The sequence below is a fragment of the Anopheles ziemanni genome, chromosome X, assembly GCF_943734765.1.
Source record: "Anopheles ziemanni chromosome X, idAnoZiCoDA_A2_x.2, whole genome shotgun sequence".
Lineage (NCBI taxonomy): Eukaryota > Metazoa > Arthropoda > Insecta > Diptera > Culicidae > Anopheles > Anopheles ziemanni.
The window spans coordinates 1,027,178-1,163,362 of record NC_080707.1 but is presented as its reverse complement, the minus strand read 5'-3'; the positions used below and the strand labels follow the sequence as shown (position 1 = coordinate 1,163,362).

The window sequence follows — 136,185 nt, the reverse complement described above, 5'->3', positions numbered from 1 at the left end:
GCAGCGCCTATCACAATAAAGATAAAGCCCCAAAACATCCTTATGAAACAGGAATAGAATGCATCATTCTAGTAGGAGAAGTCAAAATATGAGGCGGATTGCGTAGGTTAGGGATTAGGGAACAAACGCATACCTGGTAAGCATAAGCAACAGCACCATCCGCTTACAGGGGAGCTTAAAGATGAGCAGCTCAGTCGACCTCAGGTGCAGTTCGAATCTCTGACACAGAGAGAGAGATTCTAAATTGAACCATCCTTGGTGGACGAACCATGGATGCAGGCTTAGAGGACCAGATCAAGCCTATCTCCACCGCTGCTCAACAGTTGGGAGTATATTCACGCGTGCGAAAAACAACGAAGGCCAAAGCAGGCGACGCCCAGACGGAAAGAAGATACAGATTATAGAGAATGCATCATTCTAGTAGAAAAAGTCAAAATATGAAGCAGGTTGCGAAAGCAGCTTGTCGAAGAATATTCAGCCTGCTGCGCAATTGAAGAGGAGCTTACGGCTCAGTCGACCTCAGGTGCGGTCGAATCTCTCGGCGCAGGTTTATCCGCAACTACATTCAGGGTTTTCCGTACAATCCAACGGAGGTTAGAAAATGCCTAGCAGTGATGGGAACTCCGAAATGGATTCACGTATCCAATCCGGCTCCGCCTTTCCGAGACAATACTGGATACGACTCGTTCGTCCGCAAGTTGGCGTCTCCGGACAGGCCGACATCAAGAAGGCCGCCTGCAACAACAACGATAGCGATGATCTTTTCCTTGGCGACCGCTATCCACTCCTATTTTTTAAACATTTCTTCCTTTGGCAACTTCGGCACCGAATGCGCTTTTGTTAGTAGCGCAGGCGGGAAAAGTTCGAAACGGAAAAGTCTCACCCGGCGGTGTAATCCTCCGATCCGATGACTCTACAATGGACGCTGCTCCCAACCCTTCCCCCTTCAGCTAATTTCCAACCGTTTCCAACGCCATACATCGCTGGCGGGTTCAATATTAAGCACCAGAGAGTTGGTTTTGCCATCGGCCCCGAGGAGTTCGCCGGAACATTGTTGGCCACGGTTCACGAACCACGAATCGAAACCCCCCGCCCCCTCCCACATCGGGGAAAGTCGAGACATAAGTGCCTCGAAGTGGAGATTTAAACAATTGCAAAAGTTAATCTTGAGACTTAATGTTTACCAAACTTGAATCCTTGGATAGAGAGGCTGGGGAGGGAGGAAAACCCTCAGGCCATACTGCTTGATTTCGCAGGGGGAAAAAAACGTGGGCACTGGGCAACTTTCTTGTGGGAGTAAAACCCGTACATGCGGGCATGTGACGTGTTGATTAAGGGCCGAAAAAGAAACACACAAGCGTGTAAAAAGGAAGCAACATTGGGGTGGGACAAGAGGTGAGCTTACAGTTTTTCGTTTGCGGCCAGTTTAAAGGACGGCAAACGATGCTAGAACTTGCTTCTTACAGCTTCTTCTCCTCCTCCAGCAGCAGCTGAGTGGCAGCACTAAACTTGCTAGCAACAATTCGGGGATGCAATTCGGAACCCCCCAATGCAACACAGTCTTTGCACGACTGTCTGAACTAAACCAGATACGTCGGATGGGCTCCAGAGAGAGAAATAGAGAGGGAGAGAGGGAGAGAGAGTGAGTGCGTTCGTGCTGCTAATGAAAAACGAGCAGAATATTGGTCGAATTGTGAAGCACACCTTTTCCTTTCGGGGGGGCCGGGAGGGGTTTTATGGTAAAAATTCGTCGGAAAACTTCGAAGTCACCCAAAAACGTCGTTTCGCATCTCGCATTTACTCGTTTGTTGAGAGGCGGCGCTTGCAATCTGTGCCCACCTGCTTCTCATCCCCCCCTCCCTGTCCGAGTCCCGGCCGTGCCCGGTCGGACACGCTCGCCACCGAATCCGACTGGCGAAAGTTAGTCTTCTTTATTTCGGGGCACAAGCACAAGCACACACACGCCCGGAAGCGGAGTATAAGAAGGGGAGGGGGGGGGGGGGGGGGGGGGTGTTGGGTCGAGAGGAGCCGGCAATTATGAGCCATAAGTTGTTAAAAGCATTTACTCGGCAATTTCTTCGGCCAACGCCGGGGCCTGGCGTCTCCCGTCTGCGTTTGTGCATTGGGGTGTTCGGAAAATTTTGGGGGTGCAAAAAACCCTGACTTTCCGGGTTGCTAGTAACAAATGAAAAATTATTTATTACGACGATCAACGGGGCCATCCATACGAAACGCAGCGTTTGGCTCATCCGATGTTTCTTTAATTGTTGAAGTTTATGTCATGGCCGCCGACAGAACTAAGCTAGTATTGAGAACATCTAGAAGAGGCGACAAAGTGAAAAACAACTATTTATCTATCTGCCTTTTTCTGTTGTATTGGGTAAGATTTAGAATAAAAAGTATTGCTTTAAGCAACTCAACGAAGCATACCATCTCTCGTGTGGCTCTATATAGAAGGCGAGAAGTAGTTCCGTCACTCTGAAGTCACTAAAATGCTTAGAGCCTCGTCAGTACTTCATATGCCAAACATCGCAAATATCGGAGGAAGCCTTGGAAGAAACCTTCTCAAGAGCGACGGCGACTGAAGACACCAAGGATTGGAATTGGAGTGGAAAACACATAAACTCACTTCTCCAAGCTGCACAGCTCAGCAGATACGTCAAGCATCCCGAGCACCAGGCGACATCGAGAAGTATGTCTTTATCGACGCAATTAAATACCCTAATAAGTTGCAAGTGCATTCCCCCGGAGTTGGAGTTCCAGCGGGTAGGGGGAGATTTGCATGACGCTTGGTTCGGGGAAAGTTGAAACCACCGGTTTCCATGGGGGAAAGAGAAAGAGAGAGAACAAACCGCTGCCGAAACGACGATGCCTCCAGTTTTAGAACGACGCCGTCGGAGTTCAAGGGGACGTTACGTTTCGGGGGTCAAACTGGTGTCCAAAGTCAACTGATAAAACGAAAGCCGACGGAATTCGGGTCCCATGCGTTGCCAACACACACAGGCATACACACTCAACCCAGCAGCCTTGTTTCTCTTTACAAATGAATCCCAAGCCGACGACAGTCCTTTTCCGGGGTGGGCTTTGAATATTCGGGTAGTTCGAGGCTTCCTATCTATACCTGTGCCCGGCGCCGAGCTTGCTACCTTTTGGGCACAACACAACTTCGAGCGCTTGCTACGTTTTCCCGAACCAACCCAGTCTCCTCCTCCTCCTCCTCCACTGAAGCATTTCGGTTGTGCAAAAACGGTGCACACACGCCAAACCGGACACAAGCTGCCTCTGTGTATCCCGCTCGAATTCGGCTTTCACTCGAGCCCACGCCGTAGTTTTCCATTCACCATTTTGGCAACTTGGGAAAGAGGGGGAGGAGAGAGAGAGAGGAGGAGAGGGAGGGATTGCCGGGACCGGACCATAAAGGAAGGTTATGTTTGCGCCGGGCAAATACTGCACTTTTCATTTCAAACCGATTGCAAGATACCACCCCGCCGTAGATTTGACGATCCGGATCCGGATTTTGAACGTTGCGTTTTGCGGGATGAAACAGGCTTCGCTTCCACAATCCTCCCCTCCCCTCCAATTCATCTCTCCACAGCATCTTTATCGCAGATCCTAGTCATCGAACTATCGGCTAGGGGTGGGGGACGTTCTGATACTTTCTTTTCTGTCTACACAGCTTTGAGCTGACAGTTGTTGATAAATTCTGGGGACACCACTGCTAAATTATTGCTAAGAGAACCAAACTGTGCCAAAAGCACCGAAACACGGTGTTCAAGAATTTGGAAAGGCAAATCGAAACTCGTTAAAAAAAGACAGGAAGTGTCTATAGTCATGCTTGATGTTGAGTTTTATACTTGGATTTTGGGAACATTGGACTGTACCACGACAAACTCCCCAGTTAACCTGATAATTGATAGTCTGGAGACTCCTTCGAGGGAGTGTTCTTGGGGATGTGTCAAACAGCTCCGCGGGCGAAGGATTATTCTAAATGAAGCTCCTAAAGAACCCCAGAACCCAGAAGAGATAGACGCCAGTCACGATAATATTGAGGAGGAGTTAATATAAATTAATTTTTTGAGTGATCAGTTGATCACGTCCAAACTATTTATCGACCTCTTCTTCTTTTGATGACTCTGCGTTGTAGTTACAACATATTGAGTGAAAGTATGTGCGCAAAAGTAACATTTGCCAAAGCAAAAGTCAAAATGATTGAATTGTCCCTGATTGGAGCGGAAGTGAATGTATGTGGAGCGATTACATACGATGTTGGAAGATGATACGAAGCGGGTAGAGAAGGTGAGCGGACCCCGGAGAGGCGAAGAAAAAACGAAAACCGGAAAAGGAGCTTCGACCAGGTGATGGATACTGCACTAAGCTAGACAACGTGAGGCCCCCCTCCCCCCCTCTCACACCCCCCACCACAGTGCGGTCGTCCACCATGCGGCAAGCCCGTGTGCAGGTATGGGTGAGCGCATAGCACAACCCCTATGCAGAGGGGGTTGCTGCCTGCGAGCGACAGAAGTATTTGGATACCGCCCGGACATCGTTGGAACGTGAATGTGTATGCATCTTACTGGACAACTTACTTTGCTTTGCCCAAACTGCGAAACCTATTGGCCTTCGAACTATTCGGTATCAAGATCATATAGAACTGGATCGCAGTACAAGTTCTTTAGACAAAAAAAAACAACGGGCTTATAGCCCTACTTCTATCCCTGCGATGATCGACGCCTTTCCTTCCCTCGCGAAGCGACGAACCCTGATTTCGCAAGCGTAAAACGAGCTCACATTAAGACGGCGTCCGAATAGAGCGCAGTGTGCTGATGCCAAACGCTACCCCCTCGACAGCACCCCCAACCACGCAAGACTTCGAACTAGCCATCCCCGGGTACAGTGCCCCGACGCGTCCGCCGGGGGGGTTCGTCGTCTTATGTTCGTGAATGTTTCAGGTCTCTTACCATTTTTGCTTTATTTTTCCATCTCTGTACAAGAGATGTGTGTGTGTTTGTGTATATGTGGTGTGGAGCGCGTGTGCCGAGACAGGCTATGGCGGCGCGGCTTAGTGTGCGTGACAGCCGTATGAAGCGTGTATGGGGCCGCGTCTGGGCCCCGCCGCGCCTTGGGCAGGTTGGTTGGCAGGTATCCGGCACCGACTGACCCCAGTCCGGTACCAGTGTGGTTCCGAGCGTAACCGAGAGCGGCAGCATCGGCACACCAAGCGCAGTTAGTCGGTTTTTCGAGCTAGACGCAGGTCGGCGATCGAATTCCCTGCCCAGCCCCGTCTGCAATCAACCCTCCCGCGCACCAGAAACAAAAAAGTGCAACGATCAAAATAAAAATTGTTTATATAACCGAAGGAAATTTTCACAACAAACAGTCACCGAACGGACCTGACGTACGTCCATCGGCTGCAGCTGCAGAGGTTGGAGGCTCCCACGGGACCGGTTGGTGGTACTCTTTCTCCCTATCTCCCTCTCTCTCTCTCTCTGGTCGCTCGTCGAATGGTGTGAAAGTTTTCTTCGGTGTTTTGACCTCCCGCGTGCGCAAAGAAAGTGCAGCCCGCTCGGTTCGCCAGTGTGTTGTTGCGTAAGATTTAAGGATCCACCGCGCAGTGAAAGTGTGTACGAAGCTAAGGCCCGGTTTTCAACCACTCAACCAATCGCACGCCGCAGTGGAAGTGGGTCGTGCGGAAGAGGTGTGCAGCAGCAGCAGCAGCAGCAGCAGCGTGGACCCGCGCACCAACCGGAGGAACCTCGAACGTCGCGCGCCAACGGAACCCGTAATCGGCGCTATCACGCCAACATGAGACTGTTCGCCGTAGCTCTGTTCGGAGCTGCAGTGTGTTTAGTAAAAGGTAAATCGCACACCACACTGACATCTTACCTTCTAGCGTCAATATCCTCCACTCCCGCGGAGGGTGGCTCCGTGACAGACAGAGTGGTTACGCCGGCTAGTTGCCAATCGGCTACACCGAGCGGATCTCCACCAAGAGCGTACTTAATATGCACGAGCGCAAAGTACTCTCTAAAACCCTACCTGAACGTTGCAATGAAGAAGAAAGTCAAACCGAGAATTCAAACCGACTATTATGTCAGTAATACAACCATTAAAATTCCAAAAACTATCAAAAAAAAACCACGAATGACGCTAGATCCACTCCACAGGATGGTGCCTTCCGTGTAATAACTATATTTTTGGGATGTCGATGTCCGATGACTGAAAGCCCCCATGGGATTTTCTGATACGGAAGAGAACCTTAGTTGCCGTTGCGGCTTTCAATGTTATTTGGAACATCTGATAAAAGCAATGCGAGGGGTCGTTAGTTTACGTCATAGAAAGTTATCCCTCCCGTGGACTATTTGGAGTCTAACCGCGCTATGGTCGGTAATTTATACACTCCATAAGATCGATCATATCGATGATAATGGTTTATAGCGTATAGACCTAGTGTCCCGGATGCCCTGGAACATCATTTTTTTTCTAATTCACAAACCGTTTGAAACACGTTTGATTTTTGACTGCGCGAAATCCAATGTGGAGTTTCCATAGCGAACTCCACACACGGCTCTGTTTGAATGTGCATTAGAAATCAATACGATTCGGGTGCCTCCCCATCAAGTTTAATGAGCAAACAAACCTTCAAAGCAAAAAGCAAGCACCTAGCGCACTTCTTTATGCGACATGCAAATATCCTGTTCGGGATAAACAAATAGACCGTACTAGTGTTGTGCCTAGTGAATCTTTCGACGAGATTCATTCATATGAATCTTTCACCTAACATTCATTCAGCTGGATTCTTTGCGGATTCGAATCTTCAAAGCTTAATGAATCTTTCGAAACCTTAATGAATCTTCACGAATCTCCACGATTCTGTCATTGGCGTGGACGGGCACTTTTCATCAGTTGATGTGTCTTTGGGGTTCATGAATCTCTAGAGGAAAGATTCATGAATCCCTAACACGCAAAGAATACTTCAGAATCATGAATCTGAATCTGATTTACACAACTCTAGACCGTACATAACCACCACCACACATGCGGCAAAGTGGATACCGCATGAGCTCACATTCGATCAGAAGCACCGTGTCACAAATCATTGAAAACGCTGGCGAAACTCCACGAATTGAGCTTCGAAGGGCTACCCCATCCACTGTATTCGCCAGATCTGGTCACCAGCGACTATTTTCTCTCTGCAGACCTGAAGAGAATGCTTGCGGGGAAGAAATTTTGCTCCAAACAGAGGCCTACTTAATAGCTAAAGATAAAAAATATTTAAAAAATGGCATACCAGCGCTATATGCGCTGCATCGCCCTCAAAGGCAATTATGTTGAATAAACAGATTGATTGAACCAAAAAAAAACATGGTTAGGACAACAACCTATCTACGCACCTGCCAACAAGGTTAAAAGACACGTTTTCCGAAACGTTTTCCACCTGTAAAGAAAAGAAAAGGAGTTGTGTAAATAATGTTGTAATGTAAAGCTAATGAAGTGGGCAATCTAGGTGATGCACGCAAAGAAAAAGTGTGCAATGCAATTGTAAATTGGTTGTATTTTACAGATAAGTAAACCGCCAACAAGGTCAGACCGAAGACGAACGGGAAGCAACAAATTCATGGCAGCACGCTTGCAAATCACGCCCTAATGCTGCCCATCCGCTGTAATCTAGGGAACATATTGTGCACACCGGGTTCAAAACTACTCCACCGGCACCAATCACCTTCCGCTTCGTCCAGCCTACCGGGCGTCGGTGTCGGTGGGCGACTTAATATTTCATTAGTTTCATCACGTTTTCCGCCTCACCGGATGCTCAACGCCCGAAGGCTCTCGATCTCGGGGCGGGCGGTACAAACCCACCCAAAACCCGGGTCCGGAGGTCACGTTCCGGAGATCAAGAAAACAATCCGGAGGGGGGCCACCACGGCGCAGCTGGCAGGTGGGGCGCGGGCCAGGGCGAGGTTAACGGGGGTAGGCTCAACGTGGCTTACCTGGTTTTTCCTCCGCCTCGGATTGCGGAATCTCCGAGCCAGTGTCCGACGATGCAGCGCGCAACATCCGTCGTACCACACGTTTGACACGGACCAACCGCCAAGGCGTCCCTCCCGGTGTCGATGCTGATCGAAAACAGCAATCGTTCGGTTCGGTTGTTTTGTGGCATTTTGTGCCTTCACCCCCTTCACCAAAGCGTATTCCGCGTTGTAAACCCAACGTCCAACGGCGGTCAACATTTGCCTAAACGCGAAAATACTTGGAGTTCCGTTGAGGCACGAACCATTTTGAAGGTTTGGAGACAAATTTGGTATGATTTAGGAAGCAAAATATTTACAGGAGCTGTTTTTTCGAGCTCCTCCTCGCCCAGCAACAAAGAGATTTTGTGCCGACCGAAACCGCTTTGAGTTCCAAATGATTGACTACTACAAACATCTTAAAGGTAGGCAGCGTCCAAGCAAGAATGGCTTACTGAAAGCCAAAGACGATGTTAGAAACAGTCTGGAGAGGGACAACTAGTAACTAAGTTCGGGAAGTAAGATCTAATGATCACAATCTACCAAATGGGCGCCAACGCCAAGGATGCTAAGCAAAGACCGTCGCAGGTTGCATCCGAAAGAGCCGTCAAGGAAATCGTCGACGTTCGCATGTGCTGTGCTGTTAGCTGTTCCGCTTTTGCGTCAACCGGCTGTCGGCATTGTGTTCCAAATTACCACACGCTGGCGGTGTTACAACGCTAACACGGAAGCGAATGCCATCGACACACCGCACTGGCCACAATTCGAAAGGTATGCGAGGCGTTGTCGATCGGCGTTTCGATTGTTTCCCTCTCCAGGAACGCATTGAGGCCTTTTTAGAGCGAGCACCTTCGCCCAAACCGCGACTTTACCACGATGTTTTCGCAAAGACCCCCTGTGGCCTGTATACTGCTGGCAGTGGATCGCGCTTCCACAGGTATTTCTGCTTCTTCAGAGCCCTCGTCCAAGGGGTACCTTCAGCAAGATCAAGTTCTCTATAGAGGTGCATTCCTATCTCCCTCCGGTACGCGTTTGGCCAGCAAATCGGAGACCTATAAACAAAACATACTTGTTACTGTTGATCTTGATTAAAGCTGGCTGACAACACTGACTGAGTTACTTGCATGTCGCTGTACTTCAAAAGCAGTCGAGAGAGATTAGGCCATATTGAGCTCCTTTCACACCCAATGTTTGCGGCGCTAATGTCGTTCCATTCACATCATGCTTGGTGGGATTTGGTTTTTACGATATATTTGTTGCAACTACAGCCGCTTCCACTTTCACGTCCACGTACACAGAGGTACCAGAGTGCATGCTGACCATTCCCGTGCATCCATGTGGTGCCTGTGCTTACGATGTTGCGCTGTTGATGGAGGATGGAGGAGGAGGAGTAGGTAGAGCTTTCTCGCCGATAAATTGGCCAGACGACGCCAGGCGGCCCCGCCAGTCTTTCCCCATCAGAATGCGAACTGGCCGAGCGGGCGATGGTTGCAAAGTAAATGCTTCCTCTGGTTTTTTCTCTTGCCAAAATACCCCCACAGGAGCTTGCATCACCCTCCCGAGAGATATCAACCACAACCACCACCCTGGCCTGCTTCAGAACTCATGGCTACACACACACACACACCCTGATGGGCGAGAGGGGTGGGCCGACGAGCGCTGGTAGTTTGACTGATTTCCACCGCGGCGACGAGGCCAGTCAAGCCGGTTTCATTACTTCATCCTTGGAAGACAAACTGCCCGCGCCGAGCTGCACCAAACCGAACGCAAATGGCACCCCACCCCCCTTCCCTCCAAGGTGTGTCAGGTCTCTAGCCTCTCAACAGCGCGCTGGTATTGTTTGTTTTCCATATTAGCGAGAAAGGAAGATGGAGGGGGGGGGGGGGGGGGGTTTGGGACTGTTATCGGGGCGCGGAAGTGTCGCTTTCGATTTCAATTTGCTGCTGCTGTTTTCTACTTTCCGGTTTGTTTTTTCTTTTCTTTTGTTTTTTTTTTGTAACAGCTCGAATGTCTCTTCTCCCCCCTTCCTTCATCGCATTTCCCTGTCGATTTCCCTTTCGATTCGATAACTACGGCCCCGCGCGCGCGTTCCCCGCCCCCCCCGTTCGGTTCGAATGCCTTTCGTCCAATTTCAACTCCAATTCCGGGGCTTTCGTTATATCATACAACAATCCCCCGGACGCTTCTTCGTCTCGGCCGGCGCGAAATATTAAAATATCTTCAATCCCTCTCGGATCGGTTGTAGTAAAAAAAAAACCGTGCGTGCATGTGAAAGGCGGCATTACCAAACAGCCGCGCGGGACGTCATACCAATATCTTTTTAATGGGCGAGAGAGTTCGGGCTCGGGAAATTCGAGCAAAGCCAAATTGCTCCGCAAACGGGAAATCGTCTCGCCGGAAGCGACAAAACACGGAAGAGCCGGATGAGCTGTTTTCTTTGACGTAGTTTTCACTTCTTATTTCACGTAACTATCATTATAATGCTGATAATTACGCTGATCTCGCTCGATGTACTCGAGAAGGTGGATTAAATGAAGTTGATGGAAGAATCATAGGTAACTAGTGGCCGATTCGCGTGCGTGATGAATTATTTGGTTTGGAGTCTGCCTTACACAGGCGACATTCACTTCTAGGCCCGCCGATGGCCTTCAGCTCTTGTTAGCATCTAACGAGTCCTGCGCGAGAAGAGATTGTTGTTCGCGGTGGAGTTCCTGACAGCCGGGTGGGGTTGAGGGGTTGGGAAAAGCAAGGAAAAGAAGCCGTGCCTAAGTGAGGCAACGGAGAGGCAACACCTTGCGTGCAACACTGCCCCAAACCCGGACCGTTCAGCTCGAATGCACACAACCGGCGGAGTGGAAACTCGCCGCAAAACAGCAGCTACATTGTTCATCTACTGTGAGCTGCCTTGGACGAGGGTAAAGCAAAACATTGGTGAATTTGTGCTTTGTGTCCGCAAAGTCTCGCATGCCAGCGTTGAGTCAATTTGTTTTCGCGTGGATCTTTCTTCCTCCATATCCATTACTCCAACTTCCCACCAGCTCAAGCTAATCCAAATAATCAAGTTTGCGTGCGTGCCACAACGTACAGTCGTAAGCAGCATATTCTCAAGGCATCAAAATGCATAAGTATAGTTAGAAACAGCCGCCCTCCCCCGCCCCCTCGGTTCGCCAGATTAACGATATGCAAAATTCGTAATCGTTCAAGGACGTGCCAAATTTTCACCTCGGTTCAAGTTTTTGCTCCACTCTTTTTAATCTCTGCCTCTGATGGTAGCGGCAAAAGCCGGGGTTCGCGCCCGCCGGAGCGGATCCCGCGAGACCTTATCCAATCGAGGAAATGGTGTTGAAACTGTCACCGGCGTACCACGCACGCCTAGCAACACCCAGCTTCTGGTTCGGGGCTTTCGCGTGCACATACGTAGGATGTCTCCGTTCCCCGTGCGGTTATACGTAACTATAAGGTCGGCTGCTCCTGTGTAGTCCACGGACGGGCACATATAGGAGACACCCGACGAGGCGCAGACCTTTGATGCCCGGCCGGAGCCATGCGGGATCCGAAAAATCGATTCAATCAGTCGGTTTTGCCTATATTTGCATAAATAGTAAACAACACCAATCAGACGAAAACCCACCTCGTAGTATTAGCATAATTTATTCCGGGCAACTTTTTCGGGCATTGCAAGGGGGGAGGGAGAAAAAAAGGAAATAAAGAAGAAAAACCCTGATGGCAGTGTGTTGAAAGTGGCATCTCCTTTTAAACGCCCGGTGTGATAATAGCACTCCACACACCGATGTGTGGCGCCCCCGAGCACTCACCAGACGGTCCTAGTGGTGTCGCGGACACGGGGGATCAGGCTGGAAGGTGGACCCGAGTGTTGGGAAAACATATCCCACTCCACCGACACCACACTTCGCGGCGTCGCTGGCTGTTGCTTGGAGCGACAGAATCTTCTGCCGCAGAACAGGAGGGGGGTTCCGCTACCGGGAACTAGCGCCTCCGTCCGCACATGCAACCTTTAAGGTTGCATTCTCGAAATCATACGCCTCCTCGACCTCGGAAGGAGGAGAAGGAGGATATTTTCGATAACATCAGGCCGGATGAGACCTTTTCCCATTATTTTCTTTTCTAATCAGCACCAACTGAAGGTACTGAGTGGTGCACTCATCAGAAGTTGGCGTAAATGAGGCTGACGCGCGAGGAAACGCTGCTCTTAAGCAACCTTAAACCTATCGGGGGGACTTTAGACGATGTCCACCGACAGTTGACCTACATAAGATTTTATTTAAGTGACGTAACGAATAGACGACAAATACCAACAGTCTTTTTAATTCTCACATTCGATGAGTTTTCGCAGAGACTCCACCACTTTTAAGGTGAAGTTACAGGAAGGAGGAGGACTGTTAGCCTTTTAATTAGCTCCTCAGACTGTTCTCTACCCGCCTCTTCGATTGGTTCAGTGTTGTTGTTGGTCCATTGTCTTCACGACCCAAGGCAAATGGCATAATCTAAAACCAGTGGCAGATAGCTATCTCAATTTGGAACACAGGCGAAGCAAAGGGCCCATTGCAAGGGCTATGCTGCGGAAAACTTTATTTTCACCCTCCCCAAAACCATAAGGAAGTCACTCGAGAGCAGAGTCCTCCAAGAGGTCCAACTCTGGCCAGATAATATGTGTTCTCGAAACTAAAATATATATACGAGGGCCGGGAACACAGTTTAGGTTATCTCCCAATGCAGTAACGCATGGGTTTTAGACTACTTCCTATTGGAGAATGTTACTTGTGTGTCTATCTATGACGAATCTATGTCTGTGCGTTTTTGTGTATGTGCCAACCGTTTATCTCATTTACCATCTTTCTGTTGCTGAAGAAAACTACAAAACAGAAACGAAAGACCCCGTCTCCTCTAACCTGATCATGTACTGTGTGCGCTGACCCCCGTTCACCTCGATATCTTTTTCCGTGCCTCGTTTCAGCTCAGCAGAATAAGGAAGAGAAGGAATTCAAATGTCCCATCGAGCAGGGCAACGGAAACTTCGCTGACCCGGTGACGTGCCGCCGATTTTATCAGGTATGTAGCCGCTACCGACGCACATTCTCTATGTTAGGGCTGCCGAATGGCGTCGCTCCCGCCGAAGTTATCTGCGATCACATCCATCTGACACTGATGTATTTTTCGGGACTGGAGGAGGTGAGCGCCAACCTCTAGCGCATCTTCAATTATTAGCCAAAAGTATGCAAGAAGCACTTTAGCTTGCGGCTACCTCAGATGCCTTCATCCCACATGAAGCTTAAATCAGTAGAGCATTGTGGTCCCGAGGGGAATGGTGGTACGGGGTACTAGTTAATCTATTCACCCAAAAGCCTGCCCCAAATGGGGGGACAGACACAGACAGTTTTGGGTCTTCCAGAGTGTCCAGATGGAATGGCAATTTCATGAGCAACGAACCAACCTGCCCGACCAAAATGCAACAGCGACCGGCGGCAAAAGATCGGTTACGGTCCGGTTACCACCATGGTCGGTGTATGGCCTATTTTCCGCCCCGCCCCGGAGCACACATTTCCTCTGTCGTCGTCAGCAAATGTGCAAGGTCGAAGACAAAAGCAAGACATCCTACCAAACCCTGGAAGGACGATCTCTCTCTCTCTCTCTTTCCCCCTCTCTCACTTGAACCATCAAAACGATCCACACACAGACATGGAAGAGCTCGAAGGTCAGAGGCGTCCCCGAACCGGTCGAAACGGCAAGGAAACGAGTTCGGGCGTGCTAGTGAACTTTACTTTATATCATCTCCTGCTCGCTTGGTCATCCCTCAGACGGCACCAAAATAAAAAAAAAACAGGAAAAACGACGTGTTGGCTCATGCCAAGTGGCATTAATTGCACCGTTCGAAGCCGGGGCTCTACGCGACGAAATGATCACTCGAATGGTACACCACACCCGCGGTTTGCTTGTCTTTTTTGTAGCAACATATCGCTCTGTAAATCTGACGATGGAAAGAGACCTGAAAGTGACGCTCCGGGCGAAGAAAGTAAGAAGACATGGACCGACGGGGCCCAATGACAGACTGGTCCTCGGCCGGATGACATTTCTGGGCTGCAAAACATATATCGAACCCATGGCCAACAGGTTCAAACCCCCTGTGTGCGGCGATCGTCTTCATAACCAACCAGTTGTCGGTGGCTTCGGCGATGCTCTGCTGCAGCCCAAAAGGTTATGCGCTTATTTACTCTTCCCTTTCCTCCCGGTGGCCTGCCTGGGCATGAATATTCACAAGCACCGGCTATTAATAGGTAGGTTTTTAGTTTAGCAGCACACCCAAGACACCTGCGTTGAGTCGTAAACAAAAAACGATAGAAGGGGAACCATACGTCGCAGGCTTTGACAGCAAAAGGATGTTGGGTCGCGTTTTGTTCCTAAACCAAACTTCACGCGACCGCGCTTGACAACGGTTGAGATGGGTGGAACAAAAAAAAAACAAAATGCGCCCCTAAAAGCGCCCTACATGATAGGTCACGCCAGGACCGGGGCCGGGAAAACCGGCGCGTGCAAAAATATGTCAGTGATAGGAGCCATTACAACACCGCGCGCTGCAACAAGAAGGACAAAAAAGATAAACAGCTCCATAATTTGATCTTGTACCGTAAGCTGTAGGATGGCGGAAGGGTAGTGGAAGGACGGAGGAGAGGGAAGAAGAAGCTGGACCCGTTGGGCGATCCGACCCCGGCAAGCCCGAAGGGCGTTACATCCAAACGTAATCAACATAAATTCCCTTCGCCCAACCTTTGGCCGACGGAGGAAGCTTCTGGCTTCGCGGTGTGGACAACACTCCCCATTGCCCCTCCCGTCTCGCCGGTGCAAAAATCAGCGCCGGGAAAATGTGTAATGACAGGGCGACACACACACACACACACAGGAGCGAGAAAAAAAGAAACGCTCGAAACCGCCCTTAGCAGCAGCTACCGCAATTATTCGTGGCGTTTATTTGTTTTGTGAGTGTTTTACTTTCGTTGCCTTTTTTTCTCTTTCTCGTGGTTTCTTTATCATTTTCCGCTCCCAAAACCGTGTAGCGAACACCTTCTCAGGATGGGGATGAAGAAGAAAAAAACAAACCAACATCACCCAAGATGGACAGCGAAAAGTGTGTCCGAAGGAAAAAATAACCACTAAAACAAAGGAAATGGCATCTTCTTTAATCGTACATTATCGTCGCCTGGGCCTACCTGAGCCGACCATCAACGACACGGGGTGGGGATGGTGGTGGAGGCAGGGCTGCGCCCACTCACCTTCCCTCACCCGCATTCCAGCACAGTGATCTTTCCAAGAGCAGTGCACTTCGTCACGCCAGAAGCATGAATGATAATAATTACATTCGCGAAACTTTTATTACTATCTCCGACCCAGGCATTGCTCGCAGCCGTTTCGCGACCGGGATTCGGGGGATTGGGAGGTAGAGGGGGGGGGGGGGCCTTTTCGCATTCACAATCGGGTTTTCCTTCTTCCTTTCCCTCCTCCCTCCAGACACGCTTTTCTTTTTGTTTGCTTCTCCAGCTTCCTTCCTTCCACTCGCAACGCAACGTCACCGGGGGACACTTTTTCCGGCCCTTTGTTTTTTTTTTAAGGTTCTTCTGTTCTACTTCTGCGTGTCAATCTGCTGGGCACTTTGCGAACACGGTGGCGGTGCAGCAATTGCTGTGCCCAAGAAGCGATAGAAGAAAAACAAACGGTCCAAATACTTTGGACACAGAACGGCGAAGGGCGAAAGATGCAAGTGAAATGGAAAAACACACAAAAAAAACTAGATTCGTGTGGCGTTGCTAACGCCCGTCGGTTGCAGAAAGTTGCGTTCACAAGCAACGCTCCACGGACCGCTCCTATGCCGTCCGCCTGCAGGTTCTGAACCTCGAGCCACTGGAACTGGGATGGCGTGTTGCCCAAGCCATCCCTATCTTTGGACGTTAGTTTCCATCCTTGAACTTATAACCCATCACGCCCACTAAACACCTCGTCCTCTTCTCGCCCCGGCGAGACGTTGTATCAGGTTCGGTACTTACCTTGTACCTTGCCCCTTATCTTGTACATCGCAAAGCTCTGGCCTCTGATCAATAAACTTTAATCTGCAAAAAAAGAGAAACATTATCAGTGAAAGCGATCAAATGACAAGAGTAAAAATCAACCCACATGCTCAAATAGCTATTTAAGAAACTTCATATTTACCTAATGTTTAGCTTCTTCTTCTTCGTGTTTGTCCGTAAAGACAAATTATTCTTCATTCTAAAAAGTTTACACGAATGATTTTGAGCCTCACTTTTTACAATCACAATCACAATCACCTGTGAAAAAGAACAGAGAAAAGAAAACAAAAAACATGTTAGTAAACAAATTGCACAAATTGTTGCAAAGGAAGGATCTAGGGCCTAGATTCTAGGCCTGGCCCGGGAGCATAAAACGTAGTTTAATCATCCCTTCCTTTCTCGATCTGCTTCTTGAGGAGTCAACAGCCAGTGACATCCGTCTTCCCCGACCTTCACACCGCTGGTACATCCAGCGAGAAATTGCAAATGTTTAATGCCACAAGATTTAAAAGTTGCCACAAGCTTGGCATGATTATTTCTCGCTCCAGTCGCGCGCTCTCCAGCGCCATTCGGCTTATTTTATTTTATAGCGTTTAGTTCGGGTCAGCGAAACGTCTTGCCGGTGCTAAAACCGACGGCTCGCGGGGACGCCTCAGCTTTGGGGCACTTTGCCGCCCGGCTGCGATTACTTCCCTAATCTACTGCCGCAACCCCGGCGGAGCAGGTGGTCCAGCCAGAAGCGGCAACGTGCTTAAGTCCAGGCCAATTGGTAGACAACTACCCACGATATACATATGTACGAAAATATATACGTATATATATATACTTAAAATCAAAAAGAAGTAGACAAAAGAAAAGCTCTCTAGCCGGATTCCGGTAATGGATGGAAATTTTCATTCCGGGTCGCCTCCGATTCACCCGTTGTTGGCGTAAGCCAGTCGACCTCCCCAATTCGAGCGGCAGATGTTTGGCTTCCCTTGGGAGGGGGTTGGGGAAGGGTATGGGGGGATTGGGAGAAAAAAGGCGAACAAAAAATACGGCCGATGGTATGGGTAGGATTGCTTTTAAAATTCGGAGAAGCTGCAAGGATGCTGAAAGCACAAGCACACCGGACGAATCTGGCACGAGGGCACGTCAGCAATTTCCGACGGTTCACACAAACGCTGGCGGGCTGCGCAGGGGAACGCTGGCGGGGCGGTACAGGTAAGGCATGCCGGGCAAATTTAAAGTAAGTTCAGCTGGACATTAAAACTTCCAACCCTCCCCTCGTCCGTTCTCGGAAAAGACGAAATATAATCAGTTGAACTTTTAGGGTAATGTGCCTAGCATGTGGGATGCTGTGCTTGTGTGTATGTGGGTGCGTGTTAGAAACGCTTCACTTTTCTAACGTTAGCTGTCAATTCGGCCAAAGCACATTCGGGCGAGCTGATCATTCGCGAGAGGAATGATAAGCAAAAACAGATACCGCCGAAATACGAACGTTGACGATCAGCTGATCGCAGGGTTCATTCGCCGAGAAGCCGGAACCGTCGACCAGGGTCAACACTTAACCAGTACGCATTCGAGCGTAGCGGTGCTTTGTGAACGATAACAGGCAATAAAGTCACTAACATGCTCGCTTGTTTCTTGCACAGTGTGTGTTTAAGCTATTACAGCCGTATTATATGGCAGGTGTTATAACACAGCAAGTGTGTTTCCTTCATAGACGGACAGACGAGCAGGATTTAGATGTATCCAAAGTAAATATTGTAAGCAAATCTGATGTGCACATGGATTCTATCCGGTAATAGGTTGCATGATTTGTTTCAGCTCTTCCAGTTAGCCAAAGATGCCAGAAAAACAAAAACTCCCGTTCCAAGCCCATACGAACACAGCAATGAGACTTAGAAGGTGGCGTATAAGGCTGCAGGAACATCATAATAATTATCCTATACGACAGCCCCGGCCGCAAGCAGTATAGTTTCGCGGATGGCCATCCAGCAGAGATGCTTCACGAGCACGAATCTGTGCTCAGTGTTGGTGTGAGTGTGTGTGCGCATTTTAAAGGACGAAAGGCGAGCAAAGCATCCCGACCCCTTCCCGCAGGCATGGGGATGCTGTAAAAGTAAATTTTTAATATCCGTTCTGGCCCTCCTCTTACCCGAGGGCAGTTGCTGCGCATCGGTACGAACGGAGGATGTGTCCTCGATGGCCAGAGCGCGAAGGCATGGGGTGCGGCGGTTAGGCAATAGAGAGAACGAAAATACTGGGACTCGCTGCCTGGAGTGCGCCAAGTTATGACTTCAGATTATGGAAGCGCACGCATTCATTTAATGAGATCGGACGTACGGCTTTACCAGTTTGAGCTCCACTCACTACTCATGTGTGATTGTGTGTGTTCTTGTGTGTGTGTAGTGATAGGCAGCATATCCGGGAAAGCCATCTTACTTTCCTCATACAGTTGTCAACTGCGGGCCAAGGCAACTGCAGCCAAACACTCGCCGGGATGGAGAACCGCACGACATTGGCCTTACAAGTGGCCTCTACCGTTCGGAAAGCGTGTAGTGACACAATAACTAGCGTTTCTGCTACTGATGTGTTTATTTATTTTGCTTTCCACCATTCCCCATTCCCCGTCTAATCTTCTCTTTCTTTTTCTTTTCTTTACTTTCGTTGCAAATTGTACGTCTTCGGTGCCGCCATCCCAAAAACCCAAACCCTGGCGAACGGAAACCTCCTGGACCTGGACGAACCCGATACTGAACAACACACACACATACGGACGGACGGACGGACGGACGCGCAGTGTGTTGATGGATTTCCGTACCTAAATCGCTGCCCATCCGGCCTGTACTTCGATGACATCCAGAAGTACTGCACATTCAAGGCAGAGGCCAAATGCGGCCCGCTTGCGGCAAGTAAGTAGTAGTTCGTACACTGCGCTAGAAGTATGCTTTCTCCCGCTCCCTCTCTCTATACGGGAGGGCACAGACAACCCTGCCATAGCAACCAAAGGAACAGTACAGAGGGAGCTGAGCAGGCAGGGAGGCATGCCCTACCCTGACGGTGACCCCGAAATAGTGTCCCATTGGTTGTGCTTGATGTTAAATACAATTTCCTGTCCTTCTGATTCTCTTGGCAACACACCGTCTGACGACTGGGTTTTCCTCTCCTCCCCACGTTTTTTTTCTTCTCCTCCGTTTCTTCCTTACAAATCGGTATCGACCGAACGTTTATAAAACATGAAAATACGACCCACGGCATATGTGCACGGACACGCGGACGGCACCAATTGCAGCACCGACGGCAACAACCGAATCTCCGATCGATCTGGCGAGAAAGTGTGATCACAGCGAGTGTCAGCTGCCGTACTGCTACTGCAACAAGGACGGCACGCTGATCCCGAAGGGTCTGGACCCGGAAGAGGTAGGTATCTTCGGCGGGATGGGAGTGTTTAACTAGTAGTTGTACAAATTTCCACTTACTATATCTCAGCAAGTAAACAAAACACATGAAAAATAGCAATGCTGCTTTCGATTGTAAGATTCATGGCATATTTCAAATACTAATATTTATAGAAAATATATGTGATAAAAATACTTTGTAGGATTGAATTCCAATGCGCACATCACGCTCACCAACTTCACGTGTATATATATTTCGACATTCTGTGGGTAATAATATTGGGGAGATTTTTATTTGGTGTTTTTGCGCCAAAAAGAAAAAGCAATAAAAACAGACACACAGTTGGTGAGTTTTCTTTGCCCTATCGGAGGCGCCCAAATCGCACCGTTCCGGTTGCATTTTCGCGATGCAGCAGCGTTTTTTGGGGTTACAGTTGCCTAAATTGGACTGGCAGCAAGAGCCGAATGGTTCAATCTTGATATTACCTCAATCCTCATATCGGAGTCCAAGGCCTCTCGTGTGCTGGTGCAAAAAAAATGGCTTCTGGCGTTGTTGGTGCGATAAAAGAGTACGGGGGAAGGGGAGGGGGGTTAAAAAAAAGTAGCATCAACCAACCGAGTCGTCGCGGCTGGTTTTCCAAATCGGATGCAAAAGAAAAGAAACCCCTCCCTGTACGTAGAGCCTAGCCTGCAGCGCGCAAAAGGATGCAAAAGGAAAGCGGCCAAATAAACCATGCGTTCTCGGGTGCAGCAACACATGCAGTGCGCTGCAAACGGCGTCACAAGACAACTAGGGCCAGACATTCGACCAGCGGCAGCAACAGTAGTGGCACCATACATTGCTACTTCAAGCGGAGCGAACCCTCGGAACAAGGTCGCACCACACCACGTACCGGTAAAAGCAGGCGGAAAACAAGACAAAAAAAATCCTCAAAATCCCACCGTTCCCCTTCGGAAGGCGAGAGACATCCAGGGAACACCAGATATAGCTTCATTACATTCGATCTGCCCCACCTGGCCAAGTACGGCGCTCTATAGCATTCCGACAGACTCAGCCCGAGAAACAGCACACAAAAAAGATCAACCGGCATCCCTAACCCGGCATCGGAAGCTGGAAAATAAGTAATCTGCCTAACCTAAACCCGTCCCCTCGAACCGAAGGCCTTCGGTAGCTTACTTGATGTTCCGCGCTCTGCTCTGCTCTGGTGTACCATCGCCCACATTTTATATGTTTCACTGTGCACGCTTGCCGCAATTTTCTGGCAAGCATCCCGACGACAGGCTCGAAATCTAAAAACGGAAAAAGAAAGCAAAGAAACAACAAATAAGAAACAATAGCTTTTTCCTGGTCACCGGAGGTAGTATAGCATGCTGCAGGCGTGTCGATTGAAAATCACTATCGGTAAGAAAGATCGGTCTGTGGCACAACACACTGTACCGTACTCTGGCAGTAGATGTTCTACATTATTTTTACAAAATAAAAAAAAGTCTTACATAGAATACCCGCAAATGACCTAACCAACATCTAAACTGTTGTATAAATTTCACAAATATAGCACATCCCAAGAGACCTGCTGTTTGACACTAGCTAACTCAGCACACATGTATCACAATCAATTCATCGAAAATTGATCACATCTCTGAGAGGTTCAGCTAGACGCCTAAATTGAAAAAAAACATTTGAAGAAAATCGTACAAATAAAAACAAATTGCACGGATATTGGCAACAAACAAGCTTAACAAACACAACCTCATTGAGGTGATACATTTGCCGACACATAGATTCACTGATCCTATACTGGATGCTATCGAAACCTATCGAAGAAAATGGCCAGCTAGCTTCCTGAACTAGCCCACTGTGTGTTTGATGTTCGATAGTTACCAGAAGCAGCCCTTTTTTGTGTTGATAGGCATGTGATTATCAGCTCGTTTGCATCGCACACTCAAACCCACACCCACCGATGATCGGCGTTCCAGATTTCAGGTGGGCGCGCCCAAAACCGAACCTTAGATGCTTCTGGTGCTTTTCAGCGTGGCCGTGGTTAAGATTACGGGCAGTGCAATAGTCAGGCCGGCTCCGTATCTAGATAACCATACTCGCCAGTCTCACCCACCCATGGCTTACGATGGGAAAGTTGTTTGCCGTTGTTTGTCCTTGCCGGTGGAGCATCATATGCAGCGGCAGATACGGCCGAGATTCTTAGGCAGCCATCCGCAGGCAGCATTACAATCGAAGCGAAGAATCTGAATTGCTACCTGCTTATCCTTGCACGAAAGATGCAGCCTCTGGAAGCCCGACACTGTCACTTGGGACTTCCGTAATCTGCAATAAGCTGTTACACCATTACACTGGCCAACAAGACTGAGCGAGTTTGTTCCAATTTGCTCGGTGACCGGTTCAACCGGTAATTTAAGTAAACAAAACATACAAGTGACAAGCAAAGCTCTCAAGTAAAAACGGATGTTTTATGAATTATTAATTACGAACAATTAATTACCTTGCTAGGGGTGAAAGTTCGCCTTAATCAAGCAAACAATGTAAATAGCTAATAACAATAATAAGAATAATAGTAATAAAAGATATAGGGATAGTCATTTGTATAAATGGAATGCAAATCGCGACACGGCCATCGACTTTAAAATGCGCTTGCGAATTGAAATCCTAATTCAGTGCGTTACTTTAGTGTTGTAAAAACCAGCAGACGCTATGCTCATTCTTACTATGCGATTTAGAACATTAGCAGTTAGCAGCATTGCATATTTTCTGTTATTTTGATTTCGTGTTGTACTTCATCGTTTACACAGACCTATAATCGCTTTCCCTTCATCCGCACAGACTCCGCAAATTATTCTACTGACGTTCGACGGTGCCGTCAACCTAAACAACTATGAGCACTACCGGAAGGTGTTCAACGGCAAGCGCAAGAACCCGAACGGTTGCGATATCAAGGGAACCTTCTTCATCTCGCACGAGTACAGGTAAGACGGCCACGCAAAACTTATCCCCCGTGTCCTTTAGCAGTGCAACGAAACACACTTTCATCGATTGCATCGTGGAGAAAGTGGCAGCAAAGTGGTGAGGGCGGCAGAAGGGATAATCCCATCTGATTAACCAAAACACGGAAAGAAAAAAAAAGGTAGACGCCGAGAAAACGGTCTCGCGGAATCGTTTAATCAACGCGGAAGCGTTGCGAAGTGCAAAAAAAGGGCTTTACTTCAGCCCGCGCACATATTCTCATTGCCAGCTCGGAAGGATGGATGGCTTGGAAAGGCGCAGATGTGGCAAAGAATGATCATTTTAACACCTTCGCTCGATGCACTTACATTTGACAAACATCCGACGCCCCCGGTGGTAACGCGACAAACGGCTACAATATGTCCCAGCGTTCTCCAGGAGAAACACGAGCGCGGGCGACATTGCACATTTGGCATGCCACCTCCGCGCCCCAGTCCGCGCAATAGCTGTGCGCCTAGAACGAGGAACTCATTACAGTGAAAGCTTTGTATCATTTAGCAGAAACGTTACTCACCGCCTTCGGTGCAGGATACGGTGCGCTTTAGGAATGTCCGATTTAAACGGCTCATTATGCTGCTTAACACTTCTCCGCCCGCATCACTCACACTCCACATGGCGGCCCGGATCCAAGATGGCCATATTTTAAGCCGGGAAACATAGACATTGTACCACGAGCTGCAGCTACTCCTTGCCGACACATCTAAAAATAAGAGTAGAAAAGAAGGGAACCATTAAACGCAACGTTCGGTAGCCGTTACACGTCTCTGCCATAGTTTCACCACAACCGGAAATACAAGCAGCAGCTTCCCAACAGATGGGGGTTTGGTTTGGTATGGGGGACATTACTGAGCGTGACTGCCCGTTTGAATATAGCCATTTGACGCTGCCGTATTCACCGCCGGTCAATTCTCGCCCTCAGCCTCGATCGGGTTTTGTACAAAACGGCAATAAAGAAAGGGCCAGAGACGCTTTTCATCGCCCGCGGGGAAGGACATCGCTACGCTGGCTTCAGCCCGTCGACACGATGGTACCTCGAAGAAAGGCTCGTTTTTAAAAGACACTTCTAACGGTCAATGGCAAGAGCGAAGCGAAGAAGAAAATCCCGAATGCGATAGATTAAGAACGATGGGTGGTTTTTCTTGTGTGCACACAGACTGTGAGCAACCAACTTGAGCAAACGCGCTCGAAGAAAACATTACTTAACGGTAAGTGCAGATTTTGGCAGATTTTTCACCATCCGCTCATAACCCTCGCCAAGGCGTCGGGTCCGTCTTGGGTAACCGGAAACGCCCCGGGGAGCGAAAATAGTCACCGTGCAAAGACACCTTTGCGCAATATGATGTGGGCAAACGTCGCCATTGAAGGGAGTGTCAGCAAGCAAGCGAGCAAAAGAAAGGCGAGAGAAAAATGGGAAAAACAATCATGGTGCCGCCGCCTATGGTGCGCTGCACATCAACGAATTGCCTTCTGCCCCCGCAGCACCATCCTGGGTGGGGAAGGCGAGAGGTTTGCACCTGTGCGGGTGAAAGCGGGACGCCGCCGGTTGGCAGCTAGCATCGGTGGCCGAGTCAGGGAAAGGATACGCCGAAATGCAAAGCGCTGCCCCACGCCCAGGGTGGGGTGGTGGTGAGCGGGGCGCGGCCAGAGATCGAGCGCGGCAAGCGAGCATTACTTCACCATTAAAAATGAAAAATTGTGCAATAAATTCTTCTAGCTTTTTCCCCCCCATAGCCCCCGGGAGCTATGTTTGATAGTTCCTTTTTTTTCCTCTCTGCCCGGCTTCTCTTCATCATTTTCAACAAAGACCGGGCCCGGGGTTTATGTGGGGCCACCACCAAGGGAGAAGAAGGAAAAAAAACGCACGCCTAAACTAGCAGTGGAAATTGTCTTTGTAAGTTTGCCCACCGGTTTTTTTTTTGCTCTCTTTCTCTCCCTTTTGTTGCCCCCTTTTGTGTCCTTTCTCGACGATTTTATCCTTGCCATTACTTTCGAGCGCACGCGAAACGCAGCCGGGTCCTTTGTGGCAGGTTCCATTTCCCTCTTGATTCGATTTTTTTCTGTTTTTCGTTTTTTCCCCCTTTTTCGGCCCGCTCCGGTTGCAGGCGCCCACCCATTTTACTTTTACATTTCATCCATCCTGAATTCATCCCGAACGGTGCTCACCTTTATCCGTTCGCCAAATCATTTGCGTCCCCGGCAGCAAGCAAAAGACGGAGAGAAGAATAAAAAAAAAAACAAGAAGCCCGCTGAGTTTGCTCGCTTTCAACTGTTAAATACGGCAAATCGTCGTCCGAGCCCCAGCCAGACTCCGGTTCCCCATCTTCAGTTCAATAAGGTTCTGGATGAGGAAGGTTGGGAGAAAAAAAAATAGAAAAGCAATCACATGAAGGAATGCATCAGCTTCTTTTCAACAAGCGGAAAGAAAGTGCCCGAGAAGTGTGCCGCCAACGCACACATTGTCGTTGCACGTTGGCCGGGGTTAGGGAGGGGGGGGGGGGGGGGGGTTGGTCGCCGGGAAAAAGGGTTTTTCATAATCCATTCCCGTTCTTTTACTACCCTTTTATACGACCGTCACGCGAATAGGTGCGAAATTTCATTGCATCATCGCGGAGGCGAACGATAACCAACCCCCGCCGGATATCCTTCCGACGAACGCGAAGGGCAGCGCAATCGTTTAGTGATGAAATGAGCCCCACTAACTGGCGGGAAATCGATTCAATTTCAACTCAATTTCCTACTGCCCTTCCGCGCGTGGGTGCCACACCAGACCGATGCTCAATGTATCTTGTCACATTCCGTTCCAGCAACTACCAGCAAATTCAAACCCTGGCGAACGACGGACACGAGATCGCGGTCGAAACCATCTCGCTGCAGATGGGCCTGCAGGACAAGGGCTACGAGGAGTGGGTCGGCGAGATGATCGGCATGCGCTCGATACTGAAGCACTTCTCCAACGTCTCGGCGAACGAGGTGAACGGCATGCGGGCGCCGTTCCTGAAGCCGGGCCGCAACACGCAGTACAAGGTGATCGAGGACTTCGGCTTCATCTACGACAGCTCGATCAGCGTGCCGCCGAGCCCGATCCCGGTGTGGCCGTACACGCTCGACTACAAGATACCGCACGAGTGTAAGAGCGGCACCTGCCCGACCAAATCGTTCCCCGGCATCTGGGAGGTGCCGCTCAACGCGCACTTCGTCGAGAGTTACGAGGGTGGCCACTGTCCGTACATGGACCAGTGCGTGCTGCACAATCACGACGCGGAGGAGGTGTTCGCCTGGCTGCAGGAGGACTTCGAGCGCTACTACTACCAGAACAAGGCCCCGTACATGATGCCGTTCCACACGAACTGGTTCCAGATCAAGGAACTCGAGAAGGGTCTGCACAAGTTCCTCGACTGGACACAGACGATGTAAGTAGGCACCGGTTTGCTTTACAGCATACACACTAACAATCTTCCTCTCTCTGTGCCAGGCCGGACATATGGTTCGTCACGGTTACGCAAGCCCTGACCTGGATAACCGACCCGAAGACGAACAAGCAGCTCGGTGGGTACGAACCGTGGAACTGCAAGAGCAAAACGACGCAAACCCCCAAGCCGTGCAACATCTCCAACAAGTGCGCGCTGGCGTTCAAGGAGCCCACCTCGAACATCAGCGACACGCGCTACATGGAGACCTGCTTCGACTGCCCGGCGGTCTACCCGTGGCTGGGCGATTCGCACGGTTCCGGCATTCCCGGCCGTGACAACTACATTGACCAGTCGGAGGGCGGGCCGGGAAGTGCCGCCAGCGGTCGCGAACAAGGCGAAGACGAGGAGTAGTAGCAGCGTGACGGTTAAACGAGCTGCAGCTTACTCCGACAGATGAGCGAACGTGGGACGCGTGGGACAAAACAGCACGTTCCCGTCTGCGCGCGAAATAAAAATCAAAATTGCTAAAACAGCTCGGCGCTGCCCCTTGATCCTATTTTAGGAATAACCTTTTTTTATAACATTCAAACACGTAACGGGTTTGCTCTTCTTAACGTTTTACTATCACGCTGTCGTGGTTACCGGCGATTCGATCACCGGTGTACCCGCTAAACCGAAACGTTGTCCAATAGCGTGTAACAAACATAGAAAAAAAAAGTAAAATAAACAATCGAAAGGACAAACTACAATCCTTTCTCAACATTTCTTCAAGCGTTTAAATATTGATTGTAAAACGCTGTGTTGTAAGAATTGGGATTGAAGATCCGAAACGTCTTCTTTGAAACGAACTTTGGAGAAACTGCTTCAACCCAGGGCTATGTGTGTAGCTTTTAACGAAGCCTACGATGTATTTGACTTCAACTTGACACAGGCCAGCTTTCGTGAACGTCTCAGGCAAATAGCCTAAATCTAACACCAACATTCATGTAAACCCAGAGTTCGATGAATTATCAATAAATATGAATATGAATATGAATGTGAATATGAATATGAATATGAATGTGAACATAAATATAAAGGAGTAAAGAAAATATTGATACACCCGCTTTTTAAATCACTGTTTTGCTTGCGTGTGCATCAGAAATTGGCGAGTCTACGAAAATAGTGCAGTGGTTTGTGTTGTGAAGTGCTGTTTGTTGTGTTTTTTTGTGTATCTTAACATCATAATCTGTCCTGGCACAGATTAGATCTAAAGTCGTTCGACTGTGAATAAATGAAAATGAAACAAACCCACTGTCTCGAAATCATCAACGGTTTCTAATTAATTTAAAATGTAATGGTTGCTGATAATTACCGAGAGCCTTCACACACGGGCAAGACCAAGGCAAGATTTTTTTTACACTTCCAAGTAGCTTTTCAAGTCTTGGTCTTGTCTTGGCAGGCTTTGACGATAGTCTGTAGGCACTTTTACACAACATTTCGGACATTAAGATTGAACGAACAGTATTCGTTTACGAATCAAATATTAATATAATAAAGCTCACTATTAACCTTCTTCGAGATGAATTCGCCTTTCTGAGCATAGGTTTAGAATTCGTCCGTCATACGTAGAACTGTGGTTAGTCTACAGGTTGCACAGTGCGCAGCAAAACAGATCGCGGTGTCAATCGTTGATGAGGTTAAACGCTTTTTCTACACACCGTGTATGGTGCCGTGTATGGTACCGAGCAGGACGAGTGACGGATGCTCGACACCATACATGGTGTGCAGGAAAAGCCCTTTAGTCAACAATTAACACTTTACCTTGCTCATCCGCCTCCGGGGATGGTGCAGTCTGATAGGGTCATCGGACGTCCAATTGGGCGTCTCCGAGGACCTCCACCGGGTGGTCCGCCACCATCGCTTCCGTTACCTCTACGCGTATCGCGACTGTCAGATCCGGCGCTTTGATTGAAGTCCAGCATCGTACGGAAGCTGTGGGAAATTCGATACAAGAACGCATTATTAGTATGTTAAGAAAGAGAGTACAAAAAACAAGATAACAGCTCGTAAAACTTACAACATGAGAATAAAGTTGAAAAAACCTGTCATAATGTCCTTGAGCCGCTCCAAACTCCATGGCCGCGCTTCTTGAACAGCGCCGTCTGAAAAGGATCGAAACAAAACGTAGCACATCGATGTTACATATTTGTTGTGATAACAATGCATACGCCGTATTATACTAACTTCGTGAAATGTACACCATTTTCACGAGCCTTCACCAAACAATTCACAGTATCGAATCACAGAAATGGCAGAAACGCCATCATGCACCTAAACTATTTATTCACTCAGCCGGAAACGCAATAATGATTTGTCATGACATGACATGACAGAAAACAAGACTAGAGTTGGAAAATGGAATCTGACTCAGTAAAAGGATCGAATCCATTGCAATCTGATTCCATGGTTTGGTGGTACAAGATGAAACCATTTTGATTTGACGGTTCAATCTCCACAAGATACACTAATAAACGTAAATATTAGAAGCTGATAAGAATAAACATGCATGAAAATAACTTCAAAATTAATTTAGTAATATGCAAAACTTTCTCGGATGTTTCGAATGTGTTATTTCTAATGTTTAATTACCTTGTGACAGCGTTGACATCCCAGTTAATTTCCCGTTGCCCGTTGTTGCAGCGCCGGAAGTTCCGGTAATGGGAACAATATCAACCTTCGCCTTTTGGGTCGAATGTTCGGGCAGGGTGCTTTCCGGGTCGTGGCGGGCCGACTGTAAGAACTGACATTGAAATTGAATTGAAAGATTTATCGGATGTATTATCGACGACTGAAATTGCTAAAAAGATACAAAAACAAGCCCGGAAAACACTACACCAATGGCCAATGAATTCACTTCACGATCACTTGAATTCGGTCTCCATTTCCGCGTCACCTAATATAAAACGCTTCAAATGTGACACTGAAAAATGCGTGTGATTTTTGACTGCATTGTTTCGTTGCTTCTATTTATCAAATGTAATGCGCAATGGATTATGCGGAAAGCCTTATAAAATCGCGCGTTGGGTACGGTTTTACAATGATTGTCCTCGCATGATATTTCATCAGCCTTATGGCATCACTGTCGCAAAGGATTCCCTGAGCATTACAGCGAGCTTTAGCGTTACCGCGTAATAATTTCTATAGATTTGTAAGATTAAGTAAAAACTTTGCACAGCTTACCTAAGCAAAATCCAATCACACGAATGAACATTCTTTCCCGACGTAAATTGCACCAAAATCTGGCGCTCAACGCACGACTAACCGGAACTAACACACAGGGATAACTGTCGTTCGTAATCACGGCTAGATGGGGAACGCAGGTTGAACCATGAAACTGGTCAAACAGAAAGCGAATGAAGGCTGCAGATATGATTGTTATGCTCTATTGTTTTCTTATCGCTAACAAAGTAATTTTAGAATTAAATTTATACATTCGCTAACAAAAAAAGCCACTAAAAGACAAGGTTTGCTTGAAATGAAGCTCGAATTTGCATATATGGACTAGTCTGGAGCTGTGGAGATTTTCGAAACTTTACAGACTAGGGTTGATTCGCAACGTTTCCGGTCAAACTGATTTGACGGTTTATTGTTCAACCCTCGCAAGATACACTCGATAGAAATTTGTGTGGAAATGGTTAAACTGTTGAGATTAAATACATATAAAAGCAAGTTAGCAATGCATTTAGTGTAATGGGAAACTCTCTCGCATGTTTCAACAGATCATGATAAATGTTTACTCGTACTTGTAATGCAACGATTTTCAAAATTTTACATTTCGGATACATTTTAAATATGTTACATACGAGTACATAATAGAAATATTATCATTAAAGATCAATAACAATGCTGTGTAGTCTTTTGTCGGCAAGGAATACCAGGAAGTAAAGGGAAGTCACCTCATAAACAATTAAAATCGCGTTGTTTGCTATTATATTTGCTTCCGCACGACTTTGCATTGATTTTGTAACCTTACTAGTACTTTCTATAATTGTTTCTATGCATCGGGAATCCATTCCACACCACGCTCTGTGAGATTACATCTCTGTCGCTACAGAATAAGACAATCAGTCAACTTTGACCTACAACCCAAGCTGCGATTTCCACGTGCTTGATATTGATTACCCTTTGATTTATGCGCCGTAGGTGGCGTTCGTACTCCGCTAGTGGGAGGCGTAATCTGAAACGTTATGTTACTCCAGGCTCCATCATTCGACCAGTTTTGCTCACGTGTCGATGATCTACGGCCAGTCTAGCGTTTTTTTGTTTTGTTTTTATTCCAACCCTAATGATACCGACGTGCCCGATGGTGGATTATGTGTGAATCCCTTCATAATCAATTCTAAGCGAGGGGATGTTAAGAGTTTAAATGCATAGATCGATGATTGGTTTACGTTTGTGATTGTATCCATCCCCATCGTAAGAGAGACCAGAAGCATGCTTGCATGCTGAGAGGAAATGCTTGTCATCACCCACAGCAGGATTCGTCCGTTTTACAACTTAAGCTCAATTGTTCCGCTCAACCAGACCTGTTGGAGAATTGGATTCAAGCAGAACCAGCCTACTGGGGGCCGGGTCAGCATATAAAAAGATCCAACACGAGGCACAAGAACATTAGTTGCTTATCGACCGGTGGCTGCTGCCGATTTCGTGTGAAAAGAGACTCTGTTAATGAAACAAGAGTGCTTATTCATCAGACATCATCAGAGCAACTTGTGAAGCGTTAGTCAATCGAAATAATATATACTCTACAACCAACCGTCAACCGAAAAGAGAGGGGTCTGAAGCAAAATCCTATTAAATTGAAACGCAGGTAAGCGATTTGGTGAAGTGTAAATTTGTTTTACGGTCGAACACAGGTTTCTGAAAACATTATAAGTTAATCGAGTTCTTGTTGTACACCTCGCACATACAGGATGAGGAATCTGGTAGCAAGTGTGATTGTTTTTGCGCATTGGTTCAACATACAAGCGGTAAAGTGTACATTGAACGACTTCAACGAAGGGCGAACGACAAACGAAGGCGTCAACTTCCAGACTACCAGCGCGCAAGCCTTGTTTGAAGAAAATACGCAAACAGAAGCGACTACTACTGAGCTCATGTTCGATGGGGGCGCAGCATTTGTTACAAGTACCGAGTTACCATGGAGCACCGATAGTCAATCGAATGGAATAAGTTACACTGACGATACTGAATGGACGACTGCAAATCTTTATGATCCTTACTGCAGACCCGATCTTTGCCTACGCTACAATAGATTCGGTGAGCTGGTGCCCAAGAAGCATGTAGCCTGCGGGTTCAACGGTTCTTTCTCCGATACCTGCCCACCAGGTCGAATGATATTGAAGATCGACTCGGAGCTGCGTCAGGTGATTCTAGACCTGCACAACGAAGTCCGCGACCGGCTAGCGAGTGGAGCCGAAAAGGGAGCGGAATTCGCGCCTGCATCTAGGATGCCGACAGTGGTAGGTGGCAGGCGCAGGAAAAACGTGCCCATCCACACGGCTCAGACACTTATCAGCCAGCTAACGTGTTTGTTTGTCCTTCAAGGTTTGGGACGATGAGTTGGCGAATCTGGCGGAGATAAATGTACGCGGCTGTAAGTTCGAGCACGATGAGTGCCGTAGTACGGAAAAGTTCCTGCATGCTGGGCAAAATCTTGCCACCGGCTCGTACTACCTTGAGACGGACATTTTGGCGATCGTTCGCAACTTGACCATGCTGTGGTACCACGAGTTCGAAGACACGACGCAGCATGTTTTGGATGCCTACACGACTGAGTTTAAGTAAGTACCCTGTATAGAGTAAGCACTTTATTCGCACCCACTGGTGAACGTAATGCACAACGTTTACTTTACTTTCAGTGCAACTATCGGGCACTACACGCAGATGATTTCCGATCGCACTACTGCCATCGGTTGTGGTATTGTGATCTATCCCAATAAGATGGAAGACTTTGTGTTCAAAACGGTCCTGTATGCCTGCAATTACGCGATAACGAGCATCGTTGGGCAGCCGGTTTACCTGAAGGGCGAACCAACCAGTCGATGTCAATCCGGTAGCAATCCAGCCTTTTTCAGTCTATGCAATGCTGAGGAAAATGAACTGATTAAAGCTATCCCCTTCTACGATTGAAATGCACATCCTGTAGTAGTTATTTTTTTCGCAATCTTACGCAGGGCAGTGTTGGCAGAGTCCGTGAAACTTTTTATCCTTTTCACAAACGTCCGGGTAACGATTAATCGCGCAAATGGGACGGTTGACGATGTTGATGTAAGAGTAGTTGCAGCATAGGATATACGTATCACACACATCATGTTTCCGGTAGTCGCGATATGATATGAGCGAACAGCCTAGCTTGCATACGTTACAGTTGATGAGCTGAAGAAAATGCCCAATCTTGAGCTTTCGGTCGCTGAAACAAACAGAATTATGAACTAAATGGCGGGTATTGAAACCAATAGACTTACGATGAATGTCGAGAGTAGTATGTGACGTCAGATGCTTTGGTTACTTCGTGCTCTGCAAACCAATGATCGACCAAATGTAAAACCACATTGTGTAACACGTTTATCTTGAGTTCTTGAGTCTTTAGATTGGGCACGCATTTGGTCAACTTGCCAAGTGTTTGGCCACTGTACGGATAATGCGGTGTCCCGCGACACTTGTCATGGGCAAATTCACAGGAGTGTAGGTTAAAGCGACACAAATCTGCCATTTCCGGATCCCAAGTGACTGTGTGCATCGGTCCGTACTTCTCGTGAAATCCATTCACATGTCCAAGGGCAAACTTTTCCCGCAAGTGATTCACATGGTCGGTTATCTGGTGTTGATAGTGGTTGAGGATTGTTAGATTCACGTCACTGAACGTTAAACATTTGCCGTGCAGTTTGTCTACCGCCTCACATGCAACATGGTTTTTGCAGATATGACAATATTTGTCATCTCGGTACGGGAATACAAAACCAACAAAAAGCAGCCAGCAGGCCACATGCAAGTAAAATAAAGCCATTTTCGGTTAAAATGATTCCGATAGAATTGGTGGAGCTTGTATTTATTGAGCTGACGTTCTGAACTCATCGTGACCAGCGTTGAAAGCATCAAATGTGGTAATTAATCTTTCCCATTATAACTGTGTCGTGCTCACGAACTCACCGTTATTGCACCTTTCTCAATTCTTTTACTGCAAAGTCAATATACAGGTGCTGTTCAAGACATCGATTGCATTTCATTACATTTACATTGAACTACAGCCGTCTATTGTGGCTTGCTCGTACAAACACTAGATGCAATAACTATTGAATATTTTTCTAAAAACAACCATGACCTATTCAACAAACTGATCCTGTTTTTTATTCAATCAAACGGCTCAGTTGCGAGATCAATTGATAAGAGCAGCAAGCTTCTCATGCTCTGCCAACACTGCCCTGCGTAGGATTGGGAAAAAAATAACTCTACTACAGGATGTGCATTTCAATCGTAGAAGGGGATAGCTTTAATCAGTTCATTTTCCTCAGCATTGCATAGACTGAAAAAGGCTGGATTGCTACCGGATTGACATCGACTGGTTGGTTCGCCCTTCAGGTAAACCGGCTGCCCAACGATGCTCGTTATCGCGTAATTGCAGGCATACAGGACCGTTTTGAACACAAAGTCTTCCATCTTATTGGGATAGATCACAATACCACAACCGATAGCAGTAGTGCGATCGGAAATCATCTGCGTGTAGTGCCCGATAGTTGCGCTGAAAGTAAAGTAAACGTTGTGCATTACGTTCACCAGTGGGTGCGAATAAAGTGCTTACTCTATACAGGGTACTTACTTAAACTCAGTCGTGTAGGCATCCAAAACATGCTGCGTCGTGTCTTCGAACTCGTGGTACCACAGCATGGTCAAGTTGCGAACGATCGCCAAAATGTCCGTCTCAAGGTAGTACGAGCCGGTGGCAAGATTTTGCCCAGCATGCAGGAACTTTTCCGTACTACGGCACTCATCGTGCTCGAACTTACAGCCGCGTACATTTATCTCCGCCAGATTCGCCAACTCATCGTCCCAAACCTTGAAGGACAAACAAACACGTTAGCTGGCTGATAAGTGTCTGAGCCGTGTGGATGGGCACGTTTTTCCTGCGCCTGCCACCTACCACTGTCGGCATCCTAGATGCAGGCGCGAATTCCGCTCCCTTTTCGGCTCCACTCGCTAGCCGGTCGCGGACTTCGTTGTGCAGGTCTAGAATCACCTGACGCAGCTCCGAGTCGATCTTCAATATCATTCGACCTGGTGGGCAGGTATCGGAGAAAGAACCGTTGAACCCGCAGGCTACATGCTTCTTGGGCACCAGCTCACCGAATCTATTGTAGCGTAGGCAAAGATCGGGTCTGCAGTAAGGATCATAAAGATTTGCAGTCGTCCATTCAGTATCGTCAGTGTAACTTATTCCATTCGATTGACTATCGGTGCTCCATGGTAACTCGGTACTTGTAACAAATGCTGCGCCCCCATCGAACATGAGCTCAGTAGTAGTCGCTTCTGTTTGCGTATTTTCTTCAAACAAGGCTTGCGCGCTGGTAGTCTGGAAGTTGACGCCTTCGTTTGTCGTTCGCCCTTCGTTGAAGTCGTTCAATGTACACTTTACCGCTTGTATGTTGAACCAATGCGCAAAAACAATCACACTTGCTACCAGATTCCTCATCCTGTATGTGCGAGGTGTACAACAAGAACTTGATTAACCTATGACGTTTTCAGAAACCTGTATTCGACCCTAAAACAAATTTACACTTCACCAAATCGCTTACCTGCGTTTCAATTTAATAGGATTTTGCTTCAGACCCCTCTCTTTTCGGTTGACGGTTGATTGTAGAGTATATATTATTTCGATTGACTAACGCTTCACAAGTTGCTCTGATGATGTCTGATGAATAAGCACTCTTGTTTCATTAACAGAGTCTCTTTTCACACGAAATCGGCAGCAGCCACCGGTCGATAAGCAACTAATGTTCTTGTGCCTCGTGTTGGATCTTTTTATATGCTGACCCGGCCCCCAGTAGGCTGGTTCTGCTTGAATCCAATTCTCCAACAGGTCTGGTTGAGCGGAACAATTGAGCTTAAGTTGTAAAACGGACGAATCCTGCTGTGGGTGATGACAAGCATTTCCTCTCAGCATGCAAGCATGCTTCTGGTCTCTCTTACGATGGGGATGGATACAATCACAAACGTAAACCAATCATCGATCTATGCATTTAAACTCTTAACATCCCCTCGATTAGAATTGATTATGAAGGGATTCACACATAATCCACCATCGGGCACGTCGGTATCATTAGGCTTGGAATAAAAACAAAACAAAAAAACGCTAGACTGGCCGTAGATCATCTACACGTGAGCAAAACTGGTCGAATGATGGAGCCTGGAGTAACATAACGTTTCAGATTACGCCTCCCACTAGCGGAGTACGAACGCCACCTACGGCGCATAAATCAAAGGGTAATCAATATCAAGCACGTGGAAATCGCAGCTTGGGTTGTAGGTCAAAGTTGACTGATTGTCTTATTCTGTAGCGACAGAGATGTAATCTCACAGAGCGTGGTGTGGAATGGATTCCCGATGCATAGAAACAATTATAGAAAGTACTAGTAAGGTTACAAAATCAATGCAAAGTCGTGCGGAAGCAAAAGGAATAGCGAACAACGCGATTTTAATTGTTTATGAGGTGACTTCCCTTTACTTCCTGGTATTCCTTGCCGACAAAAGACTACACAGCATTGTTATTGATCTTTAATGATAATATTTTTATTATTTACTCGTATGTAACATATTTAAAATGTATCCGAAATGTAAAATTTTGAAAATCGTTGCATTACAAGTACGAGTAAACATTTAACATGATCTGTTGAAACAGGCGAGAGAGTTTCCCATTACACTAAATGCATTGTTAACTTGCTTTTATATGTATTTAATCTCAACAATTTAACCATTTCCACACAAATTTCTATCGAGTGTATCTTGCAGGGGTTGAACAATAAACCGTCAAATCAGTTTCACCGGAAACGTTGCGAATCAACCCTAGTCTGTAAAGTTTCGAAAATCTCCACAGCTCCAGACTAGTCCATATATGCAAATTCGAGCTTCATTTCTGGTTTGCTTGCCTTTTAGTGGCTTAAGCGAATGTATAAAATTAATTCTAAAATTACGGTTGAACAATAAACCGTCAAATCAGTTTGACCGGAAACGGTGCGAATCAACCCTAGTCTGTAAAGTTTCGAAAATCTCCACAGCTCCAGATTAGTCCATATATGCAAATTCGAGCTTCATTTCAAGCAAACCTTGTCTTTTAGTGGCTTTTTTTGTTAGCGAATGTATAAATTTAATTCTAAAATTACTTTGTTAGCGATAAGAAAACAATAGAGCATAACAATTATGTCTGCATGGTTCAACCTGCGTTTCCTATCTAGACGTTGAACCCAAGTGTCAAACAAACCTGCTGTTGCTCGTCTACGTCTCATACTAGTTCCGATTGGTCGTGCATTGTAAGAGCGTCGGTTTCTATACCAGTTACCCCGTTGTTCCGTTTCCGTGTTTTTCTTGTCGCTTTGGAGCGTTTCGCATCTAAATGGTCCATTCCATGTAAGCGTTTTGTCTTTCGTGGTTTGTGCTGCTTCGGGGTGAGTAAATATCAGTTTTATGCATGCGCGTTCGTTGGTGCAGTGAAATAGGAATCAAATGCCCGAATCCCGACGACGGAATACGCATCACTCTCCGTCATTTGCCTATAGGCATTTTGCCCGTGTACGAAACAGTGTGCGTGTGCACCCTCAAAACCGATACACTACAGTCTGGGGTTATGCAAAGAATGGTTCCGTCTTATGCTACGTTTAAGCGATGTAAATTTTGTAACGTGCGTGAATAAATTCTCTTAAGTTCATTCCCCAGCAGTTGTGCGCCGCTAAGCGGAAGTTAACGGTCGAAGTCGAAAGTGCCCGAAAAACAGCAGAAGCAGCTGCTGGCTGCACTGTCAATTGCTTTGTTCGCCCGAACGTTGCCATCTGCATATGTATTGTGAAATTTTGCATGTCGTCAGACTGGGCCATCCACAACAAGCTAACAAGTTCGGTCTTGATCTGATTTTGGGAAAAGTATTCATTTGTGCGATTGGGTTTTGCATAGGTAAGCTGTGCAAAGTTCTAACTTAACTTTACAAATCTAGAGAAATTATTACGCGGTAACGCTAAAGCTCGTTGTAATGCTCAGGGAATCCATTGCGACAGTGATGCCATAAGGCTGATGAAATATCATGCGAGGACAATCATTGTAAAACCGTACCCAACGCGCGATTTTATAAGGCTTTCCGCATAATCCATTGCGCATTACATTTGATAAATAGAAGCAACGAAACTATGCAGTCAAAAATCACACGCATTTTTCAGTAACACATTATGAAGCGTTTTAAATTAGACGACGCGGAGATGGAGACCGAATTCAAGTGATCGCACAATTCATTAGCCATTGGTGTAGTGTTTTCCGGGCTTGTTTTTGTATCTTTTTAGCAATTTCAGTCGTCGATAATACATCCGATAAATCTTTCAATTCAATTCAATCTATCCGAAACACGCTCATCCTACACTTAATCAAGTTGCCGACGTCAGTCAGTTTCCGTTCCGAAAAGAGAGTTTTCTTCTATCAAAAAATTAGCTCGCTAGCAAACGGGCCACGCACTTGAATGCAGACGAAACGAAAATCCAGATCAATTTTTAGTTTTTGTAATGTTTCTTTCCTGTTTTCACTTCTATCCTATAGCCGTACAAAAGAGCATCATTTTCCGATACACTTCCCCGACCGGAAGTCGCCGATTGGCTGTGGGTGCACCACCACAAAGACCTACGTCGTTGTTGTTCTAGACGGCATCCATCCAGATTGTCGGGACCCAGAGTGCAGTTGTCCGCAATGGACGCAGAGAGCCGCAACGGACCCGAGCAAGATTTGGCCCCGTTAAATAGCGCACCCGCCAGGGTGTTGTGCAAATTTCACCTGCGTGGCCGCTGCAGACACGGTACGGCTTGCCAGTTCTTACATTCGGCCCGGCATGACCCGGAAAGCATCCTGCCCGAACATTCGACCCAAAAGGCGAAGGTTGATATTGGTCCCAGTACCGGTAATGCCGGCGCCGCAACAACGGGCAACGGGAAGAAAAATGGCGAAGTGAACGGCGTGAAAGTACCAGCTACCAGACTCGATCCGTCCAAGTGGATCGATGCACCCGTATTTGTGCCCAAATCGCGTCTATCGGCTGAAATCTGCCAGTCGGACGGCAAAGACCAGAAGGAAAGAAGCAATGACGAAGATGACGAGGAAGACTACACGGACGAGAAGGACGACAGTGGCGGCGCGTGCAGTCTGTCATACGCCAGCATCGTTAAAGCTCACAATAACCACAACGGCATAGCAGTTCCCCTCTGTCGACCTCCGTCGCCTCCGCTTTGCGTCGACTATCTAGCCACCGGCAGGTGCTCGGTCGGGAACTGCAACCTCTTGCACGGCCTACGGTGCGAGCTTTGTGACAAATTCTGCCTGCATCCGGACGACGCCGAGCAACGCCAACAGCACACAGCCGACTGCATCAAGCAACACGAGCAGGACATGGAACACTCGTTCGCCGTGCAGCGCTCGCGCGACAAAGCATGCGGCATCTGTCTGGAGACGGTCCTGGAGAAGAGACCGCGCGAACAGCGCTTCGGTATTCTGCCCAACTGCAAGCATATCTTTTGCTTGAGCTGCATTCGCACGTGGCGCAAGGCAGATAATTTTGCAAACAAAATCAAAAGGTAATTGGTAGGCTTTTTCGGACAATCTTTTCTTCTTCTTTTCAAAACCTTTTAGGTACTCGGATAACCAATAACAGCTTTCTGAAAACAAATTGACATCAACATATACAATACAGTATAATCTGTCCCAATCAAACTAAATAATCATAATTGATTAACTTTTCTGGTGGAAGATGTATCTGGTTTTTTTTTCTCCCCTTTCTAAACGTCTGAAACACCTCTAAGAAAACTAAGCTTTACTTTGATAATTCTTTTGTGACTCTTTCTACAACCAGCTTTCATTCAATAATTCGTTTTCATTTTCGTTCTCTTTTTCAGAAGAAATCAAAATTTGAAACGATTATTTTTAATGCTCATTCCCACCATAAATCCTTTTACCATCGAAATTAGCTTAAAAGGCGAGATTTATATGCTTGATGATGTTATGCCTTCTCTTGGCATGACATTAACGCAAAATATTTACGTTATAGTTGGATTCGGTTGTAAGTTCATTTTCTTTTTATAATATATCCATTCAAAGCTTCGCTCCGTTCCAGGTATTGTCAGCAGCAATAGCGTTAATGGGTGGAAAACAGTGTGTTTTAATACATTTTGTTATATTTTGCCCCTACCCTACAGAGGATGCCCAACGTGTCGGATTGCGTCGGACTTTGTGTGCCCAAGCTACGTTTGGATTGAAACCGACGACGAGAAAAAAAAGCTCATCGACGATTACAAACGGGCCTGTAGTGGGACCGATTGTATGCATTTCAAAAAAGGCGCAGCCAAATGTCCGTTCGGGAACAAATGCTTCTACCGGCATGCGCTGGCGAACGGTGAGCTGATCGATGTCGGTGCTCCGCCGAGGCGTCGTGTGCAAAATCGCCCCCGAAACGCGGGTGGATGGATAATGGAGGTAGGTCAGTGTGGCGTGAAGTGGCGCCGACGAAGTTAGTTATATATGAATGTAACTTATTTTTTCATGCTGCCAAATAGGAGCTGTTCGAGTTCTTGGGTCCGGGACATACCATCGTGGACGAGTTCGCGATCACCTATCTTACGGACGATGATGACTCCGATTTTGAAGATCTCGACATGTACGACATGGACTACGATTTCGGAGTTTTCCGGGGTTCGCGAGCGTACGACTCGGATGAGGACTTATTATTCAGCCACTTTGAATTCTAAGTTGTTTCACACACGCACACACGCACGCACACGGGCGCACATGGACGACATGAAAGCGTTCAATAAGTATGAGTAAGTGCGGGTGGCAGTCAGCTCAACGTTAAAGCGAAACAAGATAGGGCCCTAATAGCCAAACTGTTGCCATTCAGGTCAACCTCCCCAAAAACATCACACGCCCCCATTACTCTTCCTTTATTGCTGTGCTATAGTTCTCACAGCATAATCAGTCAGTACTGTAGGATTCTTGAACCGATCAACCTCAATACTTTTTCAAGAAGGTGACGATTCTTACTAAAAGGATCAATACCTAAGATAGACAAACAGCGTTTACCCCTGCGTAAACCCTGTAGCGGATACACGTCATTCAATCGAGAGAACCGCATGCACATTCGCTGTTGCATACTACATTCGCAGGTCTTTCTAGAAAGAAGTCACTCTTTATCGTCTGTTTCCTTCGTTAGTCACGTTTCATTTATTGTAGTTTATGTCTATCGCTATTTATTAGTTTGTTTGCTTACCACAAAATCTATCAATTCGTAAATTTGTAATGTTCCGGCCACATTGCTGAACACATTAATATTATTTAACTTATTACTTTTAGATCGTACAGAAGGTTTCCCTAAATTTGTTTACTTTTCATACACTCGTGCTCGGCTGTCTATATCAGACGTTCGGTACATGAAGTAGACAAACGTCATCTGCGTTTACTTACTGCCTTGCCAGCCAGTACGGCTCCTTTCCGGGAAAATCTATATTATCCGATGCAACGTACAATAACCTGCAATGATGCGGGCTGTCCCTGCAAAAACACAAATCGCTCATGCACCTCCGGAGTGCACCGATCTGTTAGGCAGCAGGTGTAAGACATGCAGGACAGCAAGTCGGATGAAATCGAGCTTCGCTTAACCAGCTAGAAGGAATTGTTCGCGTCCGATAACAGTTACGTTTTCGTTCGATGGCTAAGGAAAGTGGCTCGAAAGTGGCAATGTTTCAGGCAGGATAGTCGGTTGTATTGCGATTGAAGAGGAATAGGAAAGGATGCACGTTACGAGCACACGGCCTAAATGCCGGATATCTAATTCAAAAGAGCTGCGAAGAAACTATATCAACAAACAAACGAAAATAAATATCTTAAACGGAAATTACAAGCAAGCTTTTCCCCACGACCTTTCCCGGGAAAAATGCGAATGCTCTTGCGGTCCATCGTGACCGCGGAGCCAACAGTCAAAGAGCCATAGCGTTTTCCGGATGCTCTCGGATGCGCTTGTTTCGTTTTATAGAAGAAGATGAACCCCTGGCCATGCTCTGCACACTGAAATTGTCCATGCCTGCGATGTGCATGTCCGATGAGTATGTATGTATGTGTGTGTATGTGGGTAAATTTGTAGAGCACGTACGGTGAAACGATGAAACAAAAACACACACAGGAAACAAAGACGAGATAGAGGGAGGAGGAGCAAGATAAGGGAGGATGAATGCCTTAAAAGTGTTTGCGTTAGAGTGTTAAATGAGCAATTAAAAAAGCAAAACAAAACGAAATCGAGTATCGAGACAAAACAAAGTCTCTTTACCGCACCGGCCGGTCCAAAAACTTAACTATAGACGAGAGAAATTAGACCAAAAAATAACCGAACGCTCACTGAAAGGCAAACCGGTGCAGCGCGGGCCTTAGCCGGGGTCGGGATGTTGAGGAAAACCAATCGCAGCACCAGCAGTATACGGGTCTAGCTCCTATCTTGGCCGGTGTTCTGGATAAAATTCTTCGACACTTCGGCACTACAACTCTATTTGCAAAACCTTTCCCAGCAGCGTTTCGAGCGCTGCACTTGGTTTTCAGCAACCATCGCCACCACGCAAGGACCTTAAGCTAAACCGAAGCTTAAACCGCTACGTAATGCGAGGCGGAGCGATTGGGCGTGTTTAAACAACAAACTCACCTGCTATTGCGAAGGAGGAAAAATCAAATTCTTACGTTAGGTGCATACGACTTCGATGGTCGTGTTTTACGATTGTCCTCCCAACGGTTTGCCTGCCAAGCATATTCATTAAAAAACCTTAATCACTTCTGTTAAACGCATAACAATACTAAACTAATACGTATCTGAGTATATAGTTGTCTATTTACACACACCCAGAGTACGGTTAGATGTAAAAACAAATCATTAATAATTCGAAATTAAAAGACAGCAACAAGAGCACACACAACACGCGAGAAGAGTGGTAGGGAACAGGGTAAGGCGGCGTGTAGGAAGGAACAAGTCCGAGCTGGCAACTGTTAGTAAGCAGAGCTAAGAAGAGTCAGAAAACAGCAGGTACCGATAAAGCTCGTCAATCGGATGCTTCCGTCGTGTGGAAGCTCGTAACGATAGAAGATTTACCAAGCGAGAGTGGCAATGTCTTTGCGGTAACTTTGGGAACTCAGTACAAACCGTGGCGCCCTCTTTCTTTCCCTTGGTTACAACCTCACCGAATTGCTTTACGCAATAGCAAGAAGGCTATGGCCTTTTCGTGTTTCTCTTGTTACTTTCAACGCCAGGTCAGCGAAGACGTACAACTGAACCGTTCTTGGGACAAAGAATTAAAAAAAATCCAAACTTTCCAGTCCCAAACGGCCAGTGGCGCGTTACGGTCGGCTACGTTTTTAGAACTAATATAAAAGTGGCAAAAAGTTTTGCCGTACCACGACCAGGAGCACCGATCGAACATGTACGGTTGCTGGGATGCAAAGATTGACATTTCGGGCGTGTTGGATAACGCTGGCCCCGTAACGGCATCCGGCGTGTTATTTATCACTTTGCCGGCTTCTTTTGCCGTACAGCGGAGGAAGGATTGTCGGTTCTGCCCTTTCACTTGACGCAGATTGCAGATACAATACGCTACATAAGTGAACATTTTAAACTTTATACTTTCCTCCCCGTTTCCTTCGTTTTAGATTGTTACTGCAGAAAGTTCGTTTCGTGCGCAGCGCAGACACGTAACTCGCGGGCGAACAAGTCCACAACCTCTATCGATCGGGGGATGACGATCGGGAGAATCAAGACGGGAACGCAAAGCTTTGCGATTCGTCCTCCGGCAATCGTCGGACTTCCGAATCATTGTTCGGTTCGGTTTGTTTGCGCTGGTACAATCTGGCAGGCAATAGCATATTTTCGCTCCAGATTTCGGTAAGTCGGTTGTGCAGCCAAGCCGGTGCACTAACCGGCATATGGTACGTTGCTTACGATAAGAAAACCTTGCGTGCGCGCGAAGTGTGCTGCAACACACACCCGAACCACGTTCGCTAATCAAGTCAAAAATCAGTTTTAAAACAATGCCCCACAACCAGCCAAAACGGTTGACGAAAACGAAAACGGCTTTCACTATTGCCCCTCCATACCAAAAAAAAACAAACAACAAAAGCAAATCAAAAACGGAAAAAATTAAACTAAAACAGAACAAAAACACGTGTTTTGGAACGAAAATCCTAAAACTTTTTTTTGTGTTTAGTTATGGTAGCGAAGTGCGGGACATTTCTCGAAACCCTCAAGAAGAAGAAATAACGTTATACGCTTAAACTCATACAAGCGAGGGAAATAAGAAGAAAACCGAATCGGAATACTAGACACGGAATGAACAAACAAATAACAAAAAGTAAAGAGAAAAAAACAAAAAAAAAACAGATGCTAAAGTCAGCGAAAAACGATGAATATAGAGGATAATACAAATAAAACCTATATATGAAACAGTGTTAAAATCAATGCGTTCCCCAGCCGTGCCCGACCGTATTCGAAACCTCGGGCAACGCGGCAAATTTCTAGAGTATTGTTCTCACTTCCCATATCAAAAGTACCAAATTTACTGCTCGGTTTCTTTTTCCCCATGGCTGTGGTACCCTTGTGTTTCTCTAGTTGGATGTGTTTTAGTGTTTGAAATTTTACAACAGTTTTGCTAGCCACAACGATGTCGTGAAGGTGGTGGTGGTGCAAACCCGTTCCAAATAAATAGCGACTAGGCACACTCTCCAGATTTTCAACCAGATTTCGGATCACGCGTGCGCGTCCATTCCAGCGCTGACCACTTCCAGTGCTAGTGTAAGCGAAAGTAAAAGCACTCCAGGAGGAGCCTGCATCCAGAGATGCTGTTTAGCAAATGTGGAAGTGTTGTTTTATTCCCTATAGAGTGTATCGTGTTTTCGTGTGTTTTGTGTTATTTACTACCAAACCAGCCACCGGCGGCTGGCTGCTGCGTACACACTAGGGATTAGTCCTACAGAGCTAGTCGAGAAATAAATAATCGATTCCTACAGCCTACGGAAAAAGGAGAAATGAAACACGGTAACGAGAGCCGGTTCGCACAACCGGCGCAGAATTGCACAAAAAAAACGCCGTTCACGGTCAATCGAGCCTTAGATCTTGAAGCTGATGCTGTACGGCCGATCGTTGTAGTTGGGGATGCGGGGCAGCGGGTACGGTGCCTTCACGCCCAGCCGGACGTGCGAGGGGATGCGGCGCACCGGGCGGAACTTCTGCGCGTTGGAGACGATGGGCGGGCGGTGCGGGCCGGCGTTGAGGTCGAGCGGGCGCTTGGCCGCCTGCGCCTTCAGGTACTCGATCTGCTGCCGGAGCGCCTCCTTCTCCAGCTTCTCGTCCTCCTGCGACTTCAGGAACTGGTGGTAGTGCGGGCGGGCGGCGGGGCTCGAGTCGCCGAGCAGCTGCGCCACCAGCGACTCGTCCTTCAGCGCGTGCTCCGAGTTGAGGAAGCTCTCGATCTGGCCCTTGGCGGCGATGCCGGCACCTAGAAGATACGGGTCGGCGGGATACAAATTGGGGACATCTTGTAGTTTAAAGTTCGGTCGAAAGTCTAGTGGGTTAGGATTGTCTATGGTACCGGTTGTGCCGAGTGTGCCGTGTGCCGTGTGGTGTGCTGGCTGTTGGTGAGCATGTTGTTGTTGTAGTTGTTGTTGTTGGTGGTGATGGTTGTTGTGGTTGTGGTTGTGGCTGTGGAGCTGCTGGACCGGCGCCGGCTGGCTGTGGTGAAGCGTCGGTCCGTGTTTGCCGTGATGGGGTGGCGTATTCTTGCCCGGCAGCTTGTGTCCGAGCCCGGCCCCGACTCCGACCCCGAACGCCCCGCCGCCGTCGGTGAGCTTGATGTTCTTCACGTCGAAGTCGGTCGCGAACTTGCCACCGAGCCCCCCGCCCAGGCCGAGCGGCTTCGAGAACTTGCCCTTCGGCAGCGGCTCGGCGGAGTTTTCGTAGCTTTCCTCCACGGCCGGGCCGTTGCTACTGCTGCCACTGCCCGCCGCATTGCCCCCAAAGTGGCTCTTGCTAAAGTACGAGCCAAACTTGACCCCCTGCGCCGGATAAGAGCCGGACTCCTCGCTCTCCAGCTCGTACGGTGCTCTGCCCGCCCCGTTGCCATTACCTATCAGTCCCTCGCCGAAGTGCTTGAGCGTGTTGAGCGTCGATTTGACCAGCGGCGGTGGCTCGGCAAAGTTGAACTTGCTGCCCTTGTGCGCGCCAGCCGCGGACCCTAATCCGGAGTTGCTGCCAAGTTGTTGCTGCTGCTGCTGCTGCCGGTTGCCACCGAACGAGGCACTCTCGTAGCTGCCCAACCCCGGAAACGGGCTGCTAGCGGAAGCGAAGTGCGAGCTGTCGTCGTCGAGCGAGAGCTTGGTCTTCGTTTTGGTCTTGCCGGCGAGCGCCCCCAGCCCTCCGTCCTCGTACTTGAACGGGACCTTCTTCACCTTGCCCTCGAAGCCGCCGGTCGACGAGTACGAGGTGGCCGTCAGTGGCTGGCGATGCTTGCCGAGCTTGCTCTTGCCCACCGCCGTCACCGATCCCGACTGCCCGAGGCTGGAGTACACATCGTACTCGGTCGAGTCGTCCAGGTGGGCCAGCTTGCCGGCTGCCTTGCTGCCGGATCCCAGCGTCGACGGGGCCGGATGCGAGATCGAAAATTTGCTGCTAATGCTCGACGGTAGCTTCGACTTGCTGGACGAACCGAGCCCGCCGAGGCCCGTGGTGTCGCTCTGCACCTTCGGCTTCGCGTAGTCACTGTTCAGGAAGTCGAACGGACTGTTGGCGGTCGGCTTGCGCTCCTTGGTGTTCGCGTTGGTCGTCGGGAGCAGCGAGGATCCTTTCTTGTGATTCTTGAAGCCACCGAACGTGGACTCCTCGTCTGAGGCGACGCCACCGCCGCCGTCTGCTAGCCCGCCGCCGTCCGGACCGCCGGAGAGTTTCGTGCTGCCGAAGCTGTACTCGGAGAATGACTGCAAACATCACCAAACCCCAAACACCGGTAAGTAAGACCTGAGTAATCGAACACATCGACCCTAACCTACCGTTAGTTTATCGCCATCCGGCTTGAAGCCTCCAGCACCGGACACCGGGTACGAATCGCTCACCGTGTACAGGTCCTTGCCGTTCGGTTTGTACTTGCTCTCCGAGCCTTCGCTGTCGTCCGCTGCCGGAGTGGCGGTGGTGGTCGACGTGCGGCGATACAGTGGTCGTCGACGCTCCACGCCGTCTGCCGTAGCCAGGACTAACAGTGTCACCACTGCAAATGTGGCCGACATCGTCGTTGATATTGCCTTTTGAAGCAATAGGAGATAAGAATAGAGGATAGAGGTCACACGGTAATCCCATTGGCACACAACATCGATCTGTTAGTTTATAAACACAACGCGAAGTCAAAATTCCTAGAAATGATTACGATTCTGCTGGCGACCTAGAGAGATAACCGTTTCGGTGGGTGCATGTGCTAGTGGGACAACCTTCTTAAAAGCAGTAGGCTCCCTCAGTACACGCTGTTACCCTTCAGTCATCAGCAGATCAGTTGCGTCCAAGCCGTCGTACTAGAAGTGCGGAGTGTAAATCCTGAAAGTCTAATTGTGAAAAACCACAATGAATCGAGTCGTCTGTCGTATCGCGGTACTTGCGCTCATGCTGATGGCGATCAGCAACCTGAGCCCCGCCGTTGAGGCCTACGTCTACATCATTCCCAATGCGAAAAGTGCAGGTATGTTAGTGGGAAGTGTTGTCGCGAGGAGATGAACCGTTTGATAGCTTTTTGGCTTATTCGTTTCATCCATCGCCCCGATAGACAAACCAGGGCATTGCTTCGATGATCAGCTCAAGATCACGGTTCCGGTGAACAAAATCCGGCAGCGCACGGGACGCTGTGAGTCGATGAGCTGCGGCAGTGACTACTCGCTGCAGGTCGCCGGGTAAGTAGACTCGCACGACATCACGATTTTCCTCCTTTAAACACTATCCCGTTTCACTCCAATCCGAAGATGTGGTGTCGTTGCTGCCGGGCCGGGTTTCGTCATCACCCCCACCGACTACTCGAAACCGTATCCCGAGTGCTGCCCGCAGATGGTGATGAGCGCCGAAAATCTTGTCTAACCAGTTGCGGTTTTTTATGATAAGAATTCTATGCTGTGTCTGACGGATGTCGATTACCGGGTATGCTACAGCATGGGCGAATTCGGTGGTACGAGAGCTAGCACTGATGAAATACAACCTTACTCTAATCGGAGAACCTTCTAACCTCTGTGCTTTGTTTTGTAATACCGTTCCGAATCGTGCATCACAAACTACAAATTGCCCGTAGATTCGTTTCAGAATAGGGCTATGGTGTTTTAGATGAGTGAAAATCCTACCTTCAAAGTCTGACATCACTCAACCCGAAAATGTCGGATATGCAGCTCAAAGAGAACCTATTCCAATATCTACCTCACGATGGTATGCTTGCCTTCATACTTAAGCCCTGAAGATGATCTCGTTGGTACGGTTTCGAGAGCTACCCCTTGCAAGTGGTGAAAACGCTTCGGGTCTGTTCCAATCACCCCGCCCTGCTCCCGCCTTCCTTCCCCTGCATCCGCTGATGAGTGTCATTGTTTGCCGACCCGGGGCTCTAGCGATTTCCATAAAACCGCGCAAGTGCGCTAGAAATAGCACTTTCGGTAGCCGCAGATACCCGCAGATAAGCGCGGACCGTCCCGGTTCGGTTCCGAAATGGAAAGTTGTGTGCCGCACATGGCGCCTCGTACCTCGTCCAACCGCCGCCCCCACCCTCCCCCCCCCCCCCCCCCCCACAATGCGCCCACCGGAACGGGAAGGCAAATGCACCGAATTGTGGCCAGCTGGCTGTGTGTGAATGCCGAAACCGGTGGTGGAAAAACAAAATTAACGGAAAGCGAACCGAAGAGTAATAACAAAGGTGATAATAATAATGGAAGAAATAAATAAATAGAAACTCAGCGCGGGCCTAACGAGGCTGGTTCCGATTTCCAGCAATTGATCCGCGGGTTCCCCGGGCCCTCCCCCCCGGAAGGTACGCAAATGATAAGTATCGCGCGGCGGTTTTTCCACCAGCGCGCATCTGGGGCCTCCCTCTTTATCTCCTTTTCTCGCGCACGACGTGGGTTTTCAATCGACCGTAGGCAAATGGCGATCGTATCGGGGAACCATTGACGGCTTTCCCTACCCCGCCAAGCGGGTCGGATGGTGGGGCGGGGCGTGGCGAGTGGAACAAAATGGAAAGCTTCCGCGCGAGCGCCGGATGGTTGGGGAATCTAGATTTTTTGGGCAACATCTTCCTATCGGCACCATGACGCCGAATTTCTCCAGCAGTTTTTGTTTCCTTTTTTTTTGCCGAAGATATCGAATCGAACTCTCGCTGGACACCCTAGCCCTTGGTGTGGAACTTCCGCTTAGTCCACCACCCGCCTGAAACCCGTATCATTGAACGTGGGACTACCTCTTGGTCAGGTAGCGCGGAGATCGCATACACCGCAATCTAAACAACGCGCCAAAAGGGAAACCACTCTCGCTCTCACACCTGCCGGAAGGTGTGTTGGGCTCGTTGGTCCGCTTCCTTGCGAAAAGCAGTCGGAAACGGAACGCGCGGTGTCCCCAAGGCGCTAACGGGTTTATAACCAAGCCGCCCGAATGAATCCGGTTAGGTAAGCGCGCACCCATAGCTCAATAAACCGAGCGTTTAATTGGAATCCGTTACTCATCTTCCCGCGACGGACGGCAATTTGGAGTTAGCGGGCGCTGAGTGTGCGCTCATCAGCGGGTATTGCCATTCCCAAAATAGAAGTGACGGCATAATCGATGGTTTACCACCGCTTCAGCATGTTTGGAGTTTTTGGAGGAACAGTTTGTCGAGCCGCCCAGGACTATTTCCAGACATTTGCGACATTTTACGAGTATCCTCGCACTGGTGGATTGGACTTAGGAGGAGGGTTGATTGAAGGCGCTTTGAGAACTGCTGGTCTGAGGCTACCCTCTCTTTGTGGGTGTCTTTTAAAGCACACGCACGTCCTTATAGGACCCTTGCGTCCGAAGGGATTGGGACTCTTAGGTTAGGTTATGGTAACGCATCCCCCCGGTTGGTATTCGCACAGCATGTACAACTCTTCACACGTACCAAGCGCATGTTTGGGTTCGCACTCCAAAGGCCACACTGGACAGGTCACTGGTTGTCTTCCTGGACGTTACGATTTGCTGCACCAAAGTCTTCAAAGTTCATCCAGATCGGATCGATCCAGCACTGTACGGGACACTTGGAGGTCACAGAACTTCGCAGAGTTGTGATCGCTGACACGCGCACGCCGCCCTTGAAACCGCACCGTCACACGTCTATAACCGGGCGTAGGAAGTTCGTATGCCAGAAACACTTGCGCTCGAAGATGACACCACACGCTCGCGGAACTCTGCATGGGCACCGCATGGGACGCTAATCGGACCGAAACTAAGCAACCGTCCGCGCCGGCAAACGGTTTTATAGCCTTGGCTGGGGCGTACGGTTTCCGGGCGACCTACCCTGGGCAGCTGCGGGTCCCCGTGCCAAACCCTCTCCGCCTCCCGGGGGGATGGAGGGGGGGAGAGAGATTTGTCGAATCGCCCGATTGTGCCCGCGAGCCTACCTCAAGCCTATACCGTGTGCGTACCAGAAGCATCTTTCTCTTTTTCGCGGCATTCGCTCCCCGTCTCCATCGTTCACGGCGCGCCAGAGCTCAATTCGGCCACAGCGAGATGTAGCCAAATGGCTCCGTCGACGATATGAGAAGCGCCACTCTCCGTCGGTACGATTTCAGGCCAGGTGTGAGGTGTGGAGGCTGGTCCAGCACGCGGCGCACTCGATACAAACACTCCGCACCCGGTTCGTGTCATCTCCAGCCCACCCTCCCTACTTCCCGGGACGGCAAAGGGACTACGTTCGAGGGTGGAAAAAAGTGTTCCAAAATCCTTACACCGAGTGGGAAATGCTTCCGACCTCATGGTGGGCACCAGCAAGATATTGGCGCTCGCGAAAAAAACAAGGGGGGAGGGAGCACTCCACCTCATCCGCTGCCGCATGCTGACGATCTCTGACCGATCGAACGTGATAGCGCTCTTGAGGGCTGAAAAAGGTGTGCAACCTACTGAAGAGTAGTACGCACCGGCCGTTTTTCCAGTTTTGCGGATCGAATGTAGGTAACGGCGACACACGCAGGCTCACTTTTCCGTTTCCTCATTCCACTGCAGCTGGAGCGCGGGGGGGGGAGCTTCTGGTTTTTCCCTCCACCCTCTTCACCCGGGTGAGCCCTTCCGATCCGCTCGATAAACGATCGTTCGATCCGAATGACCAAAACCATCCATCGAAAGCATGCTTGTCGCTTTCGCTGGACGGTGGAGAAATGAAACAAAACTCAAGCGCGGAGTGTTTACTTTCGGGTCCCTCACCTCCCCCTCACCCCGCCCCTACTAGGTAACACTTTTCACCGTCCAACCGGCCGTGGTCCTTCTCGGCGACTTTCAATTTCCGCGCGCGGACAAGATTTCTCAAAGCGCTCGTTGTTGAGCCGCATGAACTAGTTTTTCTTCTTCGCCGCACTCCGGCACCACTTCTTCCGGGCCGCTTGCTTCGGAGGCTTTGGCACAGAACTGCGTTACGTCAGCCTGGCGCCGCCGGTGTGCGCGACCGCAATGGCCGATTTCTGGTAAAAATAGCCCGGGACCTGGACTTCCGCACCCGGGCAAGGAGGACTTCCAGGGCCCGGCAGCCAGGAAATGGCCCTCGGAACAATCCGGGCGACAAAGTCAGCCAACGGAGCAGAAACACGAAACAAAACGACCCCTTGCGTAATGTGCATCGGTCTCGTATGGGCAAAACTGTCAGTTCTTCGACCGGCCGCAGGAAGTTAATCCAGTTGCGGAGAGCGTGTTTCATTTTTGCACCCCCCAGATTGACAGATCTGATGGGGATTATGGGGTGTCAGGAAGTGAGCAAAAGTGTGCCTTTCGAATGGAAACTTGCAAAAGTCAAATCCAGTTCCGCTGCGTTCAGCTTCCAACGCGCAGGATGCGTTCAGTTGCAAGACCCCGCAGGCGGTTTACCAGCAACATATAATCGTTTCAGTGTTATAATCCAAACAAGTGACTCACCCCAGGAACCCGGGAATAAGAGACTCTTTGTGGCAATAATTTTCCGAAAATAGGTAAACAAGACTTTTAAGTAAAATACAAACCAAATTGATATTACGGCCGCTCGCTACGAGGCACCCATTTTAGGCATAAGCCACCCATTGTTGGCTCTGACGCACGTACTTTGGTCATATGTAACGTACCAATTTATAGCTCCAACTTATCGATGTTCATGTCCAATACCGAAAATTCCATTCGCTCGCAAGCTGAAGAAAGAGAACTTATCAGGCGGGTCGTACTTTCTCCAAATTTCTAAACCAAACAATACGTGCATTCTTGCCCGGCGTCATTGTCCTGGTGAAGGGAAGCGTAAAAAAAAAGACCAAAATGGACGCTATCTAACGATCGTATAGAAAGAAGAAAAAAAAACTGATCCACGGAATGGTGAGCAATTTGAAAAATTGTAATTACATCGTTCCCATTCGGTGTAATTTTTCACCTCCCGTTCGGTTTGGCGTGTGTTGTTTTCTTTCGCCGGCATCTGACCACGCACACGTTAACCCTACGGCTCGGTCGGGGTCTTAAGGTCATCCCCATGGGCCGGGGGGGTACCCGACGCCATCGACGCATCCCTCCTGGAGAAAGTAGTCGCCATTGTGTGGTTGGATTGGCGGAAAAAGAACGATAGTGTGGATCCAAGCAAGATAGGGGAAAAAAGAAACACACATACACGTTGTTCAATTGTTTTTGGAGCTTCTTTTGGCTCCAACCAATCTGCCCAGCTTCACTGTTGCTCAATTGCAACCGAACCACGGCAACAACTACCGTTAGTCCGCGGCTCAGATATGCTCCATCTCGCTGACAGCATTGTGTTCCGGTCATCCGAAGGCCCCGGCTCTCTCTTCGGCCGGGTAATTGGGCTTTCCCGGGGCTCCCATTGCGTGTGGGTCTAGGAAATGCAGATAAATCAATGCTCCCGTACGCTTGGGGTTCGCTTTTTTTCCTTCCTTTTGCTTCCATTTCCCAGTCGTAGGTGCGGATTTGCATACGTCCCAGGTACATCCGTGCAAACTAAGGGCACGCGCTTGCCTCGCGGAGAGCTCACGTACGGCGCACTCCACCTACAGTGCGAGGCGAATCTGGAAGGAGATACAACCCGCGCTGCACGCTAACGCCGGACAAAACGCTATCTTTCAGCTTCCGGGCGCCCATTTCCCGACCGCTGCGCAATGCCGTTTGTCGGTGAAATGTAGCGCAAGCCGACGGTCAGCTGCCACTGCAAGTCTTTTGCAGCGCTAATTGCCTGTCGGTAGGGTCGTGGCTTGCTGCCATCTGCGAACTCCAGTTGCTCTGCCAATGTCGGCACCCCCCCCCCCCCCCCCCCCCCCCCCCCCCAAGCCAAGATCTCGCTATTTGGATCGCACAAAATGCAGACCAGGACCGCCTTGCAACCACCACGGAGTTAATAAGTTCCGCATATCGCGATGAGTAATCACTGGGCCCCCCAATGCAAATCGCCAAAGCCACCGCGGATCGGCCGCTCGGCTAGATTATCCGCCAGGTCCGCCAGGCACCGAGGCACGGAAGCATGTTGCATTGATTAAATACCGCTGCAGTTCCGGTCGTCGGAATCTCTCACCAGGCCGGCCAGAGCGTATCTCAAAGGCATCGCAGTGCACTGATTAATGGCCCTCGGCAACTTCTATCGTTCGCCATCGCACTCACCACTCGCCGAAGATAGCAAGATAAGCACTGCAGTTAGGGGAAACGGTTCCACTATGCATCCGTAGCCCTAGAGCTCGGGTTGTCCATCGGCGAGAACTACCAAATAAACACCAAATTCTGAGTTCTAGCTGTGACTTAGGCTTAGACGAATTTCTGCGGCTCTGCGTTGGACTGTAACAGAAAAGTTTTGTATGAAATCATACAAAATATCACCATCATGTTTTAAAGTACAACAGATGTTGACATAAGACATTGCTAATCGAGCTGACATTAAACTAAATTCACTAAATTCGGCTCAAAAATGGCGTGGTGCATATTGCAAACCTCTCTCGTAAATGCCGCTTGAAGTCAAAGCCCCAAAGGGCATAGACCCTAAAACGTTGAAGGGTCTCGTTGGCTTCGAACACCAAGCACTCCGAGCTGTCCGAGCCTCGGTGTGCGGAAAAGGAGGCGCTTCGATCTATTCTGCCAAAGTGGAGATGTTTTCACTTTTTTCCCACATTCGTTACAGCGGGAGCAGCGGGTCGGCCAGCGTTTTGGCGCATCTTCGGCCTCGGCTTCGGGGGCCTCCCATCCTATGCTGGCCAACGATAATCATAATCGTCTCAAATATTGCCTCTTCCCTTCCCAACCCCCCTCTTAAACCGCTCGATCGACGAGCGGGTCGTAACTGACATCTTACTGCTACTCCGCCTCCCGTTAATCAGGTTTGCGTTGTGTTGCTTTTTTTCTTTCGTTATCTACTTTTCTTCCCTCATCTTCGATTTTCTCCTTTTGAGGCCAACGGTGGCAGGCGCAATTAGCGAAATAATAATAGCATTCCGCCGCATCCGCTAAACGGCGCAGTACTGTGTGCGTGTGTGTGTGCATATGAAATTTAAAGGCGTCAGAAACGGGGAAACCCGTGGCACCCCGAAAATAGACATCTTCCCCGGCACAGTTTCCCGCCGTTCCACGGCTTTGGCCCTCGCCCTTTACCCACTGTGCGCTTTTTTGTTTATTTTCTCCTCAAACATTTGTTTCTTTATTTTGCATTCTTCACAGCCTGCGGAAGGAAGCGCGCAGTGTACGGAGGCCTGCCGATCTGCTGGTTGACCTTTCTCAAACTACTTCTCACCATCTCGTTGCTTTTAGGGGCGGCGATGGTAAGGAGATAAATTTGTACGTGAAAGGAAAACCTGGCAGGGATGTAACATGCACATTATCGATAAGCTGCCTTCCTTCGTGAGGTGTGCGTGTGTGTGTTTGGGGGACCAACTTTCGGCCACCCCCGGGGCAAGGAAGGGTCACCCGGTACCTTGGACTTCGAAAAGGGGGCCATCATTTTCAGGCAAGTAACCGTAGTTAACATGGGGGGGGACCTTAACAACGTGGTAAAAACGTGGAGGAAATACATAAATTTATCAGAGGCCTGTTGATAGAAAAGGTTAGCAAACAAACTCACAGGAAATGAATACATCGCTTTTCGATACAGTGACGTATGCGATTGGGGCACCTCTCCGCACCTTCCGGAACAAAACAAAAAAAAACCACCAACAACCGTAATCCGACGACTCCCGGGGTGCGCTGTGGAGGCTGCAGGGAGAAAGTGTAAATGAAGCACCAGCGAAGGCTGAAGACGATGTGCAAGATGCAGAAGCGTACCACTAAAGCAGCAAACGACCCGTACGACGTGTGACTTATCGCCCCTTAGCAATCGGGCCGGTTCCGGTTGGCGCGGTTCGTGTTCGGTGGAGCCAGTTGTAACCAAAAGGCGTCCACTTTCAATCGACTGACCGTTTGCATGGCGCTAGACACTGGAGCAATTGAAAGACGTTCTCGTTCATCTAGTGTAAATCTTGCTCCATCCGCAAATCCTTCGTTAAATTCTGTTGCAAATTGAAACCAAAAGTATAAGTGAGCTATTCTTTTAGAAGTCCAGAGTACAACATAAATGTTTACATCGTTTATCTGCTAAGCATTTTTTGAAGCAATTTAAAAACAAACTTCTGAAAGAAGATGAAAGTAAGTGGATAAGAAGAGTAGATAGAGCAAGTGCTGTATGTTATTTAATTCCAATAAAAAACAACGTGTACGTTTAGTTTTCTTGGCGTTCATTTCTACATTTCCGTTTCGCCCTTTCATTGCTACCACATGCATATTTACATCCCCGAATCTTTATTGAAGAGTTTAACATTCGAACGAAACGACGCGTGTCGTAAAAAAGAAAACGGCTTTCCTTTGCTATCGACGGGCAGCTCTCGTTTGACGGTTGTTTAACGGTTGTTTTTATGCAACTGTTGCTGCAGCAGCGCAGTGCTGTGTGGATGCTGTTGATTTCCGAGCCACCGCCCGCGCCCCGTCCCTTTCCCTCCCCCCTCAAGGGAAGGTCGCCAAGCGCTGGTGAGAAAAGCTTTTTTGGAAAATAATAGCAACACAACACACAACAACTTCCGTATGTTCCACAACAACATCCGATTTTCCATCCTGAGGTGGTGGAGGCAACCGAATGCGTGTGGGAGAAAGTGTGTGGCATAAATATTGTTGCAGTTTTGCAGCGGTGGAAACGAGTGAGAGGAGGGGGGGGGGGGGGGGGGGGAGGGCGACAGGGAAGCCAAGAAACTATCGCCGCCCAGCACAAACCAAATCGGGCAACTCGAGTGTCTGGGATGAAAAGTGCGGAACATCAAACGAGAGTACGTTTGCCTCTCCTGATGATCCCCCCAAACCCAAAAGTTAAACCCCCACACAGTCGCAAGCAATTTGCTGTGATTGGTTTTTTTAAAGAGGTTTTTTGTGCATATCGCTCACCGGTGAAAACAGCCTCAATATGCAACGTCCCCGCAATTGGAAACATTATTAAAAGTACAAACTAAGCGTTACAAAGTAGTAAAATTAAAGTGCGATACTGAGCGAGTCCTATTGGCTTCATATTACTATAGAAAGGGAAGTCCTTGCCAGTAATGTTGGGAGAAGGCAGCGAATCGGAAATGCTCTCAAGCTCAAACGAGGTCTCTTCGTCGATTCTTGCTCGCTCGCAGGAAGGCCAGCGCATCGGCTCTTAGTATCCTTCGCCCAACCATAGGACTCTCTTTCTCTCTCTTTATCACTTTTTGTAGGCAAGGCAAGGTCCGGAAGAAGGACTAGTACCGGTATGCACGCGTGTGTGTGTGTATGTGTGTTTGTTGGAAAATTAACTCTTCGTTTTCCCCAGCTTGCGATGTAGCACTGCGGCACTCAGGCCATTGCTGCACCGGCCATAGCTTTTGCCAGGTGGAGACAGCGAATCCTGCCGGGTGGCCGGAGTGTTGGGTGGGCACCGAGTTCTACCAACTACTGGCGAAATGGCGTGAGAGGGCAGTTCCGACAGGACGTAGAGCCCGTCCCGTCCAGTCTGTGCCGAATCATTCGGTGTGCGTTCGCCGCTGCAGCCGGTTGGGCCGAGTACTGGGACTGCGAGTGCAAGTTTAAGGAGTGATAGATTGGTTACTGGTGAGAGGGGTAAGCGTTTCCGGAACTGGCCCGGTTAGCCCAACAGTCAACCGCCCGCTGTGGTGCAGTGCCGCAAGAAGTGTGCCCGGCACCACGAATCTATCCGGCGTTCCGGAGCTCGCCGTCTGCCGGCCAAGCAACTGTCAACTCTGGAATCCGTGAACCTTACCCACCAAGTGTTTCGTTCCCCAAACCAACATTCGGTGGATGTGTGTATTCAGTAAACAGTTCGACAGTGATGGAAGACACCACGGGAATCCGTGTGCGCCACTGCTTGGGGACTCGCGACAACATTGTCCACATCATCAAGTGGAGTCCCACAACGTCCTGTTCACGATAGCATTAGCGTGTGTGTTTAAGTGTGTGCATTTAGCAGGGCCACCACAACACCGTGCGTGAAGGTGCGTTCGTAAAACTATAGTCCTCCTATCGTCACCGATCGATATCTCAAACCATTCATCCATCAACTGCGGTGATTTGTGGCTACTCGTGGACGAACTATCAAAGTACACCAGGCGGCCGCGGTGGTTTGGCAAAAGCCGCACACGAGAGCACCGGGTATACTACTATACTAAGGTAGAGTAAAGGCTGAGCTCTAGGTGCACGCACACCAGCTCCAACCGGTACTTCGTAGTACTAAAGCGGCGAATCCTGCCCTGCTATGGATTCTGCCAACCTCACGTATTGTTTTGCTTTTCGAGCGCCTCTTTCCAACTTTCCTTTTGTCCCCTCTTGAAAACTTTTCCATACTTTCGCTCCTTTTGCTCTACACTCGTGCTCGCATCCTGTTGGACATTTTGCGTCCTGTTGGCCAAAGTAACGGCGGTCCTGTTTACAAATGTTGTTGTCCTTACCAGGGAAACAGTAAGGAAAAAGGAGCAAGTCCTGCCAACAACTTTGCAGAAGCTAGAGCCGAGTTGCAGAAGAGCAACAAAGCGGCACGTTGACTCCTCTGTGGCGACCTGTGGCAATTGTGTGAGTGGTTTTTATTTTTCTGTTTTTAGTTTTGCAAGTAGTGCTTTACTAGTGCACAAAGGACACGCATCGAGACAACAAAATCGACAGTCAACTGCCCGTGCCACGGGACGGTGTTCCATCCGTTAGCCGGCAAACTCACGTTCGCTCGCTCGCTCGCTACTTGGAGTGGAAAGAAAACTTTACCGCACAAAAACACAATAGAAAAACGTGGCACCGGCAGCAGACAAATCAAGCCAGGAAAGCTAGCCCGAGCTTCGCCGGCACCGGTGGGGGTGATGAAGGACTCGGTCGCCTCAGTCGTCCCAGCAGCGCCAGCCGAAGCGGAAGATGTCCGAGCGGATGCTAATATCGAACAGTGATAGTGAACAGCAACGACCAGTAGCAGCAACGAACGCCAGCGAGGAGCTGAACTTTACCGCCTTCATCGACCTGTGCCGGTTCTGTGCCATCAAGAGCGGATCACGGTTCTGCAGCCTGTTTGACAACCGGGAGGCCGAGCAGCGCCAGCTACTCTTCAAGATACGCACCGTCCTACCGATCGTGGTAAGCAGTATGGGTAACGGTCGTCTCCTGCTCTGTTTATCTTCAAAACTCCCTCCCCGCGCCCCGCGTCGGTGGCATTCGGTCCAAGCGTTCCTTGGACATCATGCAAACACGCACACAAAGCCTCAAGCATCCTATCGATTTTCCACCGACATATCCCATTCCACCTGGCAACTGCACAGACCAATTCCCACTCTGTGTATGTTTCTTAACACCCTCCTACATCGAAATGCATCGAGTTGCATAGGATGGAAGTTGCTTACCCCGAGCAGGACGATGGTCCGAGCCACCCCAGGACCAGACGTTGGGCTCGTTCAAGTCGGTCTGCATTGATTAATATCCCTCCACCTGGTTTGCGGTGTTGCGCCAAAACCGTCAGTCAATATATGCGGGATAGGGGGAACAACAGTGGATTGAGCAGTGCAAGCACTGTGCGTACTGTGTGAAACACTTGGTGCCCCCGATGCCAAGACACTGCAAGTCTTGTCTGTCGTGCCTGTATTTGCTCAAACTGAAATTTATTTCATTCCATCACCATCTCTCCCATCACATCGCTCGCACGTGTGCGCCTCGGAACCCTGGGGGAGAACGCTGTCGTCTCTCCCAACCCATCCGGACCAGATCACCAAGGAGGACTTTCTGCCGAAGAAGATTTGCGAGCGGTGCATCCACCAGGTCGAACAGTTCTTCGCCTGGCGTACCAACTGCGTGCAGACGGAAATCATCCTGCGTAATTACGCCGAGTCCATGCGAGTCGTGTCGGCTACCATTAACTTTCAGGTGAGTTGGGTTTGGGGCTTGGGTTGAGATCAAATGTCCATTACCGCCCCCAACTCCCCCGTTCCACGGTCCATGCCGGGTACGTTTGTTTCAAATGCTGAAATAGGACTAGGGTGGGTAAACCTGCCTGCATTTGACTGTTCGTGGCTGGAAACCCAATTGCTGAACCTATGATAAAACGACTTCAGCCGCCCCTGTCAAATCTGAGGCTCCCTCAGGCTGCAATAATCTTTGAGTTTTGCGCAAATATGCTATTTAATTGCTTTCATTTGGAATTTGAAAATACTTCTGACAGTTTTCTCATGATGAAGTAACAACAACAGTTGCTTAACTGGCCGTTTAAACGGGACATGATGCAGTTGATTGCAGTTTGTTTGGAGAACTTCGTGCAACTGGTAGTTGCAACCCTTTCGACCGTTAGCCGGATTTGAATCGCCGGTGCAATGCAACCCCCGGAAGTATGCAACCGAGAGTGTCGAGGTGCATAGCGATCAACAAATAATGGCAAAATATAAAGATTGCGAGCAGAAAAAGTGCAGTAAGTGCAAGTGCAGGTAGGCTCCACCGAACCGAAGGGAAATCATGCCCTTGCGGTGGCCCACGGTCATCGGGTACCCTGTAATCAGCGAAAATCGATCACAAAGGCGAAGTACGTGCATTGTAGAAGCGGAACAGCGAAGAAAAGGGAAAAAGCTGATTGCAAGAAGAAGAGGAGGTGGGGTCGGCGTAAGGAATTAGCGTACCCAGCAACTGGCGGTCAGCAGTAATGACGCTGCCCTTACGCACGTAGCACATACGAGCCCTGCAAATGCATACCCACACACATGCTAGCACACGCGCGCCACCATGCACACATACACACACCGATCGTGACAGCTCCGATTCGCGGCCGTCTGTTTTCAGTCAACACCGGCTAGCTGACGGACCCGACCTGCCATCCGGTTGTATCGCGAAAAGCAGGCAAAACGAGTAGCGATTCTGGCGAGTGATTGCCAATCCCCGTGCGTTCCGTGTTGCTGCGGGCTCTTGAGGGCTCCGTGTGCATTTGCCGACGTGCAAGTTTCGCGTGCAACGTAAGCATCGGCGAGGTTACATCACGAACCGTGCAGGCGAACCGTTTAACCCGCAGTTAAACACATTCTTTGCGGGCGCATCCGAGCCCTTTCCCGTGACCATCGCACCAGCCGATGCGCTGGTGTTGGTTTCTACGGCGCGCTCCCACCCGCTGGCGCTAGCGCGTCATCCACCCGCCTGCAACGCTGCACAAGTGCAATGGACTCATCTGCATTGTTTACCATATTTTCGTTTCGCAGGATGGAACAGTGAATGTTGACGAAATGACTCCAGCACAGAAGAACGCCTACCTGGAAGCGCACATGGCCGTGCAGCAGCAGATGGCCCAGGCTGCCCTGCAATTGCAACAGCAGCACCACCAGCAGCAGCTGCAACAGCACCAGCAGCACCTGCAGCACCAACAGCAGCAACTACAACAGCAGCAACAGCAACAGCAACAGCAGCAGCAGCAGCAGCAGCAGCAGCAACAACAGCAACAGCAGCAGCACCAACAACAACACCATCAGCACCAGGAAATCCAGAACTATTCGCGCGCGGTGAAGAAAGCGAAAACCAGCCACGACAGTCACGCCTACCAACATCAGCAACACCAGGCGCCTCCAACCCAGCAGCAGCACCAGCAACACGCGCACCAGCTGCCTCCCGGAAGTACGCCCTCGGCCCTGCCGAACCCGACCGTCAGCCACTACGCAAGCACAATCAAAGTGCCGCAGATCAACGCCGGTTCGCTCGCCAGTGCGACCGGCGAGTCTGCAGCGGTTTCGGCTGCTGCTGCCGCTGCGACTACAACTGCCGCCGCCACCACCGCCACCGCCGCCGCCGCCGGGAGCAGCAGCAGTAGTAGTAGCAGCGGCAGCAGCACCTTCACCGTGCCGGATGACGTCGGTATGGGCTTTGAAGGTGGAGTACGCGTTCTTCAAAGTTTGGGGAATTGGTACATCGTCCTGTCCGATACTGCTAGATTATATCTAACCACACGCAATCTGTTTTCCTTTTCCGCACGAACGGGTCTTCTTACCTTCTGTCGCTGCCGCCGCCGCCGCCGCCGCCGCCGTGGATGATAATGTTGATGATGATGATGATGATGATGATTTTTGTCTGTATCGCAACGCTTGCCGCGCCACACATCCGGGCCGCCCAGGTCACCGGAGATTCCGCCCAACATACCCCGCCCTAATCTGATACCTTTTACAGAGCCGTACGCAGAGGGCGGCTCCATGCATCCCGCCACCCGGCTGAAGGCGCTCCAGCAGGTCCAGCAGTCGTCCGCGTCGGCCTCCTCGGGCACGTCCTCCACGGGACGCAAGGGCCAGTCGAGCAAGGCGAAAGCAGCCAACGCAACGACCAACACGGATACCGGGGCCACCGCCGCACCTGCCGGCCCACCCAAGCCGGTCTTCGAGTGTACCGTGTGCGGCAAGGGGCTGGCCCGCAAGGACAAGCTCACGATCCACATGCGCATCCACACCGGCGAGAAGCCGTACGTCTGCGAGGTGTGCGATCGGGCGTTCGCGCGCCGCGACAAGCTGGTGATACACATGAACAAGTTCAAGCACGTCACCCCGACGAACATAGCGCCCTTGGGCAAGCGTCAGAACCGGACGCTCACGATAGGTTTGAATCTCGACTAGAGTGAGCTCACTCTACCCCCCAAACAAACCCCGCTCCCCGCCCCCCTCCCCCCAACAACACCCTTGTCCTCCCAGCCCCTTGTGGTTGCGGAGGTTTTGAGGCTTCGGCTCTTCGGGTTCGACTTTGGGGCGCGCGTCTGGCGGGCCTGTGTTATGCTAATTCATACTATTTCTTCTTCTTCCTCCTCTGTCCCTCAATCTGTGCCGTACCCGTGTGATTCGTCCCCGCCGCTTACACCTATCCGCCCTTCCTTCCTGCTCCCTTTCCCTACCCGATTCGATTTTAGCAAAAAAAGAAGAGTTCAAAACCGAAGACAATAAGCCCAGCATGCTGGTCGACCACCAGGCGCTAGCTACTCAAACGCTGACCAACGTGGTCAATAACATTGCGGCCCAACAACAGCAGCAGCAGCAGCAACAACAAGCCCAGCATCAGCCACATCAGCACAATTCACAAATAACTCAACAGCAGCAGGCGGTCGTTCCTTCCAGCCAGCAGCAGCAGCAGGCTGCATCCGACGCAGCGCAGCACAGCGGCCACAATGTCATCCAACAGCAGCAGCACCATCCGCTATCGTGGAACTGTGAACTGTGCGGCCGAATGTTCAGCAACAGGGAAGAGTGGACGCTGCATGCCAAAAGTCACTTAGAGGTAAGGATGCAGAAGGAGTTGCACCGGGGAGCTATTCCGTATTCGAAGCGTTTTCTAACTACAAAAGCGCCTGACGGTTGTGTATACGCTGAGACAAAAATTATGACATGCTTCATTGTTATTTCTGTTTTCGTTTGTTTTTGCAACTCTCTGGATCCTGCACCATTCGGCCCGCTGAACCCGCCATAAAACTACAATCAACCGGGGGGAGCGCAGTATTGACAGAAAGAAAATAAACTCAAACAACTCGTGGAGCAAAAGATCGCATACCAACGGCGGACGGCTCCTCCAGCGTGCGGCTCGATAGGACCCGGTAGGCCGCCATCAACATCCACCACTGATCCAACCGATAGAACCGGCCCGACACTGAGCGATTACCTAGCAAGTATTGTACCGAAAGCGAGTGAAGCGGTCCGGTAGCGTAGCGAAGGGGGTTGGGGAGAAAGAGAGAGAGGAAGAGAAGCTCTTACCTGCATCCTACCATTCCACTTCCAGCGCACGGTTGGACCGACGCCTGGCTGCCTGTCGGTGATCTTACCACATCTGCCGCTCAGTCTGCAAAACGCACCGGCGTCCGTCACTCCAACGGTCCGTCCGGCGCGAACCGTAGCGTGGGCCACGTCCGAGTGTATCATCTGCCGGCAGGATATGCTGGGTCGTGGCGAGTTGCTGCGGCACCTCCGGCGGCATCTCCTGTCCGAATGGTGGACCGTTCGGGTGCTGGGGAGGTTCGATCCCGAAACCACCAGCACAACATCCGCCGACACCCTTTATCTCTAACTTGTCCTTCCGAGCGTCGTTTAGGGGCCGCTCGGAACTCCCAACACTCAACAACCGAGCCTCGGCATCGAGGTTATGCACCCACGAGGAAAAACGTTTTACCTAGAGAAAGCTTTTTAGATGGTATGATCATTTTAGCACGTAGTGGTATAACCGGCCCCGTTTTGTGTTTCTGTTTTTGTTTTGGTTCAACGGCAGAACCTCGAAACGCTGGTCCCGCCACCAAGTGCCCGCCAGATCTTCACGGAACACGGGGAAACAAAATAAAAACACATATCGACCCCCGGGGAAACCCCTGAGCGGAACCGAATGCCATGCCATGAAGCGAGTGCAATGAGGAGGAAAGCCAACCACCAGGTTCACCGGTTCCCGGGTTGGTTCGGTTCCGCTCGAAACAATGTACACACCGTATGCCCGAAGCGCCGGTACTAACCAACACCTACTCGTAAGAAAGTCGTAATATTGTGTAAAACTTCTAAACCATTCGCACCAAGCGCAATGTAAAGGATTTTGGGGGTGCGTTCACGTTGTGTTTAATGTGGATTGTAAGATGAAGATTATGTTATTTTATGCTAGCGATACGAATAAAAAAAAAAACACACACACTATAGTCAAACATAGCTACGACAGCTTCTAAGAGAGAAAAATTGTAGTCTCCGTCGTCTATGTTTGTTAAACTTACATCCAAGTAGTACTAAACACGAGAACAGAGAAACGAATATAACAATTGCAGGTACAATAATGCTCTACCTTAAACCGTTCTAACGACTCTGATTAATTTAATTTTTATGAATTTAGAAAATCTATCTTGCGTTATGCATATGTAAGCTTCAATAAAGGAAGGAAGTACTGATACGAAACATTTTCCTCATTTGACGGATTTTTTTAAGACTAAAATTGATCATTCGCGAGTAGCATGAGTACATGCTAGCGCTTTCAACGTAAAAACATATTTTTTGAGCAGAGGACTACGGAAGATTATCGACGTCAACTAGCTTTAGCACAACAAGAAACTGGATGGTGACATTGAGATGTGAAAAGTTTAATTACATTGCTATTATCATGTGTGTGACACATGTGTGAGTTTGTAGGCCCATACGAGGAGGTATTTAATAATCAAATGCTGGTTCATTAAGAGGAAAGCCATAACGATGTTATTTGCTACAATGGCATCAATAATATGTTGACATAGATTCGGGTTTTTCGATTTACTAAACAGACGATATTATTGTTTTAAAATGTTTCCTCCTTAGGGACATACATTGTTTAAGGTTTAATATGAATTTCATCATTTTCGTAGAGCTATAAATCATTTTAGTTTTTCGGTAGGACAGACAAACAGAAGACTCTTTTTTGGAATTTTATTATATGTTTCCTATAGTTTTATACGAAACGAAGAATATCAATCAATTTCTATTGGTTTTCAAAACGCAACTGTGATGAATCAACGTACGAAAGGGTGAAGGAGTAAGTAAATGATAGAAAGGGCTAGACTGTATTCAAGAAATTTGATTCTGCCGCTATTCCTGCTAGGGAGCTATGGAGGTGCACATTTTTGTTTCCCAATCCATTAATGCCTGCACCTTCTGCCTCCTCATCAGCACTCTTTGCACCATTAATTTGTATACTGCCTGGAGAGTGTGGGGGGGTTATTTGTGTGTATTCTTGTTATTCACTTATGTTACTAAATTATGTTAACAGCCTGATTCATTCCCAACGATTAGAATGTAAGTTAGTATGTTTTTCGTTTCCTTTTGTTAAAAAAATATTCACTTTCATCATCAAATAAAGTATAACCATCTTTCATCTACCCTCCGCGCGCGAAAGTTTGTTGTGCGCCCGTGCGTAGTGCCCCTTCTCTCAGAGTTTCCATTGAGAAAAAAAGGACACATACAGGATACAAGCAAACTCAAGCGCGCCGAAAGATTTCGAACCGTTCAGCATGATTCCCCCGACAGGGTGGGACAAAGTAGCATCTTTTCAACCATGGCCAAGGCGTTGCCGATTTGGTGAGAACTGACGATATTGGAACAGTTGTGCCCTTCACCCCTTAATCCCTGTCGCCGTGTAGTGAATTTGACTTATTTTCTATAAAAATAGCACTTCTTGGTATCGTTTCCGTTCGTTTTGTTTTTCTTTGCCTTCACCGGTCTCAGCTATAAGCATCTACTCGCTCACCCTCCCACTCTTTCTCTCTCTCCTCTTCGGCACAACACTCTTTCACGTTCCCTACACCGTTTTGCTCAACTATTGTTTTCTCTACTTCACTAAAATCAGTTCCCTCGACTGCAACGGTCATCGGTTTGGCGTGCCTAGCCCGATTACTGCTGCCAGAGGCCGAGTTTACGCTCCATGCAGTAGTCCTTGGACTGGTAAAAAAGACAGAAGCAATTAGTATGGGTAAAGCGGTATTATTAGCAAAACTTACCTTGCACTCTTCGGCGGCTTCTTCGCTGTTGCACCAATAGATCGGTCCCCAGCTGCAGCGGTTCGAGCCGAGCAGGAAGGCCGTCTTGCGGCCGGCCGAGTCCGTGACGCTTTCGTCCGACTCCAGCGAGACGAACTCGCGGCTGCTCGCCATCACCGGGTTCTCGGTCAGCATCATCTCGCTGCACATGTCGATGTTGAGGCACACCTGCTCACGAGCGATCGACTTCTGCAGCTGGTGCAACATGCTGATACCGTACACCGACAGCAGCTTGTCGCACTGGTCATAGTACTGGGGCGGGAGCTCGTTGCAGATGCGATCGGCGTTCTTTGCGATATGTTCCTGCTGCAGCTGCTCGCTGCCCATGAGAGCATCCAGAGCAGCAACCGCTCCCTGGCACACGCCACACTCCTCGATTTCCACTGCAAGGAAAGAGAATAATGCAGAACGATGACGACGCGCTGCCCCATTCGACAACATGCCCCAAAGCAAAAACACTTACATTCCGATTTCTCCAGCATTTCGAGCTCCTTCTCGCAGAGGTCCAGCTTGGTGCAGATCTGCTCCGGCGGCAGCGTCTGCAGGAACTTGATGATGAACTGGCCGTACTGGTCGATCAGCTTGCTGCACTGCTTGGCGACGGTGTTCGGCAGTCGGCTGCAAACGCTACGGACCGTGTTTTCGATCTCCTCCTGAGTCTTCTTGTCGGCCAGATCCGCTTCCAGCTTCACCATAACGAACTCGCAGATCGCGCATTGGGGCGGTTGGTTTTTCTCCACACCGTTGGCGGCGGTGGCGGCGGATGTTGGGGCAACAAGCGGTGAACCAGAACCCAGCTCTTTCGGCGGTTCCACGATGGCCGGCGGCTCGACGACGTAATCGAGCAATGCCTCATCGACTTCCACTAGCAAAGCAAAAAGTGCAAATAAACGAGTGAAAAACAGCAATCAATATAACGAGAACATTCACTCTCTCCCTCACCCCCCCCGTTGCACTATCAAACGATCCCTTTTTTCCCGTTTAGCGATAAGCACAACGTTCGTTCGTTTGTTTTTCGTTCCAATTTAATTGTTATACTTTCAAGAGTGTGCTTTCAAAAATAATAAAAGAGGTACAACTTTTTTCAAAATGATGTGTGTAAAATGACTTTGAAAATGTTATCTGTGTCCCACACTGTTACTTACACTCATCAACGACATCCTTTGCGAGGCAAAAGCCGAGCGCGTGGCAAATCTCCTTGGGTGAGAGTTCCTTCAGCATCAGGTCGATGATTTGGTCGCTGTGCTGATCGATGTACTTCTCGCACTTCGTGCGATACTTGCGCAGCCGGTCACAGGCGTGCTCGAGCGCGTCCTTGATCTGATCCTTGCTTTTCTTGTTCTTGATGCGCTTCTCGACCTCCTTCACCATCTCCTCGCACACGAGACACTCGGGCGTGCTGACCATCGGCGTGTGGTCGATCGTGATCTGCCCGTTGACGGTGATGTCCGGGATTTCGTTCGTTTCGATGTCGCCGGAGGCGGCCTCTGGAAGCTTCTGCTCCTTCTTCGCTTGCTGCTTCTGGTGCTTGTCGTAGTAGTCGAGTTCCATACCGAGCAGGCTGAGATCGGGCCGCTGGTCGACGCACAGCTTGAGGAAGACGCAGATCTCTTGGGGCGTGAAGTCGGACGCCAGCATCTCGACCAGCTCGGCGGTGTACGTGTCCACGAAGTCGGTACACTCGAGGCGCAGCTTGGGCGACAGGTGCGTACATAGCTTGTCGAGCGCACTCTTGATGTTGTCCTTCGAGCGGTCGGTCTTGACCGACTCCTCCAGCTGGCTGACGGCGAACAGGCAAAGCGGGCAGGTCGGCTTGTCGTTGCCGGTGGCGGTAGCGTGTGCCTCGATCGTCACCGCTTTTTGCACCACCTGGGTGGGCGCGAACACTTCGATGTCGTCGTTGGCGGCCGGGCAGAGGCGCATGACGGGACACACCTGGCGCGGGTCCATCGATTGAATCAGCAGCGCGATCACCGCATCGCCGTACACATCCACGAAGCTACGACATTCGGCGCGAATCGAAGCAGGCAGCCGGTTGCACGTGCCGCTCACCACCTGCTTTATTTCGTCCTCGTTGGACGGGTCGCTCAGTGCTTCCTGTACGAAGTGCATGAAATACTCGCAAATGGTGCAGAACTTACCGTTCTCCACCAGCTGCATCGAACTCGGGGCGCCCATGAGGCGATCGATTGGGAGCTGAGCTTGCTGAATTTCCACCGCCGAAAGGACGGGTTCGTTTTCGCCGAGCAACGGACGACGCTCCTGCTGTTTCGTCTGTTCCAGCTCATGCTGCTCAGCGACGGCGGTCGGTAGCAGGGGCATGATGGGGCCGTTAAGTGCCGCCGCGTTTCCCTTCGGGCAGACGCCAATCATGAAGCACGCACCGTTGCTGTCCAGGTTGTGCACCAGCGTCTCGTAGATCTGGCTGTAGTACTGCTCCACCAGGCTGTTGCATTCGTCGGCGAAGCCGTGCGTCTGCTTGCAAAGTCCCTCCAACACCTGCTTGAACTCCAGCTCGGTCGTATTGGCGACGAGCACGTCGCGCAGATGGTCCACCAGCTGCTCGCACAGCTTGCACGGGATGTCGTCGCCCGCGGCACCGGCCACCGGTAGCACGCCGACGCCACCCATCGGGCGCACCTCGATCTCCTTCTCCTCGTCGTGCTGGTGGAAGCGGGCCGAGCATACGCCGCTCAGATGGCAGACGGAGTCGGCGGTCAGATGGCGGCTCAGGTGCCCGTACAGGTCACCGAAGTACGTCAGCACGATGCTCGAGCAGCCATCCGAGTAGGACGACATCTGGCCGCACATGCGCAAGAAGCCCTCCAGCACGCGATCCCGATCTGACGCCCGGAAGCGATCGACGATGTGGCCAGCAATCGAACCACACTCCTCACAGGTGAAAACATCGTCCTGCAGCGCCTTCGCGGCCTCCTCCTCGTCCTCGGCGGTCTCCGACGTCGGCTTCTTGGTGGCGGGCTGCTGCTCAGCCAGCAGCTTGTCGATCGCGGCGTTGTTGCACAGTCCGGCCACGCTGCACACGACGTTCGGGTTCATCTGCGAGGCGAGAGCCTCCACAAGCTCCGGGATGAAGTCGTCCGCTAGCTTGCGGCATTCCTTCTTCACCACCTTCACCGGGATCAGATTGCACGAGCCTTCGAAGACGGCCTTCAGGTCGGCCTGCGTCTCGTTGCTCTCGAGCTGATCGCGCGCCTGTTTCACCATGTCCAGGCAGATGTTGCAGATTTCATCGTTGTCCACCGGGTACTGCTGCTTCTCCCACACGGTCTGGATGCAGTGCGAGACGGCTCCGCATGATTTGGCGTTTCTGCAGAGAGGCAAATAACAATCCACAAAAGACACGAACTTCGTAAGCAATTCGACCGAGATGCAGGGGATGACAAAATGTAGTTGTTTATTTAAAACATCGACGAGGAGATTAGCACATGCAGCTGGAACGTTTTTTTCCACCAGCCAAAACTTGTGACATTCTTGAGTAATGAGGAGCTCCGCCAGATTCGAAACGATGATAACAAAAACAGAAACGTTTTACAAGTACACATTAGAAAAAGCATACCTTCTTTTAAATATTTATGGTGCCTTTTGATCGCGTACTTATTTACAAGCAAACACTATTTTCAAGGTTTTCCACCACACTGTTGTGGTTTGATTCTTCGCATTGCTTTAAACACCCCTATCAAATCAATCAAAAAATGCACCGCGCAGATAAAATTGTACATGCTTTAAGAACATTTTACTGTTACGGCTAGAACAACGAAGGGCACGTTTCGCAAAACCATTTGCACGTCAGCGGGACATGATGCTGGTGGTCGTGGCCGTGCTGGTTGTTTTCCCACGATATTTCTCTTTTTTTGTTGTTGCTTGCAATTGAACTCTAAATTGCCTAGCACGTGGATGATTGTAAAAAAAACACCGGCCGGAGAGAATTTACAAGGTAAATGTGTGGCAAAGTGTTTGATTAGTTTTCAATCAATGTGGGAAGATACATGATGAGCTTGTGACGGCGTCGGAGCAGAAAATAACGCCGGTGTAGAACAAATGCACACAGTTCCAGCCTAATCCCTAATCAAGTCATGCGGGTTCTTTCGAAGAGTTTTGTTGTATGGGGAAAAGTAAGCCTGACATAAGGAAGCGCATTTCGAGCTTTGAGGATTACGAAAAGCGACTTGGTCCCGCATTTGATTTGGGGCAGCTGCTGGGTCGTTGATTGAAAAACAATAATCGAAATGATTAGAGCTACTACTCATTTCCTAACTGGCATTAATTATACTGATTGCGATATACATTTATAAAATACCAACCAGTATCAATCTAGATACTGGGTAATAGATGACTCATATACGTTCTAGAAATAGAAGTGTTTGTTTTTAAAATTATACTTTACTTGATACCGACTGCTGAATCAGTCGTTGACGAATCATTATATGACGATTGAATAAGCAACCTAAACGCCATCCAAGGCGCTAGGAAGTATTACATACGTCGCATTGGAACAGGACATAGGCTGACGGTTATGTCGTCGATGGGTACGCGTAATTTAACTAATACCCGATTTACGTACCACGGTCCTCTCGAGGCCGTGGGTCACACTTATTGAATTAAGAGCGGTAGAAGAGTTACACAGCTCGTTGTTTCCGTACATCATCTTACATAAAACGTCCACACCACGTTCCTTTGCCCATTTCCCCCACCTTCATTATATTCTTGACGATCGCGACCTTCGGAGGGATCTTATTTAGTTCGATTTGACGCTGAACCGCTACTGCTCCGAAGTTGAAAAATGGAAAACAACAAGCTCAGGGGCATCGTCGTGTCGTCAGATGAAAATATGCGACGAACGACGCTAAGGTTGAGCGAACAGTAAACATAGATTCAAATTCAGACGCATTCCTCCGTGGGAGGAAGATTCGCAACCCGATAGCGTGCATTTCATGCGACATACGACTTCAGGCCAGCCAACGTTATGTCTATGCAACGAGCTGCTCTGCTTCTCTCGGCGATGTTTACAGTAGCCAAGAGCCAATCAGCCGTCCGGCAGCAGGCCGAACAAAGGGTCATCCCCGGGTTCTCTTCCAGCTTCACTGATAAGAACCCGTCAGCCATCAACAAATAGCATTGATGGAAGGGGTTCGCGATATCGCAGCTTTTTTTTCCTGTAAACATAGGTTTTATTTATAAAATCCGACACCGTTCCGGACACGGCGACCAAACCCATGGCTGCGACTATCGGTAAGTTGCATTCCGGTAAATTGATATTAATGTTTACGAAATTTGTTTAACTGTTTTGCCTTCCTTTGTTCTACTCCGCGCACGCATGCACACATTGCTGAGTCAATCCGATAAGCCGATAACCTCCTCAACGCGGAGGCATTTCAACGTATGTATTTTTTGCTTCCATCCTTTTTTCCAAATGTCGATGGGTAGAACATGTTCGGTCAGCTCAGCGGATCGCGTATGCGTCACCGACGACATAAATGAAAAGAATGAGGTCGCTAATGGCTCCGGTTTTCGCGAAACCGAAGCACAAAGAACGACCGGGCCGCTGCGTTCTTCTTGATACGGTGGAAAATATCGCGGCACCGTTTTGGGGACCGTTGCTTATCGCCTTTCTCATGCGGATCACCCTATGTTTTGGCTTAATTAGCCGAATATTTGACATCTTCTGCATCTGCTTTGCCCCTGCATTGGCGCCACCAGAGCACTATACTTAATTTACAAATGAATGTTAATTCGTACCAAGTAACATAGCTGCATCTATAAACTAAAAAGACTGAGAATGCAATCAACATTATTACATTCAAGCTTTGAGACCTGTGGCTCTTTTATTGCAGCAAGTTGGTGCCAACATAAGCAGATCATCAAGATGACTGTCGTAGTGACTGTGGCTCTTTTATCGAAGGACTTGTTTTGAGGCTGGACATGGTTGCATGATTCACCTACCTGATGTCGGAACACCAGTACGACGGTCCCCAGGTGCATTCCTTGGCGCCGAGCAGATGTTTGTTGGTTGACGATGTTGGTTGTTTGACTGGTGAGCTGACGACGGCGGCAGTTGCTGGGGAAGAACATAGAAAATTTAACATGAGCATGAGCTGACTGTAGGACCTTTCATCTTGAATGCAATGAATGAAACAGCAATCAGCGAGACGAATAGAACAATGAACAGAAAATCCTTATTATAGAATGATATTTGGCCAATATGGATGGATTTTTTTCCAGACCTTAGAAGATGCTGTTCACTTTGTTATGGACAAATTTTGATTTCTAAGACGTTTACGCTCCATCTTTTAGACAAGACTTTTCGTCGCGGAAATAATTTGCGCTAGTTTTGCATTGGAATGGAATATTTACGACTACGCATCAGCCAAGACTGTTTGTGCCGTTCAGCAAAAGTAAGTAAGGGGCAAGATGTTATATATTGCTAAGAAAAAACACAAAAAAGCTACCTGCATGCAGTGCATACCCCACCACTACGTGCTTAGTGAAAACTAATCGAATGCTATTGGCTCATTGGGTGACGTGACCGGCGGTGGAAGTTACTGGAAGCTTTACAAATGTTATCCTGAACCTTGAATCCATGTTACTACTTTCAGCAGGTTAGAAGCATTTGCAGCTTAACCATTTCGTCTGAAGCTCAACACTATACAACAGACCACAGCTGTCGAGGCGGCTGTTGTACTCGCCGGAGATAAAATGAATGCTCTTTAGCTAATGTTATGAATGTTTCGCCCTTTTGCTACCTTTTCCCAACTCAGCAATCCTTTCTATTTTCTTTGTTTTGAGTTGCTAGCTGAACTGAGATAAGACGATGTCAAATGCGTTGTGTTTCGCAAACGCGTCATTCGCGACTTATTCGTGCAGGTGAATCCGCTGTATTGGTTTCGCAACCATCTGATCGTATTTACAAGCAGCCGTATCAAGTGTTTTCCAAGAAAAATGGTTACTCACCCAGCAATAGAATGCTGGCCACCGCTAGTACGCGGTTTTCCATCCTAGCACAATTCGTAGAACAATGTGCAGCGGTGTGCGTAAAATCGTCCGCTGTAAGCAGCGGATAGGCGTTAACGCTGCAACCTTCCTTAGTTCTTTGATGATTCGAACAAACTTCCCTAAACAACACGCACGGTTTAATGTTTTACGACACACAACAATGAGATACTAGACTATATCTAGCCCGAGTTCCACGGTAAACAGTATACGGCGCAGTACCGTACAGCGAACTTAGCACTGTTTCACTACTATAACTTGTTCGTCCGAGGTTCGATCGACGAATGGCGACGTGAATGCCTGCCCTCTAAAGTAATACCTCATGCCTTAATTAAAGACCAGGTCGAACTAAGCACATCTTTGACGTTTGACGTACGCTTGTTGTGACCAAGATGTATACGTATAAAAGATATGCAAACTGCGATCAAACTAACGCAACTAAATGCGAAAACCACCTCCAAATAGTTGTGCGCGTGGTTATTTATTGTTTTTAATATTTTAATGAAAAATGTATTACAGGCTTTACTACAATACGGAGGGGTAAAATAGATGACAGTCTTGTTTACTGTCATAAGAACCTTGGTATACATGGGTACAATGTATAGTGTTTATTTATACCGATATTTTTGGAAAAAACGGCCGAAATAAATTGGGAATCGCCGGAATTCCTTGAGAAAGCGTAATCTCAACCACCACAAAATGATTGCTACGATACTAACCAGCTAAGGGCTGCTGTTGCGGGTACCAAGAAAACTAGAAACATCATACGATCAAAATCAACCTAACAAATGCTTCCGATCGTTCTAGTTTACTTAAACACGGTTAAACGCATTCAATCGCCGGTTTTTTGAACAACATACAGAATGTACAGCCTTGATAATGATACACCGATAGAGCTCAAAGAAAATCCGTTCGCAAAGGAGAAAATGCAGTCTATATTGTGTAAGTATAACATATGTTGATTGTGTTGATTGATATCAATCCGTGCTATAAAAATGACCAACCATCTCCCTATCCCAATTCCAGAGCCTGTACATTGGTCGTCTGTATGGAAAGCATATTACGGGATTATGCAGATCATCAAGGCACAAAACGTTGGTTTTATGCCAACCTACCACACAGCCGTAGATTTTCTGAACGACTCAAAATTATTCGATCCGGAAAAGGTTGTCCGACCTCATAAGTTCTAAGCACGTATCGCCAAATTCATGCAGTTCAGTTTGATTGCCAGTAAGTTGTTAAACAAATGGTTCTGGATCTGCTCCAACCAGGGTAATAATTTATTTGGTTCTATTCTATTTTGTCAGATATCTTGATGAAGTACTATTGTCGGAATTTATATTTCTACCACTGTATCGATTGGTTGTAATTATTGCCGTAAACCCACTGCTCAATGAAATTTTCGTTCGCATTTTATTGAAAGGGTAGTCATAATACTCCAATTTAAAAATCTCCCACCAAAAGGTCAAACTTGTAAAGATTAGTTGCTCTTTTCGTGCACTTCCTCAATCGTCGCAGTGGATTCTTTAGGGGGATTTAATTTATAAATGCTGTAATTCAACACGCTGGCAAATGCACACCAGGCAAAGTAGGGAACAAAGAGGTATCCTGCCAGTTTGTTAACCTGATAGAAAGCCACGCCGGTAGCAGCCACAGATCCAGTTAGTGCAAGTATCTCAACAACGCTCTATGGACGATTCAATGAAAAATAATGGAAAAAGATAATGGTTAATTGTTTGATTAACTAGGGGTAAGACAGATATCAGTTTATGCGAATGTTGGCGTACCCATTTGAGTTGATGCATGCCGAAAAATATCGGCGTCCAGGCCCAGTTTAATGCCAGCTGCGTGCCGTACAGGATCAGTGGTCCTCTCGCCGCTCCATCGAAGCCGCCACCAGTTTTCCAGACCAAGTACGAGGCATAGCCCATGCCAGCGTACAAGGATGTCCAAACAGGTCCAAATACCCAGTTCGGTGGTCGGAACGAGGGAAAATTGAGATTTCTGTACCAACCATCGATTTGCGTTTTGGTTAGATAGCCATTAACAAAACCACCAAGCTGAGGTAGTACAACTGCACCAGCTACTTTCACTATCTCCGACTTCTGCATTTTAGTTCGTTCGCTAAACAACTGACTGTCTGCTTGTGGCGACTTGACTGAGAGGTAACTTTTCCCGGCGCGATAAAATCAAATGGTACGAAGAAAATAAATAAAGCGGATGTGTGTACTCCTCTTAAGATTAGTCTCGTTATCTTGCCGAAAGTTACTTTGCAGTTTGACGATTATGACTCGACTATTTCACAACCGCGTACCGGGATGACGAATGTTGCGTTATTTTATGCAGCTGTGTGTGTGGTACAGGCACAGCTCTTGAAACGGGCGGACAACAAAATTGGTAATGTCAATAATTAACCAGTGGTTGGGAATTGAATTAGAAATGGTCATCTATAACGAGCATATTCAGAAGGTACGAAAATAAAACAAAATAAATAATCTTAGCGAATAGTGTTTCATGAGCGTGAATCTACCTAAGCAATTTGTTCCATGGCTAGTATGTAGGAGCAGCTTATGATTTGAGTAGTTGATAATTTCGTAAAGGTAATTAAATGAAATAGAAAAATAGCGTTTACAAAGCAATCTATCAATTATGACTGTATCCACACAGTTAGGCACCAACTAAACCTATGAAATGGAAATTACGTAACAAAAGCAGGGAGAAGTAGATAGATGTCTTACACTATCTGAACAAACAAAATAAGTGTTCGAGACTCCGCTTTTAATCACCTGTATTTCGTATTGTGCAAATACATCTCAACAAAATCTATTTATTTTGTTTTTCAAAATATTCGCGCGACTCTTTCGGATTTGGTTTGATTGTGGCGGCATTTGCGTTCGGTTCCCAGTTGGCCGGACACACTTCTCCGTGCTTTTCAACAAACTGGAATGCTTTGATCAATCTTATGGTTTCGTCAACTGACCGTCCGACCGGCAAATCGTTAATCGTTATCTGACGCACAACGCCGTTTGGGTCGATGATGAATAAACCGCGTAGGGATATACCCTCCTCCAGCAGCACGCCGTAATCGGCCGATATTTTCTTCGTGAGGTCTGCCAGCAACGGATATTCCAGCTTACCAAGCCCGCCTGCCTTCCGTGGCGTGTTAACCCATGCAAGATGCGAGAAGTGTGAATCTACCGAAACACCCACAACTTCCGTGTTCAGTGCTTTAAAATCTTGGATACGATCACTAAATGCAATAATCTCGGTAGGACAGACAAACGTGCTGTTGATGACAAAAATAGGAAAACAGGTAAATTATAAAACATCCACACCTTTTACCGATATGTTTACGATGCGTACAAATCTAACGGGTAAAAGAAAAGGACCAAATATTTTCCACGGTAGTCCTCCAGCTTAATTTCACGAAAATCGTTGTTGATAACAGCAGTCCCTTTGAACGATGGTGCTGGCTTTTGAACCTGAGCTGCAGCCAAGACCCGGCTCGTATGCATCAGACTAGATTGCCGGAAGCCGACTCCGGAAGAAACCCGCAGGCACTGCGATGAAAACAAATCGTGTCAAGCGTTGTATATTATGCGCATAACATTGCTAATATTGATACTTACAGCTTGGATGAGGTTACGGGATATGAACGACATTTTGTGTTGTTTTTAGGACGAGATCAGAGTATTTCAATTCACTTTTCTCTGCTGCGGACGATTCGTACGGACAGAGAATATTTAGATCATGACCAAGGCTACCGGGGCGAAGAACTATTTCAAAAGGTTGGATCGTCACATTTCTTGAGTTTGACAAGTACAAACTTCATTTCCTGTAGTTACGTAGATTCGTGTAAAAACATACTGTCGATAACACTTTTAGAGCATTTATTTATATTCAACATACATTATACTTTGATGAGCTTATTTGTTCAGTTTGTTTAATGAAGATTTTCAAGTTGAATCATACGATTGATCAATTTCAATGTGCTGATCTGTCAATTGGCTCGATTTGAAAGTTGAGATGGAATGCATTTGCAAAAATCATTATTTTTACTGGTGGTTGGAGAAGGTTTATTTTATATTCCTGTTTTTCAATAATCCAATAAATTCATTAAAACTGGATAAAGAAGATCAACGCCAAGATGTATATAATTCTCCTTATTGCAAACGTCAAACTTACCGGAAACGTGTTGTATGAAGCGCGTATCATAGACTCATCCGTGTTGAAGGCTGTCAAAGTTTGCTAGTTGATGCCGTGCCGTCGTTCTTTCTCTTCCGGCAATTGTAGCGAGCTGTCGTGACATTCTCTATCCAAGGTAATAGAAAATTGTTTAAAATGTACGGGAAAAGGCGACAAAACGTGCACTATTCATACCAATGGTTTCCTGGTAACAGTGATTCGTGAATGAACGGTGATTTTAGCGCCTGTGACGAGTGAATCTGTTGAAAAATCCGATTGAAAATGTAGTCTGCTATGCGTTGCCTTACGAACGCGGCATGTAATGTTTGCACCAACCCTTACCTACATTTTCGATTGTTCGTATAATTAGGCGCGACTTTACCGATGCCAAAGTGATTAATTGTGATATTTTGTTCTTTACCTGTTTTTCACGTGCACCGATACGGATACAACCTACATCAAGAAAGATGTTCATGCCCAAAGCACACCGAGTCGCCATCTACGAGTACCTCTTCAAGGAAGGAGTGCTGGTAGCACAGAAGGATTTCTATGCCCCAAAGCATCCCGAACTGGAGACCATTCCCAACCTCCATGTCATCAAGACGATGCAATCGCTGAAGTCCAAGAACTTCGTGAAGGAGCAGTTCGCCTGGCGCCACTACTATTGGTACCTTACCAACGAGGGTATTGAATATCTTCGTGCGTACCTGCACCTTCCTTCGGAGATTGTGCCCTCCACCTTGAAGCGCGCTGCCCGCTCGGAGCCACAGCGTGCCCGCACACAGGCTGGACCGCGTCCGGATGGACCCAAGAGCGGAGAGGACCGACAGGCTTACCGTCGTATGCAGCAGGCTGGTCCAGGCGACAAGAAGGGAGATGTCGGCGCTGGAGCAGGCGATCTTGAATTCGTAAGTGATCAGTTCCTCAGTTTGATCTGTTTGAGTAATCTATTTGTAGTATTTTACTGTAGAAAACTAAACTTTTTGATTTTTATCTTTTCAGCGTGGCGGTTTCGGTCGCGGTAGTCGCCTGTAAATTTGTTTAAATTCTACGTTTTTGGTGACGATATATTTTCGACGTCGGACGTGACGGCTTTTTTTTGGTGCATTGAAATACATGCATCGTGAAGTGGTGAGCAGGCGGTTCTGCTTAATGGAGCTAAATAAAGTGTAAATTGAGCGATAGACTTATCGCTATCAATTAACCTACTGAGTGATTTGTAGTATGCTTGCGTGGTCTCGACATGAAACACCGTTTTGGCAAGATTGGTTCGGAAAGCGAATGCGGCAGCTGCTCGAGTAGTTCGGACATATCAATTACAGGCGATCGATCTCCCTTCAACCTTATTTCTTCAATCAAACTATTGTCCATCAGAACTGTACGGCTTCTATTTAAAAGTATCAAGCTCAACAAATGAATGGTTCGTATTTGTATGGATTGTATGGATAAGTATGAACATAGATTATTCAGAGCTAAACCAAAACCTTGTTATCAAGGGTGATTTCACGATGTTTTTACGAAACAAACTGATTTGTTATAGAATATCATAACAGTTAAAAGTATAATTTTCCAAAAGTTCACTCAATTTTCCTTTGTAGATGTCTCCAATATTGCTCCATTGAGTTAAAAGCGATATTTTGTCTCTAATACCTTTTATTCGATGTATTGTTATGGCGAGATTCATTCGCGGATTAGGATGAAATTACTAAACAATTTATCCAATTTACAGAGCCTGAGAGCAACAGGGGTTACACCCTTCAGCAAAGGATAAAGGTTTCTACGCAAACACTTTTTTCAACTAGTTAACGTTTCATGAAAATCTGCGAAGAACGTATAATCGTACATGCTCTAATATATCTAATATATAATAGTAGCAAGCTAGAATCGGACATCGTTGAATTTTCAAACCAACGGTTCGTAGAGTTTGGTCGTACATGAAAAAATGAATTTGAACTGAGCCTTATTGCCAGAAACGATGTTGATGTATATATTTTCGGACTGTGCATTTGTCAATTGATTAATTCAATAAGTTTTTTATAAACATGACTTTAATTCATTGTCTTGTTGTAATGATGATTCGTCTTTTGATTGGGAAGAAATTAACGATTCAAAGAGGTCGATGAGAACTTGAGTGTGCCATAAGAATGATAAAAAGAAGAGCCCTACTTTAAACGGTTATTTAACTATTTCATCATATCAATTTGTTCAAATTAAATATAGTAATGTTGAATGCTAGAATTGGAAATAAGGAAATTTATTAACACTCTGACGGCCGGGTACATCTATAGATGTAATGGCTCCGTTTCAGTTTACATCCGATCACATCATTTTGGTGTGCTGTCAACGCTGTCTCCCGACACGCACCACAGACCACTGGATATAAGCAAATATCAAATGGAAAGTAAACAAATTTCACAGGGCGCGTTGCTGTTCGTATGTAAATACTAATAAAGATTGAAAAGAATCGAACAGGTCGGCCAGATACGGAGGAACTAGTGCAAACGCTCCAGTCGCAAAGCGTTGCGACACCGTAAATTGTCCGGCCGTTAAAGTGTTAACTAAAATGCTCGATAGAGTTGAGAATAATATGCTGACAAGAGCTACGCTATGCTGCACGTTAAATTAGTTGGCACGTCGCTTGATGGAAACTTTTCCTCGGCGTAGGTGAGAAAGAAAGATGCGCACCTTTTGGCCGTCTGATGTTTTCTTCACGCAAATGCCATCGACGCCAATCGCTGATATATTCCCCGAGAATCGAGAAATGTCTTTTCCTTCGACATATACTGGTTGACCACGGTGAAACCAACGGCGTTCATACCACAGCTTACCATCCTCGATGCGTGTCTCACTCAAAGGTTGCTGCTGCTGCTGCAAGGATGAAGGCGACTGTGTTCGAGAGCTGGATGGCTGTGTATGGGAACTTTGGTTCTGGAAGATAAGGAAAGAAAAGCATTCAATTACATGAACAATGTACCGTAACACATTAAACGCATTTCAGTGCAGCGCAATATTGCTTACTGTTTGAGATCCGCTTGCGTACACATCTGATGTTGAAGCTCCGTTCTGATCGGAACACGGTTGACCACTAGCATAACCCGAACCGCCAGAGTTTCCACTCGAGCTGTGCGCCGACGTGGAAGGATTAATTCCACTTGGACCTGCTCCGCTACTGGTCGAAGCACCTCCGTTTATACCGTGCTGCTGCGAACGCCCGGAATGGGAAGGTTTGCCACGAAGTACGAGCTTTAGATCATGTTCGATCTCTTTTTCGTCCAGCAAAAAAACGAGCTGGCTGGTGGACGGTTTGCGCCGCTTCTCTGGCACCGGAAGCGGCTCGTTCGGACGACGACGCAATTTTCGTGTGACGGTTGGCTTAACATCGATCGAGTCGCCACTCAATTCCATCGTGGCATGCTCTTGCTCGACCATCTTCTTCCGATCCTCCCAGTCGGCAATCAACGTCTCCTTAAGCTCCGCTGCCTTTTCCTCAAACTCCTTTTCGGCTGCCGTAATTTCATTCGCACAATCTCGTTCGGCGCACTGGAGCATGTAGTCTCGGTGCAATTCGTTGAGCATCAAACGGTCTTCTAGTTCCACCGTTAGTGCCTCGACGCGGCGCAGGTAATCGGGGTGCTTTCCCATCTTCAACAGGTCCATCTGATGCATCAAGTTGGCTAGTTTGTCCTGGTACATCTGCTCTTTTATCTCCATTCGTTCGTCCATCGTGCGCTGGTTCATCGACGATCCTAACTCCGTCTCGCTAGCCTCTTCCGTATCTAAAGAATGTAAAATCCATGGTCAGTTTAAAGTATGAAGCAACCACTTTAAAACGTACCTTCCCCACTGTCGTATTCATTGTCCTCAGACAGATGTGCCTCATATTCGTGCTCGGTTTTTTCTTCTGGACCTTCTTCCAGCGTCGATCGCTGATTGGAAGACATGTTTTAGCTGCGATCACAACGCTTAATCTTTTGTACAGTAAATCAGGTAAAATATTCTTTGTCAAACGGCACGCTGGTGCGATATGCCTGCGTTGGGTAAACTATCGCACGTCCATCTGCTGTTCAACCGAGTACGTGATTTGCTGGAGCGAAACGTTCAAACCGCATCCGGTTTAGTACGTAAAAGGATAATACTTCTTCTTCTTGGCGTAACGACCTCTTTGGTCATGCCTGCCCGTTAAGGGCTTACGAGACTTGTTTTCCTGTTGTACGTGGATAGTCAGTCCTCTCGTACAGGGGAGGGTCCGGTCTCGGTTGGGATTCGAACCCACGCCGTCGAGGTGGTGAGCCCACCTATCCAAAAGGATAATACTATGCAGCTTTTAAAGGGCAGCTTGCTAAACTCTACGATGTATGCCAACCGAAATTCATATAAGACAAGCTAAACGATGCCTTCGGCACGGTCCAAGTACGACGAAAACAGAAGAAATTTCTTCGAAACGTAAGCGCTAATCGGAGAGAATTCCAGGAACTTACCGGATATCCTCCGGCTGGATGCTTTCCGTAAAACGCAGATTGTTTTGTTCCAGATTTGTTAGTTTGCGGCTGCGTTTGTTATATGCGTCCATCACTTCACCGTACAGTCGAAAAGTTTGACAAATGGTTGGCAAACGGATGCTTGAAGCGTTTACATCACACGAACACGCGTGACGTGCAATAAAAAGTGAATATGGCGACGCGAACACTGCTCGCAACTCAGGTTATGCGCACTTTCTTTCGCTAAAATAAACACTTTATCAAAAACGACTCGTGAATATTTTTTTAAATACATATTGCAACAGAAAAGGCGTAAAATGTGTACCAATAAACGCATTCCTGAGATGAGCTTTTCTATAATTCACAGTACAATCTTGAACATTCTATGTCAAACAAACCTGTCAAGCGACATGAACTGACATGAACATTTGTACAAGTTGCGGATTGTAGGTCGTGCAGCAGCAAAGCAGACTATCATTTGTCCCAGTTGTTTCGAACACAGTCTTCATTCGCAAGTGAGCAAGTTGGCAACATGTTACTCGTTGGTGCTTGCTAACATTTTGTTTACATAGTTTCTACGACACTCTATATTTCACATTCTTCGAGTAAATCTCTTCATTAGTTTAATTCTTCGTCAGCGGGCGCAGTGGTTCGTTATTTCAGCTTGCGCTTGACGGCAGTCGAAGTTGTCTGACCGTACCTTTAGCTGGTGTGACCGATAGGTCCGTAACTCTAGGGCCGGCAGCAGCAGCAGCAGCGGACCATATGTCCTCATCTTGGACGATTCGGTTCCGGATTCGTTAAAGCAAGAAGTACAGGCTTGAAATGGATTTTGGAAAACTACTGAGCGTTGCCAAGCGCAACACATGCGATGGTGGTCAGAATGGCGAGGTAAGTGAGTCAACGGGCGTGCAAGATGTAACAATTGCACACCATAAGGAAGCTGCATGGTCAGATAGTGTGTTTGAACTTTCTCTAGTACCAGTTTGTTGCTGTCTTCGTTCTAAATGTACAAATACTAGCTGTGTTAAACCCGATTTTATATACCACTTTCTCCGTTTTCGCAGGGACGGTACTATTCTACCAAGTTCGCCCCGCCAAAGAAGGAGAACAAAGAAAAGAAGCTGTCGGAGAATATAAAAAAATTTCTAGCTAAAAAGGAAGCGGAGGAACGCGCAAAAGCACTCGAAACTCGACGTAAGGCGGATGAAATGATGGCCAAGCGGGACGTGAAGGCGCAGCGCAAGATCGAAAAGATGCTGAAGGTGATCAAATCGGCCAACAAGTCTGTCCTGGACGATGCAACGGACGCGCAATCCACTGCGATAACGCAGGCCGGGCCAGAGCAACCGGACGAGGACGACTATGGGTACACCTCGAACGTGGCCTCGCAGTTCTACCAGCAGCTGATGGATAAGTATAAGAGCAATCCGGAGGAGCAGAAGTTCAAGGAGGCCGAGCGACGCACCATGTCGAAAGAGGACCTGGCACGTACGAAGGCACGCGTGAAGGATGCGATAGTGCGGCAGACGGAGGAAGAGCACGGGCCGCGTAGCCGAAAGTCGCGAATTGGTGGGACGGCCGGCGACGAGCGTGACGCCGGTGGAAGGTGCGCACGCGGTCCCGATCCATACGATCCTGTCGAGGAACAGAAACGCCGCGAGGCGGAAGCTGCCCGTGTCAAGGCGGAAGAAAAGAAAAAGGCTCCGATACGCAAGAGCAGTGGAGTACCGCCACCGCCCGATTTTGCCACACTCCTGAAACTGGCTGAACAGAAGCAGAAGGAACCGATCCGGATGGAGTCGGATCCGGTGCCAGAGAAGCGTCGTTCGGAACCCGAACGACTGATGACGAAGCGCGAGAAAAAGGAACACGACGAACGGATGGCGTTTTTCGAAATGAAGCGGCTGCGCGACCGTATCCGGGATGATCCGAAGCTGTCGGAGAAGGAGAAGCAGCAGCGGCTTGCTAAGCTCGAAGCGATGCGGGCGGCTGGCAAGCTACCGGGCATTCCTCCTGCCAGCGGTGTTGAATCTGCTTCCGCTCGTGTCACTGCATCCCCCGCCGCTAAATCAGCGACTTCGACGTCAAATGGTGTAGTGCCCACTCCGAAGCCATCGCCATCGTCAGTCAGTTCCGCCGTTCCACGATCTGGGGCTATCCTTGGAAAACAGACTGACCAACAGCAGACTTTGGGAAAGATTAAAAAACGAACCGAACCGGGCACGGATCCAAGCTTGGCCAAAAAAAGTACCAGCAGTGTAGCCCGTCCACCGGCATCCGCAGGAGGAACCAGCAACACACCGTTATCATCATCACAAAGTTCAAAGCCAAGGCAGCAGTCGGGTGCTCCTGCTAAAGTGTTAGCTGGGAACGCCGGCATGAATGAACGACACCCGGTTGCGTCATCGTCAACGACAGTGGCCACGAGTAAGAGTACGCCAAAACCTAGTGCTTCCTCGTCCAATGGACATATTCAGCGCAGCAAACTACATCAAACATCATCTACAAGTGCCTCATCCAAAGTGACCTCCTCCTCCGTCTCGAGCACAATAACGGCCAGTGGCGCAAAGGCAAGCACTCTTCCCAAACAGTCAGCCAATGCCCGATCCTCCTCCTCGTCGACTGGGGCTATAGGAAGTGCAGTGAAACGCGAGGATCCGGTGAAAACCACAGCAAACCGATCGGCTGTTTCCAGCGGAAGCACCAGGCGACCACCAACGGAACCGGTCACCCAGACGCGGCAATTCCCACCACCAGATGTGCAACGGTCGCTGAAGCGGCCGGCGATGCGACCAAACGGCGCCGGTACCGGGCAATCGCGCCCATCGGGCCACTCATCGTCCTCCTCCGTCGGCAAGAAGCGGCGCGTCATCGATAGTGACAGCGAGTACGATAGCGAAATGGACGACTTCATTGATGATGGCGACTGCGAGGAGGATTACTCGTCCGCGATCAAGGAGATCTTCGGCTACGACAAGTCGCGGTATCGGGATGAATACTACGACGACGACGACTACAACATGGAGTCCTCGTACGCACAGCAGATGCGCGAGGAGTACATTAGCAAGAGAATAGGTATTATGGAAGACCTGGAGGACATGCGCATGGAGGAGGAAGAGAAACGCCGAAAGCTGGGCAAGAAGGGCCCAGCAACGGGGGCCAAAAAGAAATAAGACCTAGCTACTGCTGGGGGTGTTGCGTGGTAGGATTTGTGCTGCTTAACTCGAAAACCCACCCGCGTCCTCCTTGGCCAATCTCTTCATAATTTATTGTTGTATTTTTGTAAGCTTTCGAAACGCAATTTTTTACAAAGACTAGTTGAACAGTGAACTCCGATAAAGTACAGTGAATTCCATGCCTTAGTAGAACAAAAATATCGATTTCCTCGTTATGTTTCTATTTGTATTCCTTTATTTTTTTCAATAATTAATTTTGTTAACAAAACAAATGTTGCCGTTGTATTTCCATTTTTTTATGCCGTTGTGGCTTTTCATTAATTTTTTTCTACTACGCCAACTTATGTTTGCATTATTCTTCCAAGTTGTGCTACGATAATAATATGAAATAACGGAATAGATTCGACTTCTATTGAAGCATGGAATTTGGTGTACAGGGTAGACATTCTAATGCACAATCATGACGACGATCAAATCGGGTAGTTTATACAGTCGAGCCAGGATAACTTTAAATTATAAAGGACACGGTCCAGCAACCAGAATTATGACCATAATTTTCAATGTGACGCGATTTGCGCTGGGTGGATTACTTTGCATTATTTTACTTTAATCGATTGCCAGAACATACGCCCGAACTTTCCTCTGTACTACAAAATCGACATTTTTATACATGTTGACCTTATTCCTGTTCGACTGTATAGTGTTTTGTACTAGCAGCATCATAATAAAGCAGACACAGAAAATGAATACACCATTGGAGCGTTTACCAAGCACCTCCAATCTTCAGTGCAATCATGATAAGGTGTAATACGATTAAAAGCGAGCCTTTTGTGTCCGCAAACTTAAGCGTTTCACAACTCCATCAAACGAATTCAGATATAACGTAAAAGACAGTTTTGTGTAACTTTACCTTACTACTCAAAAGCAACTAAAAGGCTTTTCGGTCTGTGAAGAGAAATGAAGAGAAATAGCTGGACATTGAAGTGTAATAAAAGCATGCGAAAATTGCTTCCAACAGTAATCATACGCGGCTAGTCGGGATGGTTGAATTTACTTTTTACTGTTACAGTGAACAAGATTCTGGATTAATCTATTCAACCCCACTTAAATTCGATTTCAATGTTTTTTTTTCCTTTTCATTGGTAGTGTATAGTCGACTTTATTACTTTTATTTTCTCCACTGAAGCAAATAGTGCGCTAAAAAAATACTGAGATTTTTAACTCGAGCGAAAAAATGTTTTGTTAAACCCGGTTGGCGGAAGCTGATTTCAAGGGGCTATCTCAATGCGCTTTTAAAGAAAAAAAGTAAAACAGTTTATAACAGAAAAGATATCCAACATCTTTACCAGTTTGGGTGCATGCATTAAAACATTTATAAACGAAGAATAAAATAGTTGTAATAAAATCACATCTAATCAACTGCTAATCATTATTCGCTTTCTTGCATAACAGTACGAACATGGGCAGCACTCTGGGTATAATGTTTTATGTTTGACTGGCAATATACCTGATGTTTTACGTTAATTTTGGCAATATAACTTTGTCAAGCTGTAACATGACATGTCCTATGACTCGCAGATCGTTATTTAACTCTTTTTTGAAATTTTGGTTCTAAATATCATATGCACGAATAGAATCATTGAATGCTTTAGTGGATTGCTGGGATAGAGAAAACATTTGACACACTGCCTTCTAAAGTCAGATGTGGCAGAAATCACAAATCTAGCATCCGGCGCAGCCAGTTTTTATCGCTTTCGTCCCCCTCCGTGGCCTCGGCCGACAGCTTCTGCAGCGTGGCACAGATCTCCTCGCTAACCTCGTTCGCTTCGGGCATTTCGGACAGGACCCAGGTATCGTCGGTGCTAGCAAGCGCCTCGTCGCATATGGGGCAAGTTTTCTGGTGGATGTTCCACTGCTCGATGCACGGCATGCAGTAGCTGTGGGCGCATGGTAGCGAAACTTCCGGCTTCCGCTCGAGACAGATACAGCATTCGTTCTGATCGGTGGAACCGTCACCTTCCTGTTCCCGTGCCGTCCCGCTGCCGCCCGTGGTGATCGCGTCGACCTGGGCCATGAGCATCGATGCGGTCGTACTCTCTGGAAACACGAACTTTGTGTGCGACGAGTCGGATGAGGCGGACGACGAAGACGGCGACGGGCGCACGTTCGGGTCGGATTTCTCTCGAGGGCTCGCGCTCGATTCTCCGTCGTCGGAGGCAACAGGTTTGCCGCCCTTGGAGGGACTTGCGGTGGGACTTTGGATCCGGGCGCTTTCCACCGTAACCATCGCGTGCAGATTTGTCTGGAATGTACGGAACACTTGCAGAAACTGCTGCAACGTAAGCAGCTTGAAGCAGTCGATTTTCCGCGTCTCGGGATCGATCTTAACGCACGCGATGCGTACTGTCCGCTTCCATAGTATCGAGTTGTCGGTTCCTTTTTTCACCGCAAAAACCAGCTGCTTGCCATTAGGGTCCAAACATTTGCGCGAGCTAACCGGATACAGAACGAAGGAAATTAGTGCCATTCATCACAGTGTCGGTCATCTTGCGCTGACACTGAACTTACAGCCGATTCAAATCCGCGAGGCATTTCTGAAAGTCCTCGTATGCCAGATTGTTTATTTCGGAGAAGATGTGTACCTGCTTTTTTATCTCAAAGTGCAGCGAGTCGACCGTGTCGGCTGGTAGGATTTTTTGCGAAATGCTCGATGCCTGGCCACCCATTCTGTATGCTGTTATGTTATGTTTATGCTGTTTGGCAACAAACTGAACAACTTTGCTAGCGTACACAATCACTTATCTGGTCATAATGATTCATCACGATAGTTTCTTACGATGCACAGTGCAAAAACAAAACAAGCAACGTTGTTGACTTTGTTCCGCTACAGAAACACTGCGTACGCGAATGGCGTTTCAGGAATCGGCCTATTGTCATTCGTTACAGCTGATTTTGTACAGTTGAAGCTTTCCAATTGAAATGGTGAACTGAAGCGATGGTTTGCAGTACCGGGTTGTCAAAGTTTGCCGGGTGTTTACAAAGTTTACTAGTGGCCTGCGTACATGGGAAGCCGAAACTGAGGTAATTGCGAAGATATTGAACACGACAAGAAGTGCACTGGGAACGACCGGGCCTTCATAGGATATTGTACAACAACAGGTTTTAATATTGTTTAGCCTGGTATAACCAACAGTATGGTCACTGAAATCGTTGTCACAACGCAATGCACAAAGAATCAACGCTAGTTTGTCCTATTTCTATAAAATATTATCACTCTTACATTGATGTTTGGAAGATAATTATCCTCTTTTTTTATTAAACTTGCTGAGTTAATCTCTTCCGCTTGAAAGCGCAAAGCCCTACAACAGCCAATTGAGCTGTCACCAACGCAGAGCCCTCCATCAGCGAATTCGCGCGTGTCAGAGGTGTTGCTACCAGGCGCGCAGTGTGCAAGATCATGTTGTTTTCTAAGTGAAATTGATCGAGTTACCGAATGTGATACTGACGCAGAGGTGTAAAAGAGCTAGTTCACATATGCAGATAGTTTATCTGCATTACGTGCGGCGTGAAAACCTTTTTTCTATCGCATATTTGCGTCTTCCATGTGCTCCTGATGCAGAGCCCTACAACGACGAGTTCGCGTGTGTCAAAAGTGCAGCTACCAGGCGCGCAGTGTGCAAGATCTTGTTTTTTAGTGAAATTGATCGGAATATCGAATGTGAAAATATCGCAGAGGTGTAAAAAAAGCGATTTCGCATATGCCGATAGTTTTGCTACATTACGTGCCGTGTGAAAACCTTTTTTGTCGCTTGTTTACATGTTACATGTGTTACTGATGCAGAACCCTACAACGACGAGTTCGCGTGTGTCAAGAGTGCGGCTACCAGGCGCGCAGTGTGCAAGATCTTGTTTTTTAGTGAAATTGATCGAATTACCGAATGTAACAATAAAGCAGAGGTGTAAAAAAAGCGATTTCACATATGCCGATAGTTTTGCTACATTACGTGCCGTGTGAAAACCTTTTTTGTCGCTTGTTTACATGTTACACGTGTTACTGATGCAGAGCCCTACAACGACGAGTTCGCGTGTGTCAAGAGTGCGGCTACCAGGCGCGCAGTGTGCAAGATCTTGTTTTTTAGTGAAATTGATCGGATTATCGAATGTAACATTAACGCAGAGGTGTAAAAAAAGCGAGTTCATATATGCCGATAGTTTTGCTACATTACGTGCGGTGTGTGAACCTTTTTCTGTTGTTTGTCTACGTTCGTGTTGACGTATGTCAAAAGTGCGGCTACCAGGCGCGCAGTGTGCAAGATCTTGTTTTTTAGTGAAATTGATCGGATTATCGAATGTAACATTAACGCAGAGGTGTAAAAAAAGCGATTTCACATATGCCGATAGTTTTGCTGCATTACGTGCCGTGTGAAAACCTTTTTTGTCGCTTGTTTACATGTTACATGTGTTACTGATGCAGAACCCTACAACGACGAGTTCGCGTGTGTCAAGAGTGCGGCTACCAGGCGCGCAGTGTGCAAGATCTTGTGTTTTGGTGAAATTGATCGGATTATCGAATGTAACATCAACGCAGAGGTGTAAAAAAAGCGATTTCACATATGCCGATAGTTTTGCTGCATTAAGTGCGGTGTGAAAACCTTTTTCAGTCGCATTTTTACGTGTTACACGTGTTACTGATGCAGAGCCCTACAACGACGAATTCGCGTGTGTCAAGAGTGCGGCTACCAGGCGCGCAGTGTGCAAGATCTTGTGTTTTGGTGAAATTGATCGGATTATCGAATGTAACATTAACGCAGAGGTGTAAAAAAAGCGAGTTCATATATGCCGATAGTTTTGCTACATTACGTGCGGTGTGTGAACCTTTTTCTGTCGTTTGTCTACGTTCGTGTTGACGTATGTCAAAAGTGCTGCTACCAGGCGCGCAGTGTGCAAGATCTTGTTTTTTAGTGAAATTGATCGGATTATCGAATTTAACATTAACGCAGAGGTGTAAAAAAAGCGAGTTCATATATGCCGATAGTTTTGCTGCATTACGTGCCGTGTGAAAACCTTTTTTGTCGCTTGTTTACATGTTACATGTGTTACTGATGCAGAACCCTACAACGACGAGTTCGCGTGTGTCAAGAGTGCGGCTACCAGGCGCGCAGTGTGCAAGATCTTGTTTTTTAGTGAAATTGATCGGATTATCGAATGTAACATTAACGCAGAGGTGTAAAAAAAGCGAGTTCACATATGCCGATAGTTTTGCTACATTACGTGCCGTGTGAAAACCTTTTTTGTCGCTTGTTTACATGTTACATGTGTTACTGATGCAGAGCCCTACAACGACGATTTCGCGTGTGTCAAGAGTGCGGCTACCAGGCGCGCAGTGTGCAAGATCTTGTTTTTTAGTGAAATTGATCAGATTATCGAATGTAACATTAACGCAGAGGTGTAAAAAAAGCGATTTCACATATGCCGATAGTTTTGCTGCATTAAGTGCGGTGTGTGAACCTTTTTCTGTCGTTTGTCTACGTTCGTGTTGACGTATGTCAAAAGTGCTGCTACCAGGCGCGCAGTGTGCAAGATCTTGTTTTTTAGTGAAATTGATCGAATTACCGAATGTAACAATAAAGCAGAGGTGTAAAAAAAAGCGATTTCGCATATGCCGATAGTTTTGCTACATTACGTGCCGTGTGAAAACCTTTTTTGTCGCTTGTTTACATGTTACATGTGTTACTGATGCAGAACCCTACAACGACGAGTTCGCGTGTGTCAAGAGTGCGGCTACCAGGCGCGCAGTGTGCAAGATCTTGTTTTTTAGTGAAATTGATCGGATTATCGAATGTAACATTAACGCAGAGGTGTAAAAAAAGCGATTTCACATATGCCGATAGTTTTGCTGCATTACGTGCGGTGTGTGAACCTTTTTCTGTCGTTTGTCTACGTTCGTGTTGACGTATGTCAAAAGTGCTGCTACCAGGCGCGCAGTGTGTAAGATCTTGTTTTTTAGTGAAATTGATCGAATTACCGAATGTAACAATAAAGCAGAGGTGTAAAAAAAGCGATTTCACATATGCCGATAGTTTTGCTACATTACGTGCCGTGTGAAAACCTTTTTTGTCGCTTGTTTACATGTTACATGTGTTACTGATGCAGAGCCCTACAACGACGATTTCGCGTGTGTCAAGAGTGCGGCTACCAGGCGCGCAGTGTGCAAGATCTTGTTTTTTAGTGAAATTGATCAGATTATCGAATGTAACATTAACGCAGAGGTGTAAAAAAAGCGATTTCACATATGCCGATAGTTTTGCTGCATTAAGTGCGGTGTGTGAACCTTTTTCTGTCGTTTGTCTACGTTCGTGTTGACGTATGTCAAAAGTGCTGCTACCAGGCGCGCAGTGTGCAAGATCTTGTTTTTTAGTGAAATTGATCGAATTACCGAATGTAACAATAAAGCAGAGGTGTAAAAAAAAGCGATTTCGCATATGCCGATAGTTTTGCTACATTACGTGCCGTGTGAAAACCTTTTTTGTCGCTTGTTTACATGTTACATGTGTTACTGATGCAGAACCCTACAACGACGAGTTCGCGTGTGTCAAGAGTGCGGCTACCAGGCGCGCAGTGTGCAAGATCTTGTTTTTTAGTGAAATTGATCGGATTATCGAATGTAACATTAACGCAGAGGTGTAAAAAAAGCGATTTCACATATGCCGATAGTTTTGCTGCATTACGTGCGGTGTGTGAACCTTTTTCTGTCGTTTGTCTACGTTCGTGTTGACGTATGTCAAAAGTGCTGCTACCAGGCGCGCAGTGTGTAAGATCTTGTTTTTTAGTGAAATTGATCGAATTACCGAATGTAACAATAAAGCAGAGGTGTAAAAAAAGCGATTTCACATATGCCGATAGTTTTGCTACATTACGTGCCGTGTGAAAACCTTTTTTGTCGCTTGTTTACATGTTACATGTGTTACTGATGCAGAACCCTACAACGACGAGTTCGCGTGTGTCAAGAGTGCGGCTACCAGGCGCGCAGTGTGCAAGATCTTGTTTTTTAGTGAAATTGATTGGATTACCGAATGTAACAATAAAGCAGAGGTGTAAAAAAAGCGATTTCACATATGCCGATAGTTTTGCTACATTACGTGCCGTGTGAAAACCTTTTTTGTCGCTTGTTTACATGTTACATGTGTTACTGATGCAGAACCCTACAACGACGAGTTCGCGTGTGTCAAGAGTGCGGCTACCAGGCGCGCAGTGTGCAAGATCTTGTTTTTTAGTGAAATTGATCGAATTACCGAATATAACAATAAAGCAGAGGTGTAAAAAAAGCGATTTCACATATGCCGATAGTTTTGCTACATTACGTGCCGTGTGAAAACCTTTTTTGTCGCTTGTTTACATGTTACATGTGTTACTGATGCAGAACCCTACAACGACGAGTTCGCGTGTGTCAAGAGTGCGGCTACCAGGCGCGCAGTGTGCAAGATCTTGTTTTTTAGTGAAATTGATCGAATTACCGAATATAACAATAAAGCAGAGGTGTAAAAAAAGCGATTTCACATATGCCGATAGTTTTGCTACATTACGTGCCGTGTGAAAACCTTTTTTGTCGCTTGTTTACATGTTACATGTGTTACTGATGCAGAACCCTACAACGACGAGTTCGCGTGTGTCAAGAGTGCGGCTACCAGGCGCGCAGTGTGCAAGATCATATTGTTTTTTAGTGAAATTGATCGGATTATCGAATGTAACAATAACGCAGCGCCCTTAAAAACAGGGAGTTCGCTTTTCCGATAGTTTTGCTACCAGGCGCGCAGTGTGCGTACGTTTTATGTACGGAGTTGATCGAATTACCGCGCAGCGGTTTCGCTTGCGAATGTAGAGACCGTGTTTGTTATGTCAGCTGTGACAGCTCACAAAGTTGGAAATCAAGCCAATGCAACGTGTATAGGTGCCCTACACGGCAAGCAACGTAGACAAACAATAGAGTGTTGTCCGTTGTTGGTGCTTGCGAACAGTAGTCCTTTCGCTCCGTGGTAGTTCTGCAGTTTTGGTACACGTTTCTCGAAGATGACCGAAAACGATACGCTTACGGATGCCATCAATGCTCAAGGCGATGTCGTGCGTAAACTGAAATCCGCAGCAAAGCCAGATAAAGCAAAGGTAATTAGGCAGAGGCTTGCGGTTTGGGGAAAGCGTGTTAATGAAATTCCTAGCGAGAAATATTCCCTTCGAATGGAAACGGAAGTGAAGTTGTGTCTTTTGCTGTTGTGTGGTAACAATGAATGACAATTAGTTTGGCATCCCGTGGCATTTGAGAGCATGTCCCCCAATCTTTCACGTGGTTTTCCTAACGTGGTGTAATATTTCAACATAACGCTCGGTGCAAGCTACCTGTAGGAGGAAGGCTTTACCCTCTGAATCCGATTTCGGATCCGGCCAACTTTAACACTCCCATTACTGGTTTCATGCTTTATGTCCGCTTTCTTTTCATTTCATTATGCCGGGTCATGAAATCGACGCTGCTGACGCAGTGATGAAAGCTGCACTTTTTTTGCTTTGACACAACGTTGGGCTGTATGGTTACCGGACCAATTCCTTGCCATAGCCGGTGGAATGCTAAGAAGTGCCCAAAAGTGAAAGGAAAATCAAAGAGCGAAGGAACAACGTGAATAGGCAGAAGAAAAAACAACTGCTTTCGTGGGCAGTGCAATTGCAGCGGTAATTGTAACACACACAATCGATTACACAATGTTGGCCCGTCGATTTCTACGTCCGTTTGTGGCTACGTCAGCATGCCGGTCATCTACCGCACCATTTCTGCAGTATATGCCATCAGCAAATCACCTAGCTAGGGTATGTCATGCGCACACCAACAAGATGGCCCGGGAGCAGCAGCTCACACAGGTCGGTGGGCGGGAGAAAAATGTTGTTATGTTGCTATTGAGGGATGAGGCGATCTGTGAGGGTTCGAACAATAACAGGGTTTCGATGTTTGACTGTTTATTTACAACATCTATATATTTCTTTTTGTTTATATATTTCGCTTAAAGATCAACGAGGAAGTACAGAAGCTGCTTGCACTGAAGGAGAAGCTAAAACAGCTACAACTTGCGGATGGCAGTGGGCCAGTGGCCGCCAGTGGTGGCAGAGCACCGGTTGCACCAGCCGAACCGGGTAACCGCAATTTGTCGCTGAAAACGGCCAAGGGAACGCGCGACTATGGTCCGGAAGCAATGGCCCTTCGGCTAAGCGTGCTCGATAAGATAGTGCGCGTGTTTCGCAAACACGGCGCCGAAACGATCGACACGCCAGTGTTCGAGCTGAAGGAGGTATTGACCGGCAAGTACGGCGAAGACTCGAAGCTGATCTACGACCTGAAGGATCAGGGCGGCGAGATACTGGCCTTGCGCTACGATCTCACCGTGCCGTTCGCGCGCTACGTCGGCATGGGCAACGTGTTCAACATCAAGCGCTACCACATCGCCAAGGTGTACCGGCGGGACAATCCGCAGATAACACGCGGCCGCTATCGGGAGTTCTTTCAATGCGATTTCGACATTGCTGGCACGTACGACCCGATGCTGCCGGATGCGGAGTGTGTGAAGGTGGTGGCCGAAATACTGACCGAACTGGAGGTGGGTGATTTCGTGATTAAGCTCAATCACCGCAAGCTGCTGGACGGCATGTTCGAGGCGTGCGGCGTCCCGGCTGACAAATTCCGCACCGCCTGCTCCTCGGTGGACAAACTGGACAAAACCCCGTGGGAGGAGGTACGGCGCGAGATGATCGACGAGAAGGGTCTGACCGAGACGACGGTCGACCGGATCGGCGAGTACGTCACGCTGAACGGTGGCGCGGAGCTCGTCGACAGGCTGGCCAAGGACGAGCAGCTGAGCCGCATCAAGAGTGCGATGGAGGGGCTGGAGGACATGCGCCTGCTGCTGCAGTACTGCGACATCCTGCAGGTGGCCGATCGCATCTCGTTCGATCTGAGCTTAGCCCGCGGGCTCGACTACTACACCGGCGTCATCTACGAGGCGGTGCTGAAGGGTGCGGACGATGGGGACGAGATTATGGTTGGATCGGTGGCCGGTGGCGGCCGCTATGACAACCTGGTAGGAATGTTCAATCCGAAGCGGAAGCAGGTACCGTGCGTCGGTGTGTCGATCGGTGTCGAGCGCATTTTCTCCATCCTCGAGGCAAAGGCGACCGCCAAGACGCGCACCAACGAGACGGAGGTGTACGTCGTGTCGGCCCACAAGGGTTTGCACCTGAAGCGGCTCGAAATCCTCAACAAGTTGTGGTCGGCCGGCATCAAGGCGGAACATTCATACAAGCTCAACCCGAAGCTACTTGTTCAGCTGCAACACTGCGAGGAGTATCAGATCCCGTACGCAATTGTGCTCGGCGATGGCGAGCTAGCGCGTGGTGTGGTTAAACTAAGAGAAATTGTTAGCCGCAAGGAGGAAGAAATACCGCTGGACGCGCTCGCCGGGGAGATCCGGAAACGGCTGCCAGCATGAATGGTTGATTTTAGAAAACAAGTTCCTTCCGATTGCATTATGTTTCGTGAATCATCATAGCTAACTCATCTCACTGCATTTTTGCTGAAAGCTAGGTTACGCCCATGTTCCCCATGCTACATAATTTCTTCAATCAAGCAATCAGCGAGCGAGCAGAACCAAAAACAACATTTGTTTATATGTGGATCTCTTGTGGCAGGCGAACCCCAAAAACCTTAGCGCACACAACCATAGGCACCGTAAGAAACGCGCGATAAATGCTAGCCGAATGACATCGTATTTAGGTATATTTATTGTGTTTCACATGCTATACTCATAAAGGCTCCTCATATCCCTATTTGATTTGATAGATTTTTTTACAATTGAAATCGGTTGGACATTATGAGTATCAATTACATTAAACTTGCTGACCAACCAGAAACAATGTGGCGCACATTATCGTTTGTGAAAGAAAAAAGAAAAACATGTAATTGTCAGCAATGGCAAGCAACTTTCATTTCGACATTGTGCAGCTTTCTTTTCGTTAATCAGTTATTATTTGCACGCTTGTTATCATATCTTTCTTGTTTCTTTATATTTAGCTCTATGGAGACCAGTTGTTCAATTCGATAGAGCTGTTATTTAACCATTCTAATTTGTAATATGTTTATTGATTCGCGATCGAAATCTTTTAATCCATTGGGCATTAATACTTAGTATATAAAAAAATGATAAATGCCGTGCAGTTGCGAATCGTAGTTCATTTCGAAAGTATGAATACAAAGTTTAACGATGCCTTTTTCGATTCTGAATATCAGGAGTTAATAGTTACTTTGTTGTTCATTTGAAAAAGGAGTGGTAATTTAAAACAGTATATCCAAATCATCATAATGAAATCAATCTCTTTATCGTTTCAGTTGGTAAAACGCACGGAAACGAATACTTGAAAGCAAGAGTGCCTTTAAGAGCCAAGATATGATAAAATTCCTAGGCTTAGTTTGGAATTTGGAATGCATCATAGAAATGTTGTCAATCGAATTGAGTTGCGAGAGCTTTTCGGGTGTGTTAGTTTATCTCTTGTGAATTTTATTAGCTCGTATCAGAAACCATTAACACGTACATTGAATAGATTAATAACTTAGTTTCTTCCGGCCATCCTGTTCCAACGCAAATCACTACGAAACGGTGAGATAGTATATATTTTTTGACTGCAGGTAACAGGATGTCGGATACGGAGCCGCGTTACGTGCGGTCTCTTCATTAAATTAAACGTCCAACGGGGCATTGGAGCGAGTGCTTCGTGTGCTCAGTAGTGCCGGAAGCCATCGTACGGCAGCGGTGTGGGGCTGGGCTTATAGATCAGACGGCGCCGCTGGCCGAGTTCATCGAACGTTGCCGGCTGGTAGTCAGCGTCCCGACTGAGCACGGACGTGCCGTCACGCACCTCGCGCACCGACGGGTAGGCTGGATAGGGCGCGTACGGTGCCACGTAGTCCCTCGGATCCTCGTAGATCGTAATGGGCGCCGTCGTGAAGGTCGGCCGAGGCTCGTAGTATGCCGAGCGTCGGCGGTACGGATCGGCGGTATAGTGGTAGCTGTTGGTAGCTGGATGCTGCTGCGGATGGTAGTAGCCGTACGTGTCGTACGCACGCGTGTCGTAGTGCTGATCACTGTGGTCATTGTGGGCGTAGCCATCGCGGTGTCCGTGTGCGTTACCTGCGGAGGGAAATGGGGAATAACTCCGGTGAGATAAAAATGTTCAATAGCAGATTGTTTTGGTCGTACCGCGATCGAGTGCGCTAGCGCGCTGGTAGTTGTGTGCCCCGAGCAGGTCAGTGCCTCCAACCCGGTCGTCGTAGTGGTCCCGCAGGTAGTCGCTGCGTCGATCCTGGCTGTAGAGCTTGTCCGCGTAGTCGTTGCGCAGGTTGTGCCGGTTGTCGTACACCTGCTTGCCGCCGCGATCGTCCGAGTCCTCGTAGTACGAGCTCTTGCTGCCGCTCTCGTCCTTGTGGTACGAGTTGCTGAAACCGGACTTGATGTGCTTTCGGTTGTGCGATTTGTCCGCCTCGAAGTTCTCCCCCGCCAGGTGTTTCACCTTGTCCACAGTGCTCCCCTTGTTCGCGTCCACCACTCGGTGGCCGTTCAGTTGATTGTCGAGTTGATGGTAGCGCACAGCGTCGCTGGCCGAGTTGATGCCGCCCGCCTCCTCGAACGCGTGGTCCTTGCTGTGGTCCCGTGCATCACTCGCACCCTCGCCTCCACCACTGGCACCCTTTGCGCCGGACGAACCGAGTAGCACCTTCTTGCCGCCCTGGCCGACCACGGGCGGGTTGCGGTGTGCCGGGTGCAGATGGTAGGGAAAATCATCCGCGTACGGATAGGCTACGGCACTGCTGCCGATCAGGGCGAGCACCAGCAACACGATACACTGTTCACAATGACTTCCTCGGTTGACCATGGTTTGAATTCCGAATAATGTGTTCACTGCCAAATGTTAAACTCACTTACTGACACTTACACACCGTCCGCACACTGGGCTTATTCGACCCCCAAGAAATACCGAGCACTGAGACCGCCGGACTCTTGTGCAACACTACCGGAATCGATAGTCGTAACGCGCGCTTAAATATCACCACCGATTTGCCCACCAGATGAAGACGAAGCCATCAGGCGGTGCCGGTCAGTGGCATCTTAAACAGACACCCTTCAGCTCCGTACCGTGACCATGAGCAGGGTGCGCTGTGACCATTTCCGCCAACCGATGAGACCATTCAAATTTCGTTCCGGCCGGTTCCGCGACGTTTGGTTGCTTATCCCAAAAAACAAAAAAAAAGCAACGGGCCAACGGACCCAATAGAAACCCTAAAGAATGTTTGTGAGTTGTTTTTTTTTAATTTTTCCTCCACCCTCGAGAGGGCCAGAGGGAAATCGCCAGCGTGTCGGACCGGTCTCAAGACGGCCACGGCTGATTGGTCATCCACCGGTGGTACCATCGGACCAGTGAAACCGGAAGAACATGATCGAGCATTTACCGCTTCCCTATTCCAATGTGAGATGTGTGTGTGTGTGTGTGTGTGTAAACGTAAGTGTTTTTGCTTCGTCCTTTCAACCAAAAACTCCAATCAAACACTTGCTGTTGTGCTTGTGCATTTCCTTGCAGCCCGAGCTTTGTAAACCAACTGGTTTGAATATTATATGTTTAGCATGATTTAATTGTAACTGCTTCAAAGATGTCGGGTAAGTTAAATTTAGTAATAAACATTTGCAGGCAATGCGGTAGTTCCACTCAAGTGCTAGTTAAGGGAAATTAAGATGAAACTCGAACCAACTAGATAAACCGGGCAGCGCCATTTACTTAAAGTTGCTTGTCATGTCTCTTTCCGACCATTTTTTCCAATACTCAGGGCCCCGCTACGGGCGCATCCAATCGTTAATGGTTCATTACCGATACGCATTCTGGCGAATGACACAGTGAGGAGGGGCGCGAAGTGCGTTGAGAAATGCCCCAAAAACCGTCGGTCGCCCAAATCGGATGGATTACACGGACCTCCGCGAACAACCATTGCTCTCTTTGTCGGCCCTTTTTTACATACAAACATTTTCTTTACATGGGCGTTCTTGCTTACTAGGATACGCTAAAGATATCTGTACGATAATTTTTCAATTGTGAAAAGTATCATGTGAAGGGAAGATTTTGATTTACTCTGCAAATCAAAGATAGAATTTATTCAGTACGATGTTGAGTTTGGACATACGCACTCCTCGAAATTATTCTGTTGCTTGTCAAGACCGCCCGAGACCGAATGAACAACCTGAAACAAAAGAGAAGATATAAATATGACTTCGCTTGGACGCGTTCAATGTTTTTATTTTCGCCTACAAAAAACGTAATATGTTCCGGCTACAGTCACCGGGAAAACCTGGTGGGAGATTCCCGTTTGTCCGGCAAGACAACATCTCGGTGAACAATGAAAACCAACCGACCAACTAACACGACACCTTCGACCGAAACGACCTACTCAACTCACAGCCCGTTTTAATTCCGCTTTGTGCTCGCCGGCCACCAAGACCAAGACAAAGCGGACATTGCACAAAGTCCCTCGCCCTCGAGTGGACAGAATAAAGCGAAACGAAGCGTCCTTGCAAGTCGCGATTTTTGCAACATATGATTCGTTTTGTTTCCTTTTATTAACATGCTGCCGCCATTCCGGGTAGTACTATACAGTAAGTGAACGATTTGGTACAATTTAAATGAAAATTTCGCTCCCGGGGTTTCCGCTTTCCTTTCCGATTCGGTATTTATGTTTGCGGTTCCCAGCGCACATTCTTCCCACCCCGGGTGTGCCTTCCATATCGGCGCAACCGACCCCCGGCTTGTTTGTAGTATGATGATTCGTGAAACCCTACCAGCTCTTATTGATCCGTGTTTGTTTGCAGGGTTGCGCTAGATACTGAAACGTTTTCCTGTACTATTCTGGTAGGGATCACTATTTGCTGTCTGGCATAACAATCTGCCCATTATGATGCAAAACCTTAACAAGAATTTATATTTCCTCGCGATTTAACTTTCGCTTCCAAACTCACACCTCACGCGTGCCTCCCGCCTTCGCTCTCGTTCGCATACCACAAATCTCTCCAAAGTTCTATCTAGCTCAGTATGGGTGTGTGTTTTTGAAAACGATTTAGTTATGATTAAGAGGTGCCATTAGGAGTGGCGAAGAAGATGAAATGGTTCAAAAAGAAAAGCATTAAAGTAACGATATTAAACCTGCGACGAAGATTTCAATACACATACACACACACACACACACATGTTCGTGGTGGGGTATGTCGAATCGGAGTTAGTTTGTGGTTTTTGCGTTTTTACTGTTGCTCCTGTTTGCTGTTTGTCTCCTCCACCTCCTTATGCGTGTGCATGTGCATTGCCGATTGCGCGAGGAGTGTGTGTCATTAATCCTCATCGTCGAGCGTCTGCGAAACGAGAAACTCGGCCGCATTGTATTCGTCGCGCTCGCAGGCAATGTACGCCTGGATGACGAGATGTTCCGGGTAGCCGAGCGCCTTGAGCCGATCGATGGCGTCCATGTCGGACGGCGTCAGACTGTTCACCATGGCGGCGGCGATGTCCTCCAGCTCCTGAGACATCTGGCTCTCCTGCTGCGGCTCGTTGATGAGCGCCAGGAACTCCTCCTGATTGTTCGAGATAATCCGCATCAGGTCCGGGTTGCTCGATTGGATGCGCTGCATCAGATGAGGCAACATATTCGGATCCTCTTGCAGCAGCCGCTTCATGTCCTGGAAGACGGGATGGCGGCGGAGGAAGGCGAGCGGATTGTTGCTGCCGCGGCCACCACCGGTGCCGGCTGCCGCGGTCGCCACTGCATCCCCGGGGCCCTGCGGACCCTGGCCCCCGCCACCGACGACGCCCGCCATTCCAGCACCGAGCGTAATTTCCGAGTCGTTGCCGCTGGCCATCTCGGACAGCAGGTATTCGACGGCGCGGTCCGGATAGTTGGCACAGATCTCCAGTGCCATCCGGGCACTTTGCTCCGAGTATCCCATCTCTAGGCGGGCCAAGAAAAGAGCAGGAAAAAAACAAAAACAAAGGTGATGTCACACTGCCCATGATATGTTTTCCGTTTATGTTCATTCCTGTCACCAACATGTACTTGCCTGTTATTCGCCTGATGTTAGCTTGCATATCGGCTGAGTCATCCGCAGCTGGGCCTGTGCTTTCCGAGCGTTTCGTGTCATCCGTGGGCTTCTGTTGCTCGGTTGCTGTACCGGCCGCTGCAGGCGATGACGTCGACGGGTTGCTTTGGCTGGCGGCGGCGACAGCGGTGGCAGACGGCTCGTCTGTTTTCACGTCCTTGCCGGGTGTGCTGTCTTTTGCCGATGTGCTGGCGGATGTGCTGCCTGGTGCCGCAGCCTTGGCCGTCTCACTGGCGACGGGGGTCGGTTTTTTGTTCATCACAACGATAAACTTCTTGTCGTCCACGTTGTACTGGCTGAGCAGCTGCTCGTCCTCCATGATTTTGCCGAGGTAAATCAGCCGCTGTCGCTCGACCGGATACGCGTTGCCACTTTCGACGCACAGCTTCTCCTTCAGCGCCAGCACCGTCTCCTTCTCCATGTCCACCTCGACGACGAACGTCTCCTGCTTCAGTGTTTTGAGGGTAATCTTCATGTTGATAGGTTCGTTCGATGCTGTTGATCGGAGACAAGCGGGCTGATCGGTGCGGTCGCTATCAAAACGATTGCCTGTTTGCACAAACTAAAGCGAGCCTACTACTATAGTAGTCTGGTGCAAAATGTTTGATACCTCTGACTGCCGTGCTGATCCGGATGGGCTCGACACACGCACAGTAACACACAAAACCTCCTCTCCTCGGGCGCTCGCACGGGCTGAGGTGTCACCTTCGCTTGGCAAATGTATAAAATCTCCTATCGCCACACTGCTGGACGGGCGTGGGAAACTAGTCCGTTCCCGTTTGATACGAGGATTTGCACCGAGCTGCACAAAAACAGTGTTGTTTCCTTTATTCACTGCACTCCCTTTGTCGACGTTTTCTTCCTTCGTCATACACGGTGCGCCCCACTGTACCCGAACGCTACAGGGAAGTAAAAATGATTTTCAGAATTTAGCGTTTGACAGGCCGTCCACGTCCGTGTCGGTTGCGCGAATCGAGCAGTTTTTGTGCCGACGCAGCAATATGGCGTTTGACAGCGAGCTCGAATGAGTTGCAGTTTCCCTATCTGTGGAAATTCGAGCTATAATTTTAAATTTGTATTCAACCGTCGTACAAGTTTAACAATTTAATCGTGTTTTAATGTAGTAAGAATATGTGATTTAATCCGAAGATGTGAATCCCATCACGGAATTCATTCACGTTTTTCTTTAAGTTTAGCAGATTTAAAACAGCAGAACAAAGCTACATTTTCGTTTTACATACTTTTCAACAAATTGAGAAATGGACAACAAAATTCAGAACGAAAAAGAACTAAGAAAATTGGTTAAGGATAAGAAAAGAATATAGACAGCACACCACCCAACCACTTTCGCTTTTCCGGGACAACTTGCAAACGAAAAACCTAGCTGCAATAAATCATCTAGCTGCTTTATTGTCTTCATCCTCCTCTCCAAAACGACTGGTGTAACCCTTATCGTTGAGGATCCTTCATGTCGTTTCGAGTTTTTGATTCTTAATATGCCAGCTCTTTCCAGTCGGCGTATGTGAGATGTGTTTAGGGAAGGGAGGGAAGTCACCAATCGCTCAGACATCTATAGTGAAAGCCTTTTTAACAGCGATTTTTCTTCCAACAATGTAATTTAAATATGTGGTTACCTGTTACCGCAATCAACTTAGGATTTAGTCAATGCGATGTTAAATAATCACGAATTCATCAAACCACTATTTTAACCTTTCAATCGTTACCACTCGACAGTGTTCTGACTCTTTTTAATCTTAAAATTTTAAAACTACTGACTCTTCTGCCAGTGCCCTTCCTCACGGTGGCTTTGATGGCACATAACCGCGGTCGAAGCGGGTATCAAATTTAATGCAATTATTTCACTCCATCGCGTACGCTGGTGGGCGATCATGTGTGAGCGACCGATGAGGTCAGTATCCCTTCGGTGACGAAAGAGGTCCTGTAAGGGGAAAAGCGGTATCGCGCGAGGTATCGTTGAATGGAGTTTAGCTGCGGTTCAAGGGAATGCCGGCTCAAGGGGAAGCCGGTATTGGCTGGACGAGAATGATTTGGCGCGTGCCATCGATCTTGATATAGGTCCGGGCCCAGACCAGGGTAGGACCAATACGCACCGAACGAAACTACAATTCCACCCGGGAGGGATGGCAGGACGAGAGGGGCAGAAATGATTTTTCGTGCTTGATGCCCTGGGAACATTCTTTCCGGTTTTTTACATTTTCTAAATAAGGGGTGCGTTTTTTAAAAGGATTTTTAACTGTCCAAGAATAGGGTGGAGGGAGGACGCAGGTCCAAGGGCGATGGTGACTTGCTGGTGTTACTTTTCCGCGGCGTTTGTGTGTGCGATCGCTATCGGCCGACTTGTGCCGGTAGAGATCGGTGCAGGGCGATTATCCTGGAAATTAACTTTTATGCGGTCGGAGCTCGGGGTTTTCCAAAGGGGGAAAAACGGTTCGCCCTCTCCATTTGCAAGCGCTGGCTGTGGATGGAAAAAAGGGAATCCAACGAATACGAGAGAATAAAAATTAAAAAGGATAATACGCAAAAGTTCACCAAGCGCGCACCGCAACTCATCACGAGGCGTCCGCACCGATCCCTAACGAATCCGTCAATGATCTGCTACTGTCCCTTTGTAGCACGTTTAAGCGTGCCCTTGCAAAGAGTGTGCATTGGCCTATATGCATGTATGTGTGTGTGTGTGTGTGTGTGTCCGTCCGTACGTGTGTAACTCATTTTCACTTTCGTTCTCTTTTCCGGCGCATCGTGGGAAGCTGGGACGGAATCGGTAGGAATGTTTTATTTTACGACTTCGTGGTACAACTTGCGAAAAGTCCTTTGGCGGCCTCTTTACGGTGTTGAGGAACCACGTGAACTCGCGAACTACCAAGACAGAGGGGGAGGGGAATTTGGGTTTGCTTCTCAGCAAGAACACACTGACATTGGAAATAGCGTTAAATGCATAAAAAGGGATGCACCTTATCGTTGTAAAATTGACGCGAAGTCATTACCAGCATGTTCAAGGTTTGCGACCACCATAGAAGACGCATACAGCCGCCGTAAAATCTGTACCTTTTCCTCAGTTTATGCCATCAAGTTCTTTGTCGCCTTTGCGAGCACTTATGACTGACATGTTGGATCGCATTTAGTTGGGAATTCTGTAGACAGAAAACCTCGCATCCGTCCGTGTGGAAAAATGTGTTCCTCTTGATTTAAATTCTTCTTACTTTGGCGTAACGACCATAACTCCTCCTTCGGTCATAACTAACCCATTAAGGGCTTACTAGACTTATTCCCTTTGCGTACGTGGATAGGCAGTACTCTAGTAAAGTAGAGTGCGGGAGTGGGGGGATTATCAAGATGATAAATATATTAGTCGTTCAGGACATCTCGGAATTGCAACTGCCAAAATGGCGTTAATCCTTGGCCTAGAAAGGACGCAAATGTTTCCCTAATGCGCGTGCGATCTTGAGCGGGTTCGAGTTGAACTATAATAGTCCAACATCGCCCATGTAATTATAATAACATCTAGGTAAATAAGGGAAGGTGTTACAAACATGTAATAGTTGGTATGACAGCTTGTGACATGTATTGTGTGGGAAAAATCTATCAGATAAATGCAACTGAGAAGTCATTCAACCCTAGGGCTTAAGAATATGCACACTGTACGTAGCAAGATTTCGAGTATTAGTTACCTACTGTTATCAATCAACAATTCTTGCAAAATGAATATTATTACGTGTGATTATCTGCTAGCGTTAAATAACTAAATAATTGTTTGGATTGGATAGGAATTGACTGAATTGTGTCAATGTCGTTTCGTAGCAGGAAATTTGCTTTCGCACAATGTTAAAAAATGACGGCCAAAATGTTGTTTTAAGGTTAGCACGTAACTGTTCATCTCCACTTAGCGAACTCATAGGAAACTCTGGTGAAACTCCTGTCAAACTTGTATGGAGTTTCGAGTTTCCCGAGTTCGCTAAGTGGACACGCATTTGTTTCGGTCTTCTTCGCTTCTTCTTAATCCGTCAGTTATTAAACGTCAGAACGAGGGGCTTTGCTAGTGCTGTCAAGAGTTTCCTACCAGTTTCCTACGAGTTTCCCAGCTGTTGCGGGAACTGAGTTCGACAGTTCGACGGAGGAGAGTTCGCTATGTGGAGATGAACAGTAAAGGATTCATCGATGGTGAACTGCTTCGGATGAAGAACCATTTACTGCCTGTGTTGAACTGGCAAATTTGGAAACATATTCAACCATTTTTACACAAAGGAACTATCATCAATTGCCATATTCACCTTTCAAGCACTCGATTTGGTACCCCATTGTGTGTTGCAGCTTCCAGCGTTTATTCATCAAACTGTGCCGGGGTCATCGGGCAGCTCTTCGTGGCTTCAAAAGGTTACGTACTGAGCGGTGTAGGTCCCTGGCCAGGTTGGCATTTCATTGCAGGAGTCGAGTTTGGCGTTGGGGTCCCTGGCGTAACGCTGGTGCTGGCGCTGGTGATGGGCCGAGCCAGTAATCGGGTGGAGGCGGTCGAAAGCAGCGGACCACCTCGGGCCTGCGCGTTGCATATCCGGCGCCGGGAGCGAACGAGACGGTCGAACCGGAACACGTGCACCGCATTTACCGGTGACTGGTGCGACCGTGCGCACCGGATATCTAGCCCGACGAAGGGGAAGTTATCTGTCAGCCAACGAAACCGAGCCGTCCGCTCTATCTCTTTCTCTTTCTCTCTCTCTCTCTCGCTGTACGCTGTGCCAGAGTGAACGGGCCTGAGGGTCGCGTAGGGCAGCTGATAAGCGCACGCAGCCGGGCTGGCGCTGAACGTTCCCGGCGTTCTACGGCAAGCGAGCCGTCCGTCGGTGCAGCAGGCATCAGTTACCATTGCAGCGCCACGCGGGTTGGACGTACATCGCTGCGAGTGCGCTTCACTCGAGTCTAGTGTTTGATAGCAGTCTGAGCTACTACTACGACTCGCCCGGTGGCTGGTAAATTTATCGTGCATTTGTGCTCAGCATCCTTCGCAGCGTTTGCGGTGTGTCAGTGAGTGTGCCTGAGTGTTACAACGGTAATAGAACGGCCGCTAGAAGATAGTCTACCATCAAGTTCGGCAAAACATCCCGTCAATCAACCCGTGCGATATCCTGACGTTTTCAGGTGAGCGGCATCCGGCCGGAAAGCTGATCAGCTTCGAATTATGTGCAACTTTTTACATTTCAACCCTTGTTGGGTTTGGAAAAAAACGTAGAACACCTAAACCGTAGCAGTGAACAACAAATGGAGTGTGAAAAACAATTGTGCCTTGAATGGAATGTACGATTTAGAAGAAGGGCAGAAGAAGAGGGGTTTGTCAATGGAGGATAGTTCCCGGCGAGCATATGTACGACTTCAACCTATCGCCAATTTGTTTTTTTCTTCATTCTTCGTGGCTGTTCTTTATCTTAAAGGCGGTTGCCCTCGATCCTCGATCCGCTGCGCCAAACTGCGCAGTTGTTGGCTGCAAGTACCACGTCTTAGTAGAAGCCACTTCCGGGCCAACAGCTTCCAACGTGCGATCGTCGTACATTTTGGTGGAGGTTTTTCGGCATCGGTTGGGCGTTTGTGCTATTTTCGTTCTGCTTTCAGCAGTTGTGCCTCATGCTCGCCCCCCTCCCTTGCCGCGTCCTCCAGCGGCGCAGATGGTAACCGTGGGCTGTCTCTAATTATTGTGCACTTTTATTGCATCTTCATACGACCGGCCCACACAGCAAGTGCGGGGCACGAATTGGCGACTGGTTGGCGGCCACCTTTTTCTTTTCAAATTTATTTTTGAACCTTCATGCCCTTGGCAGTGTGCCGTTTCCAGCCAGCCCGCCGATCGGCTGAGCCTGGGAAAAGTGGTTGACACATCGCTGCACTGCAAGCCGCGGGAAATCGGGTTTTATGTGAAACATATGTGCGTGCGTGCACAATTTTCTTTCCAATTTCACGCCTTTTATGCTCAACCGTTTCTTCTCTCTTCACACTCGCAGCCCAGCGTTTTCCGGGCGCGGACACAGCACAGTGGAAGTTGCTTGTACGCCGCAGGAAAATTTCCTCCTCGTGAGTGCACTGGTGGAGTGTGGTTCGTGTGTGTGTGTGTGTGTGTGTGTGCGTGGTTTGTGAAGATCGCGAAAAAATCAAGTGGCCAAACAATCAAGTTAATCGTGTTCGAAGTTTGAAGGTGGTTTCGGAAGGCGGCTTGGAAAAAAACTCCAATCAACAAACACTCGAGTTTCGGGATCATCGCCACCCGTTTGTGACGGGATCGTTTCCTTCTTACACCCAAAAGCACACCACGACAACGGTCGGCAGCCGCAAGATTGTCGCCAACAGTCAACAGTTCTACGTAAGTATTACGACACCGTTGGTGTAAAAAGGAAATTAATTGTGTGAAACATACAAGTGGCCATCATTAACTTAAGTGGGTGCTTGGATTCGTTAACGTTCTTTAACAACGTAGAAAACCGTTGGAAACGCGCGAGACAATATTGTTACTTTCAAGACTTATACTAAACTAACACATCATGGTTATCATGACCCAATATCAAGGTTCGAGGAGGCTGAATGATTGTGGTAAATATTTTAATATACGAAGTTATTTACATCTCAAACACTCGATACTAGGCTTCCTGTAAAATGTGTTTAGTTATTAGTATAGGTGACGAATTTCACTGTTCAAGTAATTTGTTTTGCCCAGAAAAGTGTTCATCCTCCTCCCGAACAGAATCTTATAAATAAAACCATCGCGCAGCTTCTGTCCTATGTCAGCTTCCAAATCTTTCTGCAATCCCCGCAACACTGCTCTCTATCTCTCTCTTTCTCCTTCTCTTATCCTCTCAAGGGTATGAAAATTGTCCCCGACAGGACGACATTGATATGGACACAAATATATTATCATTTATACGTTTGGGTGTCCCCCTCAATACGACGGATAACGTATTTACGGCCACCAGAGCGGCAGAAGGGAAGAGGTATATACCGGGTGGAGGAAGAAAAAAAGTCCTGTTTGTACCCTTCTTGCATTTTCCACCCACGGCATTTGATAGCGGTCAAGCGATCCATCATCTACGGTGTGTTAAAATTCAATTAATGCTGCTTTTCCTGTCCTTCTTCCGGAGGAACGTCCTTACCAGCCCGTGTCCAGTCTAATCCAATTTGTCCCTCTTCGGGGTTTTGCTTCCACTCCCTTTTCTCTCTCCCTCTCGTAACACGAGTTATTTTTTCGCTGCACACATCCTTCCACGCGCGCCCCCTTCCAGTGGTTGCATGTTTGAATTTCGTAACGTTCAATTATTCACGCACTCTACCACAATTAGAAATCTAGCTCGGCAGGGCGAGCCTCTTCCGGCGCTGAGGGTGGCTGCCGGGATGGATTTTTCTTTTTCCACCAGCGACGACGTCTTGTGCATGCACTGCGTTGGTTTCGTAATTTACCACCACCACCTATCCAAGGGGTTGCATATTTCGGGCGCAATAGGAAAAGAAAACCAACAAGAAACCCGAATAAACCCTTCACGCGCGGAGGCCTCGCAGGAAGGGGCGGGGAAGATCCTTCACCTCTCGGCAATCGTCCTTAGCGTCGGTCCACGTTGGCCACGTGCCACAGCTCAAAAGTCTCACGTCTCTTCCCTGCCGCCCTGCGCCCTCTTAGAATGTTTTTTTTTTTACACATCGGGTTTCCCTCCCGTTTTTCCCGAAATAATCGTAAAAATATTGCTCATTTCGGTAACTAGTTTTTACATGCACCCGCTTGTGCATCGAGCGGAAATTACTTCTGATGGTTTTCCACATATAATTCGATCAAATTGTGTATATTTTCTTTCACTATTTTCCCTTCGGGTTTAGATAGCTTATGTCCGGTACACAAATGAAATAGGCCTGCAAGTAAAGGAAAATTCTTACTTTGAAAAGCCAACTTCATGTTGAATATATTTTGAAACAAACGGCCGTTTGAATATGCTTTAATATTTTCGAGTTCTGTAAACAATACGAAAGTGGAAGATGACACTATGTGTCTTGAAGTGTATTGCTTGAAATGTACCATTTTCACCAACAAGCGGATCATTTTTGGAAAATAATATACCTCCCTAAATCTCATATGCTTCCGATTCGTCGCAGGTAGGCATCTGCTTCACTTCGGACATTAGTTTTGGGTTTCTAGTCGTCAGAATCCTTTCGAAACGATTCACTTTACGACCGTGGAAAGCGTCGTGCACTCTGCGCCCCTTTCACTTATTATACCAATTTCTTTCTTGGCATGAATGAATTCTTCTGTTTTCCTTCCCTGACTGGTTAGATCGAAAATTTTACGACTCTGTTACGCATGCAGCTACGTGGAACGGCGCCTCAGAGTGAGTCAGATGGTTCCAGTGATTGTAGCGCAAGGATTGGAATGCGCAACAATCACTCGTTTTTGTTTTTCTTTTAAATCTACAAATGTGTTCGAAACGCAACGTCTCGTGTTCGATTGCGACGTAAAAGGAGGTTAGGTATAATAAAATAGTGGCGCCGTTAAAAACGAACGAAGATCAACTTCGATGAAATTGTTCTCTGTCGTTTTTACTCGATGCAGTTGTCAAGGGAGTGGGTGTGTGTTAGTGTGTGTATAGCGTCATCCCGCGACGGAAGTTGATGATGCATTTTTGTGTTTCTGTTTATTGGAATTGCTTGCTTGTTTCAACATTTAAAATTGGCAGCACGATATAGGGTTTGTTATGTGAATTTAATTTCACCAAACGACGAGGTGTGTGTCCTGTGTGGGGGAAAAGTCACGGTTTTTCCTTTCACGCATCGAAAGCCCTGCCGCGGGCGAGGACACTCCAAGCTGTCCGTTGATCGCATCCATCCGGTTGATTGCGAATTCGTGTGTGTGTGTGTGAGCGAGCTACTAAAGAGATCCCGTATCCCGTGTCTTTCCCCACGGGGAAGCTGATTGATGTCGTTGGGTTGATCGATGGTTTGTGTTTTTCCTTCTCCTGAGGTAGTTTCTTTTTTTGTTTTGGTATGAACAATCCAAAGGGACCAACGGCTATAGTGTCAGCTGCGCCATGCGTGTGGATATGGAATTTCAAACCCCGAGCGCAACCGAACCAACCGAGCAGTTTATGCACGCAGGTGTGGGGATACACGTATGTACTTAAATTTACTGCACTTAAGCACCGCCGTGAAGCCTGGGTTCGGTTTGACAGATCGACATTGGTAAGCCTCTCGAACAAAACATAAGTTGTGTTGATATCTCACGGTTTGTTATAAACAACTTTAAGAATAGAACGCTTTATGAAAGAGCCTTTTGTATCAGATATTGTGTAGAACAAGAAAGCGAATTCGTTTCATCTTGTTCTGATATTGCTGGTGCAATTGGTGGCCTTGACTGGAGCGAGATTTTGTAAATAAGGTTGATGTTTATTTTAGTTGCTAAATTTGCTGATGCAACTTTTTCTCTCGCGGAGAATTTACCAAACACTAGCGTGGTTGATTTTGCTTGAAAACTTGCCTTATTTTGTACAGCACTGTCTACCCTCTGCTGCACCGTACGATCTTCTCTAATCCGTTCCCCGTTCGTCGATGCATTCTGGTGCCAGTGGTGTTCCGTACGTATAAAGTACAGCCACACCTGCACCACCGTATGGCGGCAATGCAATTCGATGCGTTTCGCTACCGCCCGTCATCATTATCATCGTCATCGCCGTCAGCGGCATGTTGTTGTGATTCGGGGGGCGGGGGTGTGTGATTTTCTTTCACCCATTTGATATGGCCGCCGCCGACCGATGGATGTGATGGTGGTTTACGGTTGCAGCGCGAAAACAAGAGGTTGCTGGGAAAACGGATCATGAGAAAACTGATCCTCACGGTGTCGGCGGTGGGGGTGTGTGTATGTATGAAGGGCTGGGGGGGGGGGGGGGGGGGGCAGCTATGCGTGATTTATCCGTGGTAGAGTTGCTGTTAGCTATCAAGCTATTTTTTTGTCGCGTATCGTCGAACACGCTCGATAGAGACTCAACGGGGTCCATTAAGTGGTCTGTCAGAGTGGACATCGCGATGGCTCTCAGCCTCAAGGGTAAAAGCAAGTATGCAATCATCGGTCTACCGGATTGAACAAATAAAACTACACCAATAAATGTGAGATAAAGGACGATGGTGAACAATACTGGGCATTGGCTACGATTCGGGAAAATGTCGATCCATCCAACGTTGCCAGTCGAACAATCTGCAGATTATAAAACTCTAAACTTCTGTAGACTCAATCCCATTGCATTGCATTCTTCGCCATAGCAGTCAGGCCTGTAAGGGAGTAGGAAAGGACACTTGGATAGCCGAATTATTTTTCAAATTCAATTGCAAATTCTAGAAGATGAACACATGTACAGTCTTCAGGAAGTGAGAAACACGCAAAATAAGCTTTTCACGCGGCTCAATACATAACCAAAACAAACCTGAGTTCAGCGCGCGGAAGTCTACAGGATAACTGAACTCTCAAACCATCTTAAAACTAGCTGAGTGTAGTTTAGTTCCACTCGTTCTATGGATGTTCTAATATCAGGTATTTGGAAGTGTCTATGCAATTGTAACAATATTTGGTCTAAGGATACGAAGCTGATGCTACGGAGAGATGTCATTTGAGTGGAGTTCTCTGGGCTTAACACTTCTTCAGTTACATGTGAAGTAACGTAGGCTAATCATAGCGTACTGGGGATGTTGATGTTAGGGAGTAAGGTAAGATTAACTTATTAGATTCCTGAATCGGATGTCGGCAATGCTTGTACTCATATGTTTTTCTTTCATTTTTGAGTCCTTCCTACCGTGCTTAAGTAACAAATAAGTAGGATTTGTTGTAGCTATTCAAAGACTAGTACAACCAAACCTGTTGGACTCAGCAGCTTCGCTCGTATTTCGATAACGACGATTGGATCGATAGAGACAAAGAAAGCTCTTTCATGGGCATGCTCTTGCTCCTTTGGTTTGTAATGTCTCAAAAACCCAAACGATTGCGTACAGTTTCCCAATCGAGCTTCTCGTAAACCCTTCACTAATACAATGAGTCTTCTGATCCCGGTTCGTGAGCGGTTTTTGTAAAATGGCCGTCTGCACGAATTCGTCACGGAGGAGCTGTACATAAGTAACTGCGTGTGGTATTCCGCGGCGAGAGGAAGGAAGGCTTAAGACGAGCGGAAAAACTAAACATACGGCACATGAGCAGCACATCCAGAAGTGCGGAGGAGTGCGGCGGATGTTTCCCCGTTACATACTTCCCTCCACCAGATCTTGGGCGAGTTTAGAACAATACCAATCCTAAGAAGACGCGTCCATCATGGTGGTGGGTGTGTTGGTATATTTTTGACACTCGACTGACGACGCACCAGTTGATCGTGATCGACGTGCCGCTCGTGGCAGTGCGTGCTGTTTGGGTCGGTTTGGGCCCGCCTTCCGGTCCCTGGACCACCGCGATCGTCCCCCAACATCTGCTTAGGCCGATTGGGTGTTCTAGGCATATGAGACGCACTACCGGCAAAACTACTACATGTGATTTTGTTTCGCTGGTCAGAGGGATCTCCGGTGCCGGCGCAGACTTCAGTCAGTGATCGGTGATCGTGGACGAAACGTGTGCCTTCTGGAGAAAAGTCGAACCGCAGTGCCTTACGATGTGTGCCAGGGTCACTCAGATACAGGCGCAGCTGGAGCGCCGGAAGATGATAGTGGCCGGGCACCTGGCAGAACCAACGTTGGGGAACCGGGATCTGGCCAGGAAGCTGAACGTGCCTTACCAACTCGTGTACACGGTGCTGAAGCGCTACAAGGAGCGCCAAACGATCGAGCGCAAGCCGCGCCGGAAAGGACCTCACAACGCGACGTGGAAGCATATCACGCAGCGGGAACGCCGACTGCTTATCGTGTCGGCGCACCGCAGCTATCCTTGGCTGAGCGTCACCAAGCTCGCCCAGTGGTTGCGCATGAATCGCAACACCGTGACTGGCGTGCTGAAGCGCTTCGCCGAGCGCCTTACGGTCGATCGTAAACCTTCCTACAAACAGGCCGGGCACTGGCCAGAGGTATGTAAAAGCTCACGCCACGGATGACGAGGATGAGATACAGTGTCCGTCAGTGTAAACCACCTGTAACCAGCTTGGACGGAGGAAGCAAGTGATCGTTGGAGTTGATTCCACACGTGTACCGCTATAAGGGTAGCGTTTCCTGTTGTGTTCTAACCTATCACATACGCTCAAACTCGTGTTTGTCCTCATCCTCTACTAAGGATGTCCTGCTTGGGATACATTTCAGTGTTGAGCTGGCACTTCCAAATCCTTCGGGGAAATGTACCCACATGAGTGTTAATTGAAAAGCCGCTTTACGCATCGTGGGTGATGACGCGTTTGGTGTTGCTGTGTGGTCCTTTCCCCTTCTGCAGCAAATGAGGTTAGGTCGTAAGAGTGACGGTAATTATTGTTTAACTGCGTAATGCCACAAGATTCGCGGCTCGATGGAAGCGGAAATTCTGCGGGATGCTGCGGGTGGATCAGGATGGCTAGTCCCTTCCACAAAAAAAAAAAAAAAACGCAAAGGAATACTCCAATTAGTGGAACAAGTTCAGCCGGAAGTAGAGATGAGCCGGCTCTTGGGGTTAGTTCTTTCGTTGCGTGTGTGGGTGTATGTGTGGCAAGCGTGAAATTTTCCCCATATAGTAAACCCGGAACCGGAGAACCGAGCGGTTTGTGACTTGCGTGGGCACAAAACATGAGCGAGCAAAAGCGCAATCAAAATTCATCGAGTACACAAACAACACCCACACACAGTGATAGCCGACGTAAGAAACATTACACATCCTTGCGCCCATTTGCGTCCGTTGGCGCTGTTTCCGGTGTTCGTATCGGCGTGGGATGGGAGTCCCTTTGAGGTCCTTTTTCAACTGCAAGAATGTAACCTCCCTGCTAACTCCGCACAAGATTGATTTGCGTGCCAGGAGGCAATTACGCTCGCTGGCCGCAAAGTGGAAACCGTGTCGGCTCCCTCGACCTTCCTCCCCCTTTCCACACGACATGGCAAATATTTATCCACCGGGTTTTTTTCTCTTCACCGGACGCGAAGCAGAAGTGGAGGTTGTTCTTAAGAGGGCTCACATCAAGTGTGTGTGTGTGTGTGAGTGCGTGTTACGCCAAACGTGTCACTTCATCAAACCGCAAAATCGACCATCCGGGAGAAAAGTTTCAGCCGGGAAATACACACAATAACATCGCGTTCCCTACCGTACGGCAAATGGCGATAATAATAGTACTTAAAGCTGGTGGTGGAAGGGCATGTGGTCCTAGCGCGTGCAAAGCACCTTGCACATACACACACACACGGGACGCCTAAGCAGTCATAAAACAATCGTCGTATCCCTAACCCACCTAGCATGGCTCCGGCGCACAGTGCGCCATCCGGTGGACCCAGGAGTAGATCGTGTTCGAGAGAAATTTGATTAAACTTAACTTGTCTTTTAGTATACAACAGTCAGTAACTTGATATGAAAATTTCTCCATGAAGAACTGAATTGTTTTAACTGCGTCGTTGAGATCAGTTCTTTTTAGCGACAAACGGTACAGTATAAACATTCCATGTATCCTTCTTCAACGCTTTTCAACCACTTGCCCTGCCTACTTTGGTAGAATCTGGTTTATTTATTAATTTCAGAGTTTGTGTTTATCTACTGTGCGAGCAGACAGTAATTACGCCATATTCTTTTATGTTGACGATCTAATGTTCCAAAGTCCACGAACCCGATTGGTGGTGAAAATAAGATATTGCGACCACCGAGTGCCGCTACCTTGGCCCACTGTGAGTGGTGGGCGCCCCTGCCGCTTGTTATGTTGGTTGACAAATTTATGCGCTCTCGTGTTTGCGCTCGTTTGCTGTCCAAACGTCGCTCTGCCTCGGGAACGCAATGGTGGCTAATTAAATGAAAGAAACGGAGTAACCTATTCCGCGGTAATGTAGATAATTTTTTGCTTGCTGGGGGGTTTTGCTCTCGCACACGTGCGATCTTCCGCGAAACGATGAAAATGAGGTAAAGCATGAACCAGTGATTTTCGGTCCCTGGCGTTATTAGATGAAAACGTTTTATAACTGTCGCCATTTGTTCGTCGATGGGGAGACGTTGTGGTGGACAGGAAAGCAAATTAAAAATGCAACGTCTTGGTTGACGAACGACGCTTCTTTTCGGATCGCTGGTTAAGCCAACAACCAAAACCCGGATTTTGCTTCCTTGGAGCCTGTAAACGAGATTGTTGTTCGCCTGTGCTCTTCAGGTTGTAAGATGAGTCATCATCTTAGCTCTGCTTAAGACACCACGGGACGCCGTTGTTTGTCTTTCACCCTGCTGACCGGCTGATAAGATTATCCGATCGAGGTCGGGCTCGCACTCGCAGTCGCTCAACAGTTGTGTCCAGCAGATAGAGACGGTTTTATCGGCGGGTAAATCCCGCCAGAGCCTAAACAACTGGTGTCAACTAGTTGACGTGTGATGCACCCACTTTTATCGCATCCTATGTTTTCTTTCGCATGACGAATTCATCAAAATGAAATCGTATGCATTGTCAAGATGTTAATGAATTTGTATAACTTTTTGTTCATTATGTGCTGTAAAGTAGAAAACACTCAGATTACTTGCAAGTTTCCCTTCTTTAGGGAACCGAAAGTGCCTGTGGTTGTGTAAGAAAATTCGCGGCCCCTTTGAGATACCTCCAGAGATAGAATTTCCTTCCCATATTACTTACATTTTCATTAATCGTCGTCTAATGGGCTCGATAAATCGAAAACGGTCCAGCGCGCAACTGACAAGGCAGTTCGCGGGAAGGGTCTGTAAATAAATTTCGTACTTAATTCGTTTTGGTTGCTTCGCGATTAAGTTATAATGCGAGGCAAGTGCGGGGTTGAAAAACTGCATCAAGGGACCGGTTCTTCTTTGATTTCCCATTGCTTTCGATTGTACCTTTAGTGGGATGGCATTTTTTCACATCTTTTATCGCTGCTTTCACTCCTGATCCTTGGCGAGATTATCTGTTTACCATGTTCGATGTTCCGTCTTTGTTTCGTTACATTTTCTCTCTCTTCTTTTTGTTGGATTGGTTTATGGCCGGGTTATTGTTTGCTTGCTGCTTTGTGTTCCCGTTTTGCACCTTTCTCAACGAGGACCAAAAGTAATCCACTTCGCATTTCCCTTTCGCGATTGAGTCGTGAAATCAGTCTTTTTACCTTCATGCTTCCCCCTTCTCCACTCTGTTTCCGATGTCATGCTTTTCCTGTGTATGTTTGTATGTTTGCTTACTTCGGCTAGCATAAACTAATTGAGTGTCCTTTCATTGGAAACGCTTAACGTTCACCGTACTCCGGTCAGTGTTGGTTTACTTTTCCGTCCTGTTTTTTTTTGTTGTTTCGTAGGAGATGCTTACCATCGTTTTTTTTCCGTTTGTTTACTTTTCCAAGAGGGAAATTTTATGGTATGTCCTGCGGGTGGATGGAGGCGGCCAGAAAATCAAGGAAATTATCATAATCTTTTTATAAATTACTCCCTCCCATCGTTCCCTCCATTGGAGGTTTCCGGTTGTTCGTCGTTCGTCTTGCCCCCCTCCCCGCGACGCGACGAACGGCAAAGTAAGCATCTTTTTTGGCGCAGGGGGGTTTGGGGTGGGGCGCAGCAGCTTTTTCCCTCCGGATCAACAGGAGATGAAGAATGAACCGACTTAAGGCCGGTAAATGTGCTCTTTTGTTTCTTCAACCTTCACGGATTTGTCCGCCCGAGAAAAATGAGCGAATTATGAAAAAGTAAATTGCTTGTCAAGTGGTTTCGTTCCGTTTAGCCTTGTGTTCCGTAGTGCCGAAGGGGGAGGAAGACGGCGGAAATGTGTTTGGTGTACGTTGCGCCAGAGCGATTTGCGTATTATTTTTGCAAATTCGTCCGATGATTTATCGCACCGGCCCTTTCGGGGAAGGTTGTATTGGGATCTGTGTTGATGCTCAACAGATAAAGGATCTCTTTATAATTCGACACGGCAGCTTCGGGAGGTAGGGGGACGGTGTGGAGAAAGAGAGATGGAGTCGACATCAATTTAATGAGAAAGACGAAATGTTACGTTCGTGCTACATAAAGCACCCGAACAACATTCGGTTATTCTTTTCACTATTAACTATAAATGTACTTGTAAAAGTTTGTATAAAATAGAGCGACTAGAGATAGCAAAGTTTGCAATCTCAAGAAGAAACGACGGATTTGGTTACTGCCGACAATAGAGCCTGGCACTTTCCTCCGATGTAAGCGCGAAGGAAAACAGATCAAAATTAACCACATCTAAGGACGTCTTCCTCCTCTTTCCCTTCAACCCCCCCATTCCGGGTATGGGTGGAAAAGGAAACAAAGTTTGCGGGGGAAGGGCGGCTGATACACGAGTATGGTTCGCAATGAAGCTGATCGGGTAACGGGCTCAGGTAGCGCACACAATGAAGGTATTTAAGCGGAACAACTTCGGCCACGCTCGGATTAGAAAGGGGGGCAGGGGTGGGAAGGAGGACTGGGAAAACGTACGGTGGCGCCGGGACGGTGATGCTGGTGTGCCGGGAGAATTTTCCGACCGTGGAAGTTCAAAGTAGGAATTTTCGGTCCGAGTTGAGCGGAACTTTTCGGTGGAGCACGCGATACCAGACCCTTCCTCTGCCCCTCCTTCCCCGTTATGTTTACCTTTATATTAAGTGGTTTGTGTGACTTCCCTTCACCCCACCCCCCTTCGTCTCTGCTCTTTTCTACGCATCCTGCGTTTTTGGCGAGCGAATAGAGACATTTAAGGAATGTGCACCGCATTATCCTTTCGTCCCCGCTCGGGAAAACAGGAAGTAACGATTATATTTCCTCCGCCGCCCTACCGCGCTCTACCTGCCTTGGCACACCCCATACACGATGCTAAATCAAGGCCGTGTTTCGGTTTTAATCCGCCCGGAGAGAATTGCCTGCGGGCGGGGATTGTGCGCCTTGGCGTAATGCAAGGAAATAGTTTCACTTTCTCAAGGAGCCGGCTGGTGCGGGCGTGACAGGAGGGGGGTGGTAGTTCGTATTTCATTGGGTGAGTTGCAGCGACTCCATGTACGGGATTCCACGGTTCTACCATCGTCGTCAGCGTTTGGCTTATAAGCCCTCGGGGGGGCTAATTTTCCCGACCCCTTTGGTGGCTTTGTCCGCATGGGACCAGGAGAAACGGTATGACCTTTACGTGTGTGGGGGTGTACCGGGATTTAACTTGTCGAACTCCTTCTGGAACGTTTCGATGACTTCATCAAATATTGATGCGCGGTTTCCGAGCTAGGAATTTTCTATGCCACGTCCTTTCCCGATGGAAATAGCCACGGTGAGTCATCCTGAAGCAAAAGTAGAAGGCGAACAAGTGGTGACATTACCCACCAACAGGAGGGGAGCAGCACCAGCTGGCGGAGGAAAGTACGATATAGCAATTGAGGATCTTTTTTTTTTTGCTCGCAAATACTTACGTCACATAGGACTGATGCATTTGATTATTGTCTCGTTTTTCATTCGTCTTTTAACATAAATAAAACTTTTATAATATCTCAATGTTGTAGAAGCTCTAAACTTGTAACATTAGCTCTAAACAAAATATTACACAACACGAAGTTGACAATTTCCTTGCCCTTCAACCACTGTGCATTAAAACGTTTTTTTTCGCCAATTTTTCCGACGATGGAAAAAGGATTACGTCCCAGGGTGGAAAAGTCGGTGCCGATCGGTGGAGGAAAACATAACTTCCAGCCGGCAAAATACAGATTTCATTCAACGTGCCCGAATGGGAATGTCAACGCGAGTGACGGGAAAGTGAAAAAGGGACTTGCCAAGTGTTTGGCAGTATTTGGGTTTAGTTTTGTTTTTTCCTCCAGCGAGTCGACAAACGCGTCCAAACATGCAAACCACGGTCCGCTTCCGTGTGCCGGCGTTCGTAAATCATCCTTTCCAGCTGCAGCTCCCGGGGTGGTCTTCACGGTGGTTGGTTTTTCCTTTGCCTACCCCTTTTTTGTTTCCCCACAGAACCACCCCGCGTTAGGAGGGGGGGAAGGCAAGCAAAAAGAAAAGACCCTCTGGAAGCTGGGGACGATGTCAGCAATGGACGGCCGACGTGGACGACGATAATGATGATGTTGACGGATGCGGACGCTTTCGCGCACCGGACCGGACTTTGCCGCAAGAGGGTAATTGAATCAAACACCTCCAAACGGTGCCGAACCCAGGTCGATAGGGGGCGCGCGGGGTTCGTGAGTGATGGAAGAGCATAATTGGACTTCCTGCTTCCCGTTTCCGGCTGGACGAGGTTTCTTTTCGGGGGGTTAACCCTTAATTGGGACGATCAGCTTTGGAGTGGACGTTGTAGGTTTGTTTTTCTTCTCTCCTGAAAACGGACACATTCCGGATTGTGTTGGTGAAAAAAAAACGTCTTTCGTCGTCGGTTTTGATTTTCTCCTTTAATTTGTGGTTCTTTTCTTCGTTGAATGTCTCACGCACATGAGCGGGTGAATATTTACATGAACAAGAACATGACCCGTTTCGATTCCAACTGATCTATTTTTCTATTTATTCCTAGCTAAGAGACGGGTTAAAGTATAAAATAAACAAAACCCAAACGGTCAGCCAAACGAGGCCGGAGTGGCGGGAATATATCTAAAAGACGCCGTTTTGAAAATGATCGGCTACATTTATGCGCGCTTGTGTGTGCGCACAGAGCCGGGCGGGCGTTCCGAAACGTCGCGTGTTCTACTTTAAATTTCTAGTTGCGTCACTTTTGTCCCGAGCGCAAGGATTTTTGTTAATTTTCACTCGCGTCGATACGTGCTCTTACCGCGGTTTCGCTAGTTTTCCGAGAACGAATTACGCTGTCATGTTCTATGATTTAGGGCCCTCCTTCCGCCCTTCCCTTCCTTTCTTCTTCCAGTTTCTCCGTGAAACGGTAGCCCGTCGAGTGGGAAACGAACACCGCAGAGGTTCGGCGCACATTCCTCCGGCGTTCAACATCGGTAACGAAGAGAAAAACGAATGCAATTTCAAAATCTCGGATAACATGCTATATGCAATTAAAAACCAAACAAAACGAAGAAGGAAAAAAGACATCGACATGCCTCTCGTCCGTCAGTCGCTGGAGCAGGGAAGCACACATGTGTGCGTTGTGATTGCTCGACCCCGAGTTTGCTGATGATGATGGTTTAATATTCGAGGTTTACGTTCTAGCGTTGACGATGATGGAGTCAGTCGAATCGAAATCGCTGGGGTGGGGGGAGGTTTTCGTTTTGCCATTAACGGGTGGAAAATGGCGGTGGTGGTGGTACGCAACAGATGTGGGAAAATCGAGCAGTGACAATTTGCAACATTTGCAATTAAAATAATTAATAAAAACAAGCAGCAGCAAAACGCGGCGAGAAGTGTATGATAGCAGAAACAACAAGGAGTATGAAAAAAAATGACACGCCAACACAAATAAATACCGTTCCATCCGACACCGCGAACTTTTCCCTTTTTCCCGGTAGGAGGAAAAACCAAAACAAAATACGACGCGGCGCAACTGTTGCGAGCCAACGGTAGCGTGATTGAAGGATAAATGGGTGGGTGTAATTCGATCCGGTAGTCCGGTGTTTTTTCGCTGGCGTTTTGGGCCTTTTGGTTTTTGGAGCATTTTTTGGCATTTTTTTAATATAAATCCAACGGGTACACCCTATTAGCCGTTATTCGGCCGTTGCGATGGAATGTGTAATGCTTTAATTGCACATTTTGATGGTGGTTTGTTTAAAGTTGTATAACAGGCTTTGTTGTGTTTCGAAAATGTTTTGCCAAATCGATTCCACATTCGTTGTTTTGTACCTACTTTGTTTAAATGAAAAGGAACATTTGTTCTTGGAAGTTATTTAAGCATTTTAAAGATTTGCCGTAAATGTTTAATATCGGTCAATTTAAAACACAGATATTAGGACTACACGCGAGAACTGACCTTTGTCGGACATCATACCTCACGTGCGTATCCTTTTTGTGTATTGTGTTTCTCTTCTCATGAACCGGAGTTAAAGCTTACACGGTGAGAAACTGTTCGAAAGTTATCCTTTGTAAATTACAATCATACATTTTTCTTTCACCTGCGGGTGGATAAAGGGTTGACCGCGTTCGGTTTTGTTTCGTTCATTCCTTCTTGATGTTTCGCCTCAGTTTGTCGACAACGTGTAAGGCTTCCGGGCTCGGGCGGCCAACGAGCAGAAATACGGCAAAAGTTGGTGCAATGAAACCTTCTGGCTGAGCAAACGCATATTTGAATGTCGTTGGGTTTTCATTCGGTGCCGCAAAATATTAAACATAACGCTGTTCGAAGAAAGACAGGAAAAGGAAATGCGGATTGCGGTGAAGCATAACCAGCGTTATTATGATAGGGAAAATTAAAACAAAATAAGCATCGAGTGCATCACATATCGGCATTCACGGTGGTTAAGTAAGCGACAAACATGTGGCGAGCGTCGTAAGATGTGGTCGGTTGGCCGTCTTGGTGCAAAATCGAACAGGAAAACTCCCCCCTCAGACAGAAACAACAACAACATCCTACTCCGCTCCGGTTGACCGAATGTTTCAGCGCATCATTTTTCCTGCCCGGATAGTGTTCCCATTTTGCGCCGGTTTAGAAAAGATCGTCAGCTTGCGGAGGGAAGGTAAGGGAAAGGGGGGAGGGGAGGGAGAGAGGTGTGGTTGTAAAATGGCACGGCAAAAAGTAGTCAGCGAACAGTAATAAATCTCGCGCTGCAAACTTCGAATCGGAACGGCAAAGAACTCAGTCGTTTGTATTTTCGTTTTGTTTCTGAACAGCGACAGGAAAATGTTTTCCATTCCAGCACCGGGGACGGTGCATTTTTCCTTCTTTCCAGCGTGCCGCACGGCAGGAAGTGGGGAATGCAGCAAATAATGTGAAAAGCGTGGCGTCCTTAAACGGCAGAAATTAAAACGCGATAATGTCCACCCACACCATTCCGACCGAACTTTTCCAAACCCGGCCTGCAATGGGTTGCGCAAATGGAATCTCCGAGTTGACAGTGGAAAAAATGATATGGACAATTTTTCCGAATAGTTTTCCACTCGCTCAGTGGAGGCGGGACAGGCAAATCTCGGTTCGTTGCGAAATAGTTGACCAAAACTTGAAAGATTTACATTCGGGTTGCTTTGGTTTATGTTATTCACCTGGTTTCTCCGGTTGACTTTTTCCAGCGCGGCTAAATATGCGGAATGAAAATGATACCCCTTCTATAATCCATCTCACTGCAGTGGTTCGCAACCTAGTCTTTCTTATAGCTAATTTATGTGGAGGACAATGCAGAAATGTTGTTGTTGTCATCAGTTTGTTAGTGTCTGTTCTTCTGCTTACTGCTGACGATTTTACAAATCTGTAAATTAAAACTCATAAGCAGTTTAATAATCGTGTTTTTAAACTTAAAAACGCTTTAAAAGAATGTGTTTTCGTTTAGTTGTTGACGTTTTTAGAAATTTGGTGATATCTTTAGCTTATATTATTTCGAGGATGAGTGTAGAGAATGATACGCGAATGGCGCTGGGTAAGGTACACTACTTCCGATGTTTTTCCATAGTATCTCAACCCTTTCGCGAATCGAGTGACGACCCCTGCTTTTTCGCTGCGAGAGTCATCGTCCGAGATCATCAGAAATCGCAGGCACAACATCCCACTCATCGCATTTTTCGGATGGGCGTGTGTTTATTTATCCGTTGTTGGTACTTGCTCTGTTTGTTGGCGATATTATTTTACCGCTTTTCCGCGTTTTTCCGGTCACTTTTTCGCGCAACCCAGCGGGCTAACTTTTCTTCGGTGTTTTTTTTTTCATGTCATTGTTTTGTCGGGGGTTTTCCTGCATGTTTCCTGCTTCCCACTTCGCTTCCCCTGTTGCACCTACCGCGAACCGCAGAGAGCAGCTCTTGTTTTCTTCTCTTTTCCTTCCCACGCCGTTCTGAACGCGGATGACTTTATAGCCGGGTTGGAAAAATCCGGCCCAGCCTCCACGGAGTGCGCTAAATTCGTGTCGGTGTCCAGATGTGCCGCTTCGGTCCGCGGCGAAGATTTATTGCGCATTACCCGGCGTGGGGGTACGTGTAAGACTTTTTCGCCAACATTCATGCTGCGCCGGTTTGCCGAAGTTAATTAAAAGATTAAGACCTACGAGAGGGGAAAAACCTCCGAATGGCTCAACATCATTTCTGCATTCCCCTTGCTGTTTGCTTTAAACAACCAAAGGCAACACAACCCTGCCGGATCGAACGACGTGTTGACAGGTCCATATCCACAGCTGCAGCAATGCACCAAAACGTGGCTCCATTTTCCACATTTTACACCTCCATTACGGTGATTGGAAAAGTTGTATCCCGGAAAACTCCGGCTCGCTTGCACGGTACATGATGATTTGTGCGCGGAACTTTCCGTTGTGCGAGAGTTTTCCACACAAGTTTTCTTTTGCACCTTGTTATTTTCTTCGAGTGCATACATGTTTACGAGGGCACGTTTTCCACTTTTGTTAATGTTGGCTGGAGGTAGCGAACGGACCGGGACCATCAGGTGGTTGGTTTTCTTGTCCACTGTGACTAACGCGTGCTTATTCTCCTCTTGCTTCTCCTCCTCCTCAGATGATGACGATGGACGTCACAAAGCCCGAACCGCCCTCGGTGACGGCGGGGATGGGCGGGGGGCCGGTCGGGGCCGGAGCCTCGACCGCCATGGCTCTCAACGGGCTCGTCCCGACGGTTTCGGCCGGACCGCAACAGTCGCAGCAGCAGCAACAGGCGCCGCTGGGCCCGGGACCGGGAACAGGTAATCAGCAACAGCAGGGCCCCGGGGCCGGTGTCGGCGGGCAGGTGATTCCCCCGGGAGCCCAGCATCCTCAGCAGCAACAGCAGCAGCAGCAGGGCCAGCAGCAGCTCTGCGCCGGCTGCGGCAAGCACATCCAGGATCGCTATCTGCTGCGGGCCCTCGACCTGCTCTGGCACGAGGACTGCCTCAAGTGCGGCTGCTGCGACTGCCGCCTCGGCGAGGTCGGCTCCACGCTCTACACCAAGGGCAACCTGATGCTCTGCAAGCGGGACTATCTACGGTAAGCTTAACACTGCAACTCCTGAAGAAGGTGGTTCAACAACAACAGACAGATTTCATGTACAAAACGGGTACGCAAAACACTAGGTTAGGGATCTGTTTCTCTTCATTTCTTGAATATCGGTCACAAACGATCAGATTACTTACAATGTAATAGATTTTTCGTTCTCGCCTTTCAATTTCACAGATTGTTTATTGTATCCTTTTATGGTTTTATTTTCCTTTGATCTTGAATTTAAATGTTTGTTAAATGTAGTACTTCATGTTCTTTGCATGTAGGAAATCTACACTGATACAAACAGTAGTTGACTTCAATACTATCGCCTTGTAAACTATCGTTCACAACAATAATACATAGTGTTTCAATCTGTTCTGTAACTAAGAGGTACTCTATAATCATAAGGAACAAATAGGTAATAATAATTTACCTTTTAACTTTGAATGTAGAAGAGCAAAACAAAACAATTTACAAGTTGGAAATCATGAACTTAGAACATCGTAGAAATATGATAAAAGAGGTAATATTTAGGTTTTCATTGTTTATCTATCGATTTAAGCAGTTGTTTTTGAACCATCAACTACATCGCAGGACCTTTCCCATTCTTCCCTGGAATTGTCCTTATTGTAACTAATTCTCGCATTTTCCCTTCGAAACCAACAGCCTCTTCGGCAACACCGGCTTCTGTGCCGCGTGCAACAAGGTCATACCGGCGTTCGAGATGGTAATGCGGGCCCGCAACAACGTCTACCACCTGGAGTGCTTCGCCTGCCAGCAGTGTAACCATCGGTAAGTTTGTTGCATTCTGTTCCTTCCCAATATCCCTTACTTACCGCTGGAATGTGATGTTCCGGTGTCGACTCCATCCCCTTTGTTTTTTTGAGTAACAAACTTGAAGGATGGATAGGAGAGAGGCTGCCAAACTCTTTACCACCGTATGGAGATGAGCACAACACATGAGCCAATTGGGTGTGAAGGTTTCCTCGAATGGGTCACGAGGGAAATCAGGGATGCTGGATGTTTGTTTTGTTTTGTTTTGTTTTATTTCTTCTGGTCGACCGTTTTCTTCATTTTTATTTATTCAATTTCAGGTTTCCCTCCATCTGACCAGCGGTCAGCTCTGGGGAACGGGGACGGGGGAAAGTAAGGCAAATGTGCTGGCTGCGGCTGACAGCAGCAGCAGAAAATGTCTTCCACTTCAGAAATCGACCATTTTCATCGACCTAACCGAGCCTCCGGGTTTGAATGATTAATCGTTTCGCTTTCAGCGAACACTTAAGGAATATCGGTCGAGAGGATCGGTCCCCGACCCGCTGGAAAAGGGTGCCAGTCTCTGTGTGTGTGTGCGCATGAAATTTGAATCATCCAAAAGTAAAAATCTACGTGCCCCGGGTGCGGTTTTGCGATTAGCGTCCGGTAGCCAGGGTCGCCCTGAATGCTAATGACGCCATCGGCCGTTTTTGGGTTCCGATTCCTGTACGTGGATGAATCGTGGTGAGGACTGGCCCATGCCGGCCGGACGGGGTGGCGGGTGGCAGGGTGGAAAAACTATTTACTAAACATCGCTTGATTTATGATGCCACTTCGTCGGCGTGTTTTGTATGCCTAGCGCTGGCAAATCTTCCCCCACCCACCCCGTTGTCCACGTCGTCCACTCGTCACGAACGAAATTTCGTCATTAACATTCCACCCGGGGACCCGGAGAAAACAATACCACCCACCTCCGCAGCTCCCCCTCCCCCTTGCGACAGCTAGAGCAAAATCTGTCAAAATCCAGCATCACCCCGCGCGACCGTTTTTCACAAAACCCCCCGGTTTGCGGTGATATCCTGTCTCCTGCAGACGATTGCCACAATCTAGGGAGGGGGAGCGCGGGTGTGTTTGTGTGGGGAAAATTATTACGATTGTCTTCATAATTACCGGCAGGGCGCGCATTCACTTTTGCGATTGTGGAATGGCGTTGTTGTTGGTGTACGAACGTTTCTGAGCCGCGTTCTCGTCGATGTCAAATGCAATACTGTTCGTTGTGCGACGGGGTGGGTCGGTGGGGAGAGGGTTAGGATATCAATGTCACAACAAATGCTTCCCTCCCCACACTACCCTTGCGTCCCTCCTAACCAAGCGAAGACAATTTTCCCGAGTGCCAAAGCATATTTCACGTGAATGTTTCATGAGCCCCCCTCTTTGCCCTCGTTGAAGTATTTTTTGGGGGGTGGGGGAGGTGGAAAGCTTCTTCTCCACCCTTCCCGTGAGAGGTGGCGGTGGGTGGGTGGTAGAGACGGTGCCTGGGTTGTCACAAAGCTCAAAATTATTCTACCATATAATATTATTTTAATTTGATTTATAATCCCCGACAAATAAATTACGCTTTACCGCCAGCGCCTTTTTCCCCCGGACCAACCCCCAAGAGGGCATGATGGAAAACACACACAGAAACACATGGGCACAAGGTCGAGGCTATTCAGCAGCTGATAGTTACTGGAATGGTGGCGTTCCGTTACTTTCCAATTTATAAATCGTGCGGTTTTTCGCGCGCGGGGCTGCTGTTTAAAAAGGCAAAGGGGCGCGAGGGAAAATGGGGCGGGCATTGTGTGTATCTGCTGCTCGCCTCCCCTTCATCCCGGCATTGTAATGAGCTGAGCGTCGTCCTCGTATGGGCACACACAATTTGGCGGTGACATTGAGCGCATATTTTACGTTATCTTCGCTGCGTCCAGGCGCACGCACGCGGTGTTTTACAGGTGCCGGGGGTGGTGGTGGTGGTGGGCGAGAGGATGTTGCATTTTCCACCGAGCGCGGGGACAAATTGGAGCAACATATTGTGTGTTTTGTGACTTGACTTCCCAACCAACCAACACCAACCTTGTCGCCCGTTTCCCGTTGACCTCGTTGACGGCTTGGGAAAGAGGTAGCAAGGGGGAGGGAGGTGGAGTGTTGGTGATTGAATTAATTACATCGTCCTTCGACGCCGCCACCACCACGTTGCGTGCGTGCGCGCGCGAAATGCCATTTCCGGCTGCCCAATTTTCCGCCGCTCATGTGCAGCAGCCTGTTGTTGTGTTAGGTGCCAGCCCCCTCCCCCCACCCCCTCGTAATCTTCCCGGAGCCCGGATACAACCTCGGGTTTCCTACACGGACAATGATCGAATCGGGTTCGACGACGGGGGGAAAACAGCAGCTACCATTTGTGTCCGTTACGTTAACCAGCTCTCGAACGGAAAACCATCTGATGAAATTATAAACTAAACAGAGGTACTCGACCGAACTGCCATTGTGAGTGGGTGTGTTTCCGCCTTCCGCCCCTTCCGGAGGTGGAAAATCCTGCCGCTTTTACTCCTATACATGGAGAGAAAAAAGGGGAAACCCGAACGATTGGAACGGACAATTGGAAAAGTGTGAATGGCATTGGGAAAAGCTGACCGCAGGGCAGCAGCACCAAGATCGTTTTCCAATCTTTTTTCCCCTCATTGCTGCAACACAAAAACCGCGTAAGCGCGTTGAATCAGGATTCAATTAAACTTTTCATTTCTATACTTGAAGAGAAATAGAAAAAAAACACGTTTTTCCGACGTGATCGCTTCGTGGAAACAATTGATTCACTGCTATTCAATCGAACGCTTAACAATTGAAACTAGCGTTGAGCAGCAAAACAGAGTTACAATCATGTTTTGTGTTCGAATTGATTCTTTCTTTAAAAAACTGCGAAACTGTTTTGTAATCGGTTTCTCGGTGCTATGGAAAAACAAAACTAAGATAACAAATTCCACAGTATAGTTCGTTTTTTTTTTTTATAGTTAAGGTGTATTTTCAGTGGTTTGCTTTTTGGTTTGTAGTGAAATAAGTTCGGTTGTTTTTTCTTCTGATCCGCGAGCCGCTCTTTTCCCGTTGCAGTTTCTGCGTTGGCGACAAGTTCTACCTGTGCGAGAACAAGATCCTGTGTGAGTACGACTACGAGGAGCGGCTGGTGTTCGCCTCGATGGCCAACCATCCGATGCTGAAGCGCCAGATGAGCCAGGGTGGCGGTGCGTCGGGCGGCGGTGGTGCCGGTTCGGCGGGCGGCCATCCGGGAATGCAGAACGGCCACGGCAATGGTGGAGCCGGCGGCGGCGGAGGTTCGATCGGCGGTGGTGGAGGAGGCGGTGGAGGTGGTGGTGGTGGTGGTGGGCAGCAGCAGCAGCAGGGACAGCAGCCCCAGGGGCAACAGCAGCAGCAGCAGGGACAGCAGAGCATGCTCGCCTCGCCGCAGAAGCAACAGCAGAACGGCACGAACGGAAACCCGCTGATGGGGCTGGTGGGCCAGCGGGGAGGCCCGGGTGCTGGGGGCGATCTGAACAACAACAACAACAGCTTGACCGCGGCCCTCGCCGGAGGGCCCACCCCCTTCGGCACGGCCGCCCATCTGAAGGCGACGCTCAGCACGGCTAGTTAAATTTTCCAACCGCGCTTCCAATTGGCCAACGAAAAGAAGTAGTAAGTCCGAGCCGACGAGACAGAGTGGGTGAAAGAGAGCGTGCGGAGTGGGAGACAAACAGTGCAAGGAAAACCGAGTGAAGATGGGTACGTCTCTCGGCACGAGGAAAACTGAACCGTTTCCACCGAAGAAGGAGGAGCGAAAACGAAAAGCCGCTAGATCAACTCGCCTACTTCAACATGCGATCGTGTTTCACTTCAACTATCAAACGTTCGAACGTCTTCCGGTAGGTGCTCGAGCCTGCATGGCAAGCTACTACTTTCCATCTCGGTAGCTTGTAGCAGTTGGTGTGGATGAAAACTTTACGCAACAGGGCTTATTATGAAACTCGAACGTTAGAGAGTCCTTCGCAAAGTCTTGTGTTATGGAAATTGTCAAACGACTCAGTTCAAGTTGCCTCCAATAGTAAATTTCAATACATAAAATATACTCGAAGTTAAAGAAGGCGTTAACCACGAAACCTTTACATATTCTCCAATGTTTACAAAATGCAACAGTCGTTCAACGCTAACTTGACAGTTGCATCTGGGAAAACAAATCGAACAATCTTTCTTCAAATCGAAGATTCTAACTAACGTCTGAGTGCTTGATAGTTGGAGTGTACATTATTGCAATAAGGTTCCTGATTTTTACATAACATATTAATCAAACATTTTTATACGTTTTGCTTGGTTGGTTAGAAGCCAAATGCCTTTGTTCTAATTCATGCAAGGATTGTGCAACATTTTATATTTATCTTACTTTTACCACATCTTTAAGTACTTTTATATCATTCATTATTAATTTGCTATGCCACGCTATAACAAGGTTAAAAAGATACTGATTTATACTTACGAAATAATTTCAATATTATCATTATCATCTTTAATTATATGTATTATTTACATTACCTATTGATTTCCTCACTATTTCGTTCTGTTAGGCTCAACGCCACTCTCATCATAATTAAATGGCTTTGAATATTTGGATGTATAGCATATTTCATTTAAATTTTTCAACTGTTTACAATCCTTTCGTGCCTCGTTAGTGCTGAACGCACAGTTAAATTTGAAATTATATTCTTAATGTATTATTTAAAAAACAATACTGAAAGAAGAGATGTGTTCCACTTGATGGAATTTAAGGAATTGGTACACAATATCAGCAGTAAAAGTATTTTAGTATTATAATTCTTTTTGGTATCTTTTATAAGTGTCACAACTAACCTAGTGGGATATAATACAGAGCAAAGAATAAGGATTCATTTTCAATTAATTTATTAACATAACTGGCGAAACATTCTATTCTAAGTATTATTTTTCACATTTTATTTGTCATATATCTGTAGAATTAATGCTTTAGCGTTTACTTTTTATCAATATTACTATCATGTGTTAAATCATAATCCTGAGACTAAATGAATCTTCCCATGAATTTTGCCTTATTTTACATTTAACAAAGACACTGTCGTTTTTATCGCACCTTTTATTACAAGTATTTTTAAGTTTGAACCTGTTTGACGCCATAACCCGGTGACAATGCAGCCTTGTGCCAAATTTTTAGCCCATTGCGGATTAGACGTAGAACCAACGAAATGGACTAATCGGTCGGTGCGTTGGGAAGGGAAGCGAAGCGGAGCATGCAGTCGACTCATTTTTTCATCCTCATACTGGGTCGGGGTGCTTTGAACAAACCACGCAGTAGAAGCGTGCTCCTCATTTTGATATTTTATTTTTGTACTTAAGATAAATAATCCTCGCACGAAGAAGGAAACAAAACTGTGCAAGCAACTGAGCAGAAGGTAGCACACAAGAAGCCATAGAGAGGGGAGTTGGCGGGGAGGGTCGTGAGAAGGTGATTTCGTTTATGTTATGTTGCGCCGAGGCAGAACACCGAGCACAGTGTAAATATTAGGATATGTTACGATTATAAACGAATTGTTTGTTATGGAATTGATTTGCAACGAACTTTGGAAGGGAAATTAAGCTAACTAAGGATGGTCTCGACAGGTCATAGGAGTATTATTAGAAATGAAAGCTCAGCGAGAGAAAGTGTAAGTGGAAGACAGCAACGTCGATGTCGATGGAGTTATGATAAAGGAAGGATTTTAAGGCTACTTTTTTATTTTGCAGAGTGAAAGACGGAAGAAGCAATTCGAGGGGTTAAACGTTTCCATCTGTTTTCTGTGTTTTTTAATTCTCGAAAAACTGGTGGAATGTGCACGCAATGTAGTTTGGGAAACGAAAAACCAAGTGGTGAATCACTTCCACGTGATCTTACGTTTCTCAAAAAAGTTAATTTCATTTAGTACAGAAAAAATGCGTAACTAGCGGCATCAACAAATCAGGTACAAAATCATAATTCCCAAACAAAGCACAAATAAGATGCAGAAAACCCAAATTCGATGTGTGTTCTAGCAAAATCAAATGACGTTAGGGAATTGTACTTCCTCTATAACTAACTAATCATAACAGATGCAAAGGGAAGGTTAAGAATTTAAATTTTTTAAGAGCTAATAAAACACAACTTTCAAAGCAAATAAGTGAGTGAGTGAATGTTATAGTTTCGTTTATCTCCAACACTTTCGTGTGGAAAATCAAACATTCAGTTCATCGATGGACGGCGACAAAAGGAAAACCTGGGAAACCTGTGGCAGAGAAGCGAGAAACGCCGAAAGAAAAATCTAAAACAATTTATTGGCCATGTCTATTCATATAGTGGAACGGCGAGGGAAACGTAACGTACGTCAAACATTCTTACCTAAAAAAGCGTCCAAGGGCAGAAGCAAATGTGCACACGCACGCACACACCAGCTAGGTCGATTGGCCAGCTGGGAAAATCCTTCGCATAAGACATGCAGCACAAAGAGAACGAAGGGACAGGGCTTCGCGACAGTTTGAGCGAGTGGAAAAGGGCAGTTTGCTGAAGGTTGTGTTCGCCATTCGACACTTGTCGACCGTAGCGACGCGAAGTCACACGCAAAGGCATAAACAAGGCATGTAATGGTCGGAGTTCGTTAGGAAAAGGCGTCACGATGAGCGGAAGGAGCGGAAATGTCAGGTGCGACTGAAGTTGAACAACTGTGTACCGAAGCGACCACATCGACTGTGTGGACAAATTAGGCAATTTATTATGGAACTATGTATATTGTAAAGGTATATATTATGTATAATAAAATCGTGATACTATTGAAAATCATAAAACGATCGAAGAACGCGGATAGTTTGTACGAGTTCATCTGTTTGTTTTATCTTTTAATTTGTAACACTTATCTCGGATAAGCTGTAAACGTTTGTTTACATGCAAATGCGTTATATGACTATGAAGCATATTTAAGTCGATGTATGTACTACTACTACAACCCCTTTCCAAGGTCCTAATGGTTGTTTCATATTCTGGAGTGAATGGAAAATTGTCTCTTACTAATGTTTCGTGCTACCCTGTTGTTTTTGTAGCAACCCGTCGCTATTTTGTCGTGGCGTGAACACGAACAATGATGCGTATTGATGCTGCATTTTCCCGCCCCTTGGCAATCGGTCCCCGCCCTTCCTCCTCTTCGGAAAGGGGGTTGGAAAAAGTAAAACGAATTGACGTGGTTCGGCCACGGAAAACTCGGCTGACGGTGATTAAGCGTATCTCACTCGCAAAACGGATCTTGCAGAGGGAGGGGTGGGCAACGATTAGGCATTAGAACCTACCGCCTGCTCGTTCCTTCCCTCTCCACACCGCTGTTTTCCTTCCCGGCATTATTTAGTTGAAGTAGAGTTTTCTTGTGCCTCCCTTTAGCTACGGGTTTTCTTTCGGCATTATCGTTCTGGCTAGGAAAATGAGAATGTATGTGCATGCTTGTGTGTGTGTTTTGGATATCTGTATGACTGAGAGGGACAGGATAGGTGATGGAAGAGGGTGGTAGCACATTTAATTGAAGTTTATTGCAATATTAATTGGATTCAATAAACTGGACGCGCGAGCTCGCCAATTCGCAATCGCATACGCACACGTCCTTCAACATACATTTCGGGATGGGTTCGCTGTGTGGGTGTGTGTGTCGAAGGTCTGGCGAGGGGAGCGAGCAGTGAAAAGGGCTGGCAGGATTTTGTCCCAGGGCCAATTTGTAGCCCATAATTGGTGCGATTAACTGTAATCCATCGGCATCGATGCCGCAGTCGGCGAAACGACGGTGCGCTGGAAAGGGGAAGCGCCCAGGATCAGCATCAGTACTCTTCCCTTCGCTTACCTCTCTCCCTGTCTCACTTTTACCCCTCACATATCGTTTCTGTGTTGTTTCTCTACCGTTCGGTGAAAATCTCCCTCCGCAGAGGCAAATGCGATGGCGCGTTTGAGCGATGTTTTTGTTAATGCTTTGGTGGAAGTTTTTGCCGATTTTCCCGGCCCATCCGCCCACTCCCTGGTAGCGTTTCCGCGTGCGTTACCTTTTCGCGGAAGGAAGGAAAAGCGCCCCGGATTAGCGCGGGTCGCCTAATCAAACCTAATCTCCCCGCTGTTCGAACTTTTCCCGAGCGGTGGCAAACGGTGAAAATGCCTACCTTTAAGTGTTGTGAAGTGGAGTTTTCCCCTCCTGTCATGCGACCTGCTTCCCCTGGGTAGCGGGAAGCGGCGAGAAGGTGTCGTCTGCCGTCGATGGGATTGGAATGATGGATGCATCGACGACAGTCTGCCTGAAACGTGGCTTTTCCGACACGCACAACGGGACGCTCTGCCGGCAGAGTGGGTGGAAAACTTTTCCCAACTTCTTGCTAGGTGTCTGTTTCGCACCGAGCGAGCCACGGCGACAGGGAAAACGAAACGCGCCGAGACTTATGATCTTAATCCTTAAAGTATTTTTAATAGAACTTGTCACTGAGAAGGAAGGAAAATTTTTCACACCCACCCTCCATGTTTTTCCCTATCTTCTCTCTCTCTCTCTCGCTTTCCTTAACTCTCGCACACACATATCGGTGTGGCGTGTGATAATCGTACCATCGTAGCGCCGGTTCCCATTACTATCCTGCAATCACGGCTTGCTTTCCATTGACGAAGGAGTATTGAAGGAATCAACGGGAAAGAACTTAACCCTCAATGCCTTTCCCCCCCCCCCCCCCTCGCACTCGAAGAAGACGTCACGGTTTTTAGCAGGAAGAAAGTTTTCCACCGTACCACGAAAGGGAAAACGCGCTCGGAAAGTTTCACTCGCCTTTGGGTGTGAGGTGAAGCTAATTATTAATCGGATTTATTCTCGCCCACTTTTGCGCCACTTTGGTGCCAGAAAAACCCCCTGGAGGGGGACGGGGGGAGTTAGAGAAAAGGGGTATGACTGGCGGATTTACACACCGCCGATAAAGTTCCAATTTTCTTCGCAGCGCAGGCAGTCCGGTTTGGTGCCATATTTCGAGCGTTTTTCCGAGTGATAGGGAAGGGCAGGAGGGGGTCATGGGAGTTGCGAAGGGTTGCATCAAACCTCCCTAGTGCCATTTTCGAGCAGAAGACACCGAATCGACGGGTTAATTGAAACATTTAAATATATAATCAGGAAGGTCTGGTTCGTGGAAACTCGTGGAAAAAGGGTAATAAAAACTTCCGGATACAAGTCCCCCATCTCCACTCCGTAGCGGGTTTTCCCCCACCCAGGTTTGAGGAGGTTTCCTTGGCGGTCGTCTTCGTCGTTCTTCGCGGGTTTGTACCTTTTCCATGCCAAGTTCGATTGACTTAATCATTTCCATCCGCCTTACCGCCCTCCTTGGCTTTCCCCATTCAACCCTTTTTTCCGGTGGGAATTGGAGCAGTTGGTTTCACTCCTCACTCTTTCACTTGAGAGGAAAATTACCGATGTTGGATTACCGGTTGGATTTCCAGCACTCGCTTCCACTCTCGCTTTGAGTGACACTCGACAAGGATCTAAGATCTGGAAGGACAACAATGAGACGACAATCTGTGCAGCTGTAAAGTTTGTCGAAACGTTCATTGGCCCGCTTCCCAGCGATGCTTCCGTAACCGATCGCACTGAAAGGAAATTACTTAATGTAACCGTAAGACGCTCGCCGGCTTAGGATCGACTTGGTTCACGTTTTGCTTGGGTTCGTTTTCTACAAGTACAACTCCAATAATGGGAAATTGTTTTCTTTTGTCGATTTTATGGTGTGCGTTGGGATTTTATTCCTTCCTAACTCTTTCCAGGGATTAAAGAAAATCTATGCAAGAACTTTTATCTTGAACAAGGTTTGAATTGCTACAAAGATATTTTTTTATAAGCAGCTAAGGGAAAGTTTGATTTCTATCAAATCATTTTTATGATCATAATGGAGGCGCCTAGTGCGTTGTAAATTAAGTCAAACGAAACAAATGAAAAATTCCTAATTTTCTTCCTTAAACTATAAACTATGAAATAAAAGTTGTGGTAGGGGAAGTAATGTAAAAACAAAACAACTGTGTGGTGTGCAATTTATCATTAACGCTAAATTAGTTCATAATTTACCCGTTGAGGTAGAAAAACACACACGCATCAAAGCATAGCAGTGGATTGTTGCACGTTTGAATTGGGATTGCAAAAATCCTGCATTGCATAGCCGTTGCTTTCCGGTTCATCGTCGAGTTTTTCATTTTTTTTTTCATTTACTTCATCATACGGCACAAATTTCAAAACAAATACATGTTAATATTACCTCAGAACCTCGGCACGACTCCTCGCCCGAATGCGAATGATGAATGGCGTGAAGGGAATGCTGGAAAAACAAAAAAAAAAAGCGATACTGACACAAACACAGGAGTCACATAATTTGCGCGCCTTGTGCGAAAATGCCACCGCGGTCGTAAATCCAATTCGTCGCTTCCGCTGCGTCCACGTGCAACAAATTGTGTGCGCGCGCGCTGGGATTTATCACGGTTTGCGATGCAATTGCATAGCTTTAGGCGTGCCGTTTGCAACGCGCGCGTTATATCCTTTTTTTCCCCTTTCCTTGCTGAGATTGCCCGTGAGTTGCACGGACGAACGGCAATGGGCACACACACACGCACACGAGAACGAGCCCGAACGACGGTGGTGGAGGTAATTAATGTGTAATTAATTTTTTGGTTCGAACATTATCATTTTATCTGTTGCGTATAATCTTGTTTTAATTATAAAATTGAAAATTTATGCACCGAAATATGGCGGCCCGCGTTCCAGTTCGGTGGTGGGCGCGAAGGGTGCGAGGGTGCGGGGATGTGAGTGAAAAGTTGGTCCCCGGTGACGATCAGGGAAGCTGGCCCGGGTCCGTTATCGGCGTGTGGTTTCCCTTGCGGTGCGTGCGGCTTTATTTGGGAAAAGGCTTACGCCGGAATGGGCTTTCCATGCATATGTGTATGTGTGTGTGTTTGCGTGGGGCAGACATTTTCGCGCGGCACTGATGGAAACATTTTCGGACTACCGGAAGCGACCGTTTTTATTGCCACCGTTACCATTATTACCGGGCCGTTATTACGCTTGGGACGCGACTTTCCGTACTTCGGAGGCTCGCGCACTATCTCGCGATCGATGCGGCGTCCGCGAAATCATTATGACGTTGAGGGCGAGAGTGGGAAGGGAGGTTTTGAGGGCAGGGAAAGTAAATTTCCACTCGGCCAGCCCCGGTACACACGTGGACTTAAATTTAATTCCGTTCATCGCGTTCACCATAGCGAGTTCGGTCTATGGTTTGCTAACCGAGTTTCCCCCCCGCGTTGTTCTTCCCCTGCATCCAAAACGCACACGCATACATGCCCCCTTCCCCTCATTTTCCCCCCTTGCCCCCGTTATAGCAAGCACACAAAATCTCGTCAAACGATTTAATTCATCTTCAGCGATTTTCCAAAGCGTATGGTAGCGGCATTATAATAATGATTGCGTATGTAAATGATACTCTTCGCTCGGTATCCTTGGCGTTCAAATGAAGTACACCCACGCACATACACCCGTATACACACACACACACGCTCACATACGCTGTTTGGAGTTCGCAAAACCCAGTTTCGGAAAAGGGTTGGTGCTAGCTGGAAATCCAATGGACCGGGAAAAAGGGAGTAGGCCGGTGAAGGGCGGAAAGGGGTTGAGGGAGGGGTGGGGTGTTAGTGCTGACGATAAACACCACACCTGTG

General features: G+C 47.7%; 20 protein-coding genes across 23 annotated transcripts; 9 read left to right on the top strand and 11 right to left on the bottom strand.

The window, feature by feature from the left end:
* Nucleotides 1–5,802: 5,802 nt before the first annotated feature.
* Nucleotides 5,803–26,419, top strand: LOC131290359 (chitin deacetylase 1). Its single transcript, XM_058319508.1, has 7 exons — nt 5,803–5,854; nt 12,982–13,076; nt 18,867–18,978; nt 19,359–19,486; nt 22,301–22,443; nt 25,285–25,890; nt 25,953–26,419. Exons 1-7 carry the CDS (start codon nt 5,803–5,805, stop codon nt 26,299–26,301), a joined length of 1,485 nt encoding a protein of 494 aa, XP_058175491.1. The 3' UTR covers nt 26,302–26,419.
* Nucleotides 26,420–27,396: 977 nt separating this feature from the next.
* LOC131290944 (selenoprotein K-like) lies at nt 27,397–28,135 on the bottom strand. The gene is made up of 3 exons (XM_058320134.1): nt 28,117–28,135; nt 27,950–28,034; nt 27,397–27,864 (listed from the first exon to the last, which is right to left on the bottom strand). Exons 1-3 carry the CDS (start codon nt 28,133–28,135, stop codon nt 27,699–27,701), a joined length of 270 nt encoding a protein of 89 aa, XP_058176117.1. The 3' UTR covers nt 27,397–27,698.
* A 2,710-nt stretch (nt 28,136–30,845) lies between these two features.
* Nucleotides 30,846–32,064, top strand: LOC131290445 (antigen 5 like allergen Cul n 1-like). Its single transcript, XM_058319597.1, has 3 exons — nt 30,846–31,394; nt 31,480–31,715; nt 31,794–32,064. The coding sequence occupies exons 1-3, from the start codon at nt 30,846–30,848 to the stop codon at nt 32,062–32,064; spliced, it is 1,056 nt and encodes a 351-aa protein (XP_058175580.1).
* A 36-nt stretch (nt 32,065–32,100) lies between these two features.
* Nucleotides 32,101–32,941, bottom strand: LOC131290444 (antigen 5 like allergen Cul n 1-like). The gene is made up of 2 exons (XM_058319596.1): nt 32,400–32,941; nt 32,101–32,344 (listed from the first exon to the last, which is right to left on the bottom strand). Exons 1-2 carry the CDS (start codon nt 32,939–32,941, stop codon nt 32,101–32,103), a joined length of 786 nt encoding a protein of 261 aa, XP_058175579.1.
* Nucleotides 32,942–33,402: 461 nt separating this feature from the next.
* LOC131290442 (antigen 5 like allergen Cul n 1-like) lies at nt 33,403–34,621 on the bottom strand. The gene is made up of 3 exons (XM_058319593.1): nt 34,073–34,621; nt 33,752–33,987; nt 33,403–33,673 (listed from the first exon to the last, which is right to left on the bottom strand). The coding sequence occupies exons 1-3, from the start codon at nt 34,619–34,621 to the stop codon at nt 33,403–33,405; spliced, it is 1,056 nt and encodes a 351-aa protein (XP_058175576.1).
* A 1,833-nt stretch (nt 34,622–36,454) lies between these two features.
* Nucleotides 36,455–42,958, top strand: LOC131290371 (probable E3 ubiquitin-protein ligase makorin-1). 2 transcript variants are annotated; one of them, XR_009189295.1, is made up of 5 exons: nt 36,455–36,590; nt 37,723–38,747; nt 39,366–39,642; nt 39,723–39,986; nt 42,847–42,958. XR_009189295.1 is itself a non-coding variant. In XM_058319522.1 (4 exons), exons 2-4 carry the CDS (start codon nt 37,870–37,872, stop codon nt 39,912–39,914), a joined length of 1,347 nt encoding a protein of 448 aa, XP_058175505.1. In that variant the 5' UTR covers nt 36,455–36,590; nt 37,723–37,869; the 3' UTR covers nt 39,915–40,488. The 2 variants fall into 2 exon arrangements, 1 of the variants encoding a protein (XP_058175505.1); XM_058319522.1 differs by lacking the exon at nt 42,847–42,958 and having other exon boundaries at nt 39,723–40,488.
* Nucleotides 42,959–44,298: 1,340 nt separating this feature from the next.
* Nucleotides 44,299–46,467, bottom strand: LOC131290441 (hornerin-like). The gene is made up of 2 exons (XM_058319592.1): nt 46,234–46,467; nt 44,299–46,161 (listed from the first exon to the last, which is right to left on the bottom strand). Exons 1-2 carry the CDS (start codon nt 46,465–46,467, stop codon nt 44,299–44,301), a joined length of 2,097 nt encoding a protein of 698 aa, XP_058175575.1.
* A 328-nt stretch (nt 46,468–46,795) lies between these two features.
* On the top strand, nt 46,796–47,299 carry LOC131290439 (uncharacterized). The gene is made up of 3 exons (XM_058319591.1): nt 46,796–46,910; nt 46,995–47,118; nt 47,188–47,299. Exons 1-3 carry the CDS (start codon nt 46,796–46,798, stop codon nt 47,297–47,299), a joined length of 351 nt encoding a protein of 116 aa, XP_058175574.1.
* Nucleotides 47,300–58,673: 11,374 nt separating this feature from the next.
* On the top strand, nt 58,674–63,113 carry LOC131290731 (uncharacterized). The gene is made up of 8 exons (XM_058319899.1): nt 58,674–58,807; nt 60,121–60,365; nt 60,564–60,629; nt 60,738–60,815; nt 61,023–61,218; nt 61,273–61,495; nt 61,809–62,164; nt 62,381–63,113. Exons 1-8 carry the CDS (start codon nt 58,775–58,777, stop codon nt 62,384–62,386), a joined length of 1,203 nt encoding a protein of 400 aa, XP_058175882.1. The 5' UTR covers nt 58,674–58,774; the 3' UTR covers nt 62,387–63,113.
* A 1,691-nt stretch (nt 63,114–64,804) lies between these two features.
* On the bottom strand, nt 64,805–72,684 carry LOC131291377 (uncharacterized). The gene is made up of 6 exons (XM_058320579.1): nt 72,381–72,684; nt 71,373–71,487; nt 66,557–68,739; nt 65,875–66,276; nt 65,373–65,794; nt 64,805–65,313 (listed from the first exon to the last, which is right to left on the bottom strand). The coding sequence occupies exons 1-6, from the start codon at nt 72,421–72,423 to the stop codon at nt 65,266–65,268; spliced, it is 3,213 nt and encodes a 1,070-aa protein (XP_058176562.1). The 5' UTR covers nt 72,424–72,684; the 3' UTR covers nt 64,805–65,265.
* Nucleotides 72,685–73,835: 1,151 nt separating this feature from the next.
* On the bottom strand, nt 73,836–74,772 carry LOC131290826 (translocator protein). The gene is made up of 2 exons (XM_058320007.1): nt 74,207–74,772; nt 73,836–74,106 (listed from the first exon to the last, which is right to left on the bottom strand). Exons 1-2 carry the CDS (start codon nt 74,528–74,530, stop codon nt 73,900–73,902), a joined length of 531 nt encoding a protein of 176 aa, XP_058175990.1. The 5' UTR covers nt 74,531–74,772; the 3' UTR covers nt 73,836–73,899.
* A 413-nt stretch (nt 74,773–75,185) lies between these two features.
* LOC131290951 (peroxiredoxin-2) lies at nt 75,186–76,185 on the bottom strand. Its single transcript, XM_058320142.1, has 3 exons — nt 76,049–76,185; nt 75,783–75,979; nt 75,186–75,705 (listed from the first exon to the last, which is right to left on the bottom strand). The coding sequence occupies exons 1-3, from the start codon at nt 76,079–76,081 to the stop codon at nt 75,243–75,245; spliced, it is 693 nt and encodes a 230-aa protein (XP_058176125.1). The 5' UTR covers nt 76,082–76,185; the 3' UTR covers nt 75,186–75,242.
* A 466-nt stretch (nt 76,186–76,651) lies between these two features.
* LOC131290952 (small ribosomal subunit protein eS10B) lies at nt 76,652–77,654 on the top strand. Of its 2 annotated transcripts, none has more exons than XM_058320144.1 (3): nt 76,652–76,740; nt 77,068–77,512; nt 77,607–77,654. In XM_058320144.1, exons 2-3 carry the CDS (start codon nt 77,072–77,074, stop codon nt 77,637–77,639), a joined length of 474 nt encoding a protein of 157 aa, XP_058176127.1. In that variant the 5' UTR covers nt 76,652–76,740; nt 77,068–77,071; the 3' UTR covers nt 77,640–77,654. The 2 variants fall into 2 exon arrangements, with proteins under 2 accessions (XP_058176127.1, XP_058176126.1); XM_058320143.1 differs by having other exon boundaries at nt 76,653–76,740; nt 77,072–77,512.
* Nucleotides 77,655–79,172: 1,518 nt separating this feature from the next.
* On the bottom strand, nt 79,173–80,735 carry LOC131290950 (sin3 histone deacetylase corepressor complex component SDS3-like). Its single transcript, XM_058320141.1, has 3 exons — nt 80,440–80,735; nt 79,623–80,380; nt 79,173–79,490 (listed from the first exon to the last, which is right to left on the bottom strand). The coding sequence occupies exons 1-3, from the start codon at nt 80,543–80,545 to the stop codon at nt 79,227–79,229; spliced, it is 1,128 nt and encodes a 375-aa protein (XP_058176124.1). The 5' UTR covers nt 80,546–80,735; the 3' UTR covers nt 79,173–79,226.
* Nucleotides 80,736–81,907: 1,172 nt separating this feature from the next.
* LOC131290438 (protein SPT2 homolog) lies at nt 81,908–84,281 on the top strand. Its single transcript, XM_058319590.1, has 2 exons — nt 81,908–81,973; nt 82,150–84,281. The coding sequence occupies exons 1-2, from the start codon at nt 81,908–81,910 to the stop codon at nt 84,256–84,258; spliced, it is 2,175 nt and encodes a 724-aa protein (XP_058175573.1). The 3' UTR covers nt 84,259–84,281.
* A 603-nt stretch (nt 84,282–84,884) lies between these two features.
* Nucleotides 84,885–87,280, bottom strand: LOC131290374 (RING finger protein 141-like). The gene is made up of 2 exons (XM_058319525.1): nt 86,830–87,280; nt 84,885–86,753 (listed from the first exon to the last, which is right to left on the bottom strand). The coding sequence occupies exons 1-2, from the start codon at nt 86,985–86,987 to the stop codon at nt 85,976–85,978; spliced, it is 936 nt and encodes a 311-aa protein (XP_058175508.1). The 5' UTR covers nt 86,988–87,280; the 3' UTR covers nt 84,885–85,975.
* A 4,820-nt stretch (nt 87,281–92,100) lies between these two features.
* Nucleotides 92,101–95,183, top strand: LOC131291457 (histidine--tRNA ligase). Of its 2 annotated transcripts, none has more exons than XM_058320671.1 (2): nt 92,101–92,421; nt 93,312–95,183. In XM_058320671.1, the coding sequence occupies exons 1-2, from the start codon at nt 92,329–92,331 to the stop codon at nt 94,782–94,784; spliced, it is 1,566 nt and encodes a 521-aa protein (XP_058176654.1). In that variant the 5' UTR covers nt 92,101–92,328; the 3' UTR covers nt 94,785–95,183. The 2 variants fall into 2 exon arrangements, with proteins under 2 accessions (XP_058176654.1, XP_058176653.1); XM_058320670.1 differs by having other exon boundaries at nt 92,101–92,442.
* Nucleotides 95,184–96,069: 886 nt separating this feature from the next.
* LOC131290435 (uncharacterized) lies at nt 96,070–97,221 on the bottom strand. The gene is made up of 2 exons (XM_058319587.1): nt 96,549–97,221; nt 96,070–96,479 (listed from the first exon to the last, which is right to left on the bottom strand). The coding sequence occupies exons 1-2, from the start codon at nt 97,219–97,221 to the stop codon at nt 96,070–96,072; spliced, it is 1,083 nt and encodes a 360-aa protein (XP_058175570.1).
* Nucleotides 97,222–99,560: 2,339 nt separating this feature from the next.
* On the bottom strand, nt 99,561–101,216 carry LOC131290381 (UV excision repair protein RAD23 homolog B-like). The gene is made up of 2 exons (XM_058319533.1): nt 100,437–101,216; nt 99,561–100,327 (listed from the first exon to the last, which is right to left on the bottom strand). The coding sequence occupies exons 1-2, from the start codon at nt 100,948–100,950 to the stop codon at nt 99,714–99,716; spliced, it is 1,128 nt and encodes a 375-aa protein (XP_058175516.1). The 5' UTR covers nt 100,951–101,216; the 3' UTR covers nt 99,561–99,713.
* A 5,494-nt stretch (nt 101,217–106,710) lies between these two features.
* LOC131290779 (LIM/homeobox protein Lhx8-like) lies at nt 106,711–128,055 on the top strand. Its single transcript, XM_058319954.1, has 4 exons — nt 106,711–106,836; nt 123,166–123,629; nt 124,290–124,415; nt 127,518–128,055. The coding sequence occupies exons 2-4, from the start codon at nt 123,166–123,168 to the stop codon at nt 128,053–128,055; spliced, it is 1,128 nt and encodes a 375-aa protein (XP_058175937.1). The 5' UTR covers nt 106,711–106,836.
* The last annotated feature ends 8,130 nt before the right edge of the window (nt 128,056–136,185 follow it).

Coding starts and splice junctions, on each gene's coding strand:
- LOC131290731 (XM_058319899.1), top strand. CDS start 58,775: ATGCGAGTCGTGTCGGCTACCATTAACTTTCAG. Junction 58,808..60,120: donor CGGCTACCATTAACTTTCAG/GTGAGTTGGGTT, acceptor TTCGTTTCGCAG/GATGGAACAGTGAATGTTGA. Junction 61,496..61,808: donor GAACCGGACGCTCACGATAG/GTTTGAATCTCG, acceptor TAGCAAAAAAAG/AAGAGTTCAAAACCGAAGAC.
- LOC131290381 (XM_058319533.1), bottom strand. CDS start 100,950: ATGAAGATTACCCTCAAAACACTGAAGCAGGAGACGTTCGTCGTCGAG. Junction 100,328..100,436: donor TAACATCAGGCGAATAACAG/GCAAGTACATGT, acceptor TGGCCCGCCTAG/AGATGGGATACTCGGAGCAA.
- LOC131291457 (XM_058320670.1), top strand. CDS start 92,329: ATGACCGAAAACGATACGCTTACGGATGCCATCAATGCTCAAGGCGAT. Junction 92,443..93,311: donor TAATTAGGCAGAGGCTTGCG/GTTTGGGGAAAG, acceptor TTTCGCTTAAAG/ATCAACGAGGAAGTACAGAA.
- LOC131290951 (XM_058320142.1), bottom strand. CDS start 76,081: ATGTCGTTCATATCCCGTAACCTCATCCAAGCT. Junction 75,980..76,048: donor CCCGTAACCTCATCCAAGCT/GTAAGTATCAAT, acceptor TTTTCATCGCAG/TGCCTGCGGGTTTCTTCCGG. Junction 75,706..75,782: donor TTCTTTTACCCGTTAGATTT/GTACGCATCGTA, acceptor TGTCATCAACAG/CACGTTTGTCTGTCCTACCG.
- LOC131291377 (XM_058320579.1), bottom strand. CDS start 72,423: ATGGAAAACCGCGTACTAGCGGTGGCCAGCATTCTATTGCTGG. Junction 66,277..66,556: donor AAAGGATGTCGTTGATGAGT/GTAAGTAACAGT, acceptor TTGCTTTGCTAG/TGGAAGTCGATGAGGCATTG. Junction 65,314..65,372: donor AAGCCGCCGAAGAGTGCAAG/GTAAGTTTTGCT, acceptor CTTTTTTACCAG/TCCAAGGACTACTGCATGGA.
- LOC131290438 (XM_058319590.1), top strand. CDS start 81,908: ATGGATTTTGGAAAACTACTGAGCGTTGCCAAGCGCAACACATGCGAT. Junction 81,974..82,149: donor ATGGTGGTCAGAATGGCGAG/GTAAGTGAGTCA, acceptor CCGTTTTCGCAG/GGACGGTACTATTCTACCAA.
- LOC131290952 (XM_058320144.1), top strand. CDS start 77,072: ATGTTCATGCCCAAAGCACACCGAGTCGCCATCTACGAGTACCTCTTC. Junction 77,513..77,606: donor GAGCAGGCGATCTTGAATTC/GTAAGTGATCAG, acceptor TTATCTTTTCAG/CGTGGCGGTTTCGGTCGCGG.
- LOC131290435 (XM_058319587.1), bottom strand. CDS start 97,221: ATGGTCAACCGAGGAAGTCATTGTGAACAGTGTATCGTGTTGCTGGTG. Junction 96,480..96,548: donor CGCTAGCGCACTCGATCGCG/GTACGACCAAAA, acceptor TTCCCTCCGCAG/GTAACGCACACGGACACCGC.
- LOC131290445 (XM_058319597.1), top strand. CDS start 30,846: ATGAGGAATCTGGTAGCAAGTGTGATTGTTTTTGCGCATTGGTTCAAC. Junction 31,395..31,479: donor CATCTAGGATGCCGACAGTG/GTAGGTGGCAGG, acceptor TTGTCCTTCAAG/GTTTGGGACGATGAGTTGGC. Junction 31,716..31,793: donor GCCTACACGACTGAGTTTAA/GTAAGTACCCTG, acceptor CTTTACTTTCAG/TGCAACTATCGGGCACTACA.
- LOC131290439 (XM_058319591.1), top strand. CDS start 46,796: ATGAATCGAGTCGTCTGTCGTATCGCGGTACTTGCGCTCATGCTGATG. Junction 46,911..46,994: donor TCCCAATGCGAAAAGTGCAG/GTATGTTAGTGG, acceptor TCGCCCCGATAG/ACAAACCAGGGCATTGCTTC. Junction 47,119..47,187: donor TACTCGCTGCAGGTCGCCGG/GTAAGTAGACTC, acceptor TCCAATCCGAAG/ATGTGGTGTCGTTGCTGCCG.
- LOC131290371 (XM_058319522.1), top strand. CDS start 37,870: ATGGACGCAGAGAGCCGCAACGGACCCGAGCAAGATTTGGCCCCGTTA. Junction 38,748..39,365: donor TTTGCAAACAAAATCAAAAG/GTAATTGGTAGG, acceptor CCTACCCTACAG/AGGATGCCCAACGTGTCGGA. Junction 39,643..39,722: donor CGGGTGGATGGATAATGGAG/GTAGGTCAGTGT, acceptor GCTGCCAAATAG/GAGCTGTTCGAGTTCTTGGG.
- LOC131290442 (XM_058319593.1), bottom strand. CDS start 34,621: ATGAGGAATCTGGTAGCAAGTGTGATTGTTTTTGCGCATTGGTTCAAC. Junction 33,988..34,072: donor CATCTAGGATGCCGACAGTG/GTAGGTGGCAGG, acceptor TTGTCCTTCAAG/GTTTGGGACGATGAGTTGGC. Junction 33,674..33,751: donor GCCTACACGACTGAGTTTAA/GTAAGTACCCTG, acceptor CTTTACTTTCAG/CGCAACTATCGGGCACTACA.
- LOC131290359 (XM_058319508.1), top strand. CDS start 5,803: ATGAGACTGTTCGCCGTAGCTCTGTTCGGAGCTGCAGTGTGTTTAGTA. Junction 13,077..18,866: donor CGTGCCGCCGATTTTATCAG/GTATGTAGCCGC, acceptor ACGGACGCGCAG/TGTGTTGATGGATTTCCGTA. Junction 22,444..25,284: donor TTCATCTCGCACGAGTACAG/GTAAGACGGCCA, acceptor ATTCCGTTCCAG/CAACTACCAGCAAATTCAAA.
- LOC131290374 (XM_058319525.1), bottom strand. CDS start 86,987: ATGGGTGGCCAGGCATCGAGCATTTCGCAAAAAATCCTACCAGCCGAC. Junction 86,754..86,829: donor CTCGCGGATTTGAATCGGCT/GTAAGTTCAGTG, acceptor GTATCCGGTTAG/CTCGCGCAAATGTTTGGACC.
- LOC131290944 (XM_058320134.1), bottom strand. Junction 27,865..27,949: donor TTCAACTTTATTCTCATGTT/GTAAGTTTTACG, acceptor AATTTCCCACAG/CTTCCGTACGATGCTGGACT.
- LOC131290826 (XM_058320007.1), bottom strand. CDS start 74,530: ATGCAGAAGTCGGAGATAGTGAAAGTAGCTGGTGCAGTTGTACTACCT. Junction 74,107..74,206: donor GCATGCATCAACTCAAATGG/GTACGCCAACAT, acceptor AATCGTCCATAG/AGCGTTGTTGAGATACTTGC.
- LOC131290441 (XM_058319592.1), bottom strand. CDS start 46,467: ATGTCGGCCACATTTGCAGTGGTGACACTGTTAGTCCTGGCTACGGCA. Junction 46,162..46,233: donor CGGATGGCGATAAACTAACG/GTAGGTTAGGGT, acceptor TGATGTTTGCAG/TCATTCTCCGAGTACAGCTT.
- LOC131290950 (XM_058320141.1), bottom strand. CDS start 80,545: ATGTCTTCCAATCAGCGATCGACGCTGGAAGAAGGTCCAGAAGAAAAA. Junction 80,381..80,439: donor TGAATACGACAGTGGGGAAG/GTACGTTTTAAA, acceptor TACATTCTTTAG/ATACGGAAGAGGCTAGCGAG. Junction 79,491..79,622: donor ACGCAAGCGGATCTCAAACA/GTAAGCAATATT, acceptor TCTCGAACACAG/TCGCCTTCATCCTTGCAGCA.
- LOC131290444 (XM_058319596.1), bottom strand. CDS start 32,941: ATGGCTTTATTTTACTTGCATGTGGCCTGCTGGCTGCTTTTTGTTGGT. Junction 32,345..32,399: donor TACTACTCTCGACATTCATC/GTAAGTCTATTG, acceptor TGTTTGTTTCAG/CGACCGAAAGCTCAAGATTG.
- LOC131290779 (XM_058319954.1), top strand. CDS start 123,166: ATGATGACGATGGACGTCACAAAGCCCGAACCGCCCTCGGTGACGGCG. Junction 123,630..124,289: donor TGCAAGCGGGACTATCTACG/GTAAGCTTAACA, acceptor CGAAACCAACAG/CCTCTTCGGCAACACCGGCT. Junction 124,416..127,517: donor TGCCAGCAGTGTAACCATCG/GTAAGTTTGTTG, acceptor TTCCCGTTGCAG/TTTCTGCGTTGGCGACAAGT.